General features: G+C 42.9%; 18 protein-coding genes across 18 annotated transcripts; 9 read left to right on the plus strand and 9 right to left on the minus strand.

Annotated features, from left to right (window-relative positions):
• Window positions 1–27,928: 27,928 nt before the first annotated feature.
• P884DRAFT_207454 (uncharacterized protein) lies at window positions 27,929–28,216 on the plus strand (the record flags this gene model as incomplete). The annotated part of the gene is made up of 2 exons (XM_069438792.1): window positions 27,929–28,045; window positions 28,097–28,216. Coding segments are annotated over 2 exons (237 nt in total), but the record flags the coding sequence as incomplete, so codon positions are not given.
• A 12,859-nt stretch (window positions 28,217–41,075) lies between these two features.
• On the plus strand, window positions 41,076–42,331 carry P884DRAFT_248681 (2',3'-cyclic-nucleotide 3'-phosphodiesterase; the record flags this gene model as incomplete). Its single annotated transcript, XM_069440560.1, has 4 exons — window positions 41,076–41,115; window positions 41,343–41,778; window positions 41,974–42,021; window positions 42,077–42,331. 4 exons carry the CDS (start codon window positions 41,076–41,078, stop codon window positions 42,279–42,281), a joined length of 729 nt encoding a protein of 242 aa, XP_069295255.1. The 3' UTR covers window positions 42,282–42,331.
• Window positions 42,332–43,822, minus strand: P884DRAFT_262969 (uncharacterized protein). The gene has a single exon (XM_069441713.1). It carries the CDS (start codon window positions 43,591–43,593, stop codon window positions 42,430–42,432), a length of 1,164 nt encoding a protein of 387 aa, XP_069295256.1. The 5' UTR covers window positions 43,594–43,822; the 3' UTR covers window positions 42,332–42,429.
• A 488-nt stretch (window positions 43,823–44,310) lies between these two features.
• Window positions 44,311–44,987, minus strand: P884DRAFT_207376 (uncharacterized protein; the record flags this gene model as incomplete). The annotated part of the gene is made up of 2 exons (XM_069438786.1): window positions 44,311–44,700; window positions 44,793–44,987. Coding segments are annotated over 2 exons (585 nt in total), but the record flags the coding sequence as incomplete, so codon positions are not given.
• Window positions 44,988–47,410: 2,423 nt separating this feature from the next.
• P884DRAFT_207292 (phosphoribosyltransferase-like protein) lies at window positions 47,411–48,193 on the plus strand (the record flags this gene model as incomplete). Its single annotated transcript, XM_069438778.1, has 3 exons — window positions 47,411–47,443; window positions 47,527–47,952; window positions 48,026–48,193. 3 exons carry the CDS (start codon window positions 47,411–47,413, stop codon window positions 48,191–48,193), a joined length of 627 nt encoding a protein of 208 aa, XP_069295258.1.
• Window positions 48,194–48,580: 387 nt separating this feature from the next.
• P884DRAFT_262973 (oxidoreductase-like protein) lies at window positions 48,581–50,038 on the minus strand. Its single transcript, XM_069441714.1, has one exon. The coding sequence runs from the start codon at window positions 49,840–49,842 to the stop codon at window positions 48,703–48,705; it is 1,140 nt and encodes a 379-aa protein (XP_069295259.1). The 5' UTR covers window positions 49,843–50,038; the 3' UTR covers window positions 48,581–48,702.
• A 572-nt stretch (window positions 50,039–50,610) lies between these two features.
• On the plus strand, window positions 50,611–52,627 carry P884DRAFT_302042 (uncharacterized protein; the record flags this gene model as incomplete). Its single annotated transcript, XM_069444906.1, has 2 exons — window positions 50,611–52,399; window positions 52,491–52,627. 2 exons carry the CDS (start codon window positions 50,611–50,613, stop codon window positions 52,625–52,627), a joined length of 1,926 nt encoding a protein of 641 aa, XP_069295260.1.
• Window positions 52,628–52,722: 95 nt separating this feature from the next.
• P884DRAFT_229154 (dolichol-phosphate mannosyltransferase subunit 3) lies at window positions 52,723–53,444 on the minus strand (the record flags this gene model as incomplete). The annotated part of the gene is made up of 3 exons (XM_069439744.1): window positions 52,723–53,092; window positions 53,224–53,292; window positions 53,397–53,444. 3 exons carry the CDS (start codon window positions 53,442–53,444, stop codon window positions 52,931–52,933), a joined length of 279 nt encoding a protein of 92 aa, XP_069295261.1. The 3' UTR covers window positions 52,723–52,930.
• A 432-nt stretch (window positions 53,445–53,876) lies between these two features.
• P884DRAFT_229156 (uncharacterized protein) lies at window positions 53,877–57,956 on the minus strand. The gene is made up of 2 exons (XM_069439745.1): window positions 55,876–57,956; window positions 53,877–55,816 (listed from the first exon to the last, which is right to left on the minus strand). The coding sequence occupies exons 1-2, from the start codon at window positions 57,682–57,684 to the stop codon at window positions 54,182–54,184; spliced, it is 3,444 nt and encodes a 1,147-aa protein (XP_069295262.1). The 5' UTR covers window positions 57,685–57,956; the 3' UTR covers window positions 53,877–54,181.
• A 1,289-nt stretch (window positions 57,957–59,245) lies between these two features.
• On the plus strand, window positions 59,246–60,344 carry P884DRAFT_180155 (uncharacterized protein; the record flags this gene model as incomplete). The annotated part of the gene is made up of 2 exons (XM_069437334.1): window positions 59,246–59,293; window positions 59,526–60,344. Coding segments are annotated over 2 exons (867 nt in total), but the record flags the coding sequence as incomplete, so codon positions are not given.
• A 495-nt stretch (window positions 60,345–60,839) lies between these two features.
• Window positions 60,840–62,745, minus strand: P884DRAFT_207299 (uncharacterized protein; the record flags this gene model as incomplete). The annotated part of the gene is made up of 4 exons (XM_069438779.1): window positions 60,840–61,441; window positions 61,529–61,791; window positions 61,845–62,054; window positions 62,117–62,745. 4 exons carry the CDS (start codon window positions 62,743–62,745, stop codon window positions 60,840–60,842), a joined length of 1,704 nt encoding a protein of 567 aa, XP_069295264.1.
• A 2,362-nt stretch (window positions 62,746–65,107) lies between these two features.
• On the plus strand, window positions 65,108–65,689 carry P884DRAFT_178527 (uncharacterized protein; the record flags this gene model as incomplete). Its single annotated transcript, XM_069437328.1, has 2 exons — window positions 65,108–65,168; window positions 65,277–65,689. Coding segments are annotated over 2 exons (474 nt in total), but the record flags the coding sequence as incomplete, so codon positions are not given.
• Window positions 65,690–66,249: 560 nt separating this feature from the next.
• Window positions 66,250–67,417, minus strand: P884DRAFT_271898 (uncharacterized protein; the record flags this gene model as incomplete). The annotated part of the gene is made up of 2 exons (XM_069442477.1): window positions 66,250–66,557; window positions 66,610–67,417. 2 exons carry the CDS (start codon window positions 67,415–67,417, stop codon window positions 66,250–66,252), a joined length of 1,116 nt encoding a protein of 371 aa, XP_069295266.1.
• Window positions 67,303–68,140, plus strand: P884DRAFT_262981 (uncharacterized protein). Its single transcript, XM_069441715.1, has 2 exons — window positions 67,303–67,389; window positions 67,573–68,140. The coding sequence occupies exon 2, from the start codon at window positions 67,602–67,604 to the stop codon at window positions 67,803–67,805; it is 204 nt and encodes a 67-aa protein (XP_069295267.1). The 5' UTR covers window positions 67,303–67,389; window positions 67,573–67,601; the 3' UTR covers window positions 67,806–68,140.
• Window positions 68,141–68,935: 795 nt separating this feature from the next.
• On the plus strand, window positions 68,936–70,132 carry P884DRAFT_271899 (uncharacterized protein; the record flags this gene model as incomplete). The annotated part of the gene is made up of 2 exons (XM_069442478.1): window positions 68,936–69,040; window positions 69,194–70,132. 2 exons carry the CDS (start codon window positions 68,936–68,938, stop codon window positions 70,130–70,132), a joined length of 1,044 nt encoding a protein of 347 aa, XP_069295268.1.
• A 992-nt stretch (window positions 70,133–71,124) lies between these two features.
• On the minus strand, window positions 71,125–72,346 carry P884DRAFT_207409 (cytochrome oxidase c assembly-domain-containing protein; the record flags this gene model as incomplete). The annotated part of the gene is made up of 2 exons (XM_069438789.1): window positions 71,125–71,915; window positions 72,007–72,346. The coding sequence occupies 2 exons, from the start codon at window positions 72,344–72,346 to the stop codon at window positions 71,125–71,127; spliced, it is 1,131 nt and encodes a 376-aa protein (XP_069295269.1).
• A 438-nt stretch (window positions 72,347–72,784) lies between these two features.
• On the plus strand, window positions 72,785–77,231 carry P884DRAFT_207163 (uncharacterized protein; the record flags this gene model as incomplete). Its single annotated transcript, XM_069438771.1, has 7 exons — window positions 72,785–73,732; window positions 73,809–74,129; window positions 74,644–74,890; window positions 74,976–75,107; window positions 75,162–75,299; window positions 75,565–75,821; window positions 75,912–77,231. 7 exons carry the CDS (start codon window positions 72,785–72,787, stop codon window positions 77,229–77,231), a joined length of 3,363 nt encoding a protein of 1,120 aa, XP_069295270.1.
• A 112-nt stretch (window positions 77,232–77,343) lies between these two features.
• P884DRAFT_331658 (60S ribosomal protein eL13) lies at window positions 77,344–78,697 on the minus strand. Its single transcript, XM_069445738.1, has 6 exons — window positions 78,619–78,697; window positions 78,495–78,528; window positions 78,381–78,427; window positions 78,214–78,311; window positions 78,091–78,151; window positions 77,344–77,980 (listed from the first exon to the last, which is right to left on the minus strand). The coding sequence occupies exons 1-6, from the start codon at window positions 78,619–78,621 to the stop codon at window positions 77,582–77,584; spliced, it is 642 nt and encodes a 213-aa protein (XP_069295271.1). The 5' UTR covers window positions 78,622–78,697; the 3' UTR covers window positions 77,344–77,581.
• Window positions 78,698–136,413: the final 57,716 nt, after the last annotated feature.

A 136,413-nucleotide genomic window follows, 5' to 3' on the forward strand; every position in this document is an offset into this window, starting at 1 on the left:
ATAATACCATTTTAAATCCTAATGAACTATAGAAACTTTAAGTGCTTCATGTAGCCCTATCTAATTAGGAGATAATAAACTTAACAAGCTAAGATACTCCCCTACTTTAACTTTAAACTCTACTATTAGCCTAGATTATATATATTCTATTCTACTACCTTGCCTTACTATAAGTAAGACTTACCTAACGTAAGGTATAAACATAGGATACCATTATATATATATATATATAATAGCGTTAATAAGAAGATACTAATCGATCTAAATATCTAGCTAATAGATTTCAAGTAGGAGATAACGTATGATTATCCCTATATAATATTATAACTAACTACTCTAGTTATAAACTTACTAGGTCAATATTAAATGCAAGTAATAGTAACAATAATACTTAATTATTAAGTATTATCTTAGATATATAAAGGTTAGCTAAGAAAATCTAACCCTAGGCATACTAAGCCTAGGCTACTAATAATATATAAAGTATATATATAATCTTATTTATACTATAATATCTATGGTAAAATTGATCTCTACCTATATATCTAGGTTTTTCCCTGCCTAAGCTTGATACTAGAGCCTATAAATCTCCTAAATCTAGTAGCTATAATAATTCTAGAGCGTTTTAGCAAGCTATCTTTCTAAGGTTGATAGACCTAATCTAACTAGATTAGTACTAATAGAGTCTACTACGCCTAGGAAACTTAGAAAATACCAAACTGTTAGATACCTTTCAATAGGAATAAAGAGATATATACTTTAATATAAGACTAGTTATATATAGAAAATACAGAAGGGTATATAGGTAAATGATTTAAAATTTATATATATATAGGCAAATCTAGGATAATTAGGTACTAGCAATACTATAGATATACTAACTGCTTATTTATGAAAATGAATATAAATATAGCAACCTATATATTATATATTTACTCTATAAATATATACTAATATTCCTCCTCTTCCTCTTATCCCTTATTCAGAATGTTAATAGGCTCCTTATAGTAATAAATTTAGTACACTATACGCTTAGTCTATAATATAACGCGGTAGATATATGAGTAGCTAAAATTAATAGATATAGGTATAGAGTATATAGAGGTATATAGGTAGGCCTAGGAAGTAAGTAAGGGTATACCTAGAATATAACTAATAAGTATAGTATTAGTATTAACCAAATTTAATTTGTTCTTATTTCTATATTATATATAGCATACTATATTGTTATTTTATACAATATCCTAGCCTTATAGCTACCATAGATAAACGTATAATGTTTTATTTAGCTACCTTAAGGGAAGGGAAAAAAGAATGTAAGTATAGGAGCCATTAGGGGTTTTACTTCTTATATAGTAGGTATATATATACTCCGGTTAGGGCCTGGTTAGGTACTAGGTTAGGGCCTAACCAGCTCCTGAATGCGTGCCCTACGAATGCCCTACGGACGTATGTAGGTCCGGTCTGTAGCCAGGTATGGCCCGTTATCGATTAGCCTAGGTAGAGCCTAGGCCCGTGACATTTTATATTATAATATAGTATATAAGCTACCTAGTTACTTATAGGGTAGTAGTAGAGGAAGGGGTATCTTAAATAATATTACTATAGTAGGTAGGGGTAATAGGGGGAGTAATAAATCACTAGTTAATACTATAATAGTCTAAGTCTATAGCCTAGGTAAGAGAGAAGGTAATATATATAGGCAAGGGAGTAATTAGCCTATATAGCCTCTAAGACTATAATATAATAAATAAATATACTAATATAGAAAACTCAAGTGTTCGGATAGCCTAATATATGACTTTCTAAATAGCTTATATTATATATAAGGAGGCATTAGAAAGGGTAGATAGCTTTTATATTCCAGTTATTTTATATAATTAGAGATTAGTCGTTACTATTATTAGCCAAAGGGGTTAGTAAATGTAATGATATAATATTAACAAATAATAGATAAATATAATAAGACTTATAAAGAGGAAGATTAATATCTCTAGGAGAGATGAATCAAGATAAAGAAGCTAATACTAATAGGAAAAGGATGTTATAAGTAAGCTATTATAGAGATATACTATAAAAACTAGTAACTAGGTCTATTAAAGGAAAGGAAGTATTAATTAGATACATTATTAATAGGAAGTCTTATTTCCTCTGTTTCTTTATTTTATAGAAAAGCTCTAAGGGAACTATAGCCTAGTCTATATTATATAAGAAGATAATACTAGCATTTGTATATCTTAATAGAACTATTAACTTTGGGAGGAAGTAAAGTTTAAAGTCCTTAAATAGCTATTAAACTTAAGGTTATAAACTCTTAGGGTTAGCTAGAGAAAGATTAGTTCAAGTAATAAAGGGAGTTTGTAATTAAACAATTACAATAGTATCTTAAAAGAGTCTATAGGAATATTAAATAGGTAATAAGACTAGCTAGAGGAAATGAGTATAAAGAGGGTACTATTCCTAACCCTCTACTACTAGGAAAAGAGGAGCTAGAATATTAATAGTATTAGAAGTTAAAGAGTTAAATAGAAAGCTAAGTTAGAAGCTAATATATAGAGATAGACTAAGGAGATAAGACTTCGTTAGGAGGAGCTAGCGTATGTAATATATAGAAGACGTTAATAATAGACTTAGAAATAGGTAGACTAGAGGAAAGAGATATAACTACTAGTAAATTAACCTCCTTACATTATAAGTAAAATAGCCTAGTTTTAAAAAGTATTAGGTAAGTCTAGAAGTTAATTAATAAAAAAGTATAGAAGTGTATATTATAGTATTAGCTAACTATATTATATACTAAGACCTTAGTATACTAAGATAGGGTTAGATTTTCTTAGTTAACCTCTATGTTACTATAATAATATAGGGTAGACCTACCTAGTAACTAAGTAGAGAAAGAGCAATGTATATTATTACCCTATACTCTATCTAAGGCTAATTAATACTACGCTTTACTTGATACTAGACTAGACCTATATAGCTCTAAACCTAACCTACCTAAATATAAATAGTTATAACGTCTATAAAGCCTTAATATGGTATTTATAAGGTATATAATTAGGACCTAGTTAGGCCCTGACCTAGAACTTAAGCAGGCCTTAAGTAAAGTATATATATAGTTACTATATAAGGAGTACCTCTCTCTATGACTCCTATATTTACTCTTCCCTTTTCCTGTCTTAATATAGTCAAATAAAATATTATATACTTATCTATAGTAGTTATAAGGCTAGTATATTATAATTATTAAGGGGTATATAATATAGCCCTTCCTATATATTTATAGGCTCTTATTATTAGTGCCCTTCTTCTTATAGAAAAAAAGGAACATTTATATTACTATCTACCCTTAATAGTAAAGAATATCTAGAAGTATAAGATACTTAACTATAGTTAGTACTAGTACTATATAAACTCTTTTACTACCTTAAGAATATATTATATCTCTATACTAGATAGGGATAATACTATTACCTATATTATCTAGGAAGTAGATAAAGTAGACATTTACTAACTTATTACTATATCCCTAAAAAGATAAATATATTATAGGCCTAGGCTATATACCTAGGCTAATAATATAAAACTTTACCTAGTAATAGACTAGACCTACCTAAGTATATATATTTAGTCTTTAAGAGATTTATATATCGTTCAAAGAGTATATAGCTAGGGCCTAGTTAGGCTCTAGGTTAGGCCCTAACTAGGCTATACCTAGAGTATATATATATGTATTATATAAAGGGCTCTCCTATCTATAACTCCTATACTTCTCTTCCCCCTTGTCCTCCTCTAAGGTAGTTAAATAAAACATTATATATTTATCTATAGTAGCTATAAGGCTGATATTTTGTAAAATATCTTATTATATATAATATATGTTAGCTATACTATGATAAACATAATCTACCTCTTTATTTATAAATAAATAAATTAATCTTAAACTATCTAGATTTAACTTTATAGGTTATTATTTTAACTAAGTCTATATTCTATTTTGATGTTTTTATAATCTGTATATATATAATTAGCCTTCTCAATGTAAATATCTACCTAGTATTAATAATGGTAACTAAGGAAAGCGATCCTAAACGTTCTAAATAGAATATCTAGAAGATAATAGATAGGTCTCGTATATAGAGTAACCTTATTAAAGATATAACTAAGACATATATTAACTAAGATATAAAAAGGAACTTTATTAATATTACTATTACTAGTTATATAATAATATAAAAATATAAAGATCGAGACGAGGTCTCTATCTATTAAACAGATATTAATATATAATAAGGCCTAGGTACCACCCCTCGACCTCTACCTTAACAAGAGGCTAGCCAACTTCAAAGCCAAACTCGACCAGCCACTCCTATAGACTGGGGCAGGCCTAGGAGCCTCCCAGGTCCCTACAAGGGCTCTTATCTAACAGGCCTATAATAGGCTTAGCCAGAGGTTCCAGAAGAGAAGGACCAGGGCAAGGGGCCAGGAGCCAAAGCCTATAGCCCTAGAGGTAGCAAGGTCGACAGTCTGGTAGTAGGTCTAGGAGGGCTATAGAGGGGGTTAACCCCCCCTACAGACCCTATAAAGTAGACTATAGGCTACGGAACTAGCCGTGGTAGCTAGCTAGAGCGACCGTTAGAGGGCCGACCAAGCCGGTAGGAGGATATAGCGCGTATTAGACAAGGACCCCCCGTGCCTAATTTTTACGGGGGAAGGCCTATAAAGGTACTAGGGCCTAACAAAGGCCTAGAGCTCCCTACTAGTATAGGCCTATATAGGGGCTATTAGCCTCTGTAACTTCCTTTTTAGGGTTTAAGTCCCAGGGGTTAGTACCCCCTATTATGTCTATAGCTAAGGGAGGGAGACTATAGAGCATCTAGTTATCTAGTGCCCGAACCTACTAAGAAGCTAAACGTAGGAATCATAGGAAATATAGTTATAAAGGGACCTAGACCTCGTTTTATAGGGTATAGGGACCTGTAACCATCGTTTGGCAAGGAGGGTTCTATAGTGGCTAATAGACCTAGGGAGGCTCCTAGAATACCGCCTTGTAAGGAGGCTAGACCGGGAGGGAAGGCCTCTATAGGACTATTCTAGCCACTTCTCCTTTTCTCTATAGTATATTAGTTTTCTGGATTAGGTGTTAAAGGTAGGATAGAGGTTTTTATCTGGCCTATTAGGCACGGTTTCCTTTGTATATAACTAGAGAGGCTCTGGTATACTTATTAGCATAATGGTATAGGACTAATAATAATAATAATAATAATAATATATAATAATATTAAGCATTATAATTATAATAAGTATAGTAACTATAAGGTTATTTATTATAGTACTTATAGCTTATATTATAGTCCTAAGTAAGTGTATTAGACCTATTATCTAGAAAAGGCATTAGATTCCTAGTTAAAGAAGGTATCGTTCCTAGTAAAGAATTATATACTATAATTAATAGTAGCATTATATATTAACAGAGGAGTAGCTAATATAAGATCATAGATAAATATTAGAAATATATTAGGGTAGTACTAAATATATTATATAAGAATAGGCTATTAGTTAGCAAGGAAAAGAGGAAATTTAACATTAGAAAAATGGTATTTTCAGGAATAGCTAGAACCTCTAACCGTCGTCATATATATAAGAGGATATATTAGAGTCGCTAACCTTTATTAAATGTTTATACAAGATTTTGGTATGATTGTCTAACTACTCTAGAAGCTTACAAAGAAGAATATAAAGTTCTAATATAACTAGGAATATAAGGAAGCATTTACTATATTTAGAAATATAATTATTATAGATCATATACTAATACTATCTAATCCTAGGGAACTATTTAAGGTTAAAATAGATATATTATATAATATTATTAGAGGATAGTTAGGATAACGAAATAAGTAAAGGAAGCTATACTTTATAGCCTCTTTCTCTACACGCTCTATAGACTATATCTTAACTACCTGATCTATAGTAGGGAACTACTTACTATACTTAAAGTAATTTACAAAGAGAAACTATATCTTAATAGTATAGTCGAAGTAGTATATGTATATATATACATATATATATAGCCTATAAGAATATATTATACTTTATAATGATAAAGGAGCGAAATATAATAATTATAATTAGTAGAATTATCATTAGAAATTAACTTTATTATACTCTATAAGAAAGGTATAGAAAGTATATAAGTAAATACCTTAAGTAAGAGACTAGAGTATAAAGTAGGAAGGATAATACTATTACTACTATTAGTAAATTATTAAGTAGATAGGTTAGTATAGTACCTTTTAAAACCTTCTAGAAATCAAGAGAATCTAGTATAACTATTTATAGACTATTATATAATTGTTTAGTAACATAAAAAGGCTAATACCAAGTATTAAGCTATATATACCTAGACCAAAGTTATAGATTAGGCTACCTAAAGGGAAATAGGCTATTTATAATCCTCTAATAGGACTATTACTAGGATATTATATTCTTTAATATAAGAAGTTTTATAAGAAATTATTATATATATCAGAGATATCAGATTTTATAATGAATAGAATAAACTCTCCTCGAGGCCTTACTAATCACTGACTACTCCTAGTAGCAGGCTTCTATTGACTTTATAGTTAACTTTATAGTATAAGATAATAATTTACTATAGTGTCTTATAATGATAAATAACCAGTTATTAAATATATCTAGCTTAATGCTATATTCTTAAGAGGAGCTAAGATGTATATACTCTCGGTTTAGTATATATAGTAGCGGTTCTATAGATTCCTAGTATATATTATTACTAATTATAGTTTAGATTAGCTTAATTAGTTCTAGACCTCTCTCTATAATATTAGAAAAATTGAATACGTTTTATTAATAGTATAGTTATATAGATAGATAGAAATATAAAATATATAAATTAGGAGGTATAGATTACCCTATATACTCCTATTTCCTTTACTTAATATAATAGCTTAAAGATCTTTAAATATACTAGCTTATAGTTTATAACTATAACTTAATAGTAACTAGAACAAATATAAATGACCTCCCTTATAGCTATAATATAAGTTCTATCTAGTTTACTAACCTATTAGATACTCCTATTCTAACCCTATAGGGTAAAGCTATTAATTTCTTATACTACTTAAAGGCAGATATAGGGAAACCTTAGGCTACTATTATATAGATATATGGTTATATTATTAAGAAAACACTAATTATTCTTATTGTATAGGTAGGAGGTTTAGAGTAGAATATAATGTAAAGCTCCTATTATATAGAAATATCAAGACTAATTAATTATCTTAGTTATAAACTGAACTAGACTAATGTAAAATATAAAGTAGTAATAATACAAATACTACTAATAATAACCTTAGATATACCTTAAAGCCCTTATCCTATCTTTTATATTAACTTTATTAAATATACTACTACCTCTAATCTACTCCTTATAGTATATATTAGATTCTTATCTAGGTATAGTATCAAAACTACTATAGGATATATTACTAGGAAATAGAGGAATATAAAGTAGAAATGATCTCTATAACTAGTAATATAAGGAAGAGGGGAAACTATTATAATATAGTAGTGAATTAGAATATATATAATATCCTAACCTAGGGGTTACTAGAAAACTTAGAGAATACTAAGGCACTTAATACCCTTAAATAGGAGTAGGGGGATATATACTTTAATAATAAGAGACCCGTTATAAATAGGGAATAGGGAAAGGTATATAGATAAATTATTTAACTTCTTATATAGATAGGCAAGCCTAGGCTAAATAAGTATTGACTATATTATAGATATACTAGCCTCGGCTAGGCTAGAAGCAACCTATAGGGATATCACGGAACGTAGGAAGTCCGACCACTACCTATAGGCCCTAAACGTCTCCCTCTAGGGGACCAACGGGCCTATACCGGCTAGTAAAGGGTAGGACTGGAAGAGCCTAGACGAGGAGGTCACGCGGGCCGAGGCAGCCTACCTCCCGCTCCGGCTTGGCAGGTAGGCATCGGCCCCGGCCGGGCCTGTCTTCTAGGGCCCGGAGGAGCTTCTACAAGCCTTTGACAGGCTTATAGAGGCCCTCGAGGAGATAGCTACGGTCTCGGCCCCGGTAAAGAAGGCTGGCACAGGTGGTAAACGAGCTCGGTGGTAGACGAAGGAGGTTCGGGAGGCCCGGAAGAGGGCTAAGGAGGCAGAGAGGGCCTATAGGGGCACCCTAAACCCCTATATATAGGAGGCACTTCGGCAGGCCCTACGGGACTAGGCTAAGACTATTACGGCCGTAAAGACCAAGAGCTAGAGAGCTATATTATGGGAGGTAACTAACTAGCCGGACCTGCTATAGAGGCTAGAGCGGTAGGCGAGGCTATAAAGCCACCTACCGGTCGACCCTCTAAAGCTCCCGGCCTTCGAAGGAGGGCTTACGACCTACTAATAGAAGGCTAGGGCCCTAGCTAATAAGTTCTTTCCGAACTTGGAAGCAGACCTATCAGATATTTACGACCTAGATCTAAATGACTATTAGGAGCCGAAGTTCGAAATAAGCTAGGAGGTTATAATAGGTAATATCAGGGTAGTACTAGCTAGAGCAGCCCTATAGAAGGCCCTAGGGGAGGACCTCCTCCTTATAGGCCTACTAAAGGCCTATAGGCAGCCGCTCTACCGGATACTAGCTATACTAGCCTCTAAGAGCTTATAGCTCGGCTATTTCCCGGCCCGGTTTAAAAGGGCTAAGATAGTAGTCCTCTGTAAGCCTGGTAAACCCCTATAGGCCTACTTTACCCTAGGTAGCTATAGGCCTATAGCGCTCCTACTAATGGTAGGCAAGGTACTAGAGGCTATAGTAGCCTAGAAGGTGACGGCTGTTATAGAGGCCTATAGGCTTCTCCTGGCTAAGTAGATAGGTAACCGGGAATATAGGTCTACCGAACTAGCTATTTGGCTTGTTACGGCCTAGGTTTAGGAGGCTTAAAGGTATAAGGTAGCTACCTCCCTCTTATAGCTCGATATCTTAGGGGCTTTCGACACTATTAATTATACCTAACTACTAGTTACTCTATAGAGCTAGGGCTTCCTAAAGTAGTTAGTAGTCTAGGTCAGGGAGTGGCTACGGGATAGGGTAGCTGTCCTTTACTTCGATAGCTAGAAAACAGAGGATATAGTAGTAAGGGCCGGGGTCCCCTAGGGGTTACCCCTTTCCCCTATACTATTTATCCTCTATATAGCCTCCCTCTACTAGGCCATTTACTAGGCCAGCCCTGTAGTTAGTTTGGTAGGCTTTGCTAACGATACTAACCTTCTAGCCTTCGGGAGAGCTAAGGAGGCCTATAATAGCTAGCTATAGAGGGCTTAAAAGGCCTACCTATAGTAGGCAAGGACCCAGGGGATAGCCTTTGCCCTAGAAAAGTATAAGCTTATCTACTTTAATAGGGGCCGGAAATAGTGGTTACGACCGCTAGAGCTCTTATAGCCTAGAGGGGGTACTACCGCTATAGCCCCTTCGAAGTCAGCTAGATTCCTAGGGGTCTGGCTAGATTAGAGGCTATAGTAGGGCCCCTATTATACAAAGGTAGCTAAGAAGCTAGAAACCTAAGAGTTTGCCCTAACTAGGCTTGCCACGAAGACCTAGGGCCCTGGCCTACTATAGGCCCGCGAGGTCTATACTAAGTATATCCGTAGCGCCCTAGCTTATAGGGCCTTGAACTTCTATAAGCCTACCAAGCTAGGGGATAAGCCGGAAGGCCCTGCTAGGGAACTATCAAAGGCCTAGTACAAGGCCCTTCGGGTGGTTACTAGGGCCTATAAGGCTACCCCTATCTGCTACCTCGAAACGGAGGCCTAGATACTACCCCTCGACCTCTATCTTAACAAGAGGCTAGCTAACTTCGAAGCTAAACTCGACTAGCCATTCCTATAGACTAGGGTAGGCCCGGGGGCCCCCTAGGTCCCTACAAGGGCTCTTATCTAATAGGCCTATAATAGGCTTAGCTAGAGGTTCCGGAAGAGAAGGACCGGGGTAAAGGGCTAGGATCTAAAGCCTATAGCCCTAGAGGTAACAAGGTCGATAGTCTAGTAGTAGGTTTAGGAGGGTTATAGAGGGGGTCAACCCCCCCTATAGACCCTATAGAGGAGGCTATAGGCTATAGAGCTAGCCGTAGTAGCTAGCTAGAGCAACCGTTAGAAGGCCGACCAAGCCGGTAAGAAGATATAGCACGTGTCTAATAAGGACCCCCCGCGCCTAGTTTTCACGGGGGAGGGCCTACAAAGGCACCAGGGCCTAACGAAGGCCTAGAGCTCCCTATTGATATAGGCCTATATAGGGGCTATTAGCCTCTGTAACTTCCTTTTTAGGGTTCAAGTCCTAGGGGTTAGTACCCCCTACTGTGCCTATAGCTAGGGGAGGGAGACTGTAGAGCACCTGGTTATCTGGTGCCCGAACCTACCAAGAAGCCGAACATAGGAATCCTAGGAAATATAGTCATAAAGGGACCTAGACCTCGTTTTACGGGGTATAGGGACCTATAACCATCGTTTGGCAAGGAGGGTTCTATAGTGGCTGATAGACCTAGGGAGGCTCCCGGAATACCGCCTTACGAGGAGGCTAGACCGGGAGGCAAGGCCTCTTTAGGGCTGTTCTAGCCACTTCTCCTTTTCTTTGTAGTATATTAGTATTCTAGATCGGGCGTTAAAGGAGGGACAGAGGTTTTTATCTGGCCTATTAGGTATAGTTTCCTTTGTATATAACTAGAGAGGCTCTGGTATGCTTATTAGTATAGTGGTGTAGGATTAATAATAATAATAATTATAGATATACTAAAACGGCTAGTGTAATTATAAATATTAAACTAAATATACTAGTTACTATATTATATATTTATATTATAAGCTCTTCTTTATTACCTTCCTCTTCCTCCTACTCGAAAATGATAGCTAGAGGACTAGGAGAGTAGATACCTTATGGTTATAGTTATAAATTAGGAATATTATATACTTTGTTAGTTTAGAAGAGTAGTAGGTAGAAGAATTGCTAAAATTAGGTAAGGGTATACCTAGGATTTAATGTTAATCTATCTATATTAGCTATATACCAAATTCGGCTACCAAACCTTGACTAAATTTAGGGGTAATATATAGCTTATAATACTAATAATAATATAGTCTATTAAACCTATTCGTAAGCTAATACTCTTAGAGTTAGGAGAATATAGAGTAATCTATAGATATCTCTATCTATAATAGCTTTATAAAGCCTACCTTCCTATATAATAATACTATATACTATATCTTTTATTCGCCGGCAGGGCCTATATGGTCCTAGCCAAAGGAGTCCAGAAGGAGGAGCTATAGGGGGTCAGTAAACAAGACTTCAAGGGGACCGTAGGCCTGTACTCGATCGAAACGGTCAAGTTCCGGCTGCCAAAGAGCCTACAAAGGAAGTAGGCCACGGTACTCCTAGGCTTACGGGACCTCGAAGAGGCCCGGAAGGCCTGTAACGAGGGCATAGTCTAGGATGCCTGGGTACTAGACTACGAACCCTACTAGGATGCCCTAGAGCCAAGGCAGTGCTATAGGTATTAGAGCTTTGGCTATACCTAGCAGTACTGCTAGTAGCCGGCCCGTTGTAGCTAGTATAGGGCGAAGGCCTACGAGGAGGGAGGGAAGACTAGGGAGGCCTAGTGCCCTACCTACTCTAGCCAACTCCCTTATAGGTATACGGCCTATAGGGGCCCCTATACCGCCTAGCATAGGGGCTGCCTAAAGAAAGTCGAAGCCTAGGAGAGGGCTAGGGAGACCTACTAGTATAGACCCCGGACCTTCTAACCACTAGAGTAACTATACTAGAAGGTAGCCTTTAAGTTTAGTAGCTAGCCAGAAGACGACAACTACTATCAAGCCAGGGCTAAACGCCCCTATAGGAGGCCTACCCTAGCCTAATAGGCGGCTAGGAGTGCCTTACTTAATGCCTAACAGACCTATATCTCCTTTCTATAGCTTAGAGCCGCTTCCCTCTTATAACTAGCTAAGGGGATAATAGCTATAGAGCCTACTATTATTATACCTTTACCTTCTACTCTAGCTACCTTAAATATAAATTAAGATCCTTTAGTAGAATACCTAAGGTAATAAATAGGCCCTTAAGGTCCTATTAGAGGAGGCTAAATATAACCTACTAGCTATCTAGGAACTATAGATTAACTGGTTTATAGGGTTAATATACTACCCCTAGGCTTTGAAATACTACCTAGTCTATAAGCCTAAGGGCAAAGTAGCTATTCTAATAGCTAAACGGTTCCTAGTTAGCTAATAGGACTATTTGGTAGAGGAGAACTAATATAAGGTAACCTTTCTAACCTCAGGAGAGAGGGGGTTTAAGCTCTAATTAGTCTATAATAACAAGGGGGAGTAGGCCCTCTTATAGGACCTACTAGCCCTACCTCGGCCAACCTACCCCCTAGTCCTTATAGGTAACTTTAACCTTTACTACCTAGTCTAGGACCTATTTGATAGGCTTAGCCTAGGGGCTAGGGACCTCCTTAACCTTATAGACTAGTAGGACCTCGACCTATATATACTATATAGCTAGGTTACTAGGGCCCCCTAAGGGGACTAATATAGCTAGCCTTCTATAATAGACCTATTTTAGGCCTCGGCTAGGCTAGAAGCGACCTATAAGGATATTATAGAATATAGGAAGTCTGACTACTACCTATAGGCCCTAAACGTCTCCCTCTAGGGGACTAATAGGCCTATATTAGCTAATAAAGGGTAGGACTAGAAGAGCCTAGACAAGGAGGTTATACGGGCTAAGGTAGCCTACCTCCTACTCTAGCTCGGTAGGTAGGTATCGGCCCTAGCCGGGCCTGTCTTCTAGGGCCTAGAGGAGCTTCTATAGGCCTTCGATAGGCTTATAAAGGCCCTCGAGGAAATAGCTATAGTCTTAGCTCTAGTAAAGAAGACTAGTATAGGTAGTAAACGAGCTCGATAGTAGACAAAGGAGGTTTAGGAGGCCTAGAAGAGGGCTAGGGAGGTAGAGAGGGCCTATAAGGATAGCTTAAACCCCTATATATAGGAGGCACTTTAGTAGGCCCTATAGGACTAGGCTAAGACTATTATAGCTATAAAGACCAAGAGCTAGAGAGCTACGCTATAGGAGGTAACTAACCGGCTAGACCTACTATAGAGGCTAGAGCGGTAGGTAAGGCTATAAAGCTACCTACTAGTCGACCCTTTAAAGCTCCTAGCCTTTAAAGGAAGGCTTATAACCTATTAATAGAAGGTTAGGGCTCTAGCTGATAAGTTCTTTCCAAACCTAGAAGTAGACTTATTAGATATAAATAACCCGGATCTAAACGACTACTAGGAGCCAAAGTTCGAAATAAGCTAGGAGGTTATAGTAGGTAATGTTAGGGTAGTACTAGCTAGAGCGGCCCTATAGAAGGCCCTAGGGAAGGACCTCCTCCCTATAGGCCTATTAAAGGCCTATAGGCAGCTACTCTATTAGATACTAGCTATATTAGCCTTGGAGAGCTTATAGCTTGGCTATTTCCTAGCCTAGTTTAAAAGGGCTAAGATAGTAGTCCTCTATAAGCCTAGTAAACCCCTATAGGCCTACTTTACCTTAGGTAGCTATAGGCCTATAATGCTCCTATTAATAATAGGTAAGGTATTAGAGGCTATAGTTACCTAGAAGGTAATAGCTATTATAGAGGCCTATAGGCTTCTCCTAGCTAAGTAGATAGGTAACTAGGAATATAGGTCTACTAAACTAGCTATTTAGCTTATTATAGCCTAGGTTTAGGAGGCTTAGAGGTATAAGGCAGCTACCTCCTTCCTATAGCTCGATATCTTAGGGGCTTTTGATACTATTAACTATATCTAGCTACTAACTACTTTACAGAGCTAAGGCTTCCTAAAGTGGTTAGTAGTCTAGGTTAGAGAGTAGCTATAGGATAGGGTAGTTATCCTTTACTTCGATAGCTAGGAAATAGAGGATATAATAGTAAGGGCTAGGGTCCCCTAGGGGTTACCCCTCTCCCTTATACTATTTATCCTCTATATAGCCTCCCTCTATTAGGCCATTCGCTAGGCTAGCCCTATAGTTAGTTTAATAGGCTTTACCAATAATACTAACCTTCTAGCCTTTAGGAGGGCTAAGGAGGCCTATAACGATTAGCTATAGAGGGCTTAGAAGGCCTACCTATAGTAGGCAAGGACCTAGGGTATAGCCTTTGCCCTAGAAAAGTATAAACTTATCTACTTTAATAAGGGCTAGAAATAGTAGTTATAACCGTTAGAGCTCCTATAGCCTAGAGGGGGTACTACTACTATAGCCCCTTCGAAGTTAGCTAGATTCCTAGGGGTCTAGCTAGACTAGAGGTTATAATAGGGCCCCTACTATATAAAGGTAGCTAAGAAGCTAGAAACCTAGGAGTTTGCCCTAACTAGGCTTACTATAAAGACCTAGGGCCCTAGCCTGCTATAGGCCTATAAAGTCTATACTAAGTATATCTATAATGCCTTAACTTATAAGGCCTTAAACTTCTATAAGCTTACTAAGCTAGGGGGTAAGCTAGAAGGCCCTACTAGGGAACTATTAAAGGCCTAGTATAGGGCCCTTCGGGTAGTTACTAGGGCCTATAAAGCTACCCTTATCTACTACCTTGAAATAGAGGCCTAGGTACTACCCCTTGACCTCTACCTTAACAAGAGGCTAGCTAACTTTGAAGCTAAACTCGATTAGCTACTCCTATAGACTAGGGTAGGCCTAGGAGCCTCCTAGGTCCCTATAAAGGCTCTTATCTAATAGGCCTATAATAGGCTTAGCTAGAGCTTCCGGAAGAGAAGGACTAGGGTAAGGGGCTAGGAGCCAAAGCCTACAGCCCTAGAGGTAGTAAGGTCGATAGTCTAGTAGTAGGTTTAGGAGGGCTATAGAGGGGGTTAACCCCCCCTATAGACCCTATAAAGTAGACTATAGGCTATAGAACTAGCTATAGTAACTAGTTAGAGCAATTATTAGAGGGCCGACTAAGCTAGTAGGAGGATATAGTATATATCAGACAAGGACCCCCTATACCTAGTTTTTATAGGGGAAGGCCTATAAAGGTACTAGGGCCTAATAAAGGCCTAGAGCTCCCTATTAATACAGGCCTATATAGGGGTTATTAGCCTCTATAACTTCCTTTTTAGGGTTTAAGTCCTAGGGGTCAGTACCCCTTACTATACCTATAGCTAAGGGAGGGAGACTATAAAGTACCTAGTTATCTGGTACCTAAACCTACTAAGAAGCCGAACATAGGAATCCTAGGAAATATAGTTATAAAGGGACCTAGACCTTGTTTTACAGGGTATAGGGACCTATAACCATCGTTTGGCAAGGAGGGTTCTATAGTGGCTAATGGACCTAGGGAGGCTCCTAGAATACTACCTTGTAAGGAGGCTAGACTGGGAGGGAAGGCCTCTATAGGACTATTTTAGCTACTTCTCCTTTTCTCTATAGTGTATTAGTTTCCTAGATTAGGCGTTAAAGGCAGGATAGAGGTTTTTATCTAGCCTATTAGGTATGGTTTCCTTTGTATATAACTAGAGAGGCTCTGGTATACTTATTAGTATAATGGTATAGGACTAATAATAATAATATCTTTTATTCTTTATCCTCCTTTATTGCTCCTTTATCTTTCTGTTCTAGGAAAGCTATAATAGTATATATACCTTACTAAAGTACTTCTTAGTACTCTTTTTCTAACTATTAGCCCTTTTCTTAATACTCTCTTAGCTTATAATATTTAGTATGGCGTTATTTACTTATAAGGTTACAAAGTCCTATTTTAAATAGATAATTTATATAGAGCTAGAACCCTTAATCTAGTAATTTATATATATAGTTATAATTGGCTAGCTTATCTAAGTACTTCTTTTTCTATTATTACCTCTTTAAATACTCTTAATAATAAAGGTTATATTTCTTAAGCTTAAAGCCTCTAACTAGCTAGGAAAGTATTAGATCTATTTACTATAAGCAAAACTATATCTTGCTTATAAAAACTTCTTAACATCCTTTATAATATATGATATCTCTATAATTATAATACTAAGAGTTTCTAGAGGGTAGGTATCTTAGCTTTTAACATCCTATATATTGTAAAGACTATATTATAAGTATTAGAGTTTTCTAAATATTAATATCTTAAGTAATATTATATGTTAGGATAAAGTTTTTAATCTTAACTTTGGTATTATTCTAAACTTTAAATTTCGAATTATAACCCTTATTTTAATGTATTATTGCTTAATACTTTACTTCTATAACTTTTTAATAGTGACTTCTAAATTCAATTCTATATATAATAACAGCTTGATATAGAGCTTTAAGAAGTATAAATAAGCATTTTATTAATGATCTCTATCTAATTATCGAACTATAAAGTCCTAATAAAGAAAGTACTAACTTAATATATTAGTTTTCCCTAGGTATAAAGGTTATAATTATAGATAAAGGTTTTTAGTAATCTTTATAATTATCCCTACTAACGTAGTTATACGAAGTATATATCTAGTTATATTGATCTTATTAATTCTATAAGTATAGGGGAAACTAATAATATACCTTATTCCTAACCCTTCTAAGATAGCTTTTACTTACCTATTAAATTTAGATACTCTATTAATAACTATAATTATTTAGAATCCCTAGCTAGTAAAGGAGAGTATTGTAATAGATAAATAAAGCCTTTAGTTACTTTAACTAACTTATTAAATATAATATTAGCATAAATCTTAAAGCATTATTATATACTTAAAGGAGGAAATATAACTTCCCCCTCTAATTGTAGGATATAGATTAGATGTTATTATACTATATTATAAAAGGTATTATTAGAGAAGGCTCTAAATATATTTAAATAGACCTCTTTAAATATTAACATTCCTAAATCTAATATCCTAGGTAGATATAAGTGTACTTTATTATATCAATATACATTAAAAGCCTAGTATATAATATATCTAAGAGGTCTATATTAAGTATATATATATATAAGACTTTATCTTATAAGGTCTTAAATTTCTATAAGCTTATTAAGCCTAGAAAGTAGTTAAAGAGCCTTATTAGGGTATTATTAAAGGCCTAGATTAAGGCTCTTAAGATAATAACTAATGCCTATAAATAAGGTTATCTCTATTTAAAACTTTAAAATAGAAACTTAGGTACCCCTTCTTAACCTCTACTTAAATAAGAGATTGGGTAACTTTAAGGCTAGGGTTAATTAGCTACTTTTATATATAGCCTAGGGTAGGGCCTAAAGCCCCTTAGAACTTAGTTAGAACCTTTATCTAATAGGCCTTTATTAGGCTCTAATATCAATTAAGGCCCTTCCTAGTAAAAGCTAGATATAGTAGGTCCTTATCCAATACCTATCATAGCCTCTTCTTATTAACCTAGTTAGCCTTCTAATAAAGACCTTAGGTAATTATCAATATAAGATTAATACTATATTATATAACCTTTATAACCTTTATTACTAGCTTTATAAAGATAGTATACCTCCTTTAATGCCTTCTTAAGTCTATATTATATCCTAAAAGATCTCTAAAGTTATAGGCTAAACTAGCCTTAAGCCTAGCCTTTAACCACTTTAGAACGAACCTTTAATTATTAAGCTGATTTTAGCTCTCTATTTATATAGGCCTATATATAGGATAAAACCTTGATATGTAGATTATTATATGAGTTAATCTAAATAGCTAGACTAATTATAATATTATAATAGAATAGGTTAGGCACTTTAAATAATATATAGTACCTTAAATAGCTAGTTAGAACAATCTTCTTCTTTTTAGATGACCCAAGTTATATATTATTATATTTTATTAAATTTTATATCCTCTAATATTATCCCCCTTTACTTATTTTCATATTTGACCTATATATTATAACCCCTAGAGATTGGTATCTTTAGCCTTCTAATATAATAACATTATTAATCTATTATAGAAACCACTCTATTTAGTATAATAGAAGTTAGGAACCACTAATTTCTCAAATCTACTCCTAGATATATAAAATGATATAAAAGAATGTTACTAATATATAAAGCAGTGATAGACTAATATTATATAAACTAGTAAGGGCTTAGGAGTAGGAATAATAATAGTATATAAGCTTATAGTTAAATTAACTTAGAGGAAGCTACTTAGATTATAATATTCAAGTTATTAAAAATGCAAAAAGGCCGTTTAATTATATCACTAGTTACTTATTGTTATCTATACCTAAACTTACCTCTTTTTATAGATTCCCCCCTGTTCGTTCTCTACTATTACCTAATATCTACTCTAATTATCATCGATTTTTAACTATAATCACTAGATCTATTAATATCTTAACATTCTTCTATATAATAAGCTAAATGTATTTAGCTAGTCATTTAGATTAAATTTAGCCTATCTTATAAGGTAAGGGTTAGGAACCTAGGAGTTATAATTAATAATATATAGGCTTCCTAAAACACGTTATATTACTCTAATAGTAGTTTCTATCCTCATTAACTTCTATATCTTATTAGATAGAGGTTTTGTATCCCTCTTGAACTTAACATCATCTATACCCTGTTGCTATATACCTAATTCAACTAGGCTCATTTCTAGCAAATTTTATGAAATTAGAACATCTACTAGAGCAACCTAACTTTCTTAATTTTCTTCCGAATATACCACTTTTCGACTCCTCTTAACATTATAATTATAATTACTAACAGGAAGAACGCCTCTAAGCTATCGGTATACCATTAGGACAAAGACTAATTAATATCTAGACCTCGAAACCTTCTATACTTTACTAGGTATAAGCGCTATATTTTAGGGGCTTATAGAGGGAATAGCCTTTAAAGGTAATATATAGTTAGTGGAGGATAATAATAAATAGGATAATTAGTATCTATAGATTGCTCTAGTTTGAATATAATAGATTTCGTATTTTTAGAGTTAGAATTAGTCGAGTTATATCCTACTATTTCTTGTATTTTTTGCTTGCGAATTAAGTAGCCAAGGGAAGTATATAGCTAAAAAGGGTATAAGATATATTAACTCTAATACTTATTATAATATTCGAACCTACTTATAAGAAGAGCTTATAATAACTTCAAAGGGAACTAGTATAAAGAAGAGGGCATTAGTTATCTTAGTAGAGGAAGATAAATATATATAAAGAATTAGTTAGATAAGTGGAAAGCTAGGAAGAACTTAGATAAGGAAAGATAGCTACTTATTATTTAATGTCTACCTCCTTTAGAGCTTTAAAAAACCCTTAGACAATATTAAGGTATACCTAGGCTAAAATGATCTATTATATAATCAGTTATATGGCCTAATTATTATTAGATAAAAAGTAATATAAGGTTATATACTAAGGTTATATAATAAAGAATAACCTATAATCAGGGGTCAAAAATCCCGGACTACCCTACCCACTTAAACACGTTTCGCGACACCCCACGTATCCTACCTTTTCTTTAACATCCTACAATTCAACGATATAGCCCTTAATCTACACGATTTTATACGCAAATTGATGGTAAACCACCAGCCAAACCAGGAATTGAGCCCACATATTCGAATAGTTATTTGTAGCCTTATAGCTACTAGCCAAAGCGAGCGATCCCTGGTAACCCTCTTTGGCGTATCCCTACATGCCATCTACCACGTAATTGAACTATAGAAATCTTACTACACTTTTGAGTCCCGACCTCGAAGTGGCCGTCTAGAGGTTCTTTCGCGTTCGGAAAAATGGTATATCCTTTTAATAGTTAAGAAAAACCGACGTATAGCACGGAAGGCTCTAATTAACGCGATTAGGAAGAAAGTATCACCTTTAACTATCTAATAATACCTCCGAGCCTATTATCTATAGAAATGGCGTACCAAAAGGAGGATTCCTTTATCAAAGGAGATAGCGAAAGATCGGTATAACTTTATATACAATTAGCTTAGAAAAATGGATAAACTGATATAGGTAAGTTAAATATAGTATACTTATTCTATTAGATATTTCTAATAATCTTAGACTATCTTTTCTAATAAGTATTCCTATTAGAATAATACTTTAAATCTAACTACCTAGGTATTTTATTTTCCTTTTAGGAAGTATAACCATTAATTTATTAACTTAAAGAACTATATATAGGCAAATATTACTATTATAATATAGGGGGTAATATAGATAGATAGTTAGAGTAAGCTTATCATTATAGAGAGGGATCTAAGTACTCTATATTATAGCTATATAGCCTAATTATACTAGAGGGCTCTAGAAGAGGGCCTTCTACCTTATTATGATAAGACCTAGCATTTTTAGCAGGATAACGCTCCTATCTATATAGCTAAATTGACCGAATAGTAGCTCCTGGTACAGAAGATTTCCTAGATTAAATGGCCCGTATATAGCCCTGATTTAAACCCTATTAAATACGTATAGGCAGCTCTCAAACGGAGGCTATATACGATATTCCTAGATCTATAGAATTTAAGGTAGAATAGGGTAGATATTAAAGAGTTTACCAAGTGCCTATAGGAGGCGTAGTAGGCTATTAAGTAGGGGCTAATTGATAGGCTAATCTAGGGAATGCTACGTCGGCTAGCCGTAGTCAAAAAAGCTAGGGGGTAGTATATAAAATATTAAAGCTTAGAACCAGGGCTACTATCTAATGTAAATAGTTTTTCTATATAATTTATAGTTATTAAGATATCCTATATTAAAGTCTAGTGGTAAAAATGTAGGTGACTAGGAAATGTAGGGGCGGTCCTGGACTTGTAACTACTTACTATAAGTATATAAAAGCTAATAAGGTAGTAAATTAAGATGGCCCCTAAGGATAGTAAATATAGCTAGAAACAATTAGAAAAGTAAAGAGTTAAGGTAGAACTAAAAAGTCTTTAAATATCTCTAACTTAATCTTACTTATTCCTCTAACTAATAGCTAATAACTAATAACTAATAATTATATAAATTACCTACTTATAGGATTATTAAATAAAATATCTTCTATATATAGTTAAATAGTTAGATATTAATATATAAGGATTTAATTAGGTAATTCGTTTTCAATAGTATCATTAGTTTATAATTATAAGGTACTAGCCTTATAGTATCTATAGATAAGCATATAATATTTTATTTAACTACCTTAGGGGAAGGAAGAGGGGAAAGTAAATATAGGGTCTAAAAGGGGGTCTTACTCCTTATATAGGGGGTATATATATATTCTAGTTAGGGCCTGGTTAGGTGCTAGGTTAGGGCCTAACCTGGTCCTAAGTATATGCCCTACAAACGCCCTATAAACGTATATAGATAGGTCTGGTCCAAAAGTAGGTATAGCCTATTATCGATTAGCCCGGGTAGAGCCTAGGCCCGTGATATACCCCCCTTCTTTTTCTAGTCAGGTGCTTAGGTAGGTCTATCTGGTGTCGCTATAGTGACAGGTCCTATATATGCTAGTGGTCTATACGTACGGTCTAGCTTTATTTAGGTCCTATATAGGTCCTAGTCTTTATTTTGATATTATATAGGTCCTAGCCTTTATTCGAGTTCAAAGTAGGGCCTAGTCTTTGTTTAGGCCCTATATATACTCCCCTAGCCCTACTCTCTAAACGTATATAAATTCCTCCTCTCCTTCCCTCTAACTCCTACTTCCTCCTTTCTATAACTAATATACTCCCTCCTTACCTTTGCCTACCTATAAACTATTCTATTACCTATACCTATATTATATCCCTAAAAATTTTTTTTATTTAGAATATTAACTATTATTAGCTTACTTAATAGTAGTAATAATAGCTATTATCTTAGTAATAATGAAAATAAAGATTACAGTATAAGTTTTCTATTTATTTTTTTAACTATAGTTACTATATATATATACTAGGTCTTTATTAACTATTTACTTTTAATATAAGAACTAGAACATTTCTTTTAATAGGTTTACTATCAAAGGTAACTCTTCTAATAAGGAGTTTAAACTCTAGCCTAAGAAGATATAGTATTATCTTAATTATATTTACTATATTCTAAGTAGTAATAACATTATATATATTTTTAGTTATAGTATATCTTATATAATATATTATTCTACTTATAATCCTTATATATAGGACCTAGAATTATAGGTAAATAATCTATATTTATATATAGATATCTATAAGATTATATATTATTATAATAAGGGTATAGCCCTAGAGATACCTCTTTAGCTAAAGACTATAAAATATAATATATATAAGGTAGTCCTTATATCTATATTCTCTACCTTAATATATTCCTTTACTATAATTATAGAGGCTATATAGGCTAACTAATCCCTTACCTAGCTTACCTTCTCCCTTGCCTAAGGTATTACTTCCTATTATTATATTAATAACCATGCCCTAGTTACCCTCCCTTATACTCCCTCCTACTATAATAATAACCTCCTAGCTACCTTTAACCCTACCCCTACCTTATAAGCTACTAGGTAACTTATATACTATACTATTATATAAAATAATAATATATTATATTAAATATAGTATATAAATAAAAATATATTAACTTTAGTTAATATTAATATTACCTTTATTATTATTATTATTAATCCTACACCGCTATACTAATAAGTATGCCAGAGCCTCTCTAGTTACATATAAAGGAAACTATACCTAATAGGCCGGATAAAAACCTCTATCCCTCCTTTAACGCCCGATCTAGAATACTAATATACTACAAAGAAAAGGAGAAGTAGCTAGTGTAGCCCTAAAGAGGCCTTGCCTCCTAGTCTAGCCTCCTCGCAAGGCGGTATTCCGGGAGCCTCCCTAGGTCCATTAGCCACTATAGAACCCTCCTTGCCAAACGATGGTTACAGGTCCCTATACCCCGTAAAACGAGATCTAGGTCCCTTTGTGACCGTATTTCCCAGGATTCCCACGTTCGGCTTCTTAGTAGGTTTAGGCACCAGATAACCAGGTGCTCTATAGTCTCCCTCCCCTGGCTATAGGTATAGTAGGGGGTACTGACCCCCGGGACTTGAACCCTAAAAAGGAAGTTACGGAGGCTAATAGCCCCTATATAGGCCTATACCAGTAGGAAGCTCTAGGCCTTCGTTAGGCCCTAGTGCCTTTGTAGGCCCTCCCCCGTAAAAACCAGATACAGGGGGTCCTTGTCAGACACACGCTATATCTTCCTACCGGCTTGGTCGGCCCTCTAACGGTTGCTCCAGCTAGCTACTATAGCTAGTTCTGTATCCTATAGCCTTCTTTATAGGGTCTATAGGGGGGGTCAACCCCCTTTATAGCCCTCCTAAACCTATTGCCGGACTATCGACCTTACTACCTCTAGGGCTATAGGCTTCGGCTCCTAGCCCCTTACCCTAGCCCTCCTCTTCCGGAACCTCTAGCTAAGCCTGTTATAGGCTTATTAGATAATAGCCCTTATAGGGACCCGGGGGGCCCCTAGACCTGCCCCGGTCTGTAAGAGCGGCTGGTCGAGTTTAGCTTCGAAGTTAGCTAGCCTCTTGTTAAGATAGAGGTCGAGGGGTGGTACCTAGGCTTCCGTCTCGAGGCACTAGATAGGGGTAGCCTTATAGGCCCTGGTAACTACTCGGAGGGCCCTGTATTAGGCCTTTGATAGTTCCCTAGCAGGGCCTTCCGGTTTACCCCCTGGCTTAGTAGGCTTATAGAAGTTCGAGGCCCTATAAGCTAGGGCGCTATAGATATACTTGGTATAGACCTTATAGGCCTATAGTAGGCTAGGGCCCTAGGTCTTTATGGTAAGCCTAGTTAGGGCAAACTCCTAGGTTTCTAGCTTCTTAGCTACCTTTACGTAGTAGGGGCCCTACTATAGCCTCCAGTCTAGCCAGACCCCTAGGAATCTAGCTAACTTCGAAGGGACTATAGTAGTAGTACCCCCTCCGGGCTATAGGAGCTCTAGCGGTTATAACCATTGTTTCCGGCCCCTATTAAAGTAGATAAGTTCGTACTTTTCTAGGGCAAAGGCTATACCCTGGGTCTTTGCCTACTATAGGCAGGCCTCCTAAGCCCTCTATAGCTAGCTATTATAGGCCTCCTTAGCCCTCCTAAAGGCTAGAAGGTTAGTATCGTCGGTAAAGCCTACTAAACTGACTATAGGGCTAGCCTAGTAAATAGCCTAGTAGAGGGAGGCTATATAGAGGATAAATAGTATAGGGGAGAGGGGTAACCCCTAGGGGACCCCGGCCTTTACTACTATATCCTCTATTTTCTAGCTATCGAAGTAAAGGATAGCTACCCTATCCTATAGCTACTCCCTGACCTAGACCACTAGCTACTTTGGGAAGCCTTGGCTCTATAGAGTAGCTAATAGTCGGGTATAGTTAATAATATCGAAAGCCCCTAAGATATCGAGCTATAGGAGGGAGGTAGCTACCTTATACCTCTAAGCCTCCTAAACCTAGGCTATAATAAGCCGAATAGCTAGTTCGGTAGACCTATATTCCCGGTTACCTATCTACTTAGCCGGGAGAAGCCTATAGGCCTCTACAACGGCCGTTACCTTCTAGGCTACTATAGCCTCTAGTACCTTGCCTACTATTAGCAGGAGTACTATAGGCCTATAGCTACCTAGGGTAAAGTAGGCCTATAGGGGTTTACTAGGCTTATAGAGGACTACTATCTTAGCCCTTTTAAACTAGGCCGGGAAATAGCCGAGCCGTAAGCTCTCTAAGGCTAGTATAGCTAGTATCCGGTAGAGCGGCCGCCTATAGGCCTTCAGGAGGCCTATAGGGAGGAGGTCCTCCCCCGGGGCCTTCTATAGGGCCACTCTAGCTAGTACTACCCTAATATCGCCTACCATGACCTTCTAGCTTATTTCGAACTTCGGCTCCTAGTGGTCGTTTAGATCTAGGTCGTTAATATCTGACAGGTCTGCTTCCGGGTTTGGAAAGAACTTATTAGCCAGAGCCCTAGCCTTCTGTTGGTAGGTTATAAGCCCTCCTTCGAAGGCCGGGAGCTTTAGAGGGTCGACCGGTAGGTGGCTTTATAGCCTCGCCTACTGCTCTAGCCTTTATAGCAGGTCCGGCCAGTTAGTTACCTCCTATAGCGTAGCTCTCTATTATAAAGTTATCTAAGATAAGTAGGTAATATATATATTCTTCTAATAGTATAGATATATAGATTAAATCTTTAGGAGTAATATTATCTAGGTTAATAAAGTATATACTAAGGGTAGAACTATAATTATAATAGTTATAACTAAAGTATTCCTTAAAGCTTATATTATATTATTAGAACTTAGTATGGATAATAAAGGAGTATTTATTAAAATATTATATCTGATTTATAGAACTATATCTTATTATTAAGACCTTTAATATCCTAATCTTCTTATAGCTACTATTTATAGATATATAATATCAGGATAATATTACTAACTATATTTCTAATACTAATTAAGCTTATTAACTCTTAATTATAAATATTAGAATCTCTAGCTAAGCAATTATTATAATAAGCATTATACATTAGCATTTAAAGGAGAAAACTAACCTTCTTCTACTTATCTATTTTAACTAATAAGATCTAAGACTACCTATTTAATATTATATATATATATATATATCTAATTTTATTCATTTTCTAATGGCTAGATATAATAATCTTATATAGTTTAATAGTATCTTTAAATTTATTAACAAATACCTCTAGATCTTCTACCTATTACTTAGCTAAGAGTTAGTTTACTTTAACTAATTTAAAGGATATTAGCTAAAACTATAGATAATCCTACTTCTAACAAAATTACTAGTATATTATACTAGCCTTATAACAACTATAGATAAGTATACAATGTTTTATTTAACTACCTTAAGGGAAGAAAGAGAAGAAAGTAAGTACAGGGGCCAAAGGGGGTTCCACTTCTTATATAGAAGGTATATATATACTCTGGTTAGGGCCTGGTTAGGTACTAGGTTAGGGCCTAACTAGGTCCTAAATATATAGCCTATAAATGCCCTATAAACGTATATAGGTCTGGTCCGAAACTATATATAGCCTGTTATCAATTAGCCTAGGTAGAGCCTAGGCCTATAATATACCCCCCTTTTTTTCCTAGTCAGATACTTAGATAGGTCTACCTAGTGTTACTATAGTGATAGGTCTTATATATACTAGTAGCCTATATATACGGCTTAGCTTTGTTTAGGCCTTATATAGGTCCTAATCTTTATTTTCATACTATATAGGTCCTAGCCTTTATTTAAGTTTAAAATAGGGCCTAGTGTTTATTTAGGCCCTATATATACTCCCCTAGCCCTACTCTCTAAATATATATAAATTCCTACTCCTACTCCCTCTATCTTCTACTTCCTCTCTTTTTATAACTTATAAACTCCCCCCTACCTCTACCTACCTATATATTATCCTGCTACCTATACCTATATTATACCTTTAAGATTTTTAATTTTTTTTATTTTAAATATTAACTACGATTAGCTTACTTAGTAATAGTAATAATAATTACTATCCTATTAGTAATGAGAATAAAGTTTATAATATAAGTTTTCCTTCTATTTTCTTAACTATAGTTACTATATATATATCTTAGATCCCTATTAACTGCCTACTTTTAATATAAAAACTAGAACATTTCCCTTAATAGGTTTACTATTAAGGGTAACTCCTCTAATAAGGAGTTTAAGCTCTAGCCTAAGAAGTTATAATACTATCTTGATTATATTTACTATATTCTAAGTAATAATAATATTATATATACTTCTAGCTATAGTATATCCTATATAATATACTATTTTATCTATAATCCTTATATTTAGGACCTATAATTATAGATAAATAACGTATATTTATATATAGGTATTTATAAGACTATATATTATTATAATAAAGGTATAGCCCTAGAGACCCCCCCTAGCTAAAGACTATAAAATATAATATATATAAGGTAGTATTTATATATATATTCTCTACCCTAGTACGTTCTTTCATTATAATTATAGAGGCTATATAGGCTAACTACTCCCTTACCTACCTTACCTTCTCCCCTACCTAGCCTATTACTTCCTATTATTATAATAATAATATTATTATTATTATTAGTTCTATACCATTATACTAATAAGTATACCAGAGCCTCTCTAGTTATATATAAAGGAAACTATACCTAATAGGCTAGATAAAAACCTCTATCCTACCTTTAACGCCTAATCTAGAAAACTAGTACACTACAGAGAAAAGGAGAAGTAGCTAGAATAGCCCTATAGAGGCCTTCCCTCCCGGTCTAGCCTCCTTACGAGGCGGTATTCCGGGTGCCTCCCTAGGTCTATTAGCCACTATAGAACCTTCCTTACTAAATGATAGTTATAGGTCCCTATACCCTATAAAACGAGGTCTAGGTCCCTTTGTAACCATATTTCCTAGGATTCCTACGTTCGGCTTCTTAGTATAATCAGGGGTCAAAAATCCCAGACCACCCCACCTACTTAAACGCGTTTCGCGACACCCACACGTATCCTACCTTTTCTTCTATATCCTACAATTTAACAAGATAGCCCTCAATCTACACGATTTTATACGCAAATTGATAGCAAACCACCAGCCAAACCAGGAATTAAGCCCATATATTCGAATGGTTATTTGCAGTCTTACAACGACTAGCCAAAGCGAGCGATCCCTAGCAACCCTCTTCGGCGTATCCCGATATACCATCCACCACGCAATTGAACTATAGAAATCTTACCACACTTTTGAGTCCCGACCTCGAAGTGGCCGTCCAGAGGTTCTTTCGCGTTCGGAAAAACGGTATATCCTTTTGATGGTTAAGAAAAACCGACATATGGCACGGAAGGCTCTGATCAACGCGATTAGGAAGAAAGTATCACCTTCAACTATCTGACGATGCCTCCGAGCCTATTATCTACAGAAATGGCGTGCCAAAAGGAGGATTCCCTTGTCAAAGGAGGTAGCGAAAGATCGGTATAACTTTATATACGATTGGCTTAGAAAAACAGATAAACTAATACGGGTAAGTTAAATATAATATACTTGTTCTATTAGATCTTTCTAATGATCTTAGACTATCTTTTCCGATAAGTGTTCCTATCAGAATAACACTTTAAATCCGACTGCCTGGGTATTCCGTTTTCCTTCTAAGAAGTACGACCGCCGATTTATTAACTTAAAGAACTATATATAGGCAAATATTACTATTATAGTATAGGGGGTAATATAGGTAGGTGGTCGGAGTGAGCTTGTCATTATAGAGAGAGATCTAAGCACTCTACGCCGTGGCTATATAGCCTGGTCGTACCAGAGGGCTCTAGAAGAGGGCCTTCTACCTTATTATAATAAGACCTGGCATTTTCAGCAGGACAACGCTCCTATCTATACATCCGAATCGACCGAACAGTGGCTCCTAGCGCGGAAGATTTCCTAGATTGAATGGCCTATACACAGCCCTGATTTAAACCCTATTGGACACGTATAGGCAGCTCTCAAACGGAGGCTATATACGATGTTCCCAGATCTATGGAATTTGAGGCAGAACAGGGTAGATATTAAAGAGTTTACCAAGTGCCTGCGGGAGGCGTGGTAGGCTATTAAGCAGGGGCTAATTGACAGGCTAATCTAGGGAATGCTATGTCGGCTGACCGTAGTCAAAAAAGCCAGGGGGTGGTATATAAAATATTAAAGCTTAGAACCAGGGCTACTATCTAATGTAAATAGTTTTTCTATATAATTTATAGTTATTAAGATATCCTATATTAAAGTCTGGTGGTAAAAATATAGGTGGCTAGGAAATGTAGGGGCGGTCCCGGACTTGTGACCACTTACTATAGGTTCGGGTACTAGATAACTAGGTGCTCTATAGTCTCCCTCCCCTAGCTATAGGTATAGTAGGGGGTACTAACCCCCGGGACTTGAACCCTAAAAAGGAAGTTACAGAGGCTAATAGCCCCTATATAGGCCTATATTAGTAGGGAGCTCTAGGCCTTTATTAGGCCCTAGTACCTTTATAGGCCTTCCCCTATAAAAACTAGATATAGGGGGTCCTTGTCCGATATATACTATATCCTCCTACTAGCTTAGTTAGCCCTCTAATAGTTACTCTAACTAGCTACTATAGCTAGTTCTATAGCCTATAGTCTACTTTATAGGGTCTATAGGGGGGGTTAACCCCCTTTATAGCCTTCCTAGACCTATTACTAGACTATTAACCTTGCTACCTGTCACGATTTGGCCGCATAAGGCGACCCGACAAGGCACACGGAACCAATCAGGAACCACAAGACCTAAGGACCAATCAGAAAGTGATCGCAGTGATCACACTTCGATCAAGGCAAGCACCCGAACAATGATCGAAGGATCGCAGCAGCGATCACACGATCGGAATCTAAGGGGGGAACACTTAGGAATAAGGGAACCAGACAAGTATATTAGATAGCTAGTCACTTGTTCTAGTAGGCTCTAGAGTTCACCAGTGATAGTAACTTATATTATAGTACTCCTAATAGCATCATACTACTATAAAGAGATAACTCTATTGTTATAAACCCTTTGGCTTTACCGAATCCCTTAGACGACCTGCCTATATATCCTACTTAACCTACCTTTGTCTGAACCCTTTTAGAAGAAGTCTGAGCTAGGTTTGTTACACGTTGCTATTACTCCCTTTGTTCTGTCATAGTTTAGAACGGAGGTAACTTCGACCTTGATATCGATATAGCTACTAGCATTACGGCCGAATAGCTGCTTACCTAGCTTGGTTAACTCTAGTAGCAAATCCAGGAGTTAGACCAGAGAGACAAGGCTACTTAAGCTTAAATCAAGGAACTCGAGAACAGCGAAAAGCACTCGTAGAAACTGGTTAACGAGGCCTATGCTAAAATCAAGGCACTTGAGAACGCCAAAGCAAGCCGTATCAAGATCGAACCACCTAGTAAGTATAGAGGAACTAAGGAAGACCTTGTAGGGTTTTTGACCAACCTCCGATCCTACTTCTAGCTTAATAATAACAAGTTTCCGGACGATAAAGCTAAAGTCCTCTATATAGCTACGAGACTAGAGGGCAAGGCACTTAGATAGTTCGAGCCTACATAGAATAACTATCTTACTAAAGAGGATAAAGACGACTAAGATACGTTTACATAGGTAGTCTTTCGATCCTATAACCATTTCGAAGAAGAGCTTTGGAAGGTCTTTAGCAATAAAGATAAGAAGATTTACACGTAAGAAAGGCTTACTAATCTCTAATAGACTAAGTTAATAGCCTCCTACGCTATATAGTTTAGATAGGACATACTTAAGTCTTAGCTTAATAATAAGGCGTTAATATAACTATTTTATAATAGCTTGAAGGAAAAGGTTAAAGATAAGCTATATAAGTATAACCGGCCTAAAACCCTAGATAAATATATTATATAGGCTATTAAAATTAACGATTGGCTCTATATATAGGAATAGTAGAAACAAGGTTAAATAAATAGAACTATAGTTAAGGCTAATAACAAGAGAAAGCAAGTATATATTAGTACCTTATATAGGATATATCCTAGAGCTATAGATATAGATGTAATATAGAAGTAGGATAAGAAGAAGACGGCTAAAGATAAGTCTAACGCTACCTACTATAACTATAGAAAGAAAGGACACTATAAGCGAGAATATCAAAGCCCGAAGAAAGACTAGAAACTAGTCCTAGGAAGGGAAACTATAGTTATTAACGAGATTAAGGATATCGTCGAAGTAGTAGCTATAAGCTACAAAGATAAGGATAGCGATATAGATAGCCTCGAACATGATAATAATAGCAAAGACAAATAGATGCTATACTCCGAACTAGTTACTATAGACCTAGAAATAGGTATTACCAAATAGAATATAGTAGGGGAGTATATATTACTGATTTCGATTCTCCTAGTCTTAAGGTAATAATAGGGTTTTATAATTACGTAGAGGCAGGATAGATTATAGATAACCGACACCTAAGGAGTTGACCGACCCGGACCGAATATCCTATTCCTTTAGGAACGGATTAAATGGTACCGTAACGAAGTTTTTCGGCTTAATATAGAGTTACGCGAACGAGATAAACGCCTAACTCGATTTACTTAGTAGAGCAATAAGATAAGGGATAAAATAAGGGAACTCTAATGTATCGTAGAAACTATTAAAGGGGAATAGCCTATGACGTACGATAGACCTAATAGTTATACCGAGTACTTTAACGATTAATAACTTAGCTATAATATATAGAACCCTAAGCACTAGTTTATATACGCGAACCGCGGAAAAGACGAACATACGTAGGAAAGCTACTAGAAGAAATATTCCTACCTTAGTATTAGGGTACCTATAGTCTATATATAGTAGGAAGGATTTAGAAAAGAATTCTAATATCTTCTAGGTAACGCTATATAACTATACCCTTAATATAAGGTATATATATAAGTGCCCTAGTTCTAGTATATAATATATAAATACCAATACTACTTCCACGATAAATTCGAAAACAATTACTAGCCGACCCGATAGGAAAATAGGGACAGAAGTTTATACCTTATAGAATAGGTCTATAACGTAGGAAATAGAGCGGCCAAATTACTTTAGAAGATCGAAGCCCGAAGTCTAGAAGGCATTATAGTAGTTCTAAGATGAGCCTGGCCTAGGTACTACAGAACAGGACAAGATATATAGGACTTATACTAGAGTAACGATTATCTTTATCATGAGGACGAAAAGAAATCGCGAATTTGGGAGCTTCAGATGAAGCTATGGCGCGTATGACGAAAAGCAGAATAGACCTAATAGTAGGAAGTTATAAGTACCTAATAGCTTATAGAAATGAGTATAATCGACGAAGCCGCTATTAGCCGAATAATCGAAGAGGTTAATACTAACCTAGGAAACGGGTTAGGGCCCTTCGAAGGGCCCGAAAACTATTAATACCTATATAGCGGCAAGTAGTAGTGTAATATAGGAAGAACTAGCGTAAGAGACTACTATATCGAGACCTCCTAGCAGAAACATAGGAAATCGCCGTAATCTTTAGATGACGACGGCAAGACAAGCGACTATAGATAATGGTATAATGGAAGCAGTACGAAATGCTTGTACTAGTAGACAATAGAGCAGAGATGAACCTGATTTTGCCAATACTTGTAAATCAGCTATAGATACCCTAGAGAATAAAGCAAAAGTATAGTATAGTTAAAGGGCTATTCCTAATATAATAGGTATATAGAGAGACCGAACCGATCGATATTACTATAGTAGGGAAGACTATAATAGTTATATTTAGCATTATAGACATAGGCGACAACAAAGACATGATACTAGGACTACTATAATATGAAGACTACGACCTAGACATTAGCTAGAAGAATGGTAGCTACTTACGACCCCAAACGGAGTTATATTCGATTAGCGAGATAGGGAGCGTATAAGGATCGCGAATAGACGATGCTCAAGGGAAGGCATGTCCTATAGATCTACCGTAAGAGATAGGCAGTAGTAGGCAGACCACTACAGACTCTAGAAGAAGCGGTATAACGACATCGATACTACGATAGGAGAAATGAGCTAAACCGCTAATAGCTATTCTCTCCGTTAATATATATAGAATATTATAACTAGAATAGTAGATTGAGATAGGAGAAATCGCTAGTATTGCTATAGACGGAACTAAATTCGTATACTATTAGAAAACCAAGAAATAAGACAAGACTAGGGAAGTACCAAAGGAATACGAAGGATACCTAGCATTCGAACCAAAATACCTAGAAGGACTACCAGAACATAGCCTATAGGATTACAAGATTAAGCTTAAGGAAGGAGTACGACTAAAGTTCTTCAAGATTTACTATACGAGCTAGACATAGAACGAAGAACTTAAGCGATATCTAGAGGAGAACCTTTGAAGAGGATATATCCGCCTGTTGACATCGCCGGTAGGCTACCTAATCCTATTTATACCTAAGAAAGACGGAAAGCTACGGTTATACGTCGACTATTGGTAACTTAACGAATAGACTGTGAAAAATCGATACCTGTTACCGCTAATCTTATAGCTCCGAGATTAATTAGCAGGAGCCTAATATTTTATATATCTTGACTTGCTATTAGCCTATAATTATATACAGATTAAAGAAGGCGACGAGTGGAAAACGGCCTTTAGGATACCCTATAGCTACTACGAGTACCTCGTTATACTATTTAGACTTATAAATGCGCTGGCAACGTTCTAAGCCCTAATTAATTAAGCTATTCGCCCCTTTCTTGACAAATTTACGGTATATTATCTCGACGATATACTTATCTTCTCTAAGACGATAGACGAACACTAGAAGTATATAAGAGTAGTGCTAGATATATTATATGTATATAAGCTATTAGTTAATAAGGAAAAGAGTGAATTTTACGTTAAGAAGACGGTGTTTTTAGGATATAAGATATCCCTAGGATAAATTTAGATAGAACCCTTAAAGGTTAAAGCTATCAAGAATTGGCTATAATTAACGTTAGTTATAGAAGTACGAAGTTTTATCGGATTTGCGAACTTCTACCGGATGTTCATTAGGAACTTTAGAGCGATCGTACGACTATTGTATAAGCTTACTAAGAAGAACGCTAAGTTCTAATAGGAAGAGCGATATAAGTAAGCATTTACGTAGATTTGTGACGCCATTACCAAGGATCTAGTACTAGTACTACCAGACCCTAAGAAGCCATTCGAGGTAGAAACGGACGCTTTAGATTATGCTATTAGAGGATAGTTAGGATAATAAGACAAACAAGGGAAGCTATATCCTATAGCCTTCTTTTTAAAGAAGCTCGACGGACTACGTCTTAACTATCTAATTTACGATAAGGAACTACTTACGATTGTCAAAGCTTTTAAGGAATAGCAACTATACCTTAGTAGTATAATTAAACTAGTATAAGTATATATAGATTATAAGAATTTATAGTACTTTATAACGACAAAGGAGCTTAATAGACGACAAATATAATAGGTAGAATTCCTTATAGAATTTAACTTTAAGATCTACTATAAGAAAGGTAAAGAGAATGTATAAGCGGACGCCTTAAGCTGACGAACGGATTATATAGAAGGACGAATGGAAATAATGCTACCATTATTTAAGGAACGAATAGACGGAACGCTATATTACGAAACGTAGACACCTATAGAAGATGATCTACTCGACTCGTTCCTAGAATGTTACGTAATCTTTCGAGAAGAAAGGATTAACGAGGTATAGTATTAAGCAGTACCTAGACTAATGGTACCTAATGGAGTAGAAGAAAAAGATAGGAAACTCTGGTACCAAGGCAAAGCGTATATCTATGATAAAGACTAATAGCTACGAATGATTCGAGAACTCTACGAGTTGAAACTCGGAGGATATAAAGGAGTTACGAAGACTGTCGTATAAGTTAAGAAACATTACGACTTTCTATAATTAATGGTACGAGTTAAGGAAGTTATATAGAGCTATGATATCTGTAATTGAAGTAAGATAGTACGATACAAGCTATATAGGCTACTTTAGCTACTGCTAATAGCTGATAAACTATAGAGTTTAGTTACGATAGACTTTATTACGAAATTGCTAAAATCTAAGGATATAGCTATAGGAGTAATCTATAATAGTATTCTTACTATAGTAGATCGCCTAACTAAATAGGTATACTTCTTTCCCTATAAGGAGTCCTAGATAGCTAAATAGCTAGTAGACGTAATCTATCGGTAAGTTATATTAATATATGCTTAGCCGTAAGAATAGATTACTAATAGAGATACTAAGTTTATATCGAAATTCTAGTAAGCGTTAATATAATAATTAGATATTAATAGTAAACTATTAATAGTATATTATCTATAGACTAACGGATAAACGGAACGACTAAACCAAGTTGTCAAGTAATACCTCTGTTCCTATATTAACTACTAGTAGGATGATTAGGTTATACTATTACTAATAGTATAACTCGCCTATAATACGATGCCGATAGAAATAACTAAAGTTATACTATTCTTTACAAACTATAGATATAAAGCAGACCTAAGGCAAGGACCAGAGGTCATAGTACCAAGAGCGGCAGTCAAAGCAAAGTAGATATATATACTATATAAGAAACTTAAAAAGGAACTCGAGTTTATTAGAACTAGAATAAAGAACCACTATGACAAACATAGGCTCGAGGGACCTCGCCTAGAGAGGGGAGACAAAGTCTATCTAATTGTATGAAACCTATAAACCAAACGACCAAGCACGAAGCTAGACTTTAAGAAGGTTAGACCCTTTATTATCAAAGAACAAATCTCAATATCTAACTATTAACTATCGTTACTATTATCTATACAACTATAGACAGATGTTTTTTATATTTCACTTCTCAAACTAGCATTAAAAAACACTAAGATCGCTATAAATATCGAAACAAAGGATAAAGAGGAAGAATAGGACGTCGAAGAAATCCTAGATTTATATATTATTAATAGGGAACTATAGTATCTAGTTAAATGGCTTGATTTTAGAATAGAAGATAACTTATAGGAGCTGGTTAAGAACCTAAACTACCCTAAGAAGCTAGAACAGTTCTACTAGAGGAACCCTAACCGACTATAGGGGCCGACTTAGGAACCTAACCGGCATCTAAGAAGGAGGAAGTACTAGTAGGAGCCAACCCTAGGGACAAGCTAACTACTTCCTAGTCAATCACGCCGAAGGCGCCCGACACCTACGCCTAACCTGTCAAATCCTATTCTTCCGATATCGGGGCTACTACCCTATCCTCCTTATCTAAACCCTATATACCTTAACAAACGAACTTATTACTCTAGTTACGTAACATTCGTTTTTGATGACATAAATATATAAGGCGGCTTAAAGTTTGCTAAAGTAGATCCTCTATCGCTAAAATTTCCTCCTCTAGCCTATCTTACTTATACTAGTTATATAATACTATAATAAGTTAGAACGGAAGTAAGAGGACAAACAGAAGCTACTTATAGGAATCTGCTATATTCGGCCTATTATAAGACTTTCCCTTACATATATAATTCAAACACCTCTTAGAATTTCCTAATATAATATAACGCTTCTTAGGCGTTACATACTAATAGTTAGAACATAGTATAGTTTCAGAACCGTCTCGCTTAATTGTAGCGACTAAGATACGACGTTTACACGTTATATCACGACGGCATTTCTTTATACGGTCAGCTATAGTAAACGGCAGAAGGGAGCAAGGGGGGGAAACTCATAGGAGCAAGTTGCGAGAGGGTGTTAGCGCTATTTGAAACGGCCTAAGAGGGCTTTCGGGTCGAAAGCCTCGGAGGGAGGGCATCGTGTCATAGAAATATACATACAGATGCCGCCTAGGCTACCGGCACGGATAGGCCAATCAAGCCGAAAGGATAGAAGGAACCAATCATAACGTAGGAAGCACTACAAGCCCTACCATACGCTGGCTTACAATCACCAAGATTAATGTAAAGTCACTAATCGCGATGAGCGGCTTACCGGGATCACTAACCAAGGACTGATTAGGGTAATCCGGGAAGGTTATATATATATATAGATAGTCACTCGTTTTGGTAGACTCTGAGAGTTTACTAGTGATAGTAACTTATAATTATAGTACTCCTAATAGTATCGCACTACTATGAAGAGATAACTCTGTTGTTGTAAACCCTTTGGCTTTACCGAATCCCTTAGACGACTTATATACTTGTCCTACGTCACTTACCTTCGTCTGAACCCTTTTAGAAGAAGTCTAAGTTGGGTTTGTTATATAGGGGCCTATTACCTCCTATTATAGCCTTATAGCTACCTATACCTAGGTAGGGCAAGGGGTAGCCTTAAGGGCTTCTTTAAGCCCCTTTTTAACTTCCTTAGCTATAAGTTCCTATAGGTTTAGAACTAGGCCTATAATAGTAGTTATAAGGCCCTATAAGAGCCTATTAGTAAGGTCCTATACCTTGCCCTATTTAGGGCTTAGTATAAGGTCGACTAGTTATATAATAAGACCCCTTAGCTCCTTAATATCTAGGGTAAGGCGGGCCTATAATAGGCCCCCCTTTGATTAGCTCGAAGCTATAGGCCTCCTTACTTAGTGGCTTAATAGGAGGCTTTAAGTTAACGTTACGTTTAGGGGCGCTAGGTAGTCTATATGGTGAAAATTTTAATAGTTATATAAGGTATAGTTAGATTATAGTCGGGTCTGATTCCTATGCCTACGATGCCTGTTATATACCTATAATGGCTCGTGTGTGGTTGAAAGTGGTACCGTTAGATAGCGTTTTCCGAGAGCTTTCTAGCGATGGTAGTTTTATATGTTTTGGTAGGGTATTTGCGAAGATATAAGAGAGGCCCTTGACTTTTTAATAATAATATAGAGAGCTTTTTAACTAGTATCTTAAATAGCCTTAGTATTCTTCTAAGCCTAGATATCCTAAATCTAATAAATCTATTAAATAGTTATATTTATTATAAACTCTCTTATTAACTTAATAAATTAGTTTTATATTTTTTAGTAAATAGTATAGCTAGATAGGTTCTTTTATCCTTTATAAAGTTATTAAGATATTTATATATTAGCTAACCTTTATTAATTATTAATATAATATCCTATAAATATTATTATATTAATAAACTAAAAAGCCTAAGATATTACCTTTAGATATAATTAATATAGTTTATTATATATACCTTTTACTTATTATTTATAATTATTCTAAGATATCTAATAGCTACATTAGATAATACTTTATCCTTAATCTAATCTATTATATATATAATATATTAGTTTAATAGAAAAGGACTAATCTTTTTAAATCCTATTATAATATTTTAATATCTAAACTTAGCCTCTTAGATTTCTTAACATCCTTTAATAGAGTCTATCTAGTTAAATATATTATTATTATTATTATTAGTCCTATACCATTATACTAATAAGTATACTAGAGCCTCCCTAGTTATATATAAAGGAAACTATACCTAATAGGCCAGATAAAAACCTCTATCCCTCCTTTAACACCCGATCTAGAATACTAATATACTATAAAGAAAAGGAGAAATAGCTAATATAGCCCTAAAGAGGCCTTCCCTCCCGGTCTAGCCTCCTTATAAGGCAGTATTCCAGGAGCCTCCCTAGGTCCATTAGCTACTATAGAACCCTCCTTGCCAAACAATAGTTATAGGCCCCTATACCCTATAAAACAAGGTCTAGGTCTCTTTATAACCGTATTTCCTAGGATTCCTACGTTCGGCTTCTTAGTAGGTTTAGGCACTATATAACTAGGTACTCTATAGTTTCCCTCCCCTAGCTATAGGCATAGTAGGGGGTACTAACCCCTAGGACTTATACCCTAAAAAGGAAGTCACGGAGGCTAATAGCCCCTATATAGGCCTATACTAGTAGGGAGCTCTAGGCCTTTATTAGGCCCTAGTGCCTTTATAGGCCTTCCCCTATAAAAACTAGGCATAGGGGGTCCTTATCTAACACACGCTATATCCTCCTACTAGCTTAGTCAGCCCTCTAATAGTTACTCTAGCTAGCTACTATAGCTAGTTCCGTAGCCTATAGCCTTTTCTATAGGGTCTATAGGGGGGGTTAACCCCCTCTATAGCCCTCCTAAACCTATTACTAGACTGTCGACCTCGCTACCTCTAGGGCTATAGGCTTCGGCTCTTGGCCCCTTGCCCTAGCCCTTCTCTTCTAGAACCTCTGGCTAAGCCTATTATAGGCTTGTTAGATGAGAGCCCTTATAGGGACCCGGGAGGCCCCTAGACCTACCCTAGTCTGTAAGAGCGGCTGGTCGAGTTTGGCTTCGAAGTCGGCTAGCCTCTTATTAAGATAGAGGTCGAGGGGTAGTACCTAGGCTTCTGTCTCGAGGTACCGGATAGGGGTAGCCTTATAGGCCCTGGTAACTACTCGAAGGGCCTTGTATTAGGCCTTTGATAGTTCCCTGGCAGGGCCTTCCGGCTTACCCCCTGGCTTAGTAGGCTTATAGAAGTTCAAGGCCCTATAAGCTAGGGCGCTATAGATATACTTGGTATAGACCTTGTGGGCCTATAGTAGGCTAGGGCCTTAGGTCCTTGTGGTAAGCCTGGTATCTAGTTAAATATAAGATTACTATATTAAATTATATCTAAGAGATATTATTTATATACTTCTTTAAGGTAGTAAAAGATTCTTAAATCGATTAGCTAGATAAGATATACTAAATAGGAAATAAGTAAGATAATAAGAATATTAAATAAGAGGTAATATTTATGAAGTTTAAGGTTATAATATCTTATAAAGTTATCTAATTTAAGAAATTAATATCTATATTTTTCTAATAATATAGATATATAGATTATATCTTTAGGAGTAATACTATCTAGGTTAGTAAAGTATATATTAAGAGTAGAACTATAGTTATAATAGTTATAATTAAAATATTCTTTATAGCTTATATAATATTTTTAGAACTTAATATAGATAATAAAGAGGTATTTATTAAAATATTATATCTAATCTATTATTATCTTAGGGTTATTAAATATTATATCTAACTTATAAAATTATATCTTATTATTAAACCTTTTAATGTCCTAGTCTATTAATAGTTATTATTTAAGTATATAAAATCCTAGGATAGTATTACTAAGTATATTTCTAATATTAATTAGGCTTATTAACTCTTAATTATAAATATCTATAATCTCTAGCTAAGAAATTATTATAATAAGTATTCTATATTAGTATTTAAAGGAGAAAACTAACCTCCTTCTTCTTATCTATTTTAACTATTATAATCTTAAACTACCTAGTTAATATTATAACCATATATCTAATCTTATCTATATTCTAATAGCTAGATATAATAATCTTATATATTTTAATGGTATCTTTAAATTTATTTAAGAATACCTCTAGATCTTCTATCTACTATTTAGCTAAGAGTTAGTTTACTTTAACTAATTTAAATAATATTAGCTAAAAGTATAGAAAATCCTACTTCTTATATAAATATTAATACTTATTAATAGGAAGATAAAGAAGATTATAATATATTTATAAACAGTTAGTAATATCTTTAAAAATATCCTTAGTAATAAGAGAAGTAGATTTGACAAGCTAGTATATATATCCTTTAAAGGTTAAATCTTTATCATTTCGAGGTAATAGAGGTCTTCTAACTATATTATTACTAGTAGCTAGAAGCCTAGTATCCTTTAAAGACTTCAAGTACCAGCTAACCTAGGTCATTCTAATCTTAAATAGTTAGATATATACCTATCTAGCTATATCTAGGTATCTAGGGGTTTTGGCCTTACCTATTATAAGATAGGTAGTAGTTCTAAACTAATTAGTTAGTGCTAACCACTAGGTATTAACTAATTATATAGTAGTTAACAAAGTCTATATAAGTAATAAGAACTAGACTAATATATATATATACTAGCTTAATGATATCATTAGGCTATTTTTATAATCAATGTATATATAGATAGAGAAAATATAGAGGTTTTTTTATAGTATAATCGTTAGGCCTCGTACGGCGTTGTGATATGCGCTACTGCTTTAGCTTGCCTCAACTGCCTTTGATAATATCTAAGAAGTAGTGTGTTTATAGTAGCTGTCCAGAAGCTAAGCGCCTAGCCTGCCTCGCAAATCAATTGCATTACATCGTTTACCCGTCTTGCACAGTGTATTTCTGGAACAATGAGCCTGGAAATCCTAGGGACGCGGCCTTACTGAAGAGCTGAACCTGACGGGTTGGAAGAGACGATGCCATACTCTCAGGTGTGCGATACACTAGTGAAGAGTCCACATCCCACAATGAGCCCGCCGGAGCGGCCCGATGGCTGAGTATGACGTTGATGGGCCCCTCAGAAGAGACCACGACTTTCGGGATGCATTCCTCCGCGCGCTTCACGATTCCAACCCCACCTTTTCGGTAAACCCTGGAGAATTAGGCAGAGTCGAGATTTACTCGAGAGCTAACAAGACAACACCAAACCCATCTGGTTTGACAAAGACCCTCTGACAGGATGCCTGGCTCATCCCTCTGGCTTCTGCCTCCGGAGAATCGTAAGTCAAATGAGTTCAAATACCGCAACATCACTTGCCGCACCCCCTCTTTGGCCAGTTTCTATCTGTCTGTCTAGCATTCCCCCCTCTCCACTCTGTGAACCAACTTCCCTCACCGATCCGCGATGTTACATATGTTTCACTCTTTCACTTTTTATTGTTCTAGGTAATTGTACCACACGACTAGCTAATATTCTCTCTATCCCTCTTCCCCCCAAACTGCTCAGACCCCCTTAATCCGGTCCTGCGCACCCTCATCACCAGCACCCTCCCGTCCGCCTTCCCCCGCGAGGCCGCCTCCTCGCCCCGCATCGTCCCGCACTTCTTCCCCGCCCACGTCACGCTCACGAGCGGTATCTCCCCGGACGCCTACGGCGACGACCCCCAGGGCTGGCTCGACCGCATCTCCTTTCCGAAGAAGGGAAGAGGAGGGAATGATGATAAAAAAGAAGAAGGAAACAGTGGAGGTAATAGTAGCCGGGCCAAGGTCCGGTTCGAAAGGGTTGTTAGCCAAGACGTGTTCTACCGCCGCTGTTTCATCAGGGTCGCGTTTGATGGGGTGAAGGAGATCGCCGGAGTCGCCAGAGCGGCCGCAGTACTAGGGGAAGGGGTGGAGGTGGACGCAGAGGGAAACGTCAAATTCGGCGGGGAGACAGAAAAGTGGTAAGTACTGCCTGTTCAAACTCGCCCTTCCCCTCTCCGTCTCCTTCTCTTATTCCTTCGCCGTTCTCGATTTGTTGCTATTGAAGTGCCGAACGGAGTTCGGATCCGCGTCGGCATCGCGGGTCCGAAGCCACCGGCTCATTAATAGCATGGGGTAACCAAAGAAGTGGCTGACGCTATGCTGTCTAATTATAGGCTGAGCTGGTGGAGGGAAGAGTTTGGGCCACATCTCAGTCTGATCTAGTGAGTCTGCATCCTCGACCTCTCGGGCATACACCAAACTAAATGGAGTGCGTAGCGGTAACGAGCCGATCCTAGATGGCGCGCTGCGAGAAATCACCAGGGTGGTGCTGCAGGCAGGAATCAAGCTGTCTGACGAAACTGAGAACGGCGCGAAAGAGGGTGGCGGTCTTGACGGTTGGGACGGCGGCGTGATCTGGCTGGTCCCGACTGACAAACCCGTTTCAGAGTGGGGGAAGCCCATAGCGACAAGGAAGATTTGAGAAAAATATTTAGGAGCGGTCAGATTCAATTTGAACGTCACCAGTCCCGGTCCTCGTCCCTATGCTTGACCGCTCGCAACGGGTGTGGCCTTTGGCAGCTCTTCCATTCGGAGGGTGTAAAATGAAAACAACGTACGTCCGAGACGACTCACTCTGCAGCCAGCTGAGCGGTCTTCAGATCATGATGATTACCCCGATTCAGACGCATGTATTCCAACTTCTGTGCCAGCTCGCCCTCCGTACCCCGCCACGTCCTCCCTTTGAGGTGCCTCATGCAGAGTTGCTTCCCTTCGTCAGGGTAGTATAACCAACAGGCCCATTTCCTCCACTGGCCGTCCTTCATCTCCGTCCTAGCACGGTGGCCGATGGTGTCCTCAATGAAAGCACCCCGGGGCAATGACGCCCGGTTCGGGAACACCCGGGCCAGATAGTGCTCCGTCTCGGCCACATGGGGCTTGTCGTGCCAGAAGAAAAGCGGCGTGAGCGGAATCTTGGTGGGCTTTCCGTCTTCAGACCTGACTGTAAAGTTCTGCTTGTGCAGATTGGTGAGTGCGCGCAGAGCCGGAAACTGCATGACATGGTCGGACCTGGCGTACTCGACCATGCGAACCGAAGGAAAGCAGACATATTTGATGGGCACCTTGACGGCCTCGAGATCGTCGAGGTCGCCATAGCTGGGTTGCGAGTGCTCTCGCATGACGGCGAGGAGCGGACGGAGGGGGATGTCCGCCACGAGCGCCCAGTCGTGCTGCTGAATCCACACATAGGGCGTCTCGGTCAGCCTCAGGGCCGAACGAACGGCAAGGCCGAAACCCAAGCGCTGGAGGGGCTCAATGAACGTGACCCGGCCGTCGTCAGTCTTGGTGATCGCTAGTGGCACCGCGTTCGTCTGCTGCGCATATGCGGTGGAGCCAAACTCGGCTGCACCTTGCTCTTCGATCAAGTCCTGCTCGTGGTAGCTCCGTTCGCGCCGTCCATATTCCTGGAGTATGAGGCGCTTGGCGTTCTGCTTGTATTCGATATACTTCCTGGCGCCTTCAGCCGTCACGTGGCCCTTCTTCAGTCGCGCGGCCGAGCTTATGTGGTCATATGTGTCGAGAACCACAACGACTCGGCAGTCGGTCAACTCGGGGCAGTGCTCACGGAACGAGCCCAGAATTTGTGACAGCAGCTCAGTCGACGGGGCCGACGGGGTTGGCGACGTAGTGATGATGAGGGTCAGCAGCTCGGCGGCAAGATTTGGGGATTTCCCGCAAGCGCCACCGCTGACAGCCGCTGACGGAGCGCTCGGGATATCCTCGTTCGAGGTCATATCGCCGGCGGCAGCGAGAGCAGATCGCACCGCTCCCTCGACTTAATTAAACCCACATGCAAGCCAACAGAGAGTTACAGGGCCTGATGTCAGTTGCGAAAGAGCGGAACAGCGGCCATCTATTACAGCATGACCGCCGTCATGTGTGCTTTCGGTGAATTCAAGAACGTAGTTGGTGGAAGAGGGGCGGCTAATAGTCTAAGTCTCAAACGGAAGTGCTGCAAGTAATCTGTAATCATTATTAGTGTGAGCAAAATTCCAAAGGCCCATACAGTATCTACTCACATTAGATGGCACTGTAGCTCAAGTGTATAGAGTCACCAAACTGGACTGTGAAAAAGCTAGTTTCTCACGGAGTTCTCTCTCCTTTTACTAACCAAAACTCTGGACAAACCGAATTAATAACCCATTTGAATGACAAGAGGTCGTCACAGTCTTGTTATGGTGCAACAACGCCGGCAGCAACCGAACCCTAATTCCAAACCTAATTAATATCCTGACATGCTCCTGCCACGTGAATCTGCCCCGTTTGACACTGTCTTGTTCTCGTTTCAGCTTACCTTCTAATGCTTGTTCGTCCTCATCTTCTTTGTCTGATTTTTCCTTTCATCTTTTCTTATCTCTCATTCCTCAAAATATAATGACAACCAGCAATGCAATTTGCCCAAGGTCCAGATTGAGGCCCATGACACGCAACCCACAGACACAGCGATATGATCAAAACGATGTTTCGCCCAACTGATGAGTCCAGCTTGTCGGCGACCTCAGCTTCCTCCGCCTCCAGGGTCGGGGAGTCATTTTCCAGATCCGCCACTCTCCCCAGATCGCAGTCAGAAGCCACAACGTCCACAACGCAGCAGCCGTCGCGATGTAGGCGATCTTGAGCTTGTCTGACGCCCCCGCGAGCCACAGACCAAGCCCCCCGTTCACGATCCCGAGCGTCATGCAGATACGTCCGTTGATAAGATGCACATACGACGCTATCGTGCGCCGCCGCAGGCGCTTGAACTTTTCGTGGTGGATGATCCCGAAAACGGGTTGGAGGATGAGGCAGGCCATGACAACAAGGCCGATGATGAAGTGGCTATTGATGTCGGAATCACTCATCTGGGTGCGCACAGAAGCCCCCGTCAGCAATCATCTCGGGCTCTCTTGGTCGAATCGTACTTGGTCAAGCAAGACGACAAGGACAATCTCACCAGATTCATGCCGGTTCCATTCTGCAGATCTTGCACCAGATGGATGCCCAGCCCAACCGCCGCGACCAGCACACAGACGGCCAAGACCTGCATCAGGGCATGCACCCAGAGCCCGATTCGAGAGGGGAGGATGCGCAGGAGAATGGCTCCGCTGGGGAACAAGGCGACCATGGCGGCGGCGCCGAGGATGCCGTGGATTGCTCGGAGTCGTGTGGCCCGTTCCGGGTCAAAGGTGCCTCTAAAGCTGCCAAAACCTGAACCGAAGTCGCCCCCAGACCCAGGCCCAGACGCCGGGGCGGAACCGGAACCGGATCCAGACGTGGACCCGGACCCGCCGTTGCTGCTGGAGGGGCTGCCGCTGCCGCCGCTGTAGAATCCCCAGAATTGCTGCGCCTGTGCCACTCTCGCCAATGCTGCGTCGTCAGTCAGCTTATCAGGTCAGAGAAGAACGGGAGGAAATAAGAGGCAAAAGAACGTTTAGCGGGAGACGGCAACAGGTCACTTACCCAACATGGCCAGTGTCATCCTTGTGTTGTCGTCCATCTTGCGAGCGAAAGCCAGGTGTGTTCGTCGCTGTTCACAGAAATGAAAACACAGAGAGAGAGATGACAAGAGGAACAATGTTCCACGCAGCGGGGCACGGGTTCTGATTGCCCATCTGTACATAGGCACCTCGGGGCCGTCCCGCATGTCCTCATGCAGCTTCGGCGCACGGCATCGGAGTCACAGCTGCAGCGTCGGACAAGCGATGGGGTAAAGTCTGTGGACTTCCGGCACCTGAATTGGGATGGATTACAGCGTATCGCCTCCCTGGAACGCCTCAGTAGGCCCATAGCCATCTTCATCTTCCTCTTTGGTATGGACGAATTGGCGTGACATGAACCGCCTGGCTGCAGCCGGGATGCAATATGATAACATCTAGGTTAACCACGAAACCAGCTGTATGTTGAGATGATTACATATAGCACTGATGGGAACGTCATGTACACATATCTGTCAATAGACGCATTTAGGGGACGCACGCTGACGCTTGGTTTATGTTTCGTCGTGCGGTGAGCGAGCAGGCGGCCTTCGGCCGAGCGGTGGGCGAGAAGTGCCATTGATTGAATGTTCCAAGGCCTCTGCGCTACTTGGAAGCATTGGAGTGCCGCTATAATACCTGCCTTATGGCTTCCATTTCCCAGCCGCTTAACTAGGTAGGTAAATGCCTATTCTTCACATCCTAACCAGGCACGGAACCTCATATTATTAACATAACCCCCTCACTTGTTGGTTCCAGGGCGGCTGAAAACCTGCAAGAAAAGCATCAAATTTAGGGAAACCCTTACATACGCGCGCTCTCTAGACACCGCTTATTCCCCCTCAGTAGCCTTACTATTTCACACTTCATCAGACGTCGTCCTCCTGAAGATGATGACTACCTGTACCTCCTCGAGAGCCAGGTTTCGGGCACACGAAAGTCAGTAGTACGTAGAAGGTAGATGTTGACTGGCGCACGTGTGGGCGGGTGGTCGAAGTTGCTTAGACTGGTTTACCAGGGCCACCTTACATTAATTACCCTTGCTATCTATCTATTGGTAGGCACTGTCCGTGGGTGCCGCACTCAAGTTTAGGAGGTAGATTCTTCTTCTTCTTCTTCTTCTTCTTTATTTCTTTCTTTTTTTTTTGCGCATCCAAGGGAGCGGTTTATAATAAGGTATACCGGCTTGCCAGCTCAGTGTTTAAAGGGTGAATTCTACCCGGCGAATGCCACTCGAGTTCCTCCCGTGCCATTTCTAATGGAACCAGTCCCGTTTCGGCCGCTGTAGGTTCAAGATAGGAAAAACCTCGATAGGGACTCATGAACATCTTGCATGCGCTGAACATGCACAAGGCATCCTTGGTTTGTCGATTGACTTCATTTGTTTGACTGGCTTCTCAAATCTTGTAAAATGCTGGTGCTGCTGCTTGCGGCTGGTGATTCGATCCTCCCATCTCCGGGAATCAGGGAAGACTGTCACGAGGATTGAAGTTGAGTGAAATGCATTTATTTATTTATTTATTTATTTATTTTTTGCATTTTGCTGACCATGTGCGACCAGAAGAAACCTCGAGGTCTCGGCGGTCGCCGTCGTTGCCAGGCCGCAGATCAAACGACACCTTCCACGAACCGTTAGCGCCCCTTGCGCCGGGAGCCCCAAAGCGGGCCCGGCACACTTTAACATACAGAGCGCGGGCCAACGCGCGAGGTGCGAGGCGACTGGCTGGGCGGGGTTCCTGCTCTCTTCTTCTCTTCCACTCCCCACGCCGAACCCGAGCGCCCGGCCTAATCCATGCATAGTGGGGTTGTTGTGGATGGCGGGGGGAGGGAGCTTTTTTTTTTTTTTTCTTGCCCGAGAAGCACATATCGTTCACAAACTCCATGTTTTGTTATTTTGTTCTCTCACACGAATATATTTTTCCAGCCGGTACTCTGTGGTGAGTTGTGCCGCTTCCACCATCGTTTTACCCACCCAGCTGCATACTTACGAAACTCGCCTGTCACACGGCAGACACCCCGCTATACGGAGTCTCACCCGCTAAGACCACCCTGAGTTGTTTGTCGCCTTGTTACAAGAATCGCCCCGCCAAGCGCCAAAATGGTCGAGAAACTGTACATCACTTACAACGATGTAAGCCGTCTGCCAAATTGCCCATGTCGGCGACCGAACAACAACAACAGCATGGGGGACTAACCCGCCCGGCGCGGCGACAGGTGCACAAGCTGTGCCAGGAGGCGGCCCCGCGGATCCTGGCCGAGTTCAAGCCGCAGCTGATGATCGCCATCGGCGGCGGCGGCTACGTGCCCGCACGCATCCTTCGCTCGTTCCTCAAGCAGCCCGGTAGCCCCAACATCCCGATCCAGGCCATCGGCCTCTCGCTGTACGAGCAGCTGCCCGACGCAGCCGACCAGGCCGTCGAGGCCGCCGGTACCAAGGTCACGCGCACCCAGTGGCTCGACCTGACGGCCCTGGGCGAGATGGCCAACCTGGTCGGCAAGCGCGTGCTCATCGTCGACGAGGTCGACGACACCCGCACCACGCTCGAGTACGCCGTCAAGGAGCTGCAGAAGGACGTGGAGCAGGCGCGCGCCAAGCTGGGCAGCGACCTCAACACCGAGTTTGCCATTTTCGTCCTGCATGTGCGTTATTCCCCGACTTGCTCTTCCTCCCTTGTCTCTTCTTGAACTGCAAATACTGATGGAGGACCAACAGAACAAGGACAAGCAAAAGAAGGGCACTCTCCCCGACGACATCATGAACGGCCGGTACCTTGCTGCCCGGACAGTGGGCGACGAGTGGATCTGCTACCCGTGGGAGGCCACCGACATTGACGAGCACGACCGCAACGCGGCCGAGGCCAAGGTCAAGAAAGGCTTGTGATGGCGAGAAGAAGTAAAAGAGAGAGAATAAAACGAGACAGAAAAAAATATGGGAGCAACCCGGCACAGCCCACCGTACGTTGTGAGTACAGGGCAGTAATGAAAGGCGGGTTGACCTCACCAGAACTCGCCGCGTGGAAACGAGTAACCCAGGTTGGTTTTTTTGGCCTTCATGCCACCAACCTCGGGAGGCAAAGCCGGGCATTTAGAGGTGGGCCGGGGGCAGCAGCTAGCATCGCGTTGGAGTTGGGAGACGGCGGGGTTGGGATGGCTACAGCACTTTGGCAGTCGCAGAAGAGAGCTTTGATCCGGGATAGACAAAGAGGGGCATGTTCAGAAGGGAGGGAGGCGTTTGGAAGAGCGCGTGAATTGATACCGTATTTGACCACCTCCCATCGGTGACACCGCACACTCGAGTGACGACGGTCTATTATTACCTCTCTAAACTCGCCAGGCCCCCGAAGTCTATCAAACACGCGAAAAGCCGGATGTATTGATACACTGGCAGCATCAGTGCAAACCCTTCCCATCTAGCGTTCCCTCTCGCCGGTGCTTCTCCTTCAGCCGCTTCTCCTGCTTCATAAACTCCCTGATCCCGACCGGCACGTTCTTGTACAGTTCCTCGTCCCAGAAATCCTTTGCAAGCTTCCCGCCCTTTCCCTTGTCATCCGTCCGGCCGACGGCTGTTCCGGTCTCCCAGTTGCCCACTGAGCCACCCCCGTCGTCGTCCATGCTGGCCGCCCAGCGGTCCGCCGCCTCGTCGTGCACACCCAAATCCATCCCGCCAGCGGAGTCGGCCGTGCGCTCCATGCTCTCCTCGGTGCGGCGGGCAGCCCACTCCTCCATCTCGTCGCGGTAGCGGTCCCAGACGCAGTTGACGCACCCGCTCATGCAGCAGTTGTCAGGCTCCTCGGGCCGGGGCGGGACCAGTACGCCAGCGACGAGGCGGCTCTCGGTGCGGATCCGCGCCAGCCGCTCCCGCCGCTCGGCGGGGCCGGCTAGGCTGGAGGTGAAGACGACGCTGGCGCGGGTCTGTACGTCGTTAGACGGCGGTTCTTGTCCTGATGACTCTTCTCCTGGCTGTGATGGTGGTGATGATGATTGTGATGATTGTGATGATTGTGGTGATTGTGGGAGGAGGGTTGGGCCGGGTGTTGGGGAAGAAGAGGCAGGGGTGAAGTCGACAGAAGAAGAAGAGGAAGTGGAGGAGGAGTAAGAAGGTGAAGAGGATGAGGAAGAGGTAGAGGAGGTGGTAGAGGAGGGGACCGACTTGGCCTTGGAGTTGGGGGTGCTTGTCTCCTGCTTCGGTTTGCGGGTGCGCCGCGCGGGTTTCTTGTCCTCTGATGCTGCTGGTTGTTCCTCGGCCGCCTTCTTCTCCTCAGCCACCGGCTTCGACTGCTGGTGCTCGGGCGTGGGCTTGGGCGTCTGGACGGGCGCTGACTTTGATGTCACCGGCGGGTTCTCCGGCTTCTCCTTTGGCTGCAGCACCGGGGTGCGCAGGATGGCCTCGTAAAAAGGTCCGACCGGGTGTGCCTGCTCCTTAGACCGTACGACGGGCGACGGCGCGGCAAAGGTGCGCCGCGGCTGTTGGCCGCCTAGGGCGCGGATGACGGCGCGCGACGGCCGGGTGTTGAGCAGCGTTCTGCGCATGGTTGCTTCTGTGTGTTGATTACTTTGTATTCGATGGCGCAGCAGATGGCAGCTGCGGATGACGCACTACCGCCGGAGGAGCATGAAGCGGGCACGAGCCTCGGGTTGAAGGAAGGGGTTCTTGCCTGCTCGGGTGCACGAAGCAGCTATCAGACGAAGAACGAGGCAGAATTGAACGATGATTTTTTTGAACCGGGACAGGGGTCCGGCTTGAAGTGTGGGAAAGCGGAAATCCAAGGATGATTTTGCTAACGTCATCACTGGCCTATTGACAGTGCCATTCGCCCTGCACCGCGCACTGTCCCTCAACGCAACAAAAACATCGAGCTTTCCCCCCCAAAAACAACACCATCATCAGCCTTCCTTACTTCTAGGAAAGATCCCCCCAACTGCCACTTCGACGCGTTACCGAGTATATTTCGCGCCGAATAGCCTCGCGATAATGAACGTATAATCGGCCACCCAATTGGCGCCGCGATGGACTCCCCCGCGCCCAAAAGGCGGCGAACATCTCCTCGAAACGCCGTGGCCGTTGACCCAGACGCAGAAGCACAGTCGGCAACACCACGAGACGCCCCGATGCCGTCCACTTCTTCGCCAAGTCGGCCATCCTTTGCCTCTCCCACAAGAGCAAGCCTTGAGCGGTACAATCCCGACATCTTGCGACGGCGAGAGAGCCAGCCAAGGCGACCGCGCTCGTCGCCAGATGCGCCTCCCTCTGCCTCGCGCGCGGCTACGCCCGATAGTACGGGGGGTTTGACTCGGGCCATGAGGACTCAACTTGAGCTGCGCTCTGCGACTCGCGACGGTGGAGGACAAGCGGCATCGGAAAGGGACAGTGTTCTGCGATCGCCTGCGAGACGCCTGGGTCCTAGGAAGAGCCCAACGCGACCAATACCGAGACCACTTCCGCCGCCTGCCCCTGAGGAGGATGACGAGTTATTGAAGGCCATTTCCGCGCGTCTGCACCCCGGCGTGCCTCCTGGGGTCCTCCCCGAAGTGGCCGATCCCGAGCCTGAGCTCCCCCCGACCCCTCAACATCCTGACCCGGTCGTCAGCACTCCTCCTTCCGGGATACACAACACACCTTCGCGGCGACCCAAGCGGAACCGAGCACTGGCCGAGAGGCTTAAGAGTTCCTCGCCACTCAAACCGTCGCCGATACGCCGCCTGGGAAAGTCCGCGAATGGCGCCCTCCCTTTCTCGCTGCCAGCCAAGAATGCTCAGGCTGGAACGGCAGCCCTTACGGAGCCCGCGCCGCCTCCCGCTGAGTCACGCGGTCTGAAACCGGCCGACCCAGACGCGGAGAAGAAGAGGCTGCGCGATTCGTTGCTGGCCGAGATCAGCCGCCTCGAGCGAGACCTGGACATCGCAAGCAGAGAGAACGAGCGCATCCGACAGGCGCGCCTCTCCCGACGCGAGCCGCCCCCTCCCGCCAACGGGGACGAGATCCTCGACCTCCTCGCTCGCCATGTTCTCCCGCCAGGTACCAGCGCGCCAAAACCGGACCCCATCGAGGACTTGGTCGCCTCGGCGCTCAACCCCATCGCCTTCCTCCCGTTCAGCAAGCCCTCCCCATCCGGGCCGCCGACCCTCCGACGAACCCAGGCACCGCGCCGGACGCAAGCTGGAGAGGACGGCGGCGCCGGCGGCGAACTGCCCCCGCCCGTCTCTCACCACCCCCTCCCCATGACGGCCACCGAGGCCCTCCCGTACCTCCAGGTGTTCACCCCGCTGACCTTCACCGCCCACGTCTCGCCGCTGCCACGCGCCGAGAGCGGCAGCGGCAACGGCACCGCGGATGCGCCCCTGCTGCAGCAGCACAGCATCACGGCATCGTCCGCCTCGCCGCGCGGCCTCTTCGCGGCCCGCATCGAGATGACGGTCAACACCAAGACGATGGCTGTCGCCTCGCTCGCTGTGCCCCGCCTCGACCCGGCCGCCGAGGCGGAGCTGCGGCCGTTCATCAACAAGGTCGTAGGGGCGGGTGAGAATGAAAACGGCGGCAGTGGCGGGGCGAACCTGCCGCCGCGCAGCAGCGGGCTATACAACAACGTCAGCGTCTTGACCTGGGCCATGGGGGAGTGGCTGCGCGTGGCGGTGCAGCGCGCGAAGGCGTGGATCGTGCTGGAGAGGGAGGTTGGCGGCAGCAAGGAAGCCTTTGGGGAGATGGTTCGCAGGATGAGGGCAGGGCAGATGGCGGGACAAAGGAATCAGAGAAGAAGGATGAGGAGGAGGAGGAGGAGGAGACGATGGGTTGAGCGGGGAGGGGAGGAGGGGGAGGAGGAGGAGGAGGAAGACGAAGAAGCGGATCAGGATGAGGGAAGAGAGGGGGAGGACGAAGAGGGCGAGAGCGTAGATGGGACGACGAAGAAATACGGGACGGCGGATCTGTTGCCGTTTATGGGGCGGACGTGCATTGACCTGGAAGTCCCCGTGTTAGAGGGCCGGGGAAGAGGAGAGACATCGATGGTACGGGTGCAGTGGCGGATTGGCTTTGATTGGACGGGAGAGGCACAGAGCGAGATTGGGGTGCTGGTCGGGTTGCCGGCCAAGTGTGAGTGACCAAGAACCCCCCCCCCCCCCAAAAAAAAAAAACAAAAAAAAGCTCCGCCCTCGTTCCTGACCCCACTAATGCGTAACGGTAGGGCACAAGCACGACGAGAGAGGGCAGCTGTCTGACCTTCCAAAGCTGTTTGATGAGCTGATTCAAGAGGGGGAGGATCCCCTCAATGCTGTCCGGACAGTGGTCTGCTTGCTAGCAGGGGAGCAGCGAGCGACTTGAAGACGGTGGAGAACAACCCAAAAACTCTCCGGGCGGTAATGGAGGGAATGCTATGCCAGAGAAGGCCAAATAATCCTGCCGGGGACAGCAGTACTCTCGAGCTTGACTCTTTTGCGCTCGCATGGTGCGCAATAAAATACCAACTCTCTCTGAACCACAACTCCCCGACCCGCTCAACCAGCGGTGGTAATCAAGCATCCCTTTTTTTTCCGGAGTATCTGTTGTACAGCTGGAATATCGTAGGCGCTCGCCCATCCGTTTCAAGCCCTCGTTCGTGACAACTTGTGTACATCGTGACTTCCCCTAATCGACATCCACGCCCTTGGCCCTCAGGTCCGCCTTGGCCATCTTGATCTCCTCCATCAGCTCGGCGTAGGCATCGGGTGTGTCGCGGAAGGTGAGCAGGCCCCAGCCGAGGCGGAAGAGCAACCAGGCGCCGAAGGAGACGAGGAACCAGAAGGGCAGCTGTGGCCAAAGGACGAAAAAAAAAAGAAGAAGACGCGCCATGTCAGTCTCATGCGTGTGCCCACTGCAAGAGGTTCAAAGGGGAGAGGAGAAGGAGGAAAAAAAAAAAAGAAAGGCAATCTGTCACGTACCACGGGTACAATGGCTTCCTGGATGATGGGCGGGAGGGGGAAGAGTCCGAGGTAGAGGGAGAGGTAGAACTGCCCGGGAGGGGGGGTTGCGCACGGTAGCGATCAGCACTTTTTGTCCGCTCTGTTTTCCCAAGTTTCCAAATTTCATCATCTTGTTTCCGCGGCTAGCGTACCGAGCTCACGAGTAGCGCAAGGGAGATGGTCTGCTGGGCGCGCGTCATGGTGCTTTCTTCTTTGCTGGGATCACGGAACGGATAGAGGATCAGAGCGAGGTAACGAGACACGACGGCTTGAATCGCCTGTTCGCGGCTGGTCAGTTAGGCGAGCAATAGCCCCGACTGAATGGCCTTGTTTAGTCGGTCGGCTGGAGAGGAGCACAGACAAGACGTACAGACAGATGCGCAGCGGGTGAATTGGCTAGAAGCACGGTGATGTGATAGTTGTCGAGGACAGGTATGTACACTTTTTGGGATGTTGACGCCAAGATCGCCAGACCCAGAGCGTGGCGCGTTCTGGATGGTCTCAGGGGTTGTACATAGAGGGTTAGGGTTGTTAAGGGCCCGCTGGGCTGTTGCTCGGATTGTTGAACAACGATGTCAACTCGGCTTATTAGACAACTCTTCTTTGCCTAGAGCAGCTTTAAACTCACTAGCAGCCAATACATCCCTCGTTTCCTAAGCTAATGATACAGTAAGCGAAACGTCGAATCGAACCCCCAAGGCCACGGTTGGGCTGGGCGGGGAACGAAAAGAGAGAAAAAAAAATACATTACATTACAAGAGGTTGGTATCAAGAAATGAATACAAGCAGCGAACCGCTGGACGAGTTGCTTTATAAAGAGACACCCAAGGGGAGGCGGGGGGTCCGGATGGCTGAGCTGGTTAAGAGCAACCGGCCCGGGAATTGTACAAGGAGAAACTACGAGGAACCGTCTAGGAACCCCCCTTCGGGAGATCATTCAATCCACGTCATCGTCATCTTCTCCATTCTCACCTTTCCAAGCCCCCATCTCCGCAACCGGCACCCGCCCCCTCAACCACCGAAGCGTCGCCTCCGTTCCGCGCTCCAGCACATTCCACCTGGGCACGCGGAACCGGTTCCCGCTCACGTCCAGCCTCTCCAACCCGCCGCTCCCGCCCAGCAACCCGATCCGCGGATTCAGGTGCGCAATATCGTTGTTAGACGCATCTACCACCTTCAAGCCTCGGATCGTCTCCGGATCCAAATCCACGAGGTGGTTGTTGGACGCGAGAAGCACCGTCAGGTTGGGAAACGCGTCGCGCAGCTGAGTGCCCTGCGGCAGCGCGGCGAGGCGGTTGAACGAGACGTCGAGCTTCTGCAGCTGAGGGGCGCGCAGGTGGCTTGTCAACGGGATGAGGCCGGTGATGTGATTGTGGGTGAGGTTGAGTTCCTTGAGAGCGGGGAGGTCGAGGGACTCATTGCCGCTGGCGCCGCCGAGGTAGGTTTCGCCGACGAGCTGATTGTGGGCGAGCGAGAGCGCAGTGAGGGTTGCGGCAAAGAAAGTGAGGGACTCGGGGAAGCTAGTGAAGAGGTTGTGGTGGAGCTGGATCTCGGAGACCTTGTGGGTTGCGGCCAGCTTGGAGCAGATGACTGGGTGGAGGGAGGAGGACTCGGTGTTGGACCTGTCGAGGACGCCGCCGGACTTGACCGGCCACGTGGCCGTCTGAGAGCGCGATCGGGCCGGGGAAGCCGGGGCCGACGTTGGCGGAGTGGCAAAGTGGTCCAGGTCGGAGCGGCTGTCGTCATCTTCATGGACGTGGTTGTCGGCAGCCGTATTGATGACCGAATCGTCGGCGGTAAAATACTCGTCCTGACTGTTAGTCGCCGGCCTATCCTGATGTTCCACTGCCTCCGGCTCCAACCGCTGCGCGAGAATCGACTTCATCTCCTCAGTGCTAATGGTACTAAATTTCTTTTCACGAAGAGGATTGCCGCTCAACCGGAGGTTGGAGAGGTTCTCCATTCGTCCAACCTCGGGCGGAACGACGCGGATGTCGTTGCTCGAAAAATCCACAGACCTCAGCTGCTCCAGCTTCGTGAATCCTTCCGGGATGGCATTGATGCTGTTTTCGTCAGCCGCGAGGGTGACGAGGCTGGTCCAAGTGCTGACATCAGGCAGCGCCTGCAGCCGGTTCATCGAGATGCAGAGTTGGTGAAGGGCGGGCATCCTGACGCTTCTTCCCCACGAGCACAAGTGGGCCAACTGGTTCGAAGAGACGTCCAGCGCCTGAAGCGTCGGCATAGCATCGACAGCGTCTTTGATCAGCGTACCACTGAGCTGGTTCTTGCGGGCAATCAGCTCTCTCAACGGCAGGCCAGCCAAAACATCAAAAGGCAACTCTTCGAAGCCGTTTTCGCTAAGATTGAGGATCCGGAGACGGGAGAGGTTGCCAAACTCGGCGGGTAAGGATGAGAGATTGTTGCCGTGGAGGTCGAGTATCTCGAGGTTGACGAGTTTGGAGAAGCATGGATCAAGCGGACCATACAGAAGGTTACCTCCGAGCTTGAGGTCCTTGAGTGAGGTTACTTGGCAAATCACCTCAAGGCAGCTGTTTGACAGTCGATTCAAGGACTACGGCAAAGGGTCAGCACCACATATTAGGCAGAACAGACAACAAAAAAGCTCCGTACCAGGTTGAGGGATGTCAGGAAGGAAAGGCGCCTCAGGCCCATCGGTAGGTTGACCAGAATGTTTCCATGCAAGTCGAGAGTTTCCAATCCGGCAAAGATGTTCCCTTGGCTGTCCTCGTCCTCGGCAAGTTCCTGCGGGTCGACGTCAGGAAACACCGAGTCGCTGATCATTTCTAGCTCATTGTCGGCGGCAACGAAGCGGGTAAGGTCAACACTTTCGGCCCAGGCACTGCCAGACTGGCCGATGGACTCGAGGTTGTACATATTGAGCACTTCGGCCGGGATCTCCTTCAAGCCCATCGCGGCGATGTTGAGCCGGCCGCTTGTCCTTGCAGTCTCGAGTCGGCTGCGCAGTACCTTGGCATGCGATTTATCATCGCGGTTTTGGTTGAACGGATCGTTAGAGAGGCCAAAGTCAAGGCTGGCATCCGCCGGCACAAACGCGGGTTCCTCGGAGCCGGCCGCGGTGCCCGCGGCGTTCTGTTGAGAGGCGGCCTTCTTCGCGGCCCTTGCCTTCGCAATTTGCTCACGCAAAGCTGCCGAGGTTTTCTTGTATGACTGGCCGGGCTCCGTCGAGTCCGCAGTGATAGCTGTGCTTCCTGACGCAACCGACGCGCTGGAAAGGTTGCTGCTGCCTTCCCCCGACGTTGCAGATGAGCCCCGCGAGGCCAGGGACGCCTTCCTGGTTGTCTCCGGCCTGGCCTGTGCCGAGGCTGCTGGTTTCTTGACGAGGCCGTTGACAGAATGCCGTTTGTTGAGCGGTCGGGGCGCCAGTGTTTTCGAGGCAGACTTGGGCGCTGGGAGCTCAGGCCCCGTTTTCCCCGGGCTAGGGGTTCTCGCGCGAGGGGCCACAGTGGCGTTAGATGGGCCCATCCCGTACAGCGATGTTCGTCCTTGCCTGACCGACGTAGTCTTTGCCGAAGACATCTGGAGAGACTGAACACTACGTCGGCTGCGAAGGGGGATGCCTTGGACGGGCGAAAGCGGGTTATCGGAGGTGGCAAGCTGGGAACGGAAGCCGGATATAGACTCATCCAGGCCGGAACTGGAACCGGGTCTACTGGCACTCCTTGGCTGCCCACCGGATCCATCTGACTGAGGGTTCGACTCTGAACGAGGCCCCTGACTTTCGAGGGGAGAGGTCGGCCCCGTGGCGGCAGCGTCGTAGAATGATGCCGCGCCTCTCCCTTTGACGGAGGGCGACGATGGTAAGCGGGAGAGAGTTTCCACGGTTCTTTCCACCAAGGACGGCCGCAGCTTGGAGGGAGATTCCGAGCTCGTTCCCCCATTCGCATCCTCCTCAGCGATTATGGTCGAAGATGCACCCAACCCAGGCTCTTCCTCTGGCATGGTCCCTGCGGAAATCCATTGCTGTGAGGATTGGCGGCGGAGCGATCCAGTGGTCGCCGAGCTTGACCGGACGGCGTGGCCGACGGTGTATGTTCCTCCTCTTTCCTGTCCTATTGTGTTCGGCCCCGGCCTGAGGTCCCGCGCGTTGCCAGCCGGGACCTGATTGACGCCCGCCCTGCTATGAGGCGACGATACGGCACGCAGGGGCGCAGTGCTCGGCTGAGAGCGGTTTGTAGGGACTGCAGTCGCGGTGGGCGCGGGGGCTAGCTGGTCGCGAGAAGGGGTAGTTCGGAGCTTTGGGTTTCGCAGGTGCCCCGTCCCGTTGGCGCTGTTCAGGCTCTCGCGTGACGGAGAGGTCCGAATCGAGTTCGTTCGTGGAACAGGGAGTTTGGATGTTTGGACGGGGATCTTTGACGGCCGGGGAGTGCCGCTGGGCCTGTTTGGGCGCGTCTCCTCCATGCTTATAATTCCGCAGCTTCCCGTCCCTGTTTCGTCGTTCGATATTCGGCCGATGGTTTCCTCAGGAGACAAGGTAACAAAGGTTTTAGCGGGACACTGGACAACTCCTTGCGCGCCAGTCCCAAACAGCCTACCAGGCGAATCTGAAATGGCTAGTTGTTTGGGACCACATGCGACAGCCAAGATTGTGCGGTAATACTCTGTGTGTCAAGAAGAAAAAGAAGAAGAGGAAAATGAAGACTAAAGCGAGGAATGAGCGGAAGTGCCCTGGCTTGACAGAGAGAGTTAGCTTAGCCCCGGCCCTGCCGTAACCAAATTGCAGTGGAGGGCAGGTACCTGCACTGCCCCCAATATCCGTTAATTGCAGATCGGCCGCAACCTCGCTGGGCTTGGCAGAGAAGCTCGCTAAAGGAGCATGGGTCCAAGCTCGACGCGCTTAGTTCCCGCTAGCGCGTCCCAGGGCTGCGGTTGCTGTCCTGCCTGCAGCTTCATCCTGACACCTGCTCCCCCTTCTTCCGCAACCTGATTGGCGTCAACCTGAACCCTCGCAAACAGCATACGCGCATTTCTGTTCATCCAATGAAATCTTCAAAAACAATCGACACTGTGCCTTCATAGCATATACGTAGTACGGGTTACTGCGTGTGTATGGTGCATTCAGAGGTCTGGCAACTAAGAATGGTTCCGAGGTTTTCTTTTTAAAAAAGCAACACAGGTGGGGGGGGGCCCAATGATTCCAGCACTACGGAATAACTTTGGCCGCTGTGATCAACATGCTGCCCCTGGACGTTTCTGGGCGCGGCCAACTCGACGCATCGAATTAATACAAGTGGAGTTTCGGTGTACGGATTACACTATGTATGTATGTATGTACAGTGTAACGGCGTGCTAAGGTAGTAGTACTCTATACATTCTGAATGCGGAAAAGAAAGTGAATGAAGGCAAAGAGGTATGCGCTCTCTACTCAGTTCCTATGACTTATTCCCCAGTTCTTTCCCAAGTAGGAGCTGAGGTGCCGGAACCGGCCTCTGCCCCACCAAACGGACCTCGCCCGGCTTGCCGAGACCCACTCTGGCCGGCCATTCAACCCGGCCACGAACCCGGCCGGCGTCCAGCGGCGGCGGCCGGGGGCCATAACTGAGACAGGAATACGGGTCCGACCAAGAGTGTGCGTTTCAACTTGTGTACCATACAATGCGCCTCCCGAATGCGGGACATAATCCATCCACTGCCGACACGACTGCAGCATGGGCAAGTGGCATGCAAGGAGATGGAGGCCCCAGCATAACTGGGCTGACACATCGATCAGCACATTTCACTGATTCCCACTTAGCGTACATATATGTCGAGAAGAATCCTGAGTCCCTCAAGCGGTCGGTCGGTCCTTGTGGCCTGTGGCAAATAATTGAACCATGACCGGCCCTCTTTTGAAGCCAGGATGTATAAACGAAGAAACCATACCCATGACCGTTTACTCTATCAGTTAATTAGCTGCCTGTTCCACCCACAGTTGCCCATTCTTCTAGCTTTAGCCTCCTTTGTAAAGAATATTGTATATAGGACCCAAATCAAGGGTTCCTCATCATTACATTACCGCCAGCACCAGGAGGTGCAGCCGCAAAGACTGATGCTGTCGTGAGAACCGCAGCAACCGCCCAAGCTAGACGCAAGGGGAACTGATCCATGAAGTCAGCGAGGACGCTGTTGCCATTGCTGACCTTAGCTACGGCTGGCGTAGGAGCGGCGTCCGGCCAACTAACAACCTCGAAACCGACACCGGTGAGCACCCGTCATCCCACTGTCTCCTCCTTGTCCGCACACAGTACTGATAACCGTCCCAGCCAGACCTCGCTCGCCGCAGCAGTGATGTTCTAATCCTCGCCGCCCGCTTCGAGGTCGAAACGGAGCGGCGTATCATAACCGTGACCATGGTTCAAGGCAGCGATGCCAGCGAAGAGGATCAGCCAGTGCCGACACAGAACGGCAACAGCGACGATGAGCAAGACGGTAAAGAGGATGGTGCGCAGCCCACCGAGGTCCGGAGCTCTACCGTGAACGCTCCCACCAGCATAGACCGTTTCCCCAGCGATATCGACATTCCCAGCACCACTACCACTAAGCCCCCTATCAACAACAGCCAAGATGAGCAGGGAAACCACGGGACGGGCCTCTCCGCCGGCGCGGCAGCAGGCATCACAGCCGCGGCAGTTGCGTCCGCCGCTCTGATCACCGCTGCTACTTTTTTCCTATGGCGGCGGCGCCAAGGCGGAATCCGCGGTGCCGTCATCACGGCTGACTATCCGCGCGGTCTGGAGGATGTGCAGGGCCAAGGACCGAACCTGCCGGTCGTTCCTCCACCGGCAGAGAGCGGCGGTGGTATTGGCGGGCAAATAGGATATGACGCAGCCGAGGGACGTTACTATCCGCCCCCCTGGCTGGAGGAGCATGATCTCGGGGAGGGACGGGAAAGTAGCGCAGTCACCGGTTCAGGTGGCAGCAGAAGAGAGATTGGGCAATCCGGATTTAGGATACCACCGGCAGGGACGATGCCCGGCGACCCGGGGTTTGACATACCAGGGGAGTACCCGCCGCAGCAGTCCCAGCAATACCAGGGGCACCAGCAGTCTCGGTCAGGGGGAGATCTGGGAGAGGCACGACCCGTGAGCGCATTGACGACGTGCTCTTCGCCGGGTACGGTCCTGCCCGTATCTCCAATGACGCCCTACCGGCCAGAGAGTAGTGTCTTCCTGACGCCGGGACAGTACCCGCAATCGCGATCGCAAATCTCGTCGTATTACCCCGACCAGAGCATCCCTGATCTTCCAACATTCTTGATCCCCGGGGGAAATAAAGCGCGCGCCGTGAGCTTCTCCAGCGTTGCGCATGTGGGAGGAGGGCCGCGCGTGCCCGAGTTGGTTGCTTCGCCACCGCCGCCGCCGCCGCCTCAGGTGACCTCGGTGATGATTGTTATCGAAGAACATTCTCCGACACGGCACAGCCATGCTGACTGATCATAAAGAGCGATGTGTGTACATATCGAGCGGGGCGTTTGCCGTGCCAGAGGTCAAGAGTGTCGATACAAATTAAGGATAATGAATCCACTGCGATCCGTGCTATATCCTGCTCCATCACAGAACCGAAACCCGTAGCCTAGCTCAGATGTCCCAGTTGACGTCGAAAAGGCCAGCAATCCACGTCTCCGACTCGCTCGGCTGAAAGAATGACATGCCTATTCCCTCCGCGCTGTTGTTGAGAAAGGCATCTGTCATTGTGGTTGCGCTCGGGCCCGGATTGCGTTGGGCCGGAGCTACCTCTGGTGCCCAGTTGGTCTTCATTGTCCGGACTAGTTTGGCGAACTTGGAGAACGGGTCTTCTTCCACGGTCGGCCCGGTTTCAAGCTGTAGCTGTGCCGAAACTTCATCGAACCTTATCCCCAGCTGGTCTAGCACGGCAAGCAAGTCGATCCTGTTCCTCACCGCCTCACGATTCCATCCGGGCTCGTTGAGGGTCGAGATCTTGGAAAGCGTGAGAAGACAGTGGGCCATGCTCCACCAGTACGTGAATGTCATGCCGATGTAGACGTAGCTGGGAATAGAAAAGTGCCTATCGAACCAGCCCTGGATAGCACTGATGCACCCCTCTATTGCTTCGTAACGTTGCATTTCGGACGTGATCCCGCTAAGGCCCGCTTTTGGCTTGTTCATGGCCACATCGTGGATCGCTAGTTCGGCGTAGAAAATGTGACAGAGGATGGTGTCTTGGCATGGTTAGTCAGAAGAGCAAACAAGTTTTATCTTTTTCTTTGCTCATATCGGAGGAAGAGAGGGGTGGGGGAAGGGCATACCGTTCTGTTGCAAGTGAGGTGGAAGTTGAGCCTTGATAGCTTGAAGCTGTGTCCGAAGCGAAGACAAGACGTAGCTTGGCGGAATGCCATCCGGGGACTGGGAAATATTGCGTGCCAAGCGTTCGACTATGAGCTGAACCTTGACCTGGGCCACCAGTAAATCGTCGCCCTGCCATTCTCTCTGCTCGGAGAGCTCCTGAAGGCACTCGTCCATGTGGGAAGTCCAGGTCAGCGCTTCCAGCCGCTTTATCGTGTATGCCACCCTACATCCATGTCAGCTGATCAATTCGTATGGAAAAGGGAACTCTTCACCAACTGAGAAGTGAGGAGAAAGCATGCGAGCACCGCTCGCCGCTCTTCGAGGGTCTTGTCTCGTGGAGACGAGTGATGGGTCGGCGCTCTTAAGAGAGCCGAGATAAGAGTCTCGTATGGACCCTTGTTGAGGCCCAGGTCGTAAATCAGAGACTTTGCGAGAGACGCCAGGACGGAAAGTTTTGGCTTATCTCCCTTCAGGTGATAATGGGTCCTGAGTTGTGAAGGGGTTAGCACTGCCCGCCGTATCCTGGTCCACGAAGGATCGGTTCTTACCAGCCCAACATAGCAAGGAGCCCAAGTAGGAGATCCATGCTCTTTTCATGGTCAACGACTACCCTCTGAGCGACGAACCTCTCGATCGCTTCAGTCATGACGAGCCGCCGATCCACGTTCCTGCAGGTGACGGTCATGATGCTGAACCACAGGAACGGATGCGATTCCCTGAGTTTTTCAGAGGTCAAGGTCGCAGGCAGGTGCACGAATGGCAGAAATATGAGCATGTACTTGCGGAATGTCATGAGGCGCTCGGCCGCCTCAGTGGCGTTTGGCTGATAGACACAGGATGGCATGGACGGGGACTCTGCCGAGGCGGCCGGGGGGGCGGGAGCTTGGGGTCCCACGACGTCCCCAGGGAGAGAGCTTCGGCATGATGGTCCTGCATCAACTTTCCCTGGGCCACGGTCTGGCCGTGTAAGTGGCAGACCAGGGGCAGGGGTGGGATGGGAGGAACCCTGCTCCGACTGGCTGGTGGTGGTTGAGTGGGTGCTCAAGGTTGGCGTACTCGTGCCGATGTTTGTCCCTGTGTTGCTCAGAGATGGCGTCTTGACCGCTGGGGCGGCCTGATGACGGAGCAGCGTGACAAGGTCCTCGATCTTGGCCTCAAGCTGGGCAGTGCGTGACATATGGGCCCGCTTGCCATTGCGTTTCCTGACCGTAACTGAGGGGACACATTCCTTCCTCAGCCGGTAGCATCTATCTTTTGTCAGCGCAGTCTCAATGACGGCTATCAGGGGCACGCCAGAGCTTGTTCGGATGAGGATGGGCACGGCCCGGATGACAGCCGGAAGCGGATTTCGGATCCGAGCCGGAGCCGGGCCATATAGTTCACGTCTTGGCGGGACTGGGACAGGATAGGCAGCATGGAGACTGCAGCCCGGCAGATTCAACCGAAACGCTAAACCAAACTGGAAGAAGCCCCCAATGCCGTGTTTACTTGCTGGGGAACGGAATTGGAATGGGAGGATGGGCAATCCTGGGCAAATGTCATGCTGGGTACACCAGATTCATACCTTTCACAACCGGCCCCATTCGACCGGTATATACACCTGCATTTTGCACGAGCACAGTTTGTACATGCTCTCCCGTAAGGCGCTGGGGTGCCATTCGATGCTCCACTGCCGTCTGGATTCATCCTTCTCCCTTTCAAGAGGAGCAACGAGAAGACGGAGAAAGTGTGTCGGGGTTAGGGTTGCCTGCGCGCTGACGATTCGAGCAGGAGTGACGCAGAAACCAGCACGCTGGTCAGGCGCACGCCCGACGGCGGTGGGATGCAGCCCGCAGGGCCAAAGTATGCGTCGAAGGCGAGCGGTGTGGGGAACGGCAGTTGATGGTCCTTGAGGGCGGGCGGCTGCCGAATTGATCTTCGTCTCTCAAAAAAGTTGAAGGGCAGAACTTGCGCGGAAATCGGCCAAGGATGGTGCGTCCGAAATCCGCGTAAGTTGACTCCGAAACTGCCTCGGATCTCAGGTTGGCCAGGCACCACGCCCTTGTAAAGAGGGTTAGGGTCTACCTATAGTGCCAAATACGACATAGCCTCACTGTCGATGATCACAAGCACTGAGAATTAGCAGCAACAGAATGAGTGCTCCTGTCTTAGCCAAAAGTGTAGAATTGCGGACATTCTAACCACGATTGTTCCGTAATTTAATTGCAGCCTCCCAATACAACAACATCTGGTTGGGGCAACGGCTATTAGCTCCAATTGCGTGTACTGCAGTACAAGAAGAAAGAAGGGACGAAAACAGCCGCAGCCTCTGTTTGATGGAGACTCTGTTTAGAACCGAAGAGCTTAAAGTCTACGGCATGAGCCGATCAGACCGAGAGGAATGTAAACAGTGGTCGAAGAGTCATTTGGATTCTGAATTCACGTCCCAGTGACTAATCAATCCCCAAAGCTGAGCATCCCCAGGCCGGCAATGCTCAGACGCCCCCAGCAGGTCCCAGTCACCGCCACAACGACAAAGGCGTCCCCGAGAGAGGCACCAGGTGCAATAACCGTGATATGCCTGTAGATAGGTCTTATTATAGAACAGGAAATCCTATCATACTTTTGACACCACGCTAGTGCTTAGGGGTGCACCCTCTACGACTCTCATTGGACTCGTACAGGACTTGGGTTCAAGCTACAGATTGTGCTTATTAAGAAACGAGTTGTAACAGTCACTACGACCGGTACACGAGCCTGTGCCGACTTCATTTTACAGACCTATTGCTCAGTGGTAAAAGCTATTCCGTTCACATGTTTAACTATCTCTTCGAAGCCATTGACATGTGAAAATCCAGCTAGCATACTATATACACATAGTTTCGAGTGGCGGCGTGCTCCATCCTTTGTCGTTCGTCCTGCTTGTACAGGAATTGAGGGTGGGATGATACTTAATAGGCTGGGTAAGTAAGTTGGCCAGACGACCGCTTAACGAATGCTCCCAACGCTAACATCAAAATACCGGACTTGCTATGATTCCCAGACGAACGCAGCTACCTGTGAACTTCTTCTCCATGTCGCAGCGGAAGTGCCACGGTCATAGTGAAAAAAATTGGTAGCGTCTCTTTGAGTAGCGTGTCATCCTTAGTGCAGGGGCCATGCTAATCTTCTCTGTATCGTTTCAAATTGACCAAATGCCCCGAAGGGCGAGGAAAGAAAGAAAAAGAAGATTAGGAAGATCTCGGGAGAGAAGAGGATCTTATATACTGCTAGCTAGGTGGCCAATGCACGACTGCACCCTGCGCGGCTCAAAGCCACAATTGAACCTGAATGGACAGATAAAGCGCCACTTAATGTGGCTGTGCCTTCGGCTGTCATTGGAGCGTGTGGGGTCATGAGGAACTCCAGCCTTGTTGACGTCTAACGAATCAAACGTGCCCATCTTGAGCTCCCAGCAGCGCCTTGGCTCGTCTCGTTCGACCACGACCCGGGCCTTGCAGGTGGGCAAGTGTGACATAGTCTTCCCACAACAACCACTGTTCCAAAAGGAACAGTCCATCATGACGCGAATATCGCTTGCCCTCATTTTTCTCGCCGTTCTGACAACGCTTGCCAGTGCAAGTAAGTTCGAAGTCGCCATCCTTACGACCCATCGCAGAACCTCGATTTCGAATTTCACTCCACCGATCCTCTCACGGCAGGGCCTGACTGACACACTTCTTAACCCAGCGGTCCCCTCCTTCTGCAAGTGCACTTGCTTCCAGAACAGCACCATCATCCCGCTCGGCCCTCAACACGATAACAACAACAACAACGACAACCAACAACCGGCCCCTGCCGCGCCATTAAGCCCAACCAACCCCGACGGAGACGAAGACGTCGACGGCACCAAACCAGGCCAAAGAGGAACCCGAACCTCCCTCTTCCACCTCCTCTCTCCGCGTTCCTCCTCAACATCATGCAAGCAATGCAACCGGGCCTTCTGCCTCAAGTACAACCTCCCGATCTGCAAGGATGCTGAAGAAAAGGACATCAAGACGAGCTGTTTCCAGCGTGACAGTCCAAAGGACAGAGTCATCGTGTGGGGCTTCATCGTGGGCACAACCGGGCTGCTGGGGTGGGCAGCACTGCGGCGAGTGATTGACTCGGCGCGGGAGAGGGGGCAGCAAGGCGGCTTACGGGGCATGAGCGGAAGAGCGGGGAGGCACGGGAGTCTTGGAGGGATGGCGAATGGCGGGCGGGGCGATAATGGGGGGGGCCTCAGGACTGGCGCCGTGGACAACAGAGCGGCGTATGACCCCTTCGAGGACGGGCATGATGAAGGTGTGACCCGCGGGCCGGGTTAGGTGGAAATTGTGTTAGTCTTGCTTTTTCTGCCCATTCCATTTAAGCGATGCTCAAATTTAGGTTATTCGTCACTTGCTAGGTCGACCACAAGGATCACTCGTCCATGGAGAACGAAGACAATCTGCACGAAAATGGATCCATCGATCTCATCGGGGCATTCTATTATACTTTTTTAGAAGAAGCTCGTAACCCCGTTGATCCATAGACCTGTTAGAAGAAGGATATAATGATTTTGATTTTGCTCAGCCCTGGCATGCTTTCATCCGTCACCCAGTCCACCATTTTTTTTTGTTTTGACTCCAACCTCTGACGGCCTGTTCCTCTTTTTAAGCGAGACGAAGGGAATGGATAAGACTTAATCCTCCTCAAGAGGTGTCGTCTTTGGGGAGCCCTTGATGGCGCCTGCGGTTACCTTTCTGCGTTCCCTGACAGCAGCCGCGAGATCCTCGAGAACCTCAACAGTTGTCTCCCAGTTGATGCACGCGTCAGTGATGCTCACACCCTTCTTCAGTCCCGAAGGGCCCTCGGGCGGCACCTTCTGGTTGCCTTCATTGATGTTGGACTCAATCATGACACCAATGATGGCAGTCTCGCCTTCACGGAGCTGGTCGGCGACGGCCTTGGCCACCTTGGGCTGGTTCCTGTGGTCCTTGTTCGAGTTTCCTACTCACATTAGCAAGCCAGCCACAATCGCTTGGTGCTCACCGATACTCACCATGGGAGCAGTCAACCATGATGGCCAACTTCTGGCCCTTCTTGATCAACGTCTCTTTCGCGGCCTGGATACTGGCCTTGTCGTAGTTGGTGCCCTTCGAGCCTCCTCTCAAGATGACGAAACCGTGCTCATTACCCTTTGTCCGGGTAATAGCTGCCAGACCCTGCTTGGTGACGCCCATGAAGTGATGCTTCGCCGCTGCAGCGCCAATAGCGTCAATGGCAACGCCGAGGCTGCCGTCGGTCCCGTTCTTGAAGCCAACCGGGAAAGACAGGCCAGAAGCCAGCTCACGGTGCAGTTGGCTTTCGGTGGTCCGGGCGCCGATGGCACCAACAGAGATGAAGTCGGCCAAGAACTGAGGAGAGATAGTGTCCAGCATCTCGCTGGCGATGGGCATGCCAGACGAGGTGAGGTCGCGGAAGAGCTGTCTGGAGACGCGAAGGCCCTTGTTAATCTTGAAAGTCTCATCAATATCGGGATCGTTGATCAGGCCCTTCCAGCCGACTGTCGTCCGCGGCTTTTCGAGGTAGGCGCGCATGATGATCACGAGATCCTCCGAAAGCTTCTCAGAGAGCGCCTTCAACCTAGCGGCATACTCAAGGGCAGTGGCGGGGTCGTGAATGGAGCAAGGTCCGACGATGACCAGCAGGCGGTCATTCCGACCCATGATGACACCAACGGCATCCTTCCTTCCCTTGACCACCGTCTGGAGAGCCGCTTCAGTCATAGGGATTTCGGAGATGAGCAGGGCGGGCGGAATGAGGGGATCCTGGCCCAGCACTTCGCAATGAGTGTCAGCGGAAGTCATAGTTGATCAAGTTATGGAATGAATGTTTTCTGTGATTCATTGAGACAAAAAGTTGCAGGCAAGCAAACCGGCTCAGAGTAACTCAACCGCCTTCGTGCTCGTTCATGGGGGCAGTCGTGGAGCTTGAGAGGGCAATTGGCCCGAAAGAACAGTACCTCTCATGTCATCGGCCTGAAGGGGCGCCATGTCGACTCCGGGCATCGTAAAGAATTGTCTCGAGGAGATCGGACGGATAATGTCTTTGGACGAAAAAGGGAGGAATGCAGCACGCGCCCGCGAGATTCCAGGTGAAGTTCGTAGGAGGGATTGGAGCTTCACGCAGTTAAGAGGAGCTCCGCGGAGACAGGGAGGTCTAGCCAGCTTAAACGCGATGGAGATTTTATTGTAAAGGTACTAGGATAGGATTCAGCGAGAGAAACCACCAAGGGAATAAGCTGCGGGCTGGATTGAGGGGTGGGAGGGTAGAGGTAAGTAAAAAATGGAGAGCGGAAATCTGTTTAAGTGACTCAGAGTGCTCCAGTCCAGTGGTTCACGGGGGAGGTCGGTCCGGGCGCGAAGGCAAGAACGGGAGACCAAAACAGAAATCTAGAAAAAAAAAAAAAACCCCTGGCAGGGGCTATGGGAGACAAGAAGCAAACATTTTCAAGGCCGTAGAGGAAAGAACTTGGCATGAGTATGCCTGATGGAAGCATTGGAATGGTCAAACAGGTAGCTGGCATGCTATTCACTTCCAGGTCTGCATATGGCCGAACACGGAGCGACATTGATTTGGATTTCGGCCTAAATTTCCACACTAGGCTCAAGGCACAAGCTCGTGAGCAGTGTCAGAAGATCAAATGATCAAATGCCCTGTCTCAATCAAAATGTTGCATTGGAAAGTGGGGGAGGGGTCTTTTTTGGCGCCTCTGTTCTTTCTGCCCCCTTCACCGCCTTCCGCCTATTTACAACACTCGTGATTGGACGGTCCCAAAGCATGCCGCCTCACCCACGACTCCGATTGAGCAGCTGGTTTGAGGATGAAACAAGATCCTCGGTTCTGTTCTCCTCCATTGCGAGATTGGTCATGTTGTAATCCTTTGCTATGTCTGACATTTAAATCTATGCTTTGTGGTGTTGCCTGAACGATTAACAAATTGTTATTTGATGGTTACGGTGCATAACAGCGCCCAAACATTCTGTTTGCTCAAGAAGGTGGCTGGTCAACGGAGACCTTCCCTTTAGTCAGCGGAAGCTACGACAGACAAGGACCGGCCTCCTCGTCCCCGCGACCCACCAGGCCGGCTCCGGTTCCAGGCGGCCGCGATGCGGCAGAGGGACAGAGCGATTCAATTGTAGGACTGGATACGCGAGGTCTGACAGGCTCTTGTCTCTCCTTACTCCGCTAGCCGACAATTTGGTGCCGGTTTGGTTCTTTCGTTACACATTATCATCAACAGCCAATAGGTGCCGTCGCTGGCCTGGAACTTGCCCTCCGCTATTGAGGGGATCTTGCAGCCTGGCATCCCGCTGCTCTTCAAGATGGTTGTTGCGGCTCAGTTTCCCGATCAACACCGCAAAAGGTCCAGAGAAGAGGATGAGGACACTCCTTCGACCTATCCGGTCGGATTCACGGAACACAGAAGCGTAAGGAAATCCCTCCGTAACACGCTACGTCTGTCGTGCCCCTCGTTATCCAAGCCTGGGGGGCATCCGCTACGCACGAGGAATTGCTCTTGCTTCGGCGTCTCGTGCCGGCCACGGGGCTTGACAGAAAACGCGATCTGACAAGCGTTGCAGAAACGCCTCCAGTCCCTCCCGCTTAGGACGTCTCCGAACTCGAAACAATGGTTCGATCGACCGAGCTTCCGGCAGCCGAACGCTTTCGCCGCCACGAGCAATGTTCAAATCATCACACCGGAGGAGCCGATAGAGGAGCACATGTGGGCAGATGAACCTGAACTGGTTCCGGCCGTACCACAACTTGACAACGACCTGGACATGATGGACATGGCAGATCCAGTCGCGGGCCGTGACCAGACAGGCCTCGAGGGTCAGATTCGCGATGGACAGGTTTCATCTCGGGCGGATCGAGACGCACCCAGCGTGACTGGCCGCATACCGACGCCGATCCACTGCAGTTTTGCCGCGCAAGTCCGGGGCAACAACTGGAACGGCGGAAACGCCGGCCATGGCGATATCCTTCCGGCAACGCGCGAAGAGCAGAGTGCAGCATCCTTAGACAATAGTCAGCTGGTGGACATATCTACCCAGAAGTATACCTCGGCAACGGCCGCACAGGCCGTGGCAGACTGGAGCGTGGTCCAGAACCGGCGACTCCCGTCGCCCATCAGCGAGTGCGGGGCAGAAGACAGCCAAGGGAGTGCAAGGATGGCGCTGGATTCGCCATCTTCTCACGGTGACAGCTTGAGCCGCGTTACGCATGAGCACCCCTTGGTGGCCGAGCTCCCGCCCCGCGGAAGCTCCGCAATGTCAGCGCGGTCGGGACGGGAAGGCACCCCCGCGGTCGACAGTCACGGTGGCAATGCCATGGATATCGAGTCTTCGGTCACACCATCACCGCTGAAGAAGGGACACACCAGGTCCAAGCACACGCTGAACTCGTGGACGGCATTGCAACCCGGCATGACGCGGACGTTCAGCATAGGGTACCGAGCGGACTGCGAACGGTGCCGGAACAAGGTGCCAGGCCACTTTAACCATATCATCATCTCTTAGGAGGGCTACGACGGGCAGCATATGAGTATGATCGAGCCGGCGGCTTGCAGAATCAAGAAGCCGGCACAAGCAGGCCCTGTGTCGGCTTGCTAATGCGTGTGATACGAAAGGTAGTTTCTGATACTGCAGGGCGCGGACAGTTTTGCACGGCGTTTTTGGTCACGTACGGGAACGATAGGTGCTTGAGGTCGTCACTCACTAATAGCTTAGCGTGGGAAAGTTCTTTTCTTCTTTTCTTTTCTTTTTTTTTCTTTTCTTTTTTTTTTTTTTCTTTGGTGACAGCGCGGATTGCGCGGATTGGTCGACTGGTCATGTCTCTATTCACGTCATGGACATTATGGTGCGCTTGGTTTTGGGACTGGAGCCACTGGGAAGGGAGCGAGCGGATTCAGGGAATAATTGGTCATACAAGTAGTTGAATGAGTCGATTCCGTTAGCCATGCAACCTTGCTCTTGCCGTTTGTACGGAGCATACCACTCAGATTTGGGCTTGGAAGCTTTTAAGGAGAGAGGTGCCTGACGTGTGGGCAATGGCTATCGAAGAGAAAGAGCATTGTACATGTAATGATTTCCTTTGGGTCGAATCTAGCGTGAATGGTAGCACAGCTGGGAAGCTTCACTTTCCGATTTCAACTACGTACGTATACATGCACAGATTCCGCGCCAGATGAATGCACGCCCAGTATCCCCTACTACACTATGATACAGTTCACGCCCCCTCGCTCTCCTTCTCCTTTGGTACGGGGTTCTTCGCCAGGCCTTGGCCAGCAAACCCAAAGATCGGTGCCGACAGCGTATGCGCTGTCTGGGCGGTCGCATGACGTAGGAAAGGCGGTATACCATGCTCAGCTTACCAGCCCTGCGACAGGTAGGCAACTGGCTCACCAACCCCCGGTATTTTTTTCCTCTTCTTTTCTTCTGTTCCCATCATCGCCGCCCCCCTTGATACTCCCATCGCAGCTCACGGGCAAGGAAAAAAAAAAGAAGACGAATCACCAGAACCAACTCTTCTTCCTCTTGTCACCGGTAAGCTGCTCCCCATCCCTGGCAACCCCGGTCTCCCCCTCCTGAGTCCCGACCCGATCGAGCGGCCCGCCCGACCGCTGGTTCTCTCTCTCCTTGTCCAGCGCGGCCTGCGCCTTGGCCTTGAGGGCGGCCTGCTTGCTCTCGACGGCACGCACAATGTCGCTGTCGCGAACGCCATTCTCGTCATCCGGGCTGAGGGATTCGTAGCCGAGGCGGGGTGTCGAGGGGGGAGGGGATGATGAGGAAAGGGGTTCGTCGGCTTCTTCGCGCTTGAGGTTCGAGGTGAGCCAGGACCAGATGCCTGACGATTTCCGCTCTTGGTGCTGGTCTTGGTTCTCTTGGTCGGCGGGCAGGGCGCCGTCCTTTGGTGGCCAAGACACCCTCTCGGTTACGCTGCCGGGTTGCGGGAGTATCGTTGTGGTGGATTGGGGTGATGTTTGTGCAGGTGATGATGATGATGATGAGGAGGAGGAGAAGGAGGAGGGGTTGACCGTGGCATCGGCAGGCTCCGGTGTGCTGAGGACGCTCAAGTCGGAGAAGAAGGACGTCTTGCGGCCCGACTGGCGCTCGCGCTCGAGCTGCTCCTCGACAAGCTTGATCTGCTCCTCGGTTGCTTTGCCCGTCATGTAGGCGATGCGGGCGGCCTCGAGACTGTCGGCCTCCAGCTTCTTTTGCCTTTCAATCCACTCGGCATTACGCCTCTTGTTGAACGTCAACATGTCGACAGCGGTGTAGGCGGTCGCGAGGCCGGCAATGACTGGTTCAAGCGATCAGTTACACGGGCGCGGGTGGCAAGGGAGCGCGTCCCCCGGGGAAAAAGGGGGAGGGGGGAAAGAGGAGCCGATTACCTGTGAAGCCGATCAACCCCGCAACCGTGATCTTGTGGGCCGAGTCAAACACCCGACTGCTCGCGGCGATGAAGCGGTCGAGCCTCGACGTCTGCGCCGCCTTGGCCCTCAGGTGTGCTGCCCGTAACCGGGCGACCTTTTGCTCTGGTGTCTCATGAATTGGCCCGCCCTTGCCGCCGGCGCCGGCGCCAGGAGCAATGTTTCCAGATCCCGACTTTGGAGGCGCAAACCGCGGTGGTGGCGCGGCGGCCTTAGAGCTCGCATGCAGCGTAGTAGCCGTAAATCGCGTTGCGTCTGAGACGCTGCGCGGGGCAGCGGATAGCCGCACCGTCGGCTTCATCTTTCACTTCTCGAAAATGGCCAGCCCCGGGGGAAAAGGTTGCGCCCTCGAGGATTCCGGATGCCAACGAGACGGCAGGATGCGGGTGCGAGTCGGAGCTGTGCCGAGCTTTTCCACCCCCCGAGATTTGAGAGCTCGGGTCGTTCAACCTCTGATCATCCAATGCCAAGCCAAAGTTTTTGACCAAAGCTTCGGGTTCGGCAGGAGCTTGCAGGTGCGCAAGCCACATTGCACAAACGCCCATTGCCGAGAAGTGTGGCTGGTGCTGAGAGCGATTGGACCCCACCCGCTTGCTTCCTCCGGGGCCCGCCCGTCTCGGACGGAAATTTTGGCTGGAGCTTTCGCTTGGCTCGCGGGTCGCGCGGTGCGAGAGCAAAAGACAAACCTCACAACGCGCCGCCAATTAATTCGAGTGTTTGTCGTCTGCAACATCCAGACATGCGTCGTTTACCGAGGTTACCGACACCCGCCTCGGCGGGTCTCGTCCCGACGTCGACGTCAGCCGGCCCCCTCCGTGCGTGTGCGCCGGCGGCGACCATCTCGTCGAAGACGCCGGCTCCCACCATTACGACACAGAACAGGCAATCCCGCCGCTACCTCTCGACGACTCCCGTCCGGCTTCAGGCCCAGAACGCGACCGAGGCTTCCATCGAAGCGGTTGAGGGATTCAGCGAAGACTACCTTCCCTCCTACCGGCCCCGGATTAGAACGCAGCTAGTCTACCCGCGCGGTGTATCCATCGCCCAGCCGGTCGAGGACGTCTCGGATCCGTCCTACACACCCGCCGAGTCGGCTGCAGGTCTTGAAGAGGTCGGCGGCGTCGCCGACTGGTGGGATGACCCGACGCACTGGGGCACCGAGGGCGGCGTGGCGCAGTATGTGCAGTCGGTCGTCGGGCAGTTCGGCCCCGCCGAAAAGGTCACCGACCCGGCGGTGCTCGAGGTGCTGGCCAAGCGGGCGATCGTGGAGGCGCTCGTTGTGGCGCGGTTCGCGGGCGCCGAGAAGAGGAAGGCGGTCGACCGGCTCTTTGCGCACGCCAGCGGGACGGACCGGCTGGGCAAGATTGTTAGGGCCGAGGTGGTCGCCAAAGAGGACGGGACGGCGACGCTGAAGGAGGCTGCCGACTGGACGCGGGTGTGGGACGTGCTCAAGTCGGCGGTGAAAAAGGCGCGGCAGCAGCAGCAGCAGCCCGAGCAGAACAAGGCGGAGGGGGAGACGGCCGAGGCCGCGGAGGCTGAGTCTCAGGAGACTGCGGTGGCACAAACCGAGGCCAAGGAAGCAGCTCCTGCTCCGCAGCTGACACCCAAGATGGCCAAGAGCCTAATGGGAACCTGGAACAAGGACTGGAAGAAGGCCGAGTTGAGGGACCCAGTGGTTAAGTTTTATGTCAGTACATGATACCTGAGGGTGTCCCCCCTTCTTTCTTTTTCTTTCAATTGTCGCGTTACTGACACCGTCGCAGGCTGTCAAGCGTATCCAGCAACTGACGGGACACCGGATTCCCGACGGCAAGCTCGTTAGCATCCGCACCATCGACAGCCTCGTGAAGCAGCTCATCGAACCGCCCAAGCCGAAGAAGCTCGCCGAGCTCGTCGAGCAGGAGGCCCTGTTCAAGGGCCTTCCAAACGTCCGTGTGTTCCCCAGGAGGGTGACGCCGATCGACAGGGAGCAGATGGTGGGTCGCTGGAAGATTATCGTCAAGGAGCTCGAGGACCGCGGTCTGCCCGTCACTGGCACGGGCGACTATGGTCCGCCGATCGAGAAGAGGTGGATCGAGGGGCGGGTGTAGAGCGGTGGTCGCCGAGGACTCTTGTGTATGATACGATACCTTGGGCTGTGCTCATCCTGTGTATCATGTATAATGTAGACAACTTGTTGTGTGCTTGTGGGCAATGGGTTTCCCATTTAGTTCGGTGAAGATCAATGAGATTGTTTGGTTGCTTTGCTTCGTTTACGTGATGATTGCCAGCAGAAGAGTGTCTAGCGGTGTTCCTGTTCCAGGGCGGTCTTGATTGTTGGGCTAGGTATCCGTATCCGTCGTCGGATTGTCAGGGTTCAATGTGGAGGATGCTTTTGCTTCGGCTCGAGGGCGAGGGTTGGCGCTGCAATCCAAACGTGCCGCGCAGCGAGAGCAAAAGGGAAAGCAACTAACTAATTCATTTAGCATCGACCTCAGACCTTAGCAACGCTGATTGCTGCAAACAAGTCAGGCAGCCTCAACTTGTCCTTCGCGACCAAAAAAAAAAAAAACCAAAAAAAAAAAAAAAAAAAAAAAAAGCTTTCCCCGAATTTGAGAGGAGTTTACTTGCGCCACAACAAGTGGGAAAATAGACGAAAAGAAAAGGGGTCGAAGCGCTAACACGGCTAAAGAGCTTCAGATAATGTGCACACCTGAAAGCGTTGCTGCTCTGCTTCGCAGCTCAAATGGGGGGGTGGCCGAGCGCACAGAGCAGTTGAAAGAAGTCCTTTTTGGGCTTCAAAAGGAGGCTGATAATAGTGACCGGGCTGCCGTGGTCGAGGCTCTTGCCGACGGTGCCAGAGATCGTGAGTTCAGCAACATGCCCTCACCACAAACGAAGGTGATAATAATCGTTACGCATGCTAAGATGCTCTATAACTTCTCCTCTAGCATCCTGGAGGTTGCCTCTCGGAGAGTCAGGGCTTCTCGGCTTTGTCCTCTCCTCCGTGCCCGTCAAGGAACCCCGACATCCCCTGAACAAGCATGCCCTCCGCTTGGTTGGCAATGCTTGTGCAGACTGCGGTAAGTGTCAACATCCAAGCCGGCCGTTGTTCTCTGTTCAATTCACTGACACAGTCCCAGACGAGAATCGAGCACGCGTTGTCAGCTCTGGAGCGCTCCGCACCTTCATTATGTACATCATCGAGGATCCGAGCAAGGATGACCTTCTCCCGTTCGCCACCGCAGCAGCATTGAACTTGTGTCTGGACTACAGTAAGACGCAGCGCCGCTATTCTGGAATTCTGCCATGTCACTGACGGCCTGATCCTAGCACCCGCACAGCAGCACGCTTCCGAGGCCGGTCTGAGCCGGGTCCTTGTCGACCTGGTCTCGGGAGATCGAGGGTCATCCGACTCGTGCCGGTCGTCTCTCAGCCGTATCATGACCATCCTAGAGTTGCTCTGCAACCAGGGTATCTAGACTTCACTCTACTTCTTGAGTCACGGACGATCATGTCGCCTAACCAGAAGCTCATCAGATGCCGAGCCCAAAACCGCCAACCCGAACACGCCCGCACTGCTCCTTAGACTCGCGGCTAGCGAGCGATACGATGCCGACTTGGAGTCCTTCATGGAGATTTGCACGCCTGCCCTGGCCTATCTGACCTTCCAGGATTTCCAACGAGTTCTTTTGCAGAACGGAGGGATTGAGCTGCTGCAGCTTGCCTTCTACCAGTTGTACACACGCTTCGACACGACCGAGGCCGCCTCTGATACCGCCGATCAGCTCAAGCAGGTTGGAGACGCCTTTCTGACAGTCTTCGCCGACATATCTTCGCTACCGGAATTTTCTAGCACCTACCCGCTCGACAGCAAAGCCGTCCAGACCTTGGTCGACTGGCTGAGCTTGTCAACGCCGCTCTTCTGCCTCCAGACAGCAGCTTGCCTCTCCCTCGGCAACCTCAGCCGCTCTGATGAGTCGAGCATCAGCCTCGTCCCAAGGGTCCGAAGATCGCTGGTTGAAATTGTTTCTCGCGCGACGCCTCCCGCTCTTTCATCTTGCCCTACCCCAGAGACCCCCCGGCCTCCTCTGCAGCTTACCCACGCGGCCCTGAGCTTCCTCAAGAACCTTGCCATTCCCCAGGTCAACAAACCCGTCCTGGGTGCCGCCCTGCTTGACCCGGGAAACCCCTTCCTCCCGCGACTGTGGACCTCGACTCGCACCCAGCCCCAGCTCCAGTTCGCTGCCGTGTCCCTGACCCGCCTCCTCCTGGCCAACTGCCCCGTCAACATCCGCCACATTTGCGCGCCCACCACAGCCAGCGACACCCGAGATATCAGCAGCAGCAGCAGCAGCAAGAGTGACAACAACGGCAGTAAGAGCAACCTCGCCTTGCTCACCACGACCGCCGCCTCCGCCGACGAGGATTCGATCAAGATCGAAGCCGCCCGCGCGGCCAGCCAGGTCTGCCGCGCCCTCCACTCCGTCCCGGTGACCGACGTCCTCGACCCGTCCTGGACGTGGCCTGCCTCGACAGACCCGACCCGGGCGACCACAGACGAAGAACCCGCTCCCGCCGACGCCGACGCCGACGCCGACGACGCGCTCCGCGCCCGCTTCTACGCCGCCCACGGCCCCGCCAGCATCGCCCCGTCCCTGCACCACCTCCTCACCCACCCGCGCTTCCTGGCCCTCCGCTCGGAAGCCGTCTTCGTCCTGGCGCTCATGAGCCGCTCGCCCGAGGGCGCGCGGGCGGCGCTGCAGGTCCTGCGGCACAACACCGCGCAGACCGCCGGCGGCGGGGCGGGTTGGCAGGCCGTCGCCCGGGCCATCACCGGTTCCGACTCGGAAGAGTTGGCGGCTGCCCTGAAGGGTTCTTCGACGGCATCTCTGCGGGTCGAAGAGGCGGGGGCGGATGGGAAGAATGAGGGTGGGGAGCAAGGTAAGGAAGGTGAGGAGGGAGGCGGAGAGGTGACTGTTGAGAAGCTCAGCCTGGAGCCGCAGCTGGTCGATGTCCAGGGCCACAAACAGCAGCAACCTGCCCGGGTGGCTCAGATGGACCGCGAGAACGCAATGGTGCTCGTCGCCGAACTGCTGAGGCGGTTTCCCGAGGCACTGTCGAGCCTGCGGAAGCCGCTGGAAGGTCTCCTGAGGAAGGGCGGCGAGTTGGTGGCGAAGGACCGAGGAGAACAGGAACAGCAGTGATATATATGTAGGAGCGAGCTTTCCTTTAGGCAGACATTCAAGTACATTCATCGAAGCATCGGCGGATTAACCCGGTTGATTCAAAGTCCCCAGCATCAAGCGCGGCTTGGCCGTCAGTCATGCTTTTTCCTGTCCATTCAGTTGCGATGCTCTAGCAAACCCCTATGATGCGTGTAAACTTTCTGAATCCTGTCCCGACGCAAGTCTCCGAAGATACACGGTCATAGCAGAAGGAATCTATGTTCCTCGCCCGGGTTATCAGGAAAAGCAGAAAGCGAGACCAGACCAAACCAGCCAAACGAACACCGGGAACCGTCCTATCCGTCGCCACAAACCCAACAGAGAACCGTCTATTTCTTGGCGGCCTCGGCCTCGGCCTTCTCCCGCGCACGCTTCTCCCGGACACCAACCAGGCGGGCGTCCGACCTCGCCTTCCGGAGAGCCTTGTAGGCACCACCCTCGACGCCCGAGGGCAGCTCGCTCTTGGGGATCTCGGTGAAGCCGGGAGCAAGGGGCTGCTCGACGCCGAAAACGTCGCGTATATGCTGTGTGGTCTCGGCGGTCTGCTGGTCCTTGGGGGTATCGGCCTTCTTGGGCTTGTTGGACTTGCGAGGGAAAATGATAAGGCGGGCCTTGTACTGCTTCAGGCGCTCAACGTTGATGGCGAGGCTCTCCTCCGAGAGGTTCTGGCGGCGGGGATCGACGGCGATACCGATGGTGCGGGCATAGTGCTTGGGAATGCCAGCAGCCTATTTCCAAGTCAGAAATCCCATCGCACAAACTCATCCCACAGCGCCACTCCTCCCCCCCCCCCCCCCCCCCCCCCCCAAAAAAAAAAAAAAAAAGCGTCTCTTCGTACCTTGAGCTCAGCCAGCGTGAAGCCACGGCCGAGACGTGTCCGACGGTTGTACTTGATGGTACTGCGAATCGCTATTAGACTCTTCCGTTCCACCCACGGCTGTATGATCGGAGCAAAACTAACGGGCATCGGACAATCGGGCGGAGCTTGTCGACAGGGCGGGGAGCAAGCGCGGCAGCCTTAGCACGGCGCGCCAGACGGCGGGTGACCTTCTTGCCGGGCTATTATCCATTACACGTCAGAACGGGGCTTCGTTCGGTTGCCGTGCGTCTTTCCAGTATCTAACGAACCTGGTCGAAGTGGCACCGCACACGCCGCTGCCAATGCTTGCGGAAGTCTGGAAACTGAGCGTCAGCGTCGTCCTTCTCCATGCGGAATACTCTTCGTCCTCGGGTCGCGCTCACGGTTGTTGGGAATCGTCTGGTTGTGCTTGATCGCCTGTACGCAAGAAATGCATCAGTAAACCGTCCAGACAATGGACAATAAGAGCGACCGCATTTGAAATCGCTCAAGCAACTCGTTACTCACCATTTTGCCGGTTGTGGATCAAGCCCTCGGTCCCTCTGGTTGTCGAAAAAATCGCCGGTCGTTGAAGCGGATGCAAATTGGAGGTCGCTTGCTTGGAGGAGCTACCAAAATTTTGGCAGGGCTTGGTAACCCTATGAAGGGCGGTGTGCGGATCCGATTCGACCAAAATCAGCCTTGGTGGGGCAGCAGCAGCACGCGGAGAATCGAAGCATCGTGACCGTCAATTGGCGGCCAGCTGCCACCACCTCCAGCAATACACATACAGCTTGAGAGTTGTTACAAGAATCGGCCGGGTCCTGAGACCTCCCGCGTAATTAGAGGCATTGGGCAGTGTTTTTTGCGTTCAGTTTCCCCGTTTCAATACTCGCGCTTTCTTCCTACCTTGGTATCTTAATCCGCGGAATGGTTGACCAGACCATGTACGCATCGCTCCTCCGTTCTTTTGAGAACGGACGATTGTCGTATCTTGGCAAACCAGATCCGAACTGGCAAGACGGCAACACTGTAACATCCAAAGCCAAGCGGAACGCGGAGTATCTCTCCAATGAATCAGCACAGATGCGGCGCGCGTACTCAGATAGCGATACAAGTATCCGTACATGGGCCAGTCCAGATCTTCGGACTGTCCACAAACTGACCGTTCACTCACCGCGATCCCAACGTAATTAGCAGTCACACGCGAAGATTGTAGGGTATTATGTGAACGCTTATACTTCATGCGATGGCAGAAACCATTCCAGGGTCCCGTCAATGATAAGTACAGGGTTTTGAAAGTTATATATACAAGGACGCCACATCTCTCCTCTGTTCCCTCGTTGATGCAATACGTGTCTACAGACGCGTCCATCATATAAGGTTAGATAAGATAACTGCCCTATAGAGTCTGCAAACGGTAGGTTCTTTGTGCCCATCCTCTTCTTATACAGAGCCATAGGGCCAGCAAACGTTGATAGAGGACATCGATCTTTGAACTATTTTAAATACTATAACTAGACCTCCATCAAATGGTAGCGAGCACTGCGACCAACCATCTAATAACCATTAGCACTAGATTCGTATCACTCTGACGATTAGTTTAGTACTAATATCGCGATAGTTAAGCTTAGTTTCGGTAACTTGGTAACCGAACTAAGTAATCCTATTATAACTACTATAAAATCTCCCTATTCCTGGTAACTTAGTAACTAGGATAATTATCCTTATCTATCTCCCTATTCCTAGCGACTTAGTAACTAGAGTAGTTATTATCTATCTACCTATCTTCTTCTATCCTGGCAACTTAGTAACTAGGATATTCTTCTTCCTTTTAACCCCTTAAATCTATCTTCATTTACCTCCGACAAATAGGCTAGGCAAACCTTATATTAACACCCGGATCTTTTCCTATAGACGATCTTCCTAGTTATCTATATCCTCTAAACTCCCCTACTAAATAACTATCATATAAGGAACTCTCTAACTATATAGTAAGTATACTCTAAAGACGCTATAGAATACCTCCTCTAACAAGTTTATAGGCATTAGAGCCTAACCCTAGTAGTTAACTACCTTAAGAAAAGGAAGCTCCTATATAAGAGACGGAATTAGTAATAGAATTTGCTAACGAATACGAGATAGAATAAGCTAAACCTAATAAGTTTGGCGCTAATAAGGAGATATTAACTTAGCTAAATAGTAAGATAGATTTTCGATTTACTTAGCTAGAGGCCTAAGCTAACTATATTATTAAAACTACTAAAGGATTTCTTAGTAAATTTATAAAGATATTTAATAAGAATATAAAAAAGGGTCTTACTAAGATAGACTATAGAATTATAATCTATATAGTAGAAGTTAAAGATTAATTTGCCCTTTACCTAGAAAAGGAAGTTATAGTAATAATAGTATTATTAGCTAAATATATTAAGGAACTAGAAATATATATAATATAATATAAGGACGTTCTTAGTAAAGTAGTAACCTAGATAAAGGAGATAATTAATATAATATATAGATATAAAGAAGAGGAGGATATATAACTACTTAGTTATTAATAATCTTCCTTTAACCTAGCTAGACTTAATACTATTATAGAGGAAGTATAAGAAGTTAATAACCTTATAGAAAATATATACTATAATAGTAGAGCTTTTCCTATACCCCTTAAAGGCGCTAATATTAGCTATAGGTTTAATCTTAGCCGGCCTAAACGTATACTATAGCGTAGAATATTATACTTTATAGCTAGTAATAGTAGAGATCCTAATTCCCCTAATAATAGCAAAGATAGTAATAATAATCTCCCTAACCGCCACCATACCCCTAATAATAGGAATAATAGGCGCCGTCGAGGTATACTACCCTTTGGTAATAATAGTAGTAATAGCAATAGATATTATGTATATGAATTAATGTATAATACTACTATAAGTACGTAAAGCTGCTTAGACTTTAAGATTAAGAGGGACGATATTAGCTAGTTTAATCCTTCTTTTCCTAACCTATAATCCCTAGGTATTATTAACAATAGAAAGAATCTAGTATTTACTAATGTCTATTACTTTACTAACTATATTAAAATCTTTCTAGAAAGCGACCCCTATAGAAATATTAAGATATAGATTCTATCCTACTTTTAAACTCTCCTTAGTAGTCTAATAATTATCTAATAGACTAATGAATTAAATAGTATTATATATAGATAACTATATAATCAAGGGCTATAATCTATTATAAAACAATTATAAGAACGCTTTATACTAGACGTTATAACTATTACCTATAAATTTAATAAAAGCCTCGAACTTCTATAAGCCTACCAAGCCAGGGGGTAAGCCGGAAGGCCCTACTAGGGAACTATCAAAGGCCCAGTACAGGGCCCTTCGGGTAGTTACCAGGGCCTATAAGGCTACCCCTATCCGCTACCTTGAAACGGAGGCCTAGGTACCACCCCTCGACCTCTATCTTAACAAGAGGCTAGCCGACTTCGAAGCCAAACTCGACCAGCCACTCCTATAGACCAGGGCGGGCCTAGGGGCCTCCCGGGTCCCCGTAAGGGCTCTTATCTAATAGGCCTATAATAGGCTTAGCTAGAGGTTCCGGAAGAGAAGGACTAGGGAAAGGGGCCAGGAGCCGAAGCCTATAGCCCTAGAGGTAGCAAGGTCAACAGTCTAGCAATAGGTCTAGGAGGGCTATAGAGGGGGTTAACCCCCCCTATAGACCCTATAAAGTAGACTACGGGCTATAGAACTAGCTATAGTAGCTAGCTAGAGTAACCGTTAGAAGGCTGACTAAGCTGGTAGGAAGATATAGCGTGTATTAGATAAGGACCCCCTATACCTAGTTTTTATAGGGGAAGGCCTATAAAGGTACTAGGGCCTAATGAAGGCCTAGAGCTCCCTACTAATATAGGCCTATATAGGGGCTATTAGCCTCTGTAACTTCCTTTTTAGGGTTTAAGTCCTAGGAGTTAGTACCCCTTACTATACTTATAGCTAAGGGAGGGAGACTATAGAGTACCTAGTTATCTAGTGCCCGAACTTACTAAGAAGCTAAACGTAAGAATCCTAGGAAATATAGTTATAAAGGGACCTAGACCTTGTTTTATAGGGTATAAGGACCTATAACTATCGTTTGGTAAGGAGGGTTCTATAGTGGCTAATAGACCTAGGGAGGTTCCTAGAATACTGCCTTATAAGGAGGCTAGACCAGGAGGGAAGGCCTCTATAGGGCTATTCTAGCTACTTCTCCTTTTCTCTATAGTATACTAGTTTTCTAGATTAGGCGTTAAAGGTAGGATAGAGGTTTTTATCTAGCCTATTAGGTATAGTTTCCTTTATATATAACTAGAGAGGCTTTGGTATACTATAACAAACCTAACTTAGACTTCTTCTAAAAGGGTTCAGACAAAGGTAAGTGACACAGGGCAAGTGTACAGGTCATCTAAGAGATTCAGTAAAGCCAAAGGGTTCACAATAACAGAGTTGTCTCTCACAATAGTATGATACTATTAGGAGTACTATAATTATAAGGGCGGTTGCTATCACTAGTGAACTCTCAGAGTCTACCGAAACGAGTGACTATCTATATATATATATAACCTTCCTAGATCACCCCGATTAGTCCTTGGTCAGTGATCCTAATAAGCCGCTCATCGCGATTAGTAACTTTACACTAATCTTAGTAATCGTGTAGTAGGGGTCGCAATACTTCCTTCGTTATGATTAGTTCCTTCTATCCTTTCGGCTTGATTAGCCTATTCGTACCAGTAGCCTAGGCAGCATCTATATACATATTTCCGTGACACGATGCCCTCCCTCCGAGGCTTTTGACCCGAAAGCCCTCTTAGGCCGTTTCAAATAGCGCTAACATCCTCTTGTAACTTGCTCCTGTAAGTTCCCTCCTTTGCTCCCTTCCGCCGTTTACCATGGCTGACCGTGTAAAGAAACGCCGTCGTGATATAACGTGTAAACGTCATATCTTAGTCGCTATAATTAAGCGAGATGGTTCTGAAACCATGCTGTGTTCTAATTGTTAGTGTATAACGCCTAAGAAGCGTTATATTATGTTAGGAAACTCTAAGAGGTATTTAAATTGTACGTATAAGGGAAAGTCTTATAACGGGCTAAACGTAGTGGATTCCTATAAGTAGCTCCTGTTTATCTTCTTGTTTCTGTTCTGACTTATTATAGTATTATATAACTGGTGTAAATAAGATAGGCTAGAGGAGGAAATTTTGGTAGTAAAGGATCTGCTTTAGTAAACTCTAAGCCGCCTTATATGTTTGTATCGTTAAAAACGAATATTACGTGACTAGAGTAATAAGTTTGTTCGTTAAGGTATATAGGGTTTAGATAAGGAGGACGGGGTAGTAGCCCTAATGTTAGAAGAATAGGGTTTGATAGGTTAGGTATAGGCATTAGGTACCTTTAGTATAATTAACTAGGAAGTAGTTAGCTTGTCCCTAGGGTCGGCTCCTACTAGTACTTCTTCCTTCTTAGATACTAGTTAGGTTCCTAAGTCGGCCCCCATAATCGGTTAGGGTTCCTCTAGTAGAACTATTCTAGTTTCTTAGGGTAGTTTAGGTTCTTAACTGGTTCCTATAAGTTATCTTCTAGTCTAAAATCAAGCTATTTGACTAGATACTATAGTTCCTTGTTAATAATACGTAAATTTAGGATTTCTTTGACGTCTTATTCTTCCTCTTCGTCCTCTGCTTTGGTATTTATAGCGATCTTGGCGTTTTTTGGTACTAGTTTGAGAAGTGAAATATAAAAAACGTCCGTCTATAGTTATATAGATGACGGTAATGATAGTCGGTAGTTAGATGTCGAAATTCGTTCTTTGATAACGAAGGGTCTAACCTTCTTAAAGTCTAGCTTCGTACTTGGTCGCTTGGTTCGTAGATTTTGTATAATTAGATAGACTTTGTCTCCCCTTTCTAGGCAAGGTCCCTCGAGCCTATATTTATTATAGTGGTTCTTTATTCTGGTTCTAATAAACTTAAGTTCCTTTTTAAGTTTTTTATATAATATATATATCTATTTTACTTTGACTACTACTCTTAGTATTATGACCTCTAGTCCTTGCCTAAGGTCTGCTTCGTATCCGTAGTTTGTAAAGAACGGTATGACTTTGGTCGTTTCTATCGTCGTTATATTATAAGCGAGTTGTACTATTGGCAATAGTATAACCTAGTCGTCTTATTAGTAGTTGATATAGGAACAGAGGTACTACTTAATAACTTGGTTTAGTCGCTCCATTTGTCTATTAGTCTACGGGTGATATGCCATTGACAGCTTGCTATTAATGCCTAATTATTACATTAACGCTTACTAGAACTTCGATACAAACTTGGTATCTCTGTCGGTAATCCATTCTTATGGCTAAGCGTATACTAATGTAACTTACCAATAGATTATATCTGCTAGCTATTTAGCTATCTAGGACTCCTTGTAAGGAAAGAAGTATACCTATTTAGTTAGGCGATCTACTATAGTGAGAATACTATCGTAGATTACTCCTATAGCTATATCCTTAGATTCTAGTAGTTTCGTAATAAAGTCTATTATAATTAAACTCTATGGTTTGTCAGCTGTTAGTAGTGGCTAAAGCAGCCTGTACGGCTTATGTCGTACCGTCTTACTTCGATTATAGATATCGTAGCTCTGTACGACTTCCTTAACTTGTACCGTTAACTATAGAAAGTTGTAATATTTTTTAACTTATGTAATAGTCTTTGTAACTCCTTTATATCCTCCGAGTTTTGACTTGTAGAGTTCTCGAATCATTTATAGCTACTGATCCTTATCGTAGATATATACTTTGCCTTGGTACTAGAGTTTCCTATCTTTTTCTTCTACTCCGTTAGGTACTACTAGTCCAGGTGCTACTTGATACTATACCTCGTCAATCCTTTCTTCTCGAAAGATTACGTAGCATTCTAGGAACGAGTCGAGTAGATTATCTTCTACGGGTGTCTGCGTTTCGTGATATAGCGTTCCGTCTTTTCGTTCCTTAAATAACGGTAGCATTGTTTCCGTTTATCCTTCCGTATGGTCCGTTCATTAGCTTAAGGCGTCTGCTTGTACGTTCTCTTTGCCTTTCTTATAGTAGATCTTAAAGTTAAATTCCGCGAGGAATTCTACCTACCGTATTTGTCGTCTGTTAAGCTCCTTTATTATTATAAAGTACCGTAAATTCTTATAATCTATATATACTTATACTAGTTTGATTATACTACTAAGGTATAGTTGCTATTCCTTAAAAGCTTTAATAATTGCAAACAGTTCTTTATCGTAGATTAGATAATTAAGACATAGTCTATCAAGCTTCCTCGAAAAGAAGGCTATAGGATATAGCTTCCCTTGTTCGTCTTGTTATCCTAACTGTCCTCCGATGGCGTGGTCTAAAGCGTCCGTTTCCACCTCGAATGGCTTCTTAGGATCTAGTAATACTAGTACTAGATCCTTAATGATGGCGTCGCGAATCTATGTAAATGCTTACTTATGTCGCTCTTCCTATTAGAACTTAGCGTTCTTCTTAGTAAGTTCGTATAATAGTCGCGCGATCGCTCTAAAGTTCCTAATAAACATCTGGTAGAAGTTTATAAACCTGATGAAACTTTGTACTTCTATAATTGACGTCGGTCATAGCTAATCTTTAATAGCTTTAACCTTTGAGGGTTCTATCCGAATTTGTCTTAGGGATATCTTATATCCTAAAAATACTGTCTTCCTAATGTAGAATTCGCTCTTTTCCTTGTTAACTAATAGCTTATACGCGTATAATACGTCTAGTACTACTCTTATATACTTCTGGTGTTTGTTTATCGTCTTAGAGAAGATAAGTATATTGTTAAGATAATATACTATAAATTTATCGAGAAAGGGGTAGATAGCTTGATCAATTAGGGCTTGGAACGTTGCTAGTGCGTTTGTAAGTCCGAATAGTATAACGAGGTACTTGTAATGGCTATAGGGTGTCTTAAAGGCCGTTTTCCACTTGTTGCCTTCTTTAATCTATATATAGTTATAGGCTGATAGCAAGTCAAGACATATAAAATATTAGGCTCCTACTAACTAATCTCGGAGCTATAAGATCAGTGGTAATAGGTATTGATTCTTTATAGTCTGTTTATTAAGTTGCTAATAGTTGACGTATAACTATAGCTTTCCGTCTTTCTTAGGTATAAACAGGATTAGGTAGCTTGCTAGCGATGTCGATAGGCAGATATATCCTCTTTGAAGGTTCTCCTCTAAATATCGCTTAAGTTCTTCGTTCTATGTCTAGCTTATATAGTAGATCTTAAAGAACTTTAATTATACTCCTTCCTTAAGCTTGATCTTATAGTCCTATAGGCCGTGTTCTGGTAATCCTTCTAGATACTTCGGTTCGAATGCTAGGTGTCCCTTGTACTCCTTTGGTACTTCCCTAGTTTTATCTCGTTTCTCGGTTTTCTAATAGTATATAAATTTGGTTCTGTCTATAGCGATGCTAGCGATTTCTCTTGTCTTAACCTACTACTCCATTTATAGTGCTCTATATTCGTTAATAGAGAGAATAGCTATCGGCGGTTTAGCTCGTTCCTCCTGTCGTAATATTAGTATCGTTATACCGCTTCTTCTAGAGTCTATAGTGGTCTATCTACCACTACCTGTCTCTTACGGTAGATCCGTAGGACATGCCTTCCCTTGAGCATCGTCTGCTTACAATCCTTGCGCGCTTCCTATTACGCTAGTCAAATACGACTCTATTTGGGGTCGTAGGTAGCTACCATTCTTCTAGCTAATATCTAGGTCGTAGTCTTTATACTATAATAGTCCTAGTATTATGTCTTTATCGTCACCTATATCTATAATGCTAAATATAACTATTATAGTCTTCCCTACTATAGTAATGTCGATCGGTTCGGTCTCCCTATATACCTATTATATCGGGAATAGCCCTTTGACTATGCTATACTTCTATTTCATTCTCTAGGGTATCTATAGCTAATTTATAAGTATTAGCAAAATCAGGTTTATCTCTACTCTACTATCTACTAATACAAGCATTTCATACTACTTCCATTACGCCATTATCTATAGTCGCTTATCTTGCTATCGTTGTCTAAAGATTATAGCGATTTCTTATATCTCTGTTAAGAGGTCTTGATATAGTGGTTTCTTATACTAGTTCCTCCTATACTACGTTACTACTTGTTACTATATAGGCATTAATGGTTTTTAGGCCTCTTAAAGGGCCCTGACCCGTTTCCTAGGTTAGTGTTAACCTCTCCGATTATTCGGCTAATGGCAGCTTCATCGATCGTTCTCATTTCCATGAGCCATTAAGTGCTTACAGCTTCCTACCATTAGGTCTGTTCTGCTTTTCGTCGTATAGTCTATAGCTTCATCTAAAGCTCCCAAATTCGCGATTTCTTTTCGTCCGCGTAATAGAGATAATCGTTGTTCTAACATAAGTCCTATATATCTTGTCCTATTCCGTAGTACCTAGGCTAGGCTCGTCTTAGAACTACCGTAATGCCTTCTAGACTCCGGGTTTCGATCTTCTAGAGTAATTCGGCTGCTCTGTTTCCCGCGTTATAGACCTATTCTACGGGGCGTAAACTTCTGTCCCTGTTTTCCTATCAGGTCGGCTAGTGGTTGTTTTCGAATTTGTTATAGAAGTAGTATTAGCATTTGTATGCTATATACTAGAACTAGGGCACTTGTATATATGCCTTATATCGAGGGTATAATTGTATAGTGTTGCCTAGGAGACATTAGAATTCTCTTCCGAATCCTTCTTACTATATATAGACTATAGGTGTCCTAATGCTAAGGTAGGAATGTTTCTTCTAGTAGCTTTCCTATATATATTTGTCTTTTCTACGGTTTATATATATAAACTAGTACTCCGGGTTCTATACGTCGTAGCTAAGTTGCTAATCGTCAAAGTACTTAGTATAACTATCGGGTCTATTGTACGTTACGGGCTGTTCCCCTTTAATAGTTTCTACGATATATTAGAGTTCCCTCATTTCGTCCCTTATCTTATTACTCTACTAGGCAAGTCAAGTCAGGCGTCTATCTTGTTCGCGTAACTCTATATTAAGCCGAAAAACTTTATTACGGTACCATTTAATCTGTTCCTAAAGGAACAAGATGTTTGGTCTAGGTCGGTCGACTCCTTAGGTATTGGTTATCTACGATCTATCCCGTCTCTACGTAACTATAAAACCCCATTACCTCAAGGCTAGGAGAATCGAAATTGGTAGTGTATACTCCCCTACCGTATCCTATTTAGTAATACCTGTTTCTAGGTCTATAGTGACCAGTTTAGAGTACGGTATCTATTTGTCTTTGCTATTATTATTGTATTTAAGACTGTCTATATTGCTATCCCTGTCTTCGTAGCTTGTAGCTACTACTTTGACGACGTCCTTAGTTTCGTTAATAACCGTAGTTTCCTTTCCCGGGACTAGTTTCTAATCTTTCTTTGGGCTTCGATATTCCCGCTTATAGTGTCCTTTCTTTCTATAGTTATAGTAAGTAGCGTTAGACTTGTCTTTAGCTATCTTCTTCTTATCCTACTTCTATACTATATCTATATCTATAGCTCTAGGATACGTCCTATACAAGGTACTAACGTATACTCGCTTTTTCTTATTATTAGCCTTAACCGTGGTTCCATTCATTCAACCTCGTTTCTACTATTCCTATATATAGAGCTAGTCATCGATTCTAATAGCCTATACGATATATTCGTCTAGAGTTTTAGGCCGGTCGTACTTATATAGCTTGTCTTTAACCTTTTCCTTTAGGCTATTATAAAATAGTTACATTAACGCCTTGTCATTAAGCTAAGACTTAAGTATATCCTATCTAAACTATATAGCATAGGAGGCTACTAACTTAGTCTATCAGAGATTAGCAAGCCTTTCTTAGGTATAAATCTTCTTATCTTTATCGCCAAAGACCTTCCGAAGCTCTTCTTCGAAACGGTCGTAGGATCGAAAGACTACCTATATAAAGGCGTCTTAGTTATCCTCGTCTTCCTTAGTAAGATAGTTATTCTATATAGGTTCGAACTATCTAAGTACCTTGCCCTCTAGTCTTATAGCTACGTAGAGGACTTTAGCTTTATCGTCCGGAAACTTGTTATCATTAAGCCGGAAGTAGGATTAGAGGTTTGTCAAAAACCCTACGAGATCCTCCTTAGTTCCTCCGTACTTACCAGGTAGTTCGATCTTAATATGGCTTGCTTTAGCAATCTCGAGCGCCTTGATTTTGGTATAGGCCTCATTAACCAATTTCTACGAGTGCTTTTCGCCGCTCTCGAGTTCCTTGATTCGAGCTTAAGCAGCCTTGTCTCTCTGGTCTAACTCTTAGATCTGCTGCTAGAGCTAACTAAGCTAGGCGAGCAGTTGTTCGGCCGTAACGTTGGTAGCCATATTAATATCGAGGTCGAAGTTACCTCTGTTCTAAACTATGATAGAACAAAGGGAGTGATAGCAACGTGTAACGAACCTAACTTAGACTTCTTCTAAAAGGGTTTAGACGAAGGTAAGTGACGTGGGGCAAGTGTATAGGTCGTCTAAGGGATTTGGTGAAGCCAAAGGGTTTATAATAATAGAGTTGTCTCTTATAATAGTATGATGCTGTTAGGAGTACTATAATTATAAGGGCGGTTGCTATTACTGGTGAACTCTTAGAGTCTACTGAAACGAGTGACTATCTATATATATATATAACCTTCCTGGATTACCTTGATTAGTCCTTGGTTAGTGATCCCAATGAGCCGCTCATTGCGATTAGTGACTTTATACTGATCTTGGTGATCGTACGGTGGGGGTTGTAGTGCTTCCTTTGTTATGATTAGTTCCTTCCGTCCTTTCGGCTTGATTAGCCTATTCGTGCTAGTGGCCTAGGCGGTATCTACATGTATATTTCCGTGATATATACTTATTAATATAATGGTATAGAACTAATAATAATAATAATAATAATAATAATAATAAAAGTTACTTATATTTAAAGGATATTACGAAGGATAAGTAGGTACTTAGCTTCTTTATATAAAAAATGCTCTATTAAGTATACTTAATATATATATTTAATAAATATAATGATAATTAATAAGGAGTTATAGTTTAAATCTAGTCTATAATAGACCTCTATATTAAATAATACCTAGATCCTCCCTAGTGATACTCCTCTCTTAGAAACTATATATAGTATATCAAGTAGTCTTGATCTATCGTTCTGGTAGCTACTCTTAACTACTATCTATACCTATAGAAAAGGCTATTCCTAGATAGTAAACTAGAGCCTTATAGGAATGAAAATCGTAGTCCTTTTAAGCCCTTAAATACTAACTAATAGCAATAATTTAGCTACTAGAATAATAGACTATTTAGGAATAATATATATAACTATAGGTTTAATCGTAACTATAGAAATGACTACTATTATAAAGGAACCTGTTACGACTAAGGCAATTATAAGTAGTAGGAAGGAAATCGAGATAATAAGTTCTATAAGGATAATCACTAATGAAAGGATTATCGTAACTATATATACTTTATAGAGGAAGCTAGTAATAGCTTTAAGTCAGATTAAGTTAACGATAATTCGGCTACTAGTATCCTTAAATCTAGATCTAAATCTTTAGATAGTAATACTAGTATTATATATATTATTTTAGACTTATAACTTACCTACTATAAATACTAATTATATTAAGGGATTTAAATAGATAGAGGGCCTCTCCTATATCTTCGTAAACACCCTACCAAAACATACGAAACTACCATCGCCGGAAGGCTCTCGAAAAACGCTATCTAACGGTACCACTTTCAACCGCGCGCGAGCCGTTGTGGGTGTGCAACAGGCATCACAGGCGTAGGAACCAGACCCGACTACAATCCGACCATGCCTCGCACGACTATCAAAATTTTCACCGTACAGACCACCTAGCGCCCCTAAACGTAACGTCGATTTAAAGCCTACCGCCAAGCTACTAAGTAGGGAGGCCTATAGCTTTAGGCTAATCAAAGGGGGGCCTACTATAGGCCTGCCCTACCCCGGATATTAAAGAGCTAAGGGGTCTTGTCGCGTAATTAGTCGACCTTATACCAAGCCCTAAACGGGGTAAGGTACTAGACCTTGCTAATAGGCTCTTATAGGGCCTTATAACCACTATTATAGGCCTGGTTCCGAACCTATAAGAACTTATAGCCGAGGAAGTCAAAAAGGGGCTTAAAGAAGCCCTTAAGGCTACCTCTTGCCCTACCTAGGCACAGGTAGCCGTAGGGCTATAATAGGGGGTAATAGGCCCCTAAGGAGGCCTACTGTCGGCTAAGGCGGTACCGCTACGGGCCTTGTAGGAGGTTACGATATAGAACGCGAGCCTATAGGAGGACCTTAAAGCCCGAACCCCGGCTAAGATAGTCTAAGTAGTTAATAGAGCCTCTAGCCACTAGGGAGCCGTCGTAGCTAGGAAGCTCCTAAGTGGGGATATAGTAGTAGTCTTTAAGGATAAGGCGACTAAAGATTAATATTCGGCTAACAAGCGATAGGTAGCTATAGCCTTTAGGGAGGAGGCTAGGGAGGTTAGTAAGGCCTATATGGTCCTAGCCAAAGGAGTCTAGAAGGAGGAGCTATAGGGGGTTAGCGAATAAGACTTTAAGAGGGCTATAGGCCTATACTCGATCGAAACGGTCAAGTTCTAGCTACTAAAGAGCCCGTAAAGGAAGTGGGCTACGGTGCTCCTAGGCTTACGGGACCTTGAAGAGGCCTAGAAGGCCTGTAACGAGGGCGTAGTCTAGGATACCCGGGTACTAGACTACGAACCTTATTAGGATGCCCTAGAGCTAAGGTAGTATTATAGGTATTAGAGCTTTAGCTATACCTAATAGTACTACTAGCGGCCGGCCTATTATAGCTATTATAGCGTAAAGGCCTATAGTAAGGGAGGGAAGACTAGGGAGGCCTAGTGCCCTACCTATTCTAACTAACTCCCTTATAGGTATATAGCCTATAGGGGCCCCTATATAGCCTAGTATAGGGGCTGCCTAAAGAAAGTCAAGGCCTAGGAGAGGGCTAGAGAGGCCTACTAGTATAGACCTTAAACCTTCTAGCTACTAGAGTAACTATACTAGAAGGTAGCCTTTAAGCTTAGCAACTAGCTAGAGGACGACGACTACTACTAAACTAAGGCTAAATGCCCCTACGGGAGGCCTACCCTAGCCTAATAGGCAGCTAGGAGTGCCTTGTTCGATGCCTAACAGACCTGTATCTCCTTTCTACAGCCCGGAGCCCCCTCCCTCTTATAGCTGATTAAGGGGGTAATGGCTATAGAGCCTACTACTATCGTGCCTTCGTCCTCTACTCCGGCTACCTCGAATGTAAATTAAGGTCCTTTAGTAGAATACCTAAGGTAACAAACAGGCCCTCGAGGCCCTACTAGAAGAGGCCAAATACGACCTACTAGCTATCTAGGAACTATAGATTAACTGGTTTATAGGGTCGATATATTGCCTCTAGGCTTCGAAATACTACCTAGTCTATAAGCCGAAAGGCAAGGCGGCTATTCTAGTAGCTAAATGGTTCCTAGTTAGCTAGTAGGACTATTCGGCAAAGGAGAACTAGTATAGGGTAACCTTTCTAACCCTAGGAAAGAGGGGGTTCAAGCTCTAGTTAGTCTATAATAACAAGGGGGAGCAGGCCCTCTTATAGGACCTGCTAGCCCTACCTCGGCCAACCTACCCTCTAGTTCTTATAGGTAACTTCAACCTTTACTACCTGGTCTAGGACCTGTTTGACAGGCTTAGCCTAGGGGCTAGGGACCTTCTTAGCCTTATAGACCAATAGGACCTCGACCTACAAACGCTATATAGCTAGGTTACTAGGGCCCCCTAAGGGGGCCAACGTGGCTAGCCTTCTACAATAGACCTACTCTAGGCCTCGGCTAGGCTAGAAGTAACCTATAGGGATATCGTAGAACGTAGGAAGTCCGACCACTACCTATAGGCCCTAAACGTCTCCCTCTAGGGGACTAACGGGCCTATACCGGCTAGTAAAGGGTAGGACTAGAAGAGCCTAGACAAGGAGGTCGCGTGGGCCGAGGCAGCCTACCTCCCGCTCTAGCTTGGTAGGTAGGTATCGGCCCCGGCTAGGCCCGTCTTCTAGGGCCTAGAGGAGCTTCTATAAGCCTTTAACAGGCTTATAGAGGCCCTCGAGGGGATAGCTACGGTCTTAGCCCTAGTAAAGAAGGCTAGTATAGGTGGTAAACGAGCTTGGTAATAGACAAAGGAGGTTTAGGAGGCCTGGAAGAGGGTTAAGGAGGTAGAGAGGGCCTATAGGGGCACCCTAAACCCCTATATATAGGAGGCACTTTGGCAGGCCCTACGGGATTAGGCTAAGACTATTATAGCCGTGAAGACCAAGAGCTAGAGAGCCACATTATAGGAGGTAACTAACCGGCCGGACCTGCTATAGAGGCTAGAGTAGTAGGCGAGGCTATAAAGCTACCTACCGGTCGACCCTCTAAAGCTTCCGGCCTTCGAAGGAAGGCTTATAACCTACTAATAGAAGGCTAGGGCCCTAGCCGATAAGTTCTTTCTAAACCCGGAAGCGGACCTATTAGATATTAACGACCTGGATTTGAATGACTACTAGGAGCCGAAGTTCGAAATGAGCTGGGAGGTTATAGTAGGCGATATTAGGGTAGTACTAGCTAGAGCGGCCCTATAGAAGGCCCTAGGGGAGGACCTCCTCCCTATAGGCCTACTAAAGGCCTATAGGCGGCCGCTCTACCGGATACTAGCTATACTAGCCTCGGAGAGCTTACGGCTTAGCTATTTCCTAGCCTAGTTTAAAAGGGCTAAGACAGTAGTCCTCTATAAGCCTAGCAAACCCCTATAGGCCTACTTTACCCTAGGTAGCTATAGACCTATAGCACTCCTACTAACGGTAGGCAAGGTACTAGAGGCTATAGTAGCCTGGAAGGTAACGGCCGTTATAGAGGCCTATAGGCTCCTCCTAGCCAAGCAGATAGGTAACTAGGAATATAGGTCTACCGAACTAGCCATTCGGCTTATTATAGCCTAGGTTTAGGAGGCTTAGAGGTATAAGGCAACTACCTCCCTCCTATAGCTCGATATCTTAGGGGCTTTCGACACTATTAATTATACCTGACTACTAGCTACTCTACAGAGCCAGGGCTTCCCGAAGTGGTTAGTAGTCTAGGTTAGGGAGTGGCTATAGGATAGGGTAGCTATCCTTTACTTCGATAGCCAGAAAATAGAGGATATAGTAGTAAGGGCCGGGGTCCCCTAGAGGTCACCCCTCTCCCCTATACTATTTATCCTCTATATAGCCTCCCTCTACTAGGCTATTTGCCAGGCTAGCCCCGTGATTAGTTTAGTAGGCTTTGCTAACGATACTAACCTTCTAGCCTTCGGGAGAGCTAAAGAGATCTATAATAGTTAGCTATAGAAGGCTTAGAAGGCCTACCTATAGTAGGCAAGGACCTAAGGTATAGCCTTTGCCCCGGAAAAGTATAAACTTATCTACTTTAATAGGGGCTAGAAATAGTAGTCGCGACCACTAGAGCTCCTACAGCCTAGAGGGGGTACTATTACTATAGCCCCTTTAAAGTTAGCTAGATTCCTAGGGGTCTATAACGAACCCAGCTCAGACTTCTTCTGAAAGGGTTTAGACGAAGGTAGGTTAAGTAGGATACATAGGCAGGTCGTCTAAGGGATTCGGTAAAGCCAAAGGGTTTATAACAACAGAGTTATCTCTTCATAGTAGTACGATACTATTAGGAGTACTATAATGTAAGTTACTATTACTAGTAAACTCTAGAGCCTACTAGAACGAATAACTAGCTATCTAATATACTTATCTAGTTCCCTTATTCCTAAGTGTTCCCCCTTAGATTCCGATCGTGTAATCGCTGCTACGATCCTTCGATCATTGTTCGGGTGCTCGCCTTGATCGAAGTACGATCACTGCGATCACTTTCTAATTGGTCCTTAGGTCTTATGGTTCCTGATTGGTTCCGTGTGCCTTGTCGGGTCGCCTTATACGGCCAAATCGTGATATGATACCCTTCCCCTAGGTCTTTCGTCCTCGAAAGACTTAGGTCTGTTTTAAATAGCGCCAACACCCCCCCTTTCTTATATATAGTTGTGTTTCCTTAATCCCCTTCCTTTCTTCTTTTATGATGTTGTCAAGATGACTAATCGTGTAAGAAAGAAGTTAAAGTCTAAGCCTACTATGTTAACTCTTTATATTAACTATCTTCTAGCCGCGATTCTTTCCTCGAATAATCTTTTAATAATATATCCTTATATATTATACGAGTCTAAAGGCCTTAGTTTATACAAGGTTTCAAAAAGCGATTCTTCTTGATATATAGAGTACGTTTGTAATAAGCGTTTAAATTATAACGTTCTTAGCGTTTCTCCTACTTAGCTTTAGTCTATTATAGCTTAGTATTAAAAACTTAAGGATAAGCTTATAGCTACTAAGGAGTAGGTCCTTTGTCTTTAGAAATAGAAATAAATGTAGTTTAAGAAGATAATAAGAGCTATCGCTTAGGGTATCGATAGTATAGAGGAGTTAGAGTGAGTAGAACGTAAGGAGGCTAAAGTAGCGGTAGTAGTAGAGGCTTCTAGGGTTACTACGTCTTCTTCGACCCTATCTTACTTATCTGTCGATTTCAGATAGCTTTGGGATTCTATATATTCTAAAGTTCCTTTAGATCTGTCCTTGCTAGCCGATTTTGGGTTAGTTTCGGGTCTGTTGCTTTCGGTCGGTTAGGGTTCCTCTAGTAGAATTACTAAAGTTTCTTAGGGCAATTTAGGTTCTTAACTAGTTCTTATAAGTTGTCTTCTAGTCTAAAATCAAGCTATTTAACTAGATACTATAGTTCCCCGTTGATAATACGTAAATCTAGAATTTCTTTGACGTCCTATTCTTCCTCTTCGTCTTCCGCTTCGATGTTTGTGGTAATTTTGGCATTCTTTAGCGCTAGTTCCAAAAGTAAAATATAAAAAACGTCTGTCTATAGTTATATAGATAATGGTAACGATAGTTAGTAGTTAGATATTAAAATTTGTTCTTTAATAATAAAGGGTCTAACCTTCTTAAAGTCTAGCTTTGTGCTTGGTCGTTTGGTTTGTAGGTTTTATACGATTAGATAGACTTTGTCTCCCCTCTCTAGGCAAGGTCCTTCGAGCCTGTATTTGTTATAGTGGTTCTTTATTCTGGTTTTGATAAACTCGAGTTCCTTTTTAAGTTTCTATCACGGAAATATACATACGGGACGCTGCCTAAACCGCCTTCCCCGACAGGCCAATAGGATAGCAGGTACGAACGGACCAATCAGGAAAGGATCACGCTTGGCAAAGTAATCTATATACTATAGGATCACTACCATAGCCGTAATCCAGACGGTAAAGGATCACTAGGTAGAGGGTAATCCTAGGATTATATATATATATAGATAGTCACTCGTTACGGTAGACTCTAGAGTTTACTAGTAATAGTAACCGCCCTTACAATTATAGTACTCCTAACAGCATTACACTATTATAAGAGATAACTCTCTTATTATAAACCCTTTGGCTTTACCAAATCCCTTAGACGACCTATACACTTGCCCTACGTCACTTACCTTCGTCTAAACCCTTTTAGAAGAAGTCTAAGTTAGGTTCGTCATACGTTGCTATCACTCCCTTTGTTCTATTATAGTTCAGAATGGAGGTAACTATAACCTCGATATCGATATAGCTACCAACGTCACGGCCGAACAACTGCTCGCCTAGCTTGGTCAGCTCTAGTAGCGAATCTAGGAGTTAGACTAGAGAGATAAGGCTGCTTAAGCTCGAATCAAGGAACTCGAGAACGGCGAAAAGCACTTATAGAAACTGGTTAACGAGGCCTACGCCAAAATCAAGGCGCTCGAGACTGCCAAAGTAAGCTATATCAAGATCAAACTACCTAGCAAGTACGGAGGAACTAAGGAGGATCTTATAGGGTTTTTAACTAACCTCCGATCCTACTTCTAGCTTAATAATGACAAGTTTCTGGACGACAAAGCTAAAGTCCTCTATATAGCTATAAGACTAGAAGGTAAGGTACTTAGATAGTTCGAACCTATATAGAACGACTACCTTACTAAGGAAGACGAGGACGACCGAGACGCGTTTACGTAGGCAGTCTTTTGATCCTATGATCGTTTTGAAGAAGAGCTTCGGAAGGTTTTTGGCGACAAAGACGAGAAGATTTATATGTAAAAAAGACTCGCTAATCTCCAATAGACCAAGTTAGCAGCCTCCTACGCTATATAGTTTAGATAGGATATACTCAAGTCTTAGCTTAATGACGAGGCGTTAATATAACTATTTTATAACGGCTTAAAGGAAAAGGTTAAAGACGAGCTATATAAGTACGACTAGCTATGATGAACCTAACTTAGACTTCTTCTAAAAGGGTTTAGACAAAGGTAGGTTAAGCGGAACAAATGTATAGGTTATCTAAGGGATTCGGTGAAGCTAAAGGGTTTATAATAATAGAGTTATCTCTTATAATAGTGTAATACTGTCAGGAGTACTATAATTGTAAGGGCGGTTGCTATCACTAGTAAACTCTTAGAGTCTACCGAAACGAGTGACTATCTACATATATATATAACCTTCCCAGATCACCCCGATCAGTCCTTGGTCAGTAATCCTAATGAGCCGCTCATCGCGATTAGTAACTTTACACTGATCTTGGTGATCGTATAGTGGGGCTCGCAGTACTTCCTTTGTTATGATTGGTTCCTTCCGTCCTTTCGGCTTGATTGGCCTATTTGTGCCAGTAGCCTAGGCGGTATCTGCATGTATATTTCCGTAACACCAGCCTAAAACCCTAGACGAATATATTATATAGGCTATTAGAATCGATGATTGGCTCTATATATAGGAATAGCAGAAATGAGGTTAAATGAATAGAACTATAGTTAAGGCTAATAACAAGAAAAAGCAAGCGTATATTAGTACCTCGTATAGGACGTATCCTAGAGCTATAGATATAGATATAACATAGAAGTAGGATAAGAAGAAGATAGCTAAAGACAAGTCTAACACTACCTACTATAACTACGGAAAGAAAGGACACTATAAGCGGGAATGTCGAAGCCCGAAGAAAGATTGGAAACTAGTCCTAGGAAAAGAAACTACAGTCATTAACGAAACTAAGGATGTCGTCAAAGTAGTAGCTACAAGCTACAAAGATAAAGATAGTCTTAAATATAATAATAATAGCAAAGACAAATAGACACTATACTCTAAACTAGTCACTATAGACCTAGAAACAGGTATCACTAAATGGGATACAGTAGGAGAATATACGCCACCAATTTCGATTCTCCTAGCCTTAAGGCAATAGGGTTTTATAGTCACGTAGAGATAGGATAGATCGTAGACAACCGACACCTAAGGAGTCGACCGACCCGGACCGAACATCTTATTCCTTTAGGAATAGATCGAATAGTACCGTAATGAAGTTTTCCGGCTTAGTACGGAGTTACGCGAACGAGATAGACGCCTAACTCGACTCGCCTAGTAGAGCGACAAGATAAGGGACGAAATAAGGGAACTCTAATGTATTATAGAAACCATTAAAGGGGAACAGCCTATAATATATAATAAACCCGACAGTTACACTAAGCACTTTGACAATTAGTAACTTAGCTATGACGTACAGAACCTAGAGTACTAGTTTATATACACGAACCATAGAAGAGACAAACATACGTAGGAAAGCTACTAGAAGAAATATTCCTACCTTAGCATTAGGGTACCTATAGTCTATATATAGTAGGAAGGATTTAGAAAAGAATTTTAATATCTTCTAGGCGACGCTATATAACTATACCCTCGATATAAGGTATATATACAAGTGCCCTAGTTCTAGTGTATAGTATACGAATGCCGATACCACTTCTATGACAAATTCGAAAACAATTACTAGCCGACCCGACAGGAAAACGGGGACGGAAGTTTACACCCTATGGAATAGGTCTACGACGCGGGAAATAGAGCGGCTGAATTATTCTGGAAGATCGAAACCCGGAGTCTAGAAGGCATTATAGTAGTTCTAAGACAAGCCTGGCCTAGGCACTACGGAATAGGACAAGATATATAGGACTTATGCTAGAATAACGATTGTCTTTACTACGAGGACAAAAAGAAATCGCGAATTCGGGAGCTTTAGATAAAGCTATAGACTATACGACGAAAAGCAGAACAGACCTAATAGTAGGAAGCTATAAGCACTTAATAGCTTATAGAAATAGAAATGATCGACGAAGCTACTATTAGCCGAATAATTAAAGAGGTTAACACTAACCTAGGAAACGGGTTAGAGCCCTTCGAGGGGCCCGAAAACCATTAACGCCTATATAGCGGCAAGTGGTAATGTAGTATAGGAGGAACTAGTATAAGAAACCACTATATCAAGACCTCCTAACAGAAATATAGGAAATCGCTATAATCTTTAGACAACGATAGCAAGATAAGTAACTATAGATAATGGTACAATGGAAGTAGCACGAAATGCTCGTACTAGTAGATAGTAGAGCAGAGATAAACCTGATTTCGCCGATACTTGTAAATCGGCTACAGATACCCTGGAGAATGAAACGGAAGTATGGCATAGTCAAAGGGCTATTCCTGACATAATAGGTATATAAGGAGACCGAACCGATCGATATTACTATGGTAGGGAAGACTATAACAGTCGTATTTAGCATTATAGACATAGGCGATGACAAAGACATAATACTAGGACTACCATAGTACGAAGACTATAACCTAGACATTAGCTAGAAGAATAGTAGCCACCTATAACCCTAAACGGAGTCATATTCGACTAGCGAGATAGGGAGCGCGCAAGGATCGCGAATAGACGATACTTAAGGGAAGGCATATCCTATAGATCCACCGTAAGAGATAGGCAGTAGTAGACAGACCACTATAGACTCTAGAAGAAGCAGTATAACGACACCGACGTTACGACAGGAGGAACGAGCTAAACCGCCAATAGCTATTCTCTCCGTTAACAAATGCAGAGCATTGTAATTAGAGTAGTAGGTTAAGACAAGAGAAATTGCTAGTATCGCTATAGATAGAACCAAGTTCGTATACTATTAGAAAACCGAGAAACGAGACAAAACTAGGGAAGTACCGAAGGAGTACAAGGGATACCTAGCATTCGAACCGAAGTATCTAGAAGGATTACTAGAATACAGCCTATAGGACTACGAGATCAAGCTTAAGGAAGGAGTACGACTAAAGTTCTTTAAGATCTACTATACAAGCTAGACATAGAACAAAGAACTCTAGTAATATTTGGAGGAGAACCTTCGAAGAGGATATATCCGCCTGTTAATATCGCTAGCAGGCTACCTAATCCTATTTGTACCTAAGAAAGATGGAAAGCTATAGTTATACGTTAACTATTGGTAACTTAACGAACAGACTATAAAGAATCGATACCTGTTACCGCTAATCTTATAGCTCCGAGATTAGTTAGCAGGAGCCTAATATTTTACACGTCTTAACTTGCCATCGGCCTATAACTATATACGGATCAAAGAAGGCGACGAGTAGAAAACGGCCTTTAGGATACCCTATAGCTACTACAAGTACCTTGTCATGCCATTCGGACTTACGAACATGTTAATAACGTTCTAAGCCCTAATTGATCAAGCTATCTAACCCTTTCTCGACAAATTTATGGTATATTATCTTAATGATATATTTATCTTCTCTAGGACGATAGACGAATACCGGAAGTATATAAGAGTAGTGCTAGATATATTATATACGTATAAGCTATTAGTTAACAAGGAAAAGAGCGAATTCTACATTAGGAAGACGGTATTTTTAGGATACGAGATATCCCTAGGACAAATTCGGATAGAACCCTTAAAGGTTAAAGCTATCAAGATTTGGCTATAACCAACGTTAGTCATAGAAGTACAAAGTTTCATCGGGTTTACAAACTTCTACCAGATGTTCATTAGGAACTTTAGAGCAATTATATAACCATTATACAAGCTTACCAAGAAGAACGCTAAGTTCCAATAGAAAGAGCAGTACGAGCAAGTATTTATATAGATTCGCGACGCCATTACCAAGGATCTAGTACTAGTATTACTAGACCCTAAGAAGCCATTCGAGGTAGAAACGGACGCTTTAGACTACGCTATCGGAGGACAGTTAGGACAACGAGACGAACAAGGGAAGCTATATTCTATAGCCTTCTTTTCAAAGAAGCTCGACGGACCACATCTTAATTACCTAATCTATAACAAGGAACTACTTACGATTATTAAAGCTTTTAAGGAATGGTAACTATACCTTAGTAGTATGATTAAACTAGTATAAGTATATATAGATCATAAGAATTTACGGTACTTTATAACGATAAAGGAGCTTAACAGACGACAAATACGGTAGGTAGAATTCCTTACGGAATTTAACTTTAAGATCTACTATAAGAAAGGCAAAGAGAACGTATAAGCGGACGCCTTAAGCCGACAAACAGACCATACGGAAAGACAAACGGAAATAACGCCACCGTTATTCAAGGAACGAAAAGACGGAACGCTACATCACGAAACACAGACACCTATAGAAGATGATCTACTTAACTCGTTCCTAGAATGCTATATAATCTTTCAAGAAGAAAGGATTGACAAGGCATAGTATCAAATAGCACCCGGACTAGTGGTACCTAACGGAGTGGAAGAAAAAGATAGGAAACTTTGGTACTAAGGCAAAGCGTATATCTATAATAAAGACTAATAACTACGAATGATTCGAGAACTCTATAAGTCGAAGCTCGGAGGATATAAAGGAGTTACGAAGATTGTCGTATAAGTTAAGAAACACTATAACTTTCTACAATTAGCTATACGAGTCAAGGAAGTCGTATAGAGCTGCAATGTCTATAATCGAAGCAAGACGGTATAATATAAGCTATATAGGCTACTTTAGCTACTACCAATAGCTGACAAACTATAGAGTTTAGTTACGATAGACTTTATTACAAAACTACTAGAATCTAAGGACACGGCTACAGGAGTAATCTACGACAGTATTCTTACTATAGTAGATCGCCTAACTAAATGGGCATACTTCTTCCCCTACAAGGAGTCCTAGACAGCTAAACAGCTAGTAGACGTGATCTATCGGCAAGTTACATTAGTATACGCTTGGCCGTAAGAATGGATTACCGATAGAGACACCAAGTTCGCATTGAAGTTTTAGCAAGCGTTAATATAACAATTAGGCGTTAATAGTAAACTATTAATAGCATATTACCTATAGACTAATAGATAAACGGAACGACTAAACCAAGTTATTAAGTAGTACCTCTATTCCTACGTCAACTACTAATAAGACGACTAGGTTATACTATTACTAATAATATAACTTACTTATAATATAATACCGATAGAAACGACCAAAGTCATACCGTTCTTTATAAACTATAGATACGAAGTAGACCTTAGGTAAGGACTAGAGGTTATAGTGCCAAGAATAGCAGTTAAAGTAGAACAGATATACATACTATATAAGAAGCTTAAAAAGGAACTTGAGTTTGTTAGAACTAGAATAAAGAACTACTACGACAAATACAGGCTCGAGGGACCTCGCCTAGAGAGGGGAGATAAAGTCTACCTGATCGTACGAAACCTGCAAACCAAACGACCAAGCACAAAGCTAGACTTTAAGAAGGTCGGACCCTTTACTATCAAAGAACGAATCTCGACATCTAACTATCGACTATCGTTACCGTTATCTATACGACTATAGACGGATATTTTTTATATTTCACTTCTCGAATCAGCACCAAAGAACGCCAAGGTTACTATACATATCGAAGCAGAAGACGAAGAGGAAGAATAGGACGTCGAAGAAATTCTAGATTCACATATTATCGACAGGGAACTATAGTATCTAGTTAAATAGCTTGATTTTGGTCCGGAAGACAACTTATAGGAACTAGTTAAGAACTTGAACTACCTTACGAAACTAGAACAGTTCTACCGGCAGAACCTAGATCGACCAAAGGCAAAACCGGGGCAGAGTCGAAGACAGCGCCCTAGTCAATAACGTCAATGCTACTATTAAGCTATACACCCAGAACCGCCTCCGATTCCTGCTGCTCCACCTCTTCTAATTCATCTAAAGACGCAAGACCCCGGTGAACTATCTCTGACCCTCGAGACAATAACGATCGCTTTTGACGACAAATACGGTCTAGGCGAGCTAGAGACTTGTCTAGACGACGCTACGCTTTTGCCAACGAATCGCGGTTAGTACAGAGAGCCTCCTTAGCATCTTATTCTAATTGGTCAAGGCGCTTTAACTCGTCTATAATATAGGATACTATAGGAGTTAGTATAGGAAAAATATACTAATAAGGGAATATAGACAAGATAAGACTAGAACCCTAGAACCGTTATACAACCTCCTACGATAAACGTATTCGCCGTAACGAGAAGAACTCTCTATTATATAGCAACGGAGGCCGCAAGAAAAATAATAAGAACAAGGCATTACTTCGAACCCTAGTTCGTTAATGGCAGTAGTTAGGGTAATACGCTCCTCGGTCTTTACAGACCTTTTTGTCAAACGCTTTGCTATACGAGACATGGTATCAGCAGTATACAGAGGAAAGAGGGGAATACGGAAGACAACTCACTAAGGGACGCCGGCGCTATTTGAAACGGCCTAAGATGGGCTTTCGGGTCGAAAGCCTTGAAGGAGGGGCATCATGTCACGGAAATATACATGTGGGACGCCGCCTGAACTGCCTTCCCCGACAGGCCAATAGGATAGCAGGCACGAACGGACCAATCAGGAAAGGATCACGCTTGGTAAAGTGATCTATACACTATAGGATCACTACCGTAGCTATGATCTAGATGGCAAAGGATCACTAGGTGGAGGGTGATCCTAGGATTATATATATATGTAGATAGTCACTCGTTATGGTGGACTCTGGAGTTCACTAGTAATAGCAACCGCCTTTATAATTATAGTACTCCTAACAGTATCGTACTATTGTAAGAGATAACTCTGTTGTTGTGAACCCTTTGGCTTTACCGAATCCCTTAGACGACCTGTACACTTGCCCCGTGTCACTTACCTTCGTCTGAACCCTTTTAGAAGAAGTCTGAGTTAGGTTCGTCATAGTTTCTTATATAGTACGTATATCTGCTTTACTTTGACTACTACTCTTGGTACTATAACCTCTGGTCCTTGCCTTAGGTCTACTTTGTATCTATAGTTTGTAAAGAACGGTATAACTTTAGTTATTTCTATTAGCGTTATATTATAAGCGAGTTGTACTGTTAGCAATAGTATAACCTAGTTGTCTTATTAGTAGTTAATATAAGAATAGAGGTATTACTTAATAACTTGGTTTAGTTATTCTATTTATCTATTAGTCTATAGGTAATATACCGTTAATAGTTTACTATTAATACTTAATTATTATATTAATGCTTACTAGAACTTCGATATAAACTTGGTATCTCTATTAGTAATCTATTCTTATAGCTAAGTATGTACTAATACGACTTACTAATAGATTATATCTACTAGTTGTTTAGCTATCTAGGACTCCTTATAGGGAAAGAAGTATACCTATTTAATTAGGTAATCTACTATAGTAAGAATACTATTATAGATTACTCTTATAGCTATATCTTTAGATTCTAGTAGCTTCGTAATAAAGTCTATTATAACTAAACTCTATAGTTTGTTAGCTATTAGTAGTAGCTAAAGTAGCCTATATAGCTTATATTATACCGTCTTGCTTCGATTATAGATATTATAGCTCCATACGACTTCCTTAACTTGTACTATTAACTATAGAAAGTCGTGGTGTTTCTTGACTTATGTGACAGTCTTCGTAACTCCTTTATATCCTCCGAGTTTCGACTTATAGAGTTCTCGAATCATTTGTAGCTACTGATCTTTATTATAGATATATACTTTGCCTTAGTACTAGAGTTTCCTATCTTTTTCTTCTACTCTATTAGGTACTACTAGTCCGGGTGCTACTTGATACTATACCTCGTTAATCCTTTCTTCTTGAAAGATTATATAACATTCTAGGAACGAGTTAAGTAGATTATCTTCTATAGGTGTCTACATTTTATAATATAGCGTTCCGTCTATTTGTTCCTTGAATAACGGTGGCGTTATTTCCGTTCGTCCTTCCATATAATCCGTTTATCGGCTTAAAGCGTCTACTTATACGTTCTCTTTGCCTTTCTTATAGCAGATCTCAAAGTTAAATTCTATAAGGAATTCTACCTATTATATTTATTATCTATTAAGCTCTTTTATCGTTATAAAGTACCGTAAATTCTTGTAATCTGTATATACTTATACTAGTTCGATCGTACCACTAAGGTATAGTCGCCATTCCTTAAAAGCTTCGACAATCGTAAGTAGTTCCTTATCGTAGATTAGATAGTTAAGACGTAGTCTGTCGAGCTTCTTTAAAAAGAAGGCTATAGGATATAGCTTCCCTTGTTTGTCTCGTTATCCTAACTATCCTCCGATAGCGTAGTCTAAAGCGTCCGTTTCTACCTCGAATGGTTTCTTAGGGTCTAGTAGTATTAGTACTAGATCCTTGGTAATGGCGTCGCGAATCTGTATAAATGCTTGCTCGTGTTACTCTTCCTATTGGAACTTAGCGTTCTTCTTGGTAAGCTTGTACAAAGGTTGTATAATCGCTCCGAAATTTCTAATGAACATCTGGTAGAAGTTTGTAAACCTGATGAAACTTTGTACTTCTGTAACTAACGTTAGTCGTAGCTAATTCTTAATAACTTTAACCTTTAAGGGTTCTATCTAAATTTGTCCTAGGGATATCTTATATCCTAAAAACACTATCTTCCTAATATAGAATTTACTCTTTTCCTTGTTAACTAATAGCTTATATATATATAATACGTCTAGTACTACTTTTACATACTTCTGGTGTTTATTTATCGTCTTAGAGAAGATAAGTATATCGTTAAGATAATATATCGTAAATTTGTCAAGAAAGGGTCAGATAGCTTGATTAATTAGGGCTTAGAACATTACTAGTATGTTTATAAGTCTAAATGGTATAATAAGGTACTTATAGTAGCTATAGGGTATCCTAAAAGCTATTTTCTACTTATCGCCTTCTTTAATCTATATATAGTTATAGGCCGATAGCAAGTTAAGATATATAAAATATTAGGCTCCTATTAACTAATCTTAGAGCTATAAGATTAGTAATAACAGGTATTAGTTTTTCATAGTCTATTTATTAAGTTGCTAATAGTTAACGTATAACTATAGCTTTCTATCTTTCTTAGGTATAAATAGGATTAGATATCCTATTAGTAATATCGACAGGCAGATATATCCTCTTCGAAGGTTCTCCTCTAAATATTACTTAAGTTCTTCGTTCTACGTCTAGCTTATATAGTAGATCTTAAAGAACTTCAATTGTGCTCCTTCCTTGAGCTTAATCTCGTAATCCTATAGGCCGTATTCTGGTAATCCTTCTAGATGCTTTGGTTCGAATGCTAGGTGTCCCTCGTACTCCTTCGGTACTTCCCTAGTCTTGTCTCGTTTCTCGGTTTTCTAATAGTATGCGAATTTGGTTCCGTCTATAGCGATGCTAGCAATTTCTCCTGTCTCAACCTACTGCTCTAATTATAGTGCTCTGTATTTGTCAATAGAGAGAATAGCTATCGGCGGTTTAGCTTGTTCCTCCTGTTATAACGTCGGTATCGTTATACCGCTTCTTCTAAAGTCCGTAGTGGTCTGTCTACTACTGCCTATCTCTTATAGTAGATCTGTAGGATATGCCTTCCCTTGAGTATCGTCTGCTTGCGATCTTTATATGCTCCCTATCTCATTAGTTAAATATGACTCTATCTAGGGTTATAGGTAGCTACTATTCTTTTAGCTAATGTCTAGGTTATAATCTTTATACTATAGTAACCCTAATATTATATCTTTATTGTTACCTATATCTATAATGTTAAATATAACTACTATAGTCTTTCTTACTATAGTAATATTGATCGGTTTAGTCTCCCTATATACCTATTACGTTAGAAATAGCCCCTTGACTATGCTATACTTCTGCTTTATTCTCTAGGGTATCTATAGCTAATTTATAAGTGTCGGCGAAATTAGGTTTATCTCTGCTCTACTATCTACTAGTACAAGTATTTCGTACTACTTCTATTATACCATTATCTATAGTCGCTTGTCTTGTCGTCATCGTCTAAAGATTATAGCGATTTCCTATATTCCTACTAGGAGGTCTTAATATAGTAGTCTCTTATACTAGTTCCTCCTATACTATACTACTACTTACTACTATATAGGCGTTAATAGTTTTTAGGCCCCTCGAAGGGCCTTAACCCGTTTCCTAGGTTAATACTAACCTCTTTGATTATTCGGCTAATAGCGGCTTCGTCAATCGTACTTATTTCCGCGAGCTATTAAGTGCTTATAGCTTCCTACTATTAGGTCTATTCTACTTTCCGTTATACGTACTATAGCTTTATCTAAAGCTCCCGAATTTACGATTTCTTTTCGTCCTTGTGATAAAGACAATCGTTACTCTAGTATAAGTCTTATATATCTCGTCCTATTCCGTAGTGCCTAGGCTAGGCTTGTCTTAGAACTACCGTAATGCCTTCTAGACTCTAGGTTTCGATCTTCTAGAGTAATTTGGCTACTTTATTTCCCGTGTCGTAGACCTATTCCATAGGGTGTAAACTTCTATCCCTATTTTCCTATCGGGTCGGCTAGTAATTGTTTTCGAATTTGTTATAGAAGTGGTATTAGCATTCGTATATTATATACTAGAACTAGGGCACTTATATATGTACCTCGTGTCAAGGGTATAGTCGTGTGGTGTCACCTAGAAGATATTAGAATTCTTTTCCGAATCCTTCCTACTATATATAGACTATAGGTACCCTAATACTAAGGTAGGAATATTTCTTCTAATAGCTTTCCTATATACGTTCGTCTTTTCCGTGGTTTATATATATAAACTAGTACTCTAGGTTCTATACGTCGTAGCTAAGTTACTAATTGTTAAAGTGCTTAGTGTAACTATCAGGTCTATCGTACGTTATAGGCTATTTCCCTTTAATGGTTTCTATAATACGTTAGAGTTCCCTTATTTCGTCCCTTATCTTATCGCTCTACTAGGCGAGTTAAGTTAGGCGTCTATCTCGTTCGCGTAACTCTATATTAAGCTAGAAAACTTCGTTATAGTACTATTCGATCCGTTCCTAAAGGAACAGGATGTTCGGTCCGGGTCGGTCGACTCCTTAGGTATTAGTTATCTACGATCTATCCCGCCTCTATATAACTATAAAACCCTATTGCCTTAAGACTAGGAGAATCGAAATCGGTAGCATATACTCCCCTACTATATCCCATTTGGTAATACCTATTTCTAGGTCTATAGTAACTAGTTTAGAGTACGGCGTCTATTTGTCTTTACCGTTATTATCGTATTTAAGACTGTCTATATCGCTATCCCTATCTTTATAGCTTATAACTACTACTTTGACGACGTCCTTAGTTTCGTCGATAACCGTAGTTTCCTTTCCTAGGACTAGTTTCTAGTCTTTCTTCGGGCTTCGACATTCTCGCTTATAGTGTCCTTTCTTTCCGTAGTTATAGTAGGTAGCGTTAGACTTGTCTTTGGCCGTCTTCTTCTTATCCTACTTCTATACTACGTCTATATCTATAGCTCTAGGATACGTCCTATATAAGGTACTAACATACGCTCGCTTTCTCTTGTCGTTAGCCTTAACCATAGTTCCGTTCATTTGACCTCGTTTCTACTATTCCTATATATAAAGCCGATCGTCGATTCTAATAGCCTATATAATATATTTGTCTAGGGTTTTAGGCCGGTCGTACTTATATAGCTTGTCTTTGACCTTTTCCTTTAAGCTGTTATAAAACAGTTATATTAATACCTTATTATTAAGCTAAGACTTAAATATATCCTATTTAAACTATATAGCGTAGGAGGCTACTAACTTAGTCTATCGGAGATTAGTAAGTCTTTCTTACGTATAAATCTTCTTATCTTTATCATTAAAAACCTTCTAAAGCTCTTCTTCGAAACGGTCATAGGATCGAAAGACTACCTACATAAACGCGTCTTAATCGTCTTTATCCTCTTTAGTAAGATAATCATTCCACGTAGGCTCGAACTATCTAAGTGCCTTGCCCTCTAGTCTTATAGCTACGTAGAAGACTTTGGCTTTATCGTCTGGAAACTTGTTATCATTAAGCTAGAAGTAGGATCAGAGGTTAGTTAAAAACCCTATAAGGTCTTCCTTGGTTCCTCTATACTTACTAGGCGGTTCGATCTTAATATGGCTTGCTTTGGCGTTCTCAAGCGCCTTGATTTTAGTATAGGCCTCGTTAACTAGTTTCTATAAGTACTTTTCGCCGTTCTCGAGTTCCTTGATTCAAGCTTAAGTAGCCTTATCTCTCTAGTCTAACTCCTAGATTCGCTACTAGAGTTAACTAAGCTAGGTAAGTAACTATTCGGCCATAACGCTAGTAGCTATATCGATGTCAAGGTCGAAGTTACCTCTATTCTAAACTATAATAGAACAAAGGGAGTAATAATAATATATAACGAACCTAGCTTAGACTTCTTCTAAAAGGGTTTAGACAAAGGTAGGTTAAGTAAAATATATAGGCAGGTCATCTAAGGGATTCGGTAAAGCTAAAGGGTTTATAATAATATATAACGAACCCAACTCAGACTTCTTCTAAAAGGGTTCAGACGAAGGTAAGTGTTACGGGACAAGTATATAGGTCGTCTAAGGGATTTGGTAAAGCTAAAGGGTTTATAATAACAGAGTTATCTCTTATAGTAATACAATGCTATTAGGAGTACTATAATTATAAAGGAGTTGCTATCACTAGTAAACTCCAGAGTCTACTAGAACAAGTGACTAGCTATCTAATATACTTGTCTAGTTCCCTTATTCCTAAGTGTTCCCCCTTAGATTCCGATCGTATGATCGCTGCTACGATCCTTTGATCATTGTTCGGGTACTCGCCTTGATCGAAGTATGATCACTGCGATCACTTTCTGATTGGTCCTTAGGTCTTGTGGTTCCTAATTAGTTCCGTATGCCTTGCCGGGTCGCCTTATACGGCCACATCGTAACACGATACCCCTCCCCCAGGTCTTTTGTCCTCGAAAGACTTAGGTCCGTTTCAAATAGCGCTAATACCCCCCCCTTGCTTGTATGTGGTTATGTTCCTTAGTCCCCCCTCTTCTCTTCTTTCGTGATGTCGTTAAGATGGTTGATTATATAAGAAAGAAGTCGAAGTCTAAGCCTGCTATGTCGACTCTTTATATTAACTATCTCCTATCTACGATTCTTTCCTCGGATAATCTTTTGACGATACGTCCTTATATACTATATGAGTCTAAAGGCCTTAGTTTGTATAAGGTTTTGAAAAGCGATTCTTCTCGATATATAGAGTATATTCGTAATAAGCGTTCGAATTATGACGTTCTTGGCGTTTCTCCTACTTAGCTTCGGTCTATTATAGCTTAATATCAAAAACTTGAAGATAAGCTTATAGCTACTAAGGAGCAGGTCCTTCGTCTTTGGAAATAGAAACGAATATAGTTTAAGAAGATGATAAGGGCTATCGCTTAGGGTATTAACAGTATAGAGGAGTTAGAGCGAGTAGAACGTAAGGAGGCTAAAATAGCGGTAGTAGCAGAGGCTTCTAGGGTTACTATATCTTCTTCGACCCTATCTCGCTTATCCGCCGATTTCGGACAGCTTTAGGATTCTATATATTCTGAAGTTCCTTTAGATCTGTCCTTACTAGCCGATTTCGGGTTGGTTTCGGGTCTATCGCTTTCGGTCGGTTAGGATTCCTCTAGTAGAACTGCTAAAGTTTCTCGGGGCAATTTAGGTTCTTAACTAGTTCCTATAAGTTATCTTCTAGTCTAAAATCAAGCCATTTGACTAGATATTATAGTTCCCCGTTGATGATATATAAATCTAGAATTTCTTCGACGTCCTATTCTTCCTCTTCGTTTTCCGCTTCGATGTTTGTAGCGATTTTAGCGTTCTTTGGTACTAGTTTAAGAAGTAAAATATGAAAAACGTCTGTCCGTAGTCATATAGATAACGGTAACGATAGTCGGTAGTTAGATGTCGAAATTCGTTCTTTGATAATAAAGGGTCTGACCTTCTTAAAGTCTAGCTTCATACTTGGTCGCTTGGTTTATAGATTTCGTATAATTAGATAGACTTTATCTCCCCTTTCTAGGCGAGGTCCCTTAAGCCTATATTTGTCGTAGTAGTTCTTTATTCTGGTTCTAACAAACTTGAGTTCCTTTTTAAGTTTTTCGTATAGTGCGTATATCTGTTCTGCTTTGACTGCTACTCTTGGCACTATAACCTCTGGTCCTTGCCTAAGGTCTGCTTTGTATCCGTAGTTCGTAAAGAACGGTATAACTTTGGTCGTTTCTGTCGGTGTTATATTGTAAGCGAGTTATACTATTGGTAATAGTATGACCTAGTCGTCTTGTTAGTAGTTAACGTAGGAACGGAGGTATTACTTAACAACTTGGTTTAGTCACTCCGTTTGTCCGTCAGTCTGTAGGTAATATACCGTTAATAGCTTGCTATTAACGCCTAATCGTTACATTAACGCTTGCTAGAACTTCGATATAAACTTGGTATCTCTGTCGGTAATCCATTCTTATAGCCAAGCGTATACTAATATAACTTGCCGATAGATCACGTCTACTAGCTATTTAGCTATCTAGGACTCCTTGTAGGGAAAGAAGTATACCTATTTAGTTAGGCGATCTACTATAGTAAGAATACTATTGTAGATTACTCCTATAGCCATATCCTTAGATTCTAGCAGTTTCGTAATAAAGTCTATTATAACTAAACTCTATGGTTTATCAGCTGTTAGCAGTGGCTAAAGTAGCCTATACGGCTTATATCATACTATCTTGCTTTGATTATAGATATTACAACTCTATATAACTTCCTTAACTCGTGCCGTTAACTATAGAAAGTCATAATGTTTCTTAACTTGTACGACAGTCTTTATAACTCCTTTATATCCTCTAAGTTTCGACTTGTAGAGTTCTTAAATCATTTGCAGTTATTAGTCTTTATCGTAGATATATACTTTGCCTCTATACCAGAGTTTCCTATCTTTTTCTTCTACTTCGTTAGGTACTACTAGTCCAGGTGCTACTTAATACTATACCTCATCGATCCTTTCTTCTCGAAAGATTATATAGCATTCCAGGAACGAGTCAAGTAGATCATCTTCCACAGGTATCTACATTTCATAATATAGTATTCCGTCTATTCGTTCCCTAAATAACGGTAGCGTTATTTCCGTTTGTCCTTCCGTATAGTCCGTTTGTCGGCTTAAGGCGTCCGCTCGTACGTTCTCTTTGCCTTTCTTATAGTAGATCTCAAAGTTAAATTCCACAAGGAATTCTGCCTATCGTATTTGTCGTCCGTTAAGCTCCTTTGTCATTATAAAGTACTATAAATTCTTATAATCCGTATATACTTATACTAGTTCGATCGTACCGCTAAGGTATGGTCGCTATTCCTTAAAAGCTTTAACAATCGCAAGCAGTTCTTTGTCATAGATTAGATAATTAAGACGTGGTCCGTCGAGCTTCCTTAAAAAGAAGGCTATAGGATATAGCTTCCCTTGTTCGTCTTATTATCCTAACTATCCTCTAATAGCGTAGTCTGAAGCGTCCGTTTCTACCTTGAATAGCTTCTTAGGATCTAGTAATACTAGTACTAGATCCTTGGTAATGGCGTCGCGAATCTATATAAATACTTACTTGTATCGTTCTTCCTATTAGAACTTAGCGTTCTTCTTAGTAAGCTCGTATAATGGTTATATAATTGCTCTAAAGTTCCTAATGAACATCCGGTAGAAGTTCGCAAATCCGATGAAACTTCGTACTTCTATAACTAATGTTAGTCATAGCTAATTCTTAATAGCTTTAACCTTTAAGGGTTCTATCCGAATTTGTCCTAGGGATATCTCGTATCCTAAAAACACCATCTTCCTAACGTGGAATTCGCTCTTTTCCTTGTTAACTAATAGCTTATACGCGTGTAATGTATCTAGTACTACTCTTATATACTTCCGGTATTTGTCTATCGTCTTAGAGAAGATAAGTATATTATCAAGATAATATACCGCAAATTTGTCAAGAAAGGGTCGGATAACTTGATCAATCAGGGCTTAGAACGTTACCAGCGCGTTCGTAAGTCCGAATGGCATGACAAAGTACTTATAGTAGCCATAAGGTATCCTAAAGGCCGTTTTCTACTCGTCGCCTTCTTTAATCTATATATAGTTATAGGCTAATAGTAAGTTAAGATACGTAAAATATTAGGCTCCTACCAACTGATCTCAGAGCTATAAGATCAGTAGTAACGGGTATCGATTCTTTATAGTCTGTTCGTTAAGTTACTAATAGTTGACATATAACCGTAGCTTTCTATCTTTTTTTAGTACAAACAGGATTAGGTAGCCTACTAGCGATATCGATAGGTAGATATATCCTCTCTAAAGGTTCTCCTCCAAATATCGCTAGAGTTCTTCATTCTATGTCTAGCTTATATAATAGATCTTAAAGAACTTTAGTCGTGCTCCTTCCTTAAGCTTGATCTCGTAGTCCTATAGGCCGTGTTCTAGTAATCCTTCTAGATGCTTCAGTTCGAATACTAGGTGTCCCTTGTACTCCTTCGGTACTTCCCTAGTCTTGTCTCGTTTCTTGGTTTTCTAATAATATACAAACTTGGTTCCGTCTATGGCGATGCTGGCGATTTCTCCTGTCTTAACCTATTACTCTAATTATAGTGCTCCGCATTTGTCAATAGAGAGAACAGCTATCGGCGGTTTAGCTCGTTCCTCCTATCGCAACGTTGGTATCGTTATACCGCTTTTTCTAGAGTCTATAGTGGTCTGTCTGCCACTACCTATCTCTTGTGGTAGATCCGTAGGATATGCCTTCCCTTAAGCATCGTCTGCTCGCGATCCTTACGCGCTTCCTATTACGCTAGTCGAATATGACTCCATTTGGGGTCGTAGGTAGCTACTATTCTTCTAGCTAATGTCCGGGTTATAGTCTTTATACTATAGTAATCCTAGTATTATATCTTTATCGTTACCTATATCTATAATACTAAATATAACTACTATAGTCTTCCCTACTATAGTAATATCGATCGGTTTAGTCTCCCTATATACCTATTATATCGGGAATGGCCCTTTGACTATACTATACTTCCGTTTTATTCTCTAGGGTATCTATAGCTAATTTATAAGTATTAGCGAAATTAGGTTTATCTCTACTCTACTATCCACTAGTATAAGCATTTCGTACTACTTCTATTACACCGTTATCTATAGTCGCTTATCTTGCTATCGTCGTCCAAAGATTATAGCGATTTCCTATATCTCTGCCAGGAGGTCTCGATATAGTAGTTTCTTACGCTAGTTCCTCCTATACTACGTTACTACTCGCCGCTATATAGGCATTAATAGTTTTCGGGCCCCTCGAAGGGCCCTGACCCGTTTCCTAGGTCAGTATTAACCTCTTCGATTATTCGGCTAATAGCGGCTTCGTTAATCGTTCTCATTTCTATAAGCTATTAAGTGCTTATAGCTTCCTACCATTAGGTCTATTCTACTTTTCGTCGTATAGTCTATAGCTTTATCTAAAGCTCCCAAATTTACGATTTCTTTTCGTCCGCGTAATAGAGACAATCGTTATTCTAACATAAGTCCTATATATCTCGTCCTGTTCCGTAGTACCTAGGCTAGGCTCGTCTTAGAACTACTATAATACCTTCTAGACTTTGGGTTTCGATCTTCTAGAGTAATTTGGCCGCTCTATTTCCCGCGTTATAGACCTATTCCATAGGGTATAAACTTCTATCCCCGTTTTCCTGTCAGGTTAGCTAGTGATTGTTTTCGAATTTGTCATAGAAGTGGTATCGGCATTTGTATACTATATACTAGAACTAGGGCACTTATACGTATACCTTATATTAAGGGTATAGTCGCGTAGCGTCGCCTAGAAGATATTAGAATTCTCTTCCGAATCCTTCCTACTATATATAGACCGTAGGTACCCTAATGCTAAGGTAGGAATGTTTCTTCTAGTAGCTTTCCTACGTATGTTTGTCTTTTCCACGGTTTATATATATAAACTAGTACTCCAGGTTCTCTACGTCATAGCTAAGTTACTAATCGTCAAAGTGCTTAATATAACTATTAGGTCTATCATACGTTATAGGCTATTCCCCTTTAATAATTTCTATAATATATCAGAGTTCCCTTATTTCGTCCCTTATCTCGTCGCTCTACTAGGCGAGTCGAGTCAGGTGTCTATCTCGTTCGCGCAACTCTGTATTAAGCCGGAAAACTTTATTATAGTACCATTCGATCCGTTCCTAAAGGAACAAGATATTTGGTCCGGGTCGGTCGGCTCCTTAGGTGTTAGTTATCTACGATCTATCCCGTCTCTACGTAACTATAAAACCCTACTGCCTCAAGGCTAGGAGAATCGAAATCGGTGGCATATACTCCCCTACTATATCCTATTTAGCAATACCTGTTTCTAGGTCTATAGTAACTAGTTCGGAGTACGGTATCTGTTTGTCTTTACCGTTATTATTGTGTTTAGGACTGTCCGTGTTATTGTTCCTATCTTTATAGCTTATAGCTACTACTTTGCTAGTATCCTTAGTCTTGTCAATAACTATAGTTTCCTTTCCTAGGACTAGTTTCTAGTCTTTCTTCGGGCTTCGATATTCTTACTCATAGTGTCCTTTCTTTCTATAGTTATAGCAGGTAACGTTAGACTTGTCTTTGGCCGTCTTCTTCTTATCCTACTTCTATACTACGTCTATATCTATAGCTCTAGGATACGTCCTATACAAGGTACTAACGTATACTCGCTTTTTCTTATTATTAGCCTTAACTATAGTTCTATTCATTTGACCTCGTTTCTACTATTCCTATATATAGAGCCGATCATTGATTCTAATAGCCTATATGATATATTCGTCTAGAGTTTTAGGCCGGTCGTACTTATATAGCTCGTCTTTAACCTTTTCCTTTAGGCCGTTATAAAATAGTTATATTAATACCTTGTCGTTAAGCTAAGACTTAAGTATGTCCTATCTAAACTATATAGTATAGGAGGCTACTAACTTGGTCTATTAGAGATTAGTAAGCCTTTCTTAGGCATAAATCTTCTTGTCTTTATCGCCAAAGACCTTCCGAAGCTCTTCTTCAAAACGGTCATAGGATCGAAAGACTACCTATATAAAAGCGTCTCGGTCGTCCTCGTCTTCCTTAGTAAGATAGTCATTCTATATAGGTTCGAACCATCTAAGTGCCTTACCCTCTAGTCTTGTAGCTATATAGAGGACTTTGGCTTTATCGTCCGGAAACTTATCGTCATTAAGCTAGAAGTAAGATCAGAGGTTTGTCAAAAACCCTACAAGGTCCTCCTTAGTTCCTCCGTACTTACCAGGTAGTTTGATCTTGATACGGCTTGCTTTAGCAGTCTCAAGTGCCTTGATTTTAGTATAGGCCTCGTTAACCAATTTCTATAAGTGCTTTTCGCTATTCTCGAGTTCCTTGATTCGAGCTTAAGCAACCTTATCTCTCTAGTCTAACTCCTAGATTCGCTACTAGAGCTAACCAAGCTAGGCAAGCAGTTATTCGGCTATGACATTAGTAACTATATCGATATCGAGGTCGAAGTTACCTCTATTCTAAACTATGATAGAACAAAGGGAGTGATAGCAACGTGTGACGAACCTAACTTAGACTTCTTCTGAAAGGGTTTAGACGAAGGTAAGTGTTATAGGACAAGTATATAGGTCGTCTAAGGGATTTGGTAAAGCTAAAGGGTTTATAATAATAGAGTTATCTCTTATAGTAGTGTAATACTATTAGGAGTACTATGATTATAAGGGAGTTGCTATTACTAGTAAACTCTAGAGTCTACTAGAACGAGTAACTAGCTATCTAATATACTTATCTAGTTCCCTTATTCCTAAGTATTCCCCCTTAGATTCCGATCGTATGATCGCTACTACGATCCTTTGATCATTGTTCGGGTGCTTGCCTTGATCGAAGTACGATTACTATGATCACTTTCTAATTAGTCCTTAGGTCTTATAGTTCCTAATTAGTTCCGTGTACCTTGTCAGGTCGCCTTATATGGCTATATCGTGACATAATAGAGTTGTCTCTTTATAGTAGTACAATGCTATTAGGAGTACTATAATATAAGTTACTATCACTAGTAAACTCTAGAGCCTACTAGAATAAGTAACTAGCTATCTAATATACTTGTCTAGTTCCCTTATTCCTAAGTGTTCCCCCTTAGATTCCGATTGTGTAATCGTTGCTACGATCCTTCGATCATTGTTCGGGTGCTTGCCTTGATCAAAGTGCGATCACTACGATCACTTTCTAATTGGTCCTTAGGTCTTGTAGTTCCTGATTGGTTCCGTGTGCCTTGTCGGGTCGCCTTATGTGGCTATATCGTGACAGGCCTTCTATAGGGCCGCTCTAGCTAGTACTACCTTGATATTACCTACCGTGACCTCCTGGCTTATTTCGAACTTCGGCTCCTAGTAGTCATTTAGATCTAGGTTATTAATATCTAATAGGTCCGCTTCTAGATTCGGAAAGAACTTATTAGCTAGGGCCCTAGCCTTCTATTAATAGGTTATAAGCCTTCCTTCGAAGGCTAGGAGCTTTAGAGGGTCAACCGGTAGGTAGCTTTATAGCCTTGCCTACTGCTCTAGTCTCTATAATAGGTCCGGCCGGTTGGTTGCCTCCTATAATATAGCTCTCTAACTCTTAGTCTTTGCGGCCGTAATAGTCTTAGCCTAGTCCTATAGGGCTTACTAAAGTGCCTCCTACGTATAGGGGTTTAGGGTATCCCTATAGGCCCTCTCTGCCTCCTTAGCCCTCTTCTAGGCCTCCCGAACCTCCTTTATCTACTATCGAGCTCGTTTACTACCTGTATTAGCCTTCTTTACCAGAGCCGAGACCATAGCTATCTCCTCGAGGGCCTCTATAAGCCTATCAAAGGCCTGTAGGAGCTCCTCTAGGCCCTAGAAGACAGGCCCGGCCGGGGCCGATGCCTACCTACCGAGCCGGAGTAGGAGGTAGGCTACCTTAGCCCGCGTGACCTCCTTGTCTAGGCTCTTCTAGTCCTACCCTTTACTAGCCGGTATAGGCCTATTAGTCCCCTAGAGGGAGACGTTTAGGGCCTCTAGGTAGTAGTTAGACTTCTTACGTTCTACGATATCCCTATAGGTTACTTCTAGCCCGGCCGAGGCCTAGAATAGGTCTATTATAGAAGGCCGGCCGCGTTAGTCTCCTTAGGGGGCCCTAGTAACCTGGCTATATAGCGTATATAGGTCAAGGTCCTACTAGTCTATAAGGTTAAGGAGGTCCCTAGCCCCCGGGCTAAGCCTGTTAAATAGGTCCTAGACCAGGTAATAGAGGTTAAAGTCGCCTATAAGAACTAGGGGGTAGGTTAGCCGGGGTAGGGCTAATAGGCCTTATAAGAGGGCCTGCTACCTCTTATTATTATAGACTAACTAGAGCTTAAACCCCCTTTCTCCTAGGGTCGGAAAGGTTATCTTATACTAGTTCTCCTCTACCAAATAGTCCTACTAGCTAACTAGGAACCGTTTAGCTACTAGAATGGCCACCTTGCCCTTAGGCTTATATATTAGGTAGTATTTCAAGGCCTAGGGGTAGTATATTAACCCTATAAACCGGTTAATCTACAGTTCCTAGATAGCTAGTAGGTTATATTTAACCTCCTCTAATAAGACCTTAAGGGCCTATTTGTTACCCTAGATATTCTACTAGAAGATCTTAATTTACATTCGAGGTAGCCAGAGCAGAGGGCAGGGGTATAATAGTAATAGGCTTAATCGCTATCGCCCCCTAGGAGGGGGCTCTAGGCTATAACAAGGAGATATAGTGAACTAGTGCCAGCCTCTCCTAGTAGTAGTCACACACCCCTAAGACCAAACCTCCGTCTAGTCAGATAGAGAGGAGTATTAGCTCAAAGTGTCTAGTATATCCAAGTACTCGTGGATACAGCCGACAAGTCCAGCCTCCTAGACAGTGGTTACGACAGATGCGAGGGATGGCGACAATGATACCCCTCTAGGCAGATATAAAAGAGCCTACCTACATAGGAAAAGATAACCAAACTTACAAGTGAAAGAAGAATCTCATTATCGCGCAAATAATACTATAATAGTAATCTGTTACTATTACTATTAATCTATTCTATAAAAACTGTCTACCGTCCTTGTTCTTATTCCCTGGTACCTCCTAGATAGGTACCCCCTATTTATATCTAGTATATATATAACTTGTTCAGAACCGGAAAAATAAATCTATAACCTATGCCCCTCTAATTATACTAAGAGGTTCCTACCCTAGTCTATACTTCCCCTTCGAATTCGCTCTAAGGCTCCTATTAGCAAATTCGACACTTAAATGCCCTCCTTTCTAGCCTCCTACTATCTCGCTCTCTTAGCCCTACTATCCCCCTTAGGCGATAGTTACTTCTTAGACTACTAACGCCTCTACTAGGCTTTAGTCTTGGCCTCTAGCTCGTCCTAGCCTATAAACTAGGGTAGGTATTTAGGCACTAGTTTAAGGTCCTCCGGCCTAGACTATTTAAAGAGAAGGGGCTATATCTACTTAGCGAGATTATCCTTAGGGCGACGCTAATACGCCCGGCCTTTCTTAATAGTCTAGGGCGATCTAGCCTATACTAATATACTTATCTTAGTCTGACTAGACGGCTATTATACTATCAAAGGCTTCTGCTTAGCCTAGTACTATGTCTGCTACTATTACTAGGAACCTAAGGCTTACGTCTATCCTTATATATTAGTAGCTATGATTTGCTCCTCTACCTATACTACCACTTGCTAATAGATGTCTATCTTCGGCTTACAAGGGTACTCGAGCGCCTATTATAAGAGCTAGGCTAGTTTAAGTCCTTTAGGCGCTTTACTAAGGAACCGCTAGACGGCTATATCCAAGGGAACTTAGGTATCCTTTTTAACCTTTAGCTACTCTTATATAGGCAGGGGATTATCTTCTTCCTCTATCTAGACGGAGATAACCGATTTTATATATCTAGGGGCTAGCTATAGTTACTAGATAGGTAGCTTCTGCTATCTATCATTAGCCGGCTATCTAGGTAGTTAGTAGGGATTGATATTGCCCTATAGGGTCTTTAGCTTCTCTATATATAAAGGATTATTAGGCTAATGGCCTAGAGCTATCCGGATCGTTCCGAGCTAGAGTGTTAATATCTTATTCTTAGTAGCTATTATCTTTAGCCCTATATATAGATAGCCCTTCTATTAAGGGAGCTTAAGATAGGCCTTATCCTTCTAGTATATCTCCTAGAAATAGAATCGATAGAATTTAGCGACCTAGATCCTATATTCCTACTATCCTTGCTATCTTGATATCGCCTATACCATAGCCTAGACTCTAGTATCCTTAGGTAAAGGGAAAAGGGAGCTTAGGCAGATAACCTTATCCCATAAGTCCTTATATAGGTCTTTACGAGCCTACTTATTAGAGAGGTATAAATCTATGTAATAAATATAGTACTCTATCTAGTTATATATAGCTACTACCTAATATAACTCCTATAGGTAGTAGATAAAGACCTAAAAGTGTTTACTTATAGCCTCCTTTTACTTCCTTAGGGGTAGAGCTACCTATTTAGGCCGCTAATCGATTATAGCATCTAGGAAGATATATATATATAGCTTATAAGCTACTAATATATAGTAAAGGAGATTTAAGAGGTCAAAGCTATTTAGGTACTCCCTTCTTAATATAAGCCCTTTAATATTATAAAGGCTTACTATAATATTATACTAGGGTATACTAAGGTATATCTCCCCCTAGCTATACGATCCTATATATAAGGGAAAGAGATAGCTAATAATCTACTCGTTTACTAACAAACTAGGGCTTGTAATCTAGTCAGGCCTCTATTATAGCACCCCGCTTAGGTAGGGAATAGGCCCCTTATACGGCTCTTTAAAAAGCCTGTTAGAATCGCCGGGTCTAAGGTAGTTTCCGGCCTCTAGTCCTAGAGTCTAGCTTATAAGGAGGTACCATAGGAACTATCTTAATGTTTCGGGGTCCTCCCCCGGGAGTAGCGAAGGCGGGCCGGTATTTAGCTGGTTCGGCCCTCTAGTCGGATAGAGAGGTACCGATCCTTCTCTTCTTTGGCGCTCCAAGTCCTTAACATTATCGCCAAGGGTATTTAACGTTAGAAGGCTTATATAGAGTCGCTCGAAACCTAGACTACTAACATTCGGAAAAGAATCGCTTAGTAGGATACTTACCTATTAGCTTCTAGCCTTCTAACCAAATGTAGAAGATATTTTGTTTGGTATTTTTATAAGCAGCCGATTTGTAAAGTGATTAGTTATTAGTTAGAAGTTAAAGGAGGGAGGGGGGTTTAAGTTAGGGGTATTTATAGACCTCTAGGTCCCTCCCTAATTCCTTCCCTATCTAGTTATTCTAACCTGGTTTTGCTATTTCTAGGGCTATCTAAAGTAGCTACCTAGTTAGCCCTTATATAACTAGGTCATTCTTTATTATAACTCTAGAGTATAACCCTAAATTACTTTTTATCTAGTGGTAGCAAAGGGGCATGACCTATTATATAGTAGGTCATTCTAGCCTAGGTATACCTTCTTCGTATAGGAATCTGTAGCTCTAGAACTCTAAAGTAGGTAGACATTAAAGGATAAGTAGCCCTCTTCTCTCCCTAACTTCTTCTAGCTCCCTAATCCTCTAACCTACTCCTTATCTACGTTAATCTTCCTTTACCTAGACGGCTAGTACCCTTCTCTTATATTACTTCCCCTTTAAACTTGCTATAAGCTCCTACAAGCAAGTTCGAATACTATAGTAACTAAGAGAGTTAAACGCTAAAGATATAAAACCTCCGTCTAGGAAGACGTAGAAGTTAACGAAGATACTAAGCTAGTTCTTCCTATAATAACTAACTAGCTGGTAGATTTAACGACTACCTAGGATAACCGTTTTCTTACGCCTCCTAAATTCGTATAGGTAGTAAGAGTAGCTTACCTAGAAGATCCTCCTATACCCTTAGATAGTCTAGAAGTAGCCTTAATATAGTACTAGTATAAACTTTTCCTTCCGTACTATAGATTCTTTACTATTAAGCACCTAAAGATATGGCTAGTTCCCTATATTCGTTAGGAACTAAACCCTAACCTAGATGCTCTAGAGAGGCTATTTAGAATCCTAAAGCTTGCTCCTTCCTATATAGAATTCTTTTGCCGTTACAAGGGAGCCCTAGTAAAGCAAATCTACCTAGTATTTATAGAAATTAATAATAGTGGTCCGTTTGGCTAGTAGATTTATACTATAGTCACCTACTAGGCTCGAGTCCTTGGCCTGTTTATTTAGGTATTTAGAGACATATAAGAATAGGTCTCTCCCTCTAGTTATATAAAGAGCTAACCAGGGAACAGGAATCCGGCGCCATATTAGGCCTATAAGCAATCATACCGAAGGTCGACTACCGAGGTTACTCCTCCTAGTAGCAAGAAACCCGTAACGATTTACGTTATATAGCCGTTCTATAGCTATGTTTCTATAGGTCCCCTTTTAGATAGACGGTACGGAAACTGCTACTAGACCAATAAGAAGTGTTTCTAAGAAGATATAGTTAATAATAGCTCCTAAGATTCTAATCCCTAGCTCCTAGGGCAGGCCAAATTCAACCTAAACGGTTAGCCAAAGAACGTCTAGCTTGCTACGTAGAAGAAGGGCACATAGATTTCAACAGATTTAGAAGAGGCTATCAAGAATCAACAGGCTATATATAATCAGGGTAGGCATAGGATAAAGGTAGATGCTTAAGGGGTAGAATAGAGGTAGTAGATATTTATATAATAGGGAGGGAGTTTTAGGGGCTTAGGTAGTAATAAGTAACTAGAAGTAAAGTTTAAGGGCCTGTTTTTCGTGCTTTCTGTTAACTAAAATGTCAGAATCCAAGTGGTCTCCCTCTAGTTAGTTTGACTATAAGCTCCCGTTATTACTATCGCTACTTACGGGCTTTCGATCTGGTAATTCGTTTGGTTAGCTATAGTTAGCTAGCTTATCCGGGTGCCTCCTCTTCTACTATTATTTCCTTGAGTGCTTCTAGTGGCAAAGATCTTATCTCGTAAGTCTAAGGCCCTCGGTTAGCTAGGAAACCATTAGATCTATTGGCTTTAAGCTAAACTCTATCCTACTTAAACAACTTCTTAATACGGTTCATAGTATATAGTATCCCTATAGTTATACCGTTAAGAGTCTCTAGGAGGTAGGTATTTCGGCTCCTGACCTCCTAAACGTGGTAAGGACCATACTACCGGTATTAAAGTTTTCGAAACGAGCTTATATCAATCTACCAGACATTATTATATACTAGGACAAGGTCCCCGACCTTGACTTAGGCGTTTTCGGCTCTAAATTTCTAATTATAAGCTTTATTCCGGCGTTTAGCCATTTGGTATCTTACCTTAGTAACTTTTTTAGTAACAATTTCTAGGTCGAATTCTACATCTAATAACACCTTAGTATAGAGCTCTAGTAGCTATAAGCAGGCTTCTTATTAATCTTCTACATCTAGTCAGATAGCTATAGAGTCCTAGTAAAGAACTCGCCAAGTCGGGACATCGTTTTCGATCAGGCTAATAGGGTTATAGTTATAGATAAGGTTAAAAGGTAAATAGCTATAGCTATTTCGAATGGTAGTTTGGTTAGCGTATAGGATATAGGGAAAAAGCTACTACTAGTTCTTTCTAATCCCTATAGTTATCTTTGCTAGGGTAGCTATAATAGGTATATACCCTACTTTACTAATACTATTAGCTCTAGAATTATAAGGAGAAATGACTACGCGTTTTACTCCTAACTCTTCTAGAATAGCCTTTGCTTCCCCTTTGAATTTAGATCTCCTATTAACGACTATAACTACTAGGAGTCCCTAGCGGAGGAGAATGTTTCGGTTAATAAAGTTCTTAACCGCTTTAGCCAACTTATTAGGTAGGATCTCTACTTCTACAAATCCTAAGAGATCGTCACACGCCTTAAGAAGGAAACAGGGCTTCCCCCTCTAGTTAGAGGGTATAAACTAGATATCTAGGTACCATTTTATAAAAGGAATTAGAGAAGGTTATAAATATAAATATACCTCTTTAAATCTTTAGGCATCCTATACCTAATATTCCAGGTAGGTATAAATCTACTCTATTATATTAGCGTATATTCCCTTCTAGTAATAGTAATTAGTAACCCTTTGGTAAGTTACTTCTTTACCCTTATAGCCTATCTCGTTATAGTAGAACTAGAAGATTCTTCTCCTTTCTTCCGAGGTATCTACTATATAGCAAGGGTTCTAGGTATCGTTTATAGGCTATAGGAATAGATAACCCTTGTCTATAAAGTACTTAAGCGCTTCTTTCTTAAATAGATATCGCTACTAGTATAGTTAGATAGCTACAGGTTCTTCTAGAGTAGCTAAGTACTATACGATCACTTTAGAGTAGTTAGAGTATCCGTCTTTAAGGTTTAGGTCTATAGGCTCGGGAGGATTACTAATATAATTAATATAGATTTGCATGTTAACCTAATCGTCAATATCTTCCTCGTTTGCTTTCTCCCTCTAGTTAGAGGGACTAGGAGGCTTCCGCGAAAGGCTATTAGCTACTATATTCTTAGAACCTAGGATATATTTAACCTTAAAGTCAAATAGCCGAATCTACGTAATCCACTATATTATCAAGGCTCCTAGGACATCACTAGCTATACTATTTAGCTAATATACTAGGACAAGAGCATCCGTTTCCATAATGAAATAAATACCAAAGAGATAGCGCCTAAAGTATTTCAATAGGAAAAGTAGTCCCCGAAGCTCCTGTTTAGTCAGATTATACCATTTCTTAGCTTTAGACCAAATCCTACTTTTAAAACGGCATAGGTACTTCTTCTTGTCAGGGCTAACTTGTTTAATAACCCCTCCCTAGCCAAACAGACTAGCGTCGGTCATTAGGTATATCTAACTATATCTAAGATCATCGAAAATAAGTAGTATAAGGACCGGGGCGGTGGTTATCTGCTTCTAAAGTTCTTCTATAGCCTCCTATTAAGCAGGCCCCCATTCCTAACGGGCATTCTTCTTTATTAGGTTATAAAGGGGCCGTATAATAGTAGTAAAGTGTTCTATCCAGATCTAGTAGTAGCTAACAATCCCTAGGAAGGCGTAGACATCCTTTAAATCCAAATAGGAAGTCTACTCTAGGATTTTCGCAATTTTAGCATCATTAGGAAGACGCCCTTCGGATATATAGAGGTAGCTAAGTAAAACCGCTTGTGATTGACACCACTAGGACTTTCTAGCTATAATAGTAGCTCTAGCAAGTTTAGCGTTTAGGAGAACTATATCTACGTTCTAAAGGTATTTAACTATAAACTTCTATAACCTAGGGGCCACTTCTTCCCCTCTATAGTCTGACTACGGGCCTTTTATATAGATGTTATTAAGGTAAACACGGTAGACATCTAGAATTAGGTTCTAGAAGATCCTAGTTATCGCTCTTTGAAATTAGGCTACTAAGTTCGTTCTGCCTATAAGGAGAGTATATATCCTAAAGAGGCTAATAGGCATCTAGAAGGTAGTAAGGTCCCTACTTTACTTATCTAGGCTAACTTGGTTATATCTAGAGAAGAGGTCTAAGAGGGAGATAATCTTATAACCCCTAAAGTCTTTACTAAATTCCTCTATAGCCGGTGGTATAAACGCGTCCTATATAGTTATAACATTAGCCTTCTAGGTATCATTAATTAACCTAAGACCATTATCTTTCTTAAGCACTAGGAACTAGTTATTCCAGTAGCTCCTATAGCTAGGCTTAATGATCCTATACTAAATTCTCTACTTTAGGAGTTCGATAACCTTTGGCATTAACGGCTTCGGAATAGGAATGCTCTTTGACTACTATACTATATAGGGAATAGTCTAGATAACCTAAGGAGGAATAATATTAGGGTAAATCTATCTATATTTAGTGAAATCCTACACTAGAGCTGCTTCCTAGTTCTATAGGATATATATGAAGAGTTTCTTCTCCTAGTCAGACAGAAAACCATCTATAGCCGTAAGAATCTTCCTAAGACACTCGTCCGTTAGCCTAGTTCCGGGCTTCAAGTCCGAAAACCGTAGTATAATAAGGCTATCCTACTCTAATTCGAATTTTATTTTCTTAGTAGCTTCTTCTAAGCGTCGCTCCCTCTAGTTAGGGTTACCGTTAGGCACTAAGCCATCACTAATAGCCGTATCTATAGGATAAACTTTCCTAGCTACGGATTTTTGTATAGTAAATGTCTATACTTCCTATAGGCCTTTTCTAACGTCTAACGCGAGTTTCCTAAGCCCTCTCTATCTATCTAGATAGCTAGCATCTTCCGTTTCTATCTCCGTCTTCTAGTATGCTTATATCGAGGCGTCCTATCTAGTAAGATAAAACGTTAAAATTTTAGTAAGCGTATCGATAAGAGGTAGATAAGAAATCCTTAGTATTATATTAAAAATAGCTTCTCTGGCCTAATTATTAAGAAATCTAAGTAGAATTTTACCATCCTAAATGTTAGTAAAGGCTAGGGTAGTGGTAATAGTCGTTACTAGGCCCTAAAACTCCTCCCTTAGGAGTTAATGTTTTCTTTTAAATATCGTACGGGCTATAACGTCTAAGATAATTAATACCCTAATTAATTTATCCCTAACGATAATATTTACTATAACTAGACGGCTAGTATTATAGCTAAACGTTAGACTTATATTATAGATAAATGGTATACCTAGTAAAATTTAGTAGCTACTAATATCCCTATCTAGGATAAAGAAATGCTCCTAGATTAAGATCACTCCTAGAATAATTATACTAATAGTTTCCTTAGTAAACGGCCTATTATTATAGAGGCCCCTCGAAATCATTGCCGTCGATTAGATAGGGAGACAGTATTTCTAGGCTAGGCTAAGGGTGATTATATTATATTCGGATCCGGTATTAATAAAGGCAAGTACCTTCTTACCCCTAGGGTCCTTAAAGTTATAGTATAGTGTTAGTAGGGTATATGTCTATATAAGCATACCTATCTAGATCTTCTAGCTAGCCGAAAGTATATAAATCGGCGCCTTAAAGCTAGTTTCGATCTCCTCCAAGTCTAGCTAGTCTCGCCATCTAACAAGGTATTTGCTCTAGAATCTATTAGTAGCTACCGCCTACTAGCCATTACTAATAACCCCTAGAAATGCTAGAACTATAATTGCAGACTCTTCCCCCTTATTACTACTCTATCTATCTAGATAGCTAAGATTAGTCCTAACCTCCTAAGGACGCTCGTTCCTTGCTAGCTTTGCCACCATCGGATTGTCTAGGTAAGGGATAGCCAAGCCCTTATACTTAATAACCTCCTATAGATTCTTGTAATCTTATTTTAGAAAAGCGATCAGGGTATTTCTAAACGCTAGAGAGACTCCAAGTACCTCGTCAATAGTAAGGGTCTTAGCTTATAAAGCTTTATTAACTAGCATTACTATATCATTAGCTACATTCTCCTAGTTCGATTTCACTTTCTCCTTAAACTAGATAGCTTATTTCTATCCGACTAGAGGGGTAGTATCCTTACTTATAGGCTAACTTCCCCCCTTAGTAATAGGTATAACCCCTTAGCTAATAGGTTTAGACTTTGGTAGCCCTTCCGACAATAGCCCTCCTAGATTCCTCTTTACTATTAGGATAGTCTTACACTCACTCCCCTCTTTTAGTCAGATAGTGTCCTATATAGGTTTATCCTCTGTTTCTATAAAAAGCTACTTCGCGGGTGGTGCTCCCTAGACTATCATTATAGCCTCCCCTTTACCGTCGGATATATCTTTACTATCTATTTCTGACTTAATAGCACCAAATGTCTACGTTACCATCTGGTTAGAAGGAGACATACTTGCTGATGACTCTTTATAGTCTATAGAGAAGCTAGGGATATCCTTCTAAGATGCCGTCTATTTTACCTGCTAGATAAGTGTCTATCTTCCCTACTTGTGATCTATCTAGAAATTGATTTCTCTAGCCTTAGTATAGTCGTAAATAGACTCCGAAGAGGATTATTTAGAGTTAGTAAGGCGGTTAAGAGATATCCTAACCACTTCTAGTAACTATAGGCCTTTTACTTATTAGAGGAAGGTAATATCTATAATAAGGTTTAAATTTAGATAGTACTCCTAACTACGTTCCTTCTGGTAAGCCTCTATAAACCTCTAGTATAGCTCCTAGCTAGGAAGGTCTAGCCAAAGAGACGTATAGGTATAGATAATATATTACTAAGTTCCTTAATTAGCCGTAATAGCTATATCTTCCCTAAGGATTTTAACTTTCTAGCTCTTAGGGAGACTTAGATCTCTCCTCCCTAATATCTACTTAAAATCGAGCTAGTAGATAAGCCTATTATAGATATCCTCTATAAGGATAGGATAGCTATAGGTAAAGTATATCTAGTCACTATAGTAATAGTACCCTTAAGAACTTATAAAGGTTAGACCTAGTTAGTATCTGCCCTTCTTTCTTCGCTAAGACTCTTATATAGTAGATAGGAAGGTCTAGATTTCCTTGACCTTATCGTTACTTAGGTCGCCTATCTAGTTATAGGTATGCCTAGCTCTATTAGAGCCCCTTTAGCTAACTTTCCTTCTATTGATCCGAAGCTTATATAGCATATCTATAAGCCTGTTAACAATCTTATTAAATACGTTATCCCTCTAGATAGATGGTACCAAAGAACTTTCCTAAGTCTAGGGAGCAGCTAAGCCCTTCTCGATAGGCAAGCTTACCTATAGCTTTACCTCTCTACCCTTTAGATCTAGTTTATAGTAGACTGACCTAGCGTTAACACCCTTATATAGGTACTCCTATATAAAGTCACGGAACTCCTCCTATTCTATATTATTAACCTATATATTTCCTCTCTTATAGGCCCGAAGACTAGTCTAGAGAGTAGGTAGGAATCGGTCCTATACCTTCTAAACTATAGATAACTAATAGACTACTTTCTTCTTCTTAGGCACTCTAGTAAGTAAGATGTTAACGTGCTCTAGGTGGTTATAGATAGACTTAGCCAAATCTGTATACTAGGAATCTAAAAGACGCTCTAATTCCCGAGTAGAAGTCTCCTATTAGGAATCATTCTACTTCTAGCGCTCCTTGACAGCGGCTTTAAACGTAGCCTAATCCTTCTTCTTTACCTCTAGCCACTAGTCTAAAATCTTATAAAGGTCGTCTATATACCATTGCTTAAAGTAGGAGATCTTATCTACGTTATCTCCTCTAAAGATCTTATATACCTTTGTAAAGCGCTCTAGGTACTTAGTAGTATTATAACTAGAGAAGAGTCTAGGTAATCCCTTGTCTATAGGCAAAGGGAATATAACCTGAATAACCTTGGCAAGTCTATCTATTATAATATCTACTTGGCTATAACGCTAGACTTCTATATCAAAGGTAAAGTTTCCAGACTCTACTAACTATAGCGATTCTAATAGCGTTCTCCCTAAGGAGTTCTTAGTATATCTAGACATAAGAGGCGTAAGAAGTAGTATTTCGGGTTATAAGGTCTATTAAACTAATAAGAAGAGAGGTTATAATGGTTACTATCCTTGATTACGCCTTCCTATTTAGGTTACTTCCTTAAAGGTTATCTTACTCCCTAAATAGCTAATCTAGGAAGTCCTCCTTCCTTCCTTTAAGTCTTCTTACCATAGTTACGACCAAAGCTAGAGTTAATCTACTATCTTTAACCTTTCTAAGTACGCCTAGCGAAGCCATTCCTAACCTTTCTAGTAAGGAACACTCTATAGTACCCTAGCCCCTATAGCTAGAGATCCCAAAATAATAAGACAGATCTATACTAACCCGCTAAAGAGTAGTAGTATATAGGTAGAGATAATCCTACTAGCAAGGGCTAGTACCAAGGTAACCAGGGTCAGGATGGCTACTAGACTCTCCTCGAGTGTCCTTATAACTCTAGAAGCTTATTCCTTAACTCTAAGCAACTCTAACTATACCGATCGGTTTTCCGAAATCTCTATCCCTCTAGACAGATAGCGAAGTTACCTAGCCTTAATATTTTGTCACTTCTCCCGCTACTGCTAGCGGTATTACTATATTAGGGCAAGAGTAGCCTCCTAGCCTACCACCGGATATACCGATCTCTTAGCGCCTATATTCGCCTTTCTTAGTTCCCTAATAGATTTGCTATATACGCCTCCGCGTATATGTCCTCGCTCCTCTATCGCGAACGTTACTATCTATTGTTCTCGAGGTCTAGTAGTCTAGTTTAGACCTAGAGCTAAGCTCCTCCCCGATTAAGCCCCTAAAAATATAAACTAGTACTAACCTCTCCTGGTAGTAGTTACGCACCCCTAAGACCAAACCTCCGTCTGGTCAGATGGAGAGGAGTATTAGCTCAAAGTGTCTAGTGTATCTAAGCACTCGTGGATGTAGCCGACAAGTCTAGCCTCCTAGATAGCGGTTATAACGGATGCGAGGGATGGCGATAACGATGCCCCTTTAGGTAGATATGAAAGAGCCTACCTATATAGGAAAAGATAACCAAACTTACAAGTGAAAGAAGAATCTTATTATTGTATAAATAATGCTATAATAGTAGTCCGTTACTATTACTATTAATCTATTCTATAAAAACTGTCTACTATCCTTGTTCTTGTTCCCTAGCACCTCTTAGATAGGCACTCCCTATTTATATCTAGTATATATATGACTTGTTTAGAACCGAAAAAACGAATCTATAACCTGTACCCCTCTGGTTATACCAAGAGGTTCCTACCCTAGTCTAATAGGTCTGTCGGACATTAGATAAGGCGTTTCTAGCTGCCTACTAGGCTAGAGTAGGCCTTCTATAGGGGCATTTAGCCCCGGTTTAGTAATAGTTATCGTCTTCTAATTAGCTACTAAACTTAAAGGTTACCTTCTAGTATAGTTACTCTAGTAGTTAGAAGGTCTAAGGTCTATACTAGTAGGCCTCCCTAACCCTCTCCTAGGCTTTAACTTTCTTTAGGCAGCCCCTATACTAGGCTATATAGGGGCTACTATAGGCTATATATCTATAAGGGAGTTAGTTAGAGTAGGTAGGGCATTAGGCCTCCCTAGTCTTCCCTCCCTCCCTATAGGCCTTTATACTATAATAGCTATAATAGGCCGGCTACTAATAGTACCATTAGGTATAGCCGAAGCTTTAATACCTATAGTACTACCTTGGCTCTAGAGCATCCTAATAGGGTGTCACAGGCCCGGGCTCCACCCGGGCTAATTAATAACAGGCTATACCCGGTTTCGGACCGGACCTATATACATTTATAGGGCGTTCGTAGGGCACGCGCTCAGGACCTAGTTAGGCTCCAACCCGACGCCTAACCGAACCCTAATGTCACGAATTGGCCGCATAAGGCGACCCGACAAGGCACACGGAACCAATCAGGAACCACAAGACCTAAGGACCAATCAGAAAGTGATCGCAGTGATCGCACTTTGATCAAGGCGAGCACCCGAACAATGATCGAAGGATCGCAGCAGCGATCACACGATCGGAATCTAAGGGGAACACTCAAGAATAAGGGAACCAGACAAGTATATTAGATAGATAGTCACTCGTTCTGGTGGACTCTAGAGTTCACCAGTGATAGCAACGCGCTTCCTCACAATCATAGTACTCATAACAGCATTGTACTACTGTGAGAGATAACTATAGTGTTGTTGTGAACCCTTTGGCTTCACCGAATCCCTTAGACGACCTGTACATTTGTCCCGCACCACTTACCTTCGTCTGAACCCTTTCAGAAGAAGTCTGAGTTGGGTTCGTCATACCTAACCGGAGTATATACGTACCCCCTATATTAGGAAACAGAACCCCTTTTGGCACCTATACTTACTTTCTCCTCTTTCTTCCCTTAAGGTAGTTAAATAAAACATTATACGCTTATCTATAGTTGCTATAAGGCTAGTATATTATATTTTAACTACCTTCTATTGATAGTAACCCTCCTAAGCGAACGACCGACGATTTAGTTATAATGGAACCTAGAGTATATATACCTTCGAGCCTAGCGGAGTTACAAGAACTCGTCTGCTCCCTCTAAGCGGCGGTAGTATAGTAGAACGCTATGATCGACTCCCTCTAGGCGTCCCGGACTTAACCTATACCAACCCCTAACTTAGTTAGGATGTCTCTAGAGAGATAGTAGCCTCAAAGGAAATGCCTCCTAACCAGGGAACCTTTTGATAGTAAGAAGGAACTTTTTATAGTATAGAAAAGTACGATAGAATATATCCTTATAGCGGATAGAGACTTTATTAGCTCTAACTATAACTAGTAGGTTTTTATCTAGGGAAACCTAATATAATAGATTTAGACCTAGGTTATAGTATACTACAAATCTATAGGACCGAAGATTAGATATAACCTGGCTTAGTTTCTCTAATACCTTAAGAGTGTCTTTTCTAACCCTTATAAGAAGATAGTAGCCCTATCGGAGCTCGAGTTCTTACGATAGAGAGATAATAAGCCGTTCTCTACCTTTATTATCTGGTTTAAGGCGAAACTCTTAAAGGTAGGCGGTCTCCTTTGGAATAATAAGATATACCTAATTAAACTATAATAATACCTCTCTCTAAGACTTAAGTATATAGCTATTAGATAGGGAATTCCCTAGGATAACTATATAGTGGTAGTAGAAAGATACTATAAAATTACGATAGACCTTAAGGCTCTCTACCTAGGTAATAGATACTAGTAGATATAAAGACGATAGGTAACCTCTAAACCATAGAGAGAGAAGGATATTAATAGGGATATACCGATAATAGGTATTAACTTGGTATAAATTAACCTATAGAAGAAGGGTCCTAGCAAGGACTAGCCAAGGGGACGTAGAAGAGACGCCCTAAGGGCGAAATAGGTTAGTTAGGAGGTATATATAGCACGATAGGCAGCCGGAGCATATATCTAATATAGATAGAAGGGTTACTTTATTACCAAGTATAAATATATTCTTACTAGAAGACTAATATAGTAGAACTAGCTAAGGGCTAATATTTATACCCTAGAGGCTAAGGAAGAGAGAGAGGATAGCGACTAGTCTAATAAGGAAGATAGGGAACAAGGAAAAGAATAGCCCCCGAGTAAAGTCTCGCGAGGGGGCTAGAAGACTATAACTACTAGGAAAGCAAGTTTATAAAGATTAGTAAGAGAATAGATAGACCCCCTTTTCTTATTCTAGTCTTCCTTAACTCTACTAGCTTTATAAATATTTAAGTAGATAGTAGATATTCTAGCTATAGCATCATTAATAAAAGGATATATTAGAAGCTTAGACTTAAGTAAATTAGTTTACTAACCCCTTATACCCTTAGTATTATAATAAGGGTATATCCTAACTAGAAGATTATTCGAATAGTCTATATTATAATAGATATTAATAGATAGGAGAGTTAGGCTATATTCTATATAGTCCTTAGACTAATATAGGACGTTATATTAAGCCTTCTATAGATAGAATATTAGAAGGTTAAACTAGATATAAGTACTAATATCCTAGAGATCAGGGTATAGCTAGGACTATTTATCTAAGAAGTCTCCTTATAGACTAAAAAGATAGGAATCTCCTAAATTATAGGTACGGTTTTTATAGGCTTAGTTCGGAGAATATAGAAAAGGAAGACTTCCGATACCTTCCTAATTATAAGTATCCGGGAAATAATAACTATCTTAGAATCAAGGTATAAACTTGATGAAGGTATAAGAAAAAAGGGGAGCAGCCGCTTAGAACTAGAATTAACTCTACTAGAGGAGCTTCGTAACTTTACTAACCTCTTTGATAAGGAGAAGGCTAGCGGTTTACCTCCTTACTATAGCGCTACTAACCATTATATCAAGTTAAAAGAGGGTCCTAATAGGAAGATTCCCAAACTCCCTTAGGGACCCCTCTATAATATACCACGAGATCACCTATTAGAGGTCTAGAAACAGGTCGTTAATCTATTAGATAAGGGATAGATTCGGGCGAGTTCCTCTTCGGCTGCTACTCCTATCCTTTTAGTAAAGAAGGTAGACAGGGGATAGAGATTCTATATAGATTATTAGGCCCTAAATAAGATTATAAAGTAGGATCAATACCTACTTCTACTAATCAAGGAGACTCTCCGCTCCTTAGCTAGGGCTTAATAGTTTATAAAGCTCGATATTAGGGTAGCCTTTTACTATATCCGGATCATAGAGGAAGATAAGTATTTAATAGTATTTCGAACCTAGTTTAGACTCTTCGAGTAGCTAGTCTACCCCTTTAGATTAGTAGGTATACCTATAACTTTCTAGCGATATATTAATAACGCCCTTAGCCTGACACTTGGAGACTTTGTAACGGTATACCTTAATAATATCTTAGTATATATAGTAGGTAGTAGAAAGGACTATATAAAACGAGTTAGGGAAGTTCTCTAGAGACTATAAATAATAGGGTTAGCTCTTGACCTTAAGAAGTATATATTTGCTATAAAAGAAATTAAATACCTTAGTTATATTATTAAGGCCAATGCCTAAGTCCGTCCTAACCCCGAGAAGCTTACTACTATCTGTAATTAGGAGGCGCTATAGAAAGTTTAAGGAGTATAGAGTTTCTTAGGGTTTGCTAACTTCTACCGTAACTTTATCCCTAACTTCTCCGAGATGACTATACCCTTAATACGGTTAACCTATAAGAATACCCCATTTTGGTAGGGAAAGGAGGAGCAAGAGGCCTTCGAAGCCCTTAAGACGGCCTTTATCTCGGAGCTAATCCTAGTATAATAGGACCCTAAGAGGGAGATAGTTCTCGAGGTAGACTATTCCGGGATAGCCCTTAGTAGATGCCTTTCTTAATAGGGAGAAGATAGGGTTCTATATCCTATAGCCTATTATTCTATAAAGTTAACCCTAGCTAAAAGGAATTATATAATCTATAATAAGGAATTACTTATAATTATCTCCTACTTAAAGGCTTAGTCGGTAGAGCTTTATAGTGTTATAGCCCCTTTCTAAATCCTAACTAACTATAAGAACCTTAAATATTTTACCTAGCCCTGTCTAATTAGCGAACGACAAGCTTAATAGGCTAAGATACTCTCTTGCTTTAACTTCGAGCTCTAATACTATCCTAGATTATAGGCATCTTGTCCTAACGCCCTGTCCTATCGCAAATAAGACTTCCCCAAAGATATATAACGTATTATATAACTTCTTCCTACTATCTAATTAGATACCTCTACTACCTTAGAGTCATTAGAAATATCTTACCTACCTAAGGGGAGTAACATTTTTATAGATAGCTTGCTTATGTCCCTTTAGGACGAGGGAGTTCTTAAAGATAAACATTATATATACTAACTCTAAGCTATCTAAGATAGGGCCTAGAAGTTCCCTAAAGAGGCAAATATAACGTAAACCTAGATTATAGACTATTCTCTAAGTATATAAGGTGCTCTTTAGTTTCGAGGAAGACTTTGGCTCCCTACGTAGGAACCCCTTACTACTACTATCCTCTAACGAGTTTATAACTCCCCTATGTCAGGTTACCTAGGGAGGAATAGGTTATTTAAGATACTCTAATAGGACTATTATTAGGATCTTATATCCTCCGATACGAAGCGGTTCGCGAGGAACTATTATATATACTAAAGGGCTAAGGTATTATAGTAACTACGATAAGGACTCCTCTAACCCCTACCTATTGCTAACTGCTTCTAGAAATAGATTTCTATTGACTTTATAGTCGACCTCCTAGCGCGAGAGAAGAGCTTACCCTATTACCTTACGGTAATCACCGATCGGCTGTCGAAATACGTCTAACTCGAGGCTATATCTTCGATAGGGGCCAAAGCATATACGCTCTAGTTCTAGGATGTATAGTAGTAGTTTTATAGGTTTCCGATATAGATTATTACCGACCGTGGCTC

The sequence above is a fragment of the Thermothelomyces heterothallicus genome (genome assembly GCF_042370625.1).
Source record: "Thermothelomyces heterothallicus CBS 202.75 unplaced genomic scaffold P884_scaffold_23, whole genome shotgun sequence".
NCBI classification, from domain to species: Eukaryota; Fungi; Ascomycota; class Sordariomycetes; order Sordariales; family Chaetomiaceae; genus Thermothelomyces; species Thermothelomyces heterothallicus.

Bases quoted from the DNA above. Each gene is read 5' to 3' on its own strand.
- P884DRAFT_262973 (XM_069441714.1), bottom strand. From the start codon at position 49,842: ATGCGCAGAACGCTGCTCAACACCCGGCCGTCGCGCGCCGTCATCCGC.
- P884DRAFT_262969 (XM_069441713.1), bottom strand. From the start codon at position 43,593: ATGACCTCGAACGAGGATATCCCGAGCGCTCCGTCAGCGGCTGTCAGC.
- P884DRAFT_229156 (XM_069439745.1), bottom strand. From the start codon at position 57,684: ATGGAGGAGACGCGCCCAAACAGGCCCAGCGGCACTCCCCGGCCGTCA. The intron at 55,817-55,875 runs GTACGGAGCTTT...CCTTTGCCGTAG, and splicing joins TCCTGACATCCCTCAACCTG to TCCTTGAATCGACTGTCAAA.
- P884DRAFT_262981 (XM_069441715.1), top strand. From the start codon at position 67,602: ATGTCGACTCCGGGCATCGTAAAGAATTGTCTCGAGGAGATCGGACGG.
- P884DRAFT_331658 (XM_069445738.1), bottom strand. The intron at 78,312-78,380 runs GTTCGTTAGATA...AATGGATAATAG, and splicing joins TGCGGTGCCACTTCGACCAG to CCCGGCAAGAAGGTCACCCG. The intron at 77,981-78,090 runs GTACGAAGAGAC...ACTTGGAAATAG, and splicing joins TCACGCTGGCTGAGCTCAAG to GCTGCTGGCATTCCCAAGCA.